We start from the raw sequence: 144,179 nt of genomic DNA, 5'->3' as shown, positions 1-144,179 counted from the left end.
CATGGGCATACCTTGGCAAATAATAGTCTAAAGCACTCATATTTTCATTTTATATTGATCTACTTTTGCACACAACTTCACAAGACCTGGTGCTCAGATGTGTTTCTAAGGGATATCAAGAGACCTAGAGGGCTGAAATGTGGTCAGTTCAGAGATGCTTGTAATCCGGCAGAAAGAAAAAACTATATTCTAGCCTCTGTAACTCTTTGTGAGTACATCACACATTTATTGTGACTGTTTCCTACGAAAACTAGAGGTTCTCAGCTTTCTATAGAGGTCCAACATTTGATAGTAGGCCCCAGAAGAGGTGGGAACAATGCCCTTGTAAATAGGCACAGTGCAATTTCAGGCAAAAACTTGAAATTCTTTTTGAGAGTTAAGAAGTTGACGAACTTTTTCTGTTGTATAGGTTTTGTTAGGCAACATAAATTAACACATTTTGGTCTCTTTATTGTCTTAATTGTATATTGATTTACTAATTGCAGCACAAGTCAAATTTCATTCAACATGTGCGTGTAATTTTTTTTTATAATTAAGTGTTCCACGTGCGCTAAAAAGTGCTCCCCCCCCTGAGCACCTGCCCCTCAAAATGTCTGTGCACGCCACTGCATCCCTCTAAGCAGGCACTTTTTTCATGAATTATGAACTCAAAATACAATTTTATTTCTTTTATTTTACACATTTTAGGGAAAACCATGGCCAAAATATAATTTATTTGGCAATCATATCAATATTTTAGAGCTCCCCCACAATTTCACATACCATGTTTCCAGGGGAGCTCAGGTGGCCACTAGGGGAGCCATGGCTCCCCCTGCTCCCCCCTAACTCGCACCCTGGGTAACAGTGTCATTGCATTGACTATCAAAGGGGCGCTCACAGTTTGTCGTTGCATTTTATTCTTAACCAGTCGTTGTCTGCTTGCTTGGTTTGCTTGCCTTCTAGCGACTAGATTGAATTCACTTTTGATTTCCACAATATGATGACTTGTATAAACACAAACTGTTAAAAAGTTAGGAGAACCCCAGTCCACCACCCCCCCTCTCTTTTTGCCACAACCTTGAACAGAGGACACAGGGGCGTAGATTTGCGTGGGGACCGAAGGACGTGTCCACACCAATGTCAAATTACGACTGAAATGTCCCCACCAATATTCAGGTTGAAATGGGAGAAAAAGCGCTCACATGCGCTACACAAAGAGTTAAATCATTTCTCACTTCAGTGCTGCGGATCATCTTGTACAGATCTTGTAATGTGCAGTAGCCTATAACAGTAAATCGCGCTGATTTGAAGTTACCTAGGCCTATAACTACCAGTGAGCCGCAGTCTCCTGCGCAGCATGCAGCGCTTCAGCTTTACTTCACTAAGCATGAAGTAGGCCTACGTCCAAATTCCCCCATTCTTCTCTGTTGAACTCCTCGAGAAGTAGACTACTCATCACACATGTGTCACATGAAAGAGCCTTTTCTCAGCTTTTAAACGGTGCTAGCTAGCCACTGTTTGCTGTGATAAACAGTTTGTAGAAAAATAACTTCAAGAGATTTAATAATTTTTCTCTGCGCCCATCTCCACATCCATTCATCTCGGTGGAATATCGTAGGCCTACACACTCTTCACACAACACATGACAAACCATATATCAGAATAAACAGCAGACCTTACCGAACACAAAGGTGTAATGCATTCCCGTGTATAGTTAGCTGTTCCAGAGTAATCCGGTTTTGAAATAAATTATAGCAAAATTCAACATGGTCTTTCGGCTGCATTTCTTATGAGCTGTGCTTACATCGCCTAGATATCTGTAGGCCTAAATATTAGAATCAGAGAATATACAGGCAGCTCACGGTTACGAGTTTGTCAATGTAGCCTTAATGATTTCTTTTCACAAAATGCTAAGCATGTATGTATTTAAGTTTCTTAAAACTGAGCTGTGCTTAAATGGGCATGATTTCATAACAGACCAAATACAAAATAAATGTTAAATATAGCCTACATATCTGTAGCCTGCATATTAAAATCAGATTATGTAGGCTACACAGTGTAGTTAGATCAAAATGGACAGTAGCACATTTTAATCATGGATAGTAGTTGGACAGTAGCACATTTTAATCATTTCAGTTGCTGGTGAAAGAGTTGAGTGTTTTTTTTTGTTTTGGTTTTTATGGGGGGGGGGGGGGTTAGTGGGTAGTGTCCCCACCAAAGCTCAGACCAAACTTACGCCCTTGAGTGGCCAACACCATGCATTCAAAATAATATGCAGCATCATGATGAAAAGCAAGGTGTCCTAATAAAGTGGCCTTCCAATATGAATCTGGCTGGTGGGAGTCTGGCTGTTAGCACATGAGAAAGGGCAACATGTGCCCATGCATTCTGATCATCTTTAAACGCCGCCAGGTCATGGCCCCTTGTTTGCTTTGTTCGTGCAGCTCGGAGAGAAATTAAGAGGGTTAGAAGCTTTAGTGCCAACTTCTCAGACTGATGGATATCCAAAAATGATTCAGAATGGATCATCTTTTTTCTCATAGCTGGACACGAGTGCTGCATATGATATCTGATGACTGAAACTCTTAAAAGGGTACAATTATGTTATAATACAAATGTCTTTCTGCACATATGTCAGCAGATTACTACTGCAAGTCTTTAACCTTGACACAAAACCTTAAAGGTAATATACAGAGAATGCATCTTTGTGTGACCACTCAATTTCTTGACAATATATTTTCACTATCCTCATATGTCAAGGACTTCCATTTGAAGAGTTTGGTTGCAAAACGCTATGTTTTTCTAAATATTTTTTTTTACATTTTGTTTTCCAAGTTATTTCAATAGAATTGTAATTGGGCATTGTTATTTGATTTATCTTTACTCAATCAAAACAACACAACTGCAATTTTATTGATATGAACTGAAATTCACAATTACTTACTTATGACATTACTTATTAATGTTTTTAAAAATGGAGATATAGTGTTTTGGAATTAAACTCTTCATTTGATTCACAGGTACAGACAACAAAAGGTGAAGGTGGTTCAAATGGTGAATCTGTACAAGTACATTCTGAAAAGAGGGTGATGCCATGGTCATTTCCCCTCTTTTCATCCTTACAGTTCATAGAAATAATTTCCCCCCAATCCTACAATCAATCCTACTAATCCTAGGAGCAATCCTACTTTTCAGCCTCCTTAGTTCTGAGGAAACTTCAGATCCCTGTAGCCATAGATGCAAATCTTTAATTGAGTCAGTTTCTATATCAATATGTAATTGTTAAAAAAGGTTCCTTGATGCATTGTGGACTACAACAAGGTGACATTCAGCTGTTTCATTAAATGGTGTTTTCTTGCTTTGAGTATAGACAGCGCACAGCAAGTTGCAAGACGAAAGCACAAAATGGTCTGAGGACAGGAGCACAGCATGGAATTCATGGGTTGAGTGAATAAGAGCGAAGAAGACAAACAAATCTTCTCTGTCACTCTCTCTCTCGTTGTTTCATGTGCATTCTCTCCTACCAACACACCAGGTAGAAACAGGCATATTCAGTTATACGTCGCAGAATTGAAACAGGGCTTAAAGTCGGGCAGAGATGCAGATGGCACAGTGCTTGTCAGCAATGTCATTCCAAATGTATTCTGGCAAGCAGCAGGAATCCATTAGACTTCGCCTCGCTCAACTCCAAACGCATGCGCACCGCCTGTGAGGCAGGTGGACAGGTGGGCCTGTGCCATTCATCTTCACTGAGACAGGATAATTAACACTTACACCAAAGCCGATGGCTCAGCAATGGCCACAGTGGGTGGATGTTGTGTTAAGTGCTCCTGATCTCCAGTTTTCTTGATCACATCAGCTATTATTGCTCTCTGGCTCCCCATGTCTTTGGTAACATTCTCTCTCTCTCTCTCTCTCTCTCTCTCTCTCTGCATACATGATTCATAGACAGTAAACAATACAATAAAATATAATACAATACAATATAATACAATGCAATACAATACAATACAATACAATACAAGCATGCATATAGGTACATAAACATAATAATGTATCATGTAAAACATATACAGTACATAAGTACAAGTATACATGCACACATTTTGCCTTCCCTTTGATTTCATCTAGCTCTTGCCTGACAGGATTATCATGTCTGTGTAAATAGCATTGGATAAGCCTACTCTTGTGAGAGCCCAATTCATTTATATGGCCAAAGATGGCGCTTGCTCAGATCAAAAAGCCTCCTAACCCACCCCACTCCCAATCCATTCAGATGTCCTCAGCTTTCAAAAGGTCGGGAACACACACACACACACACACACACACACACACACACATGCTGCTGTCTATCTCTGTTTAAAAAAAAACATGATGATGTTTAATTTTTCATGATGTTGTTTAATTTTTACCAAAAAGGTGCATATGCTGTTCATCTTTCCCCTGCTCCTTATAACTGTGGCAAGATGAGATTGTGGAGAACACTACCACAGATGGTGAAATGTTTGAGGATTATGTTTAAGAAAATCCTTGAAATCCAAACAGAGATAAACTATTTGGCTAAAGAATTACATCTCAAGAAGCACGTTTACTTAGCAACAGAGTCCACACATTTTCAAGCTGGTGAGACGAATCCTACTCCTGGGACAATAACAAGAAGGAGATATGAGCGCACAGTCTAGAAAGCCCAGACCAAACAAATAGCATTGTGGATGTTTATTTTTAATCTATGAGGACAGATATCCATCACAATAACATCATTACATTTTGTTTACAGACCCATAACACAGATACAGTGTGTTATCGCTGGGTGTGTTGAGGGTTTATGAATCAATGGACTATATGCCACAGAAGGATCTTTAGCCAGCACATTTATTTCCGGTGAGCGTCAGTAACAGTTCTGTTATATTCTGCTTTATTCGTGTTCACTCTGACACTAAATATTTTGTTTATGCCCAACAGGGCAACTCTTTATTCAGCTTTGACACACACATAAATCCTTCAGCAGTTTAACATGCTCATTCACTAGGTGCAACATTCAATCAGGTCCATGTAAACAGGTACGCTGAAACGATGGCCGATACAACACAGGTGACTGTCCATCAGAAATGTTTGTGCTAGCTGAAAAGTGTTTCAAGAAGTATGTGGCTCAATTGTCTATCAGACTGAGGAAAGAGTGTTAAGGGCCCCTTATACTCCTACCCAAAGGGTCCTGCACTGTTTCAAGTAAAACCTAAATGAATGTAAGGTGCCTGTAAGGTGTTTACTGTAAGATGTCATCAGAATATTTATCTCTGTTACACACACGCACACACGCACACACAAAGCGCATGCAGTTAGCACACAGTGGCAGCACTACAAAATCTCTTCTGTCCCTGAGACATGAGTCACGTTGCTAAGAGACCAAAAGCCGAGCAGAAGGACAAAGGGCGTGAGAGAAAGAAAAAGTTTTGTGCGAGAGTTCGATGTTAGCGGATGGGGAGAAATGCAGGTAAGTGGGTGGATGGCGCAACGATGCAGGAGAGCGAGAGAAAGCCAGGCAGAACAAAGCAACGGCCGAGTATTCACTGCCAGAAAGAAAGGCCGATAGAATGAAGACCCGCTGTGAAGGGCAAGCTCACTCTTGCTGTTTTCACTCACTCTGTCAAACTCTGTTTCACACATAAGAAAGAAAGAAAGAAAGATAGATAGATAGATAGATACATGGATGGATGGATGGATGCATAGATAGATACAGTAGATAGATAGATACATGGATGGATGGATGCATAGATAGATAGATACAGTAGATAGATAGATAGATGGAAAATATAACAGTATTTCCTTACAGATTATCTCTAGATTGTCCAGACCCCTTTAGGTCCTCTCTTGTGCATTCTCCTCAAAATGTTACTCCACAAAAAAGTAGGTGTTTGGAGTGTTTTGAAAATGTATAAGAAAAACTATAATAAAAGACTGAAATATTCCATTTACATAAGTATTCAGACCCTTTTTTATGACTCTTATTGAGCTCTGGTGCATCCTACTTCTAGGTCCTTGAGATGCTTCTACAACTTGACTGGAGTCCACCTGTGCCTAAATTAATTCATTGGACATTATTAGGGCATTGGGCTCCACGACGTATGTAAATAGCGCCACCATCATGGTGGGGGCAACGACCACTGGAGGCCAATGGAGAAACGGGTGTCTCTGATGGGAAATAAGATAGGTGTCTCTGATTGGCGTTGAGTGTTGCCCATAGACAGTAATGCCACCTAATAGAACTCGACGGACAATGCAGTATCTAGCTTTCTAATATCTATGGTTGATGGTGTACATTATGTTAGAGTGAAAACCAAGCCACGAGGTGGAGAGAATTGTCCGTAGACCCGTGAGACAGGGTTGTGTGAAGACACAGATCATGGGAAAGGATACAAGAAAATTTCTGCAGCATTAAAAGTGCCCAAGAGCACGGTAACCTCAATTCTTGTCTCATTCTCAAATGGAAAAGTTTGAAACAACCAACAGTCTTCCTAGATCTGGCCATTCAGCCAAACTCAAGGACCATTGACAGAAGTAGGATGAAAACTTTCTGGTTACACTGTACTTATAATTAGGCATGGCCTTCTTTTCAGTATAGGTTCAAGTTTCAAGGTGTCTTCATTATCCCGAAGGGGCAATTTGTTATGCAGCCAGCAGAGAGAGCATATTCATAAACAGACATAAATTCAACATTAAGGCTCACCAAACAACCATTATAAATACAACATAAAAACATAAAATATAACATAAAAACATTAAAAACTTGGACACAAATCTACAGCCAGACAGAAGCAATGTAAACTCTGAGAACAAGGGGTGACTGGGATTATCCAGGATCGACCAGGCTTTTTTAAGGGCTCTGTTCTCATGCAGGGTATGTTAAGGTAGCCCCAGCAATCTTGCTACACTCTTTATACGATGGAGATGTTTTTTGTTCTTTAGAGTGTTACGACCCTGCCGGTCTCTGCCTACCTGCCTGTCTTTGTCTTTCTCTGGTTTGCAGGGCGGAGTCAAGACACAGGTGCTGCTGATCACTTGATTGGGGCAACTGCACTATAAAAGAGGCTACCTGTCTGAAGTTCAGGGTTCGAGGGAAGACAGGAATGGCGGCATCTGGAGGAAAGGAGCGTAGACGTTTGTCTGTTGATCGTGAGCTACAGGCGGTTGGCAACAACTGGACTGTGAATGGTCAGAGGTCAGGAAATGACGGATCAGGAAGTGAGGATGGGGAGATGGATGTTGGACGCGGGAGTTTGGATGAGTGAAAAGTAATCAATAGGAAACGGAAAACTAAAGATAGAGACGAATCAGATTATAGTGACATTGATAAAGAAATAAAAACGGTGAAAAGGAGTGAAGATGAGTTCAAGGTGTTTATCAAATTGTTACAAGAGGGGACTACTTTTAACGAGTGGAGTCCAATCCAACTAACCAAAAGTCTGCATAAAGACATTGGGGAGGTAAGGAGCGCTAAACAATTGAGGAATGGTTCTTTACTGGTTATATGTAAAAGTGATGAACAACAACAGAAAGCAATAAAGACAAATAAACTAAATGGACAGCGAGTGAAGTGTTCAATGGCATATGACAAAAACTTTGTTAGGGGTGTGATCTCTGGGATTCCTCTAAGTGAGTCAGTGGATTCAGTGAAAGAAGGAATACAAAATGTTAAAGTAAGGGAAGCAAAGCGACTTAAAACAAGAAGGAATGGAGTTATATGTGACAGTCTAGCAGTACTGTTAACTTTTGACGAAGCTAAACTCCCAGGAAAAGTCTTGATTGGTTACATGAGCTATGATGTCAAGGTTTACATTCCTCCACCACTGCGGTGTTTTAAATGTCAAAGATATGGGCATGTAGCGGCGATATGCAAGGGCAAACAAAGATGTAGCAAATGTAGTGGTGAACATGAATATGGAAAGTGTGAAGAAGGGGCAAAACTAAAATGTTGCAACTGTGGAGGAGAACATAGTGCAGCATATGGAGGTTGTGAGGCTAACAAAAGAATGCAGGAGGTACAGCGAATTAAAGTAATCCAAGGGGTTTCCTATGCAGAGGCAACTAAGAAAGTCCCAAGAGGTGTAGGTGTACCGGTAGAAACAATAAAGGATGGGACTAAAGATGTAAAGGAATGTGTAAAGTGTGATCAACTAAAAGAAGATACGTTGATTGTGAGTAAAGGTGATTTTGTGCTCTTCATGGCTGATTATATGGCATGGCATATAATTCTTAATGATGAAACACAACAATCACAGTCATGGAGTGGGCCTGCATAATGGTTTTAATTATACTTCAGTGGAATGCTAGGAGTTTAATTGCAAACGGCCAAGAATTCAAAAGCTATGTTGAAAATTTACAAGAGAAACCTAATATTATTTGTATACAAGAAACCTGGCTAGTGCCTAGGTTGGATTTTGTAATAAAGGGGTATGACTCTATAAGAAGGGATAGGGAAATAGGTAAAGGAGGAGGAGTTGTAATTTTTATACAAAGGGGACTTCAGTATAGAGAGGTAAAGAGGGGGAATGACTTGGAATACATTGCTACAGAAGTATGGACAAGTGAAGATAATGTGACAATTATAAACTTTTATAACCCATGTAGACAAGTGGAGATAAGGCAACTGGAGGATATTTGGAAGGATTTGTCAGGGAAAATGATCTGGTGTGGGGATTTTAATGCACATAGTACATTATGGGGAGAGAGGGATGATGGGAATGGAAATGTAGTCGAAGAATTTATGGAAGAGAAAGAGTTAGTATGTTTGAATGATGGATCTGGGACTAGAATAGATGTGGCAAGGGGTACAGAGTCAGCAATAGATCTAACTATTGTCACAAAAACCATTGCAGATAGATGTGACTGGGAGGTAGTGAGGGAAAGCACAGTAGGAAGTGATCATTATCCTATTAGAATTCAGATAGGAGTGGAATTAAGAATTGAACATGACATAAGAGAAGAGAGATGGATTTTAGGAAAAGCAGATTGGGGTAAGTATAGAGAAGTAAGTGATGAATTGTTACTATCTATTGATAAAAATCAGGATATTGAGGAATTGTGTAATGAAATTGGCAGTGGAATAATTGTTGCAGCAGGAGTATCAATCCCAAAAACTAAGCCTAAGACGTTAACTAAAATAGTGCCATGGTGGTCTACAGAATGTAAGGAAGCAATTAAAGGTAGAAATAGAGCGTTTAAAAAGTTAAAAAGAACACATAATTTTCAGAATTTAGTTCAATATAAAAGATCTCAGGCAATAGTTAGGAAAACAATAAGACAAGCTAAAAAAGATCATTGGAAAAAGTTCTGTGACTCTATTGGTCGAACTACTCCAGTGGAGAGAGTTTGGAATATGATTAAAAAAATGAAAGGGAATGGAAGGGAATATGGATACCCAGTGTTGGTTGAGGGGCAAAGAACGATCACCAATAATAAGGAAAAAGCAGAGGTTATGGCTAAAACATTAGCCAAGGTGCACAGCTCAGGGAATTTAAATCAAGAAGAAAAAAGAGGTAGAGAAGTTACAATTGAAAAATATCGCAATGTGTTTGACATTGAGGATAGCGAAGAAGGGGTATTGGATGTGTTATTTACGAAATCTGAACTCAATAAGGCATTAAGTAAATTAGGTAAGTCATCTCCAGGGATGGATAAAATCTGCTATTCCATGTTGGAGAACTTAAGTGATAAGGGGAAGGAAGTTTTGTTAAGTCTATATAATAAAGTATGGATAGATGGCTGTATTCCTAGAACATGGAAGGAGTATATAATTATTCCTATTAGGAAACCTGGGAAAGATCCTAAAATAGCAATTAACTATAGACCTATTGCATTAACATCCCAGATGGGAAAAACTATGGAAAGGATGATTAATGACAGGCTTACATATTGGGTTGAAACGAAAGGATTAATGAGTCATTATCAAAGTGGATTCAGGAAAGGTAGAGGCACCATGGATCCCATTGTATGCCTTGAAGATACAATAAGGAAGGCTCAAGTGAACAAAGAAAATGTAGTGGCAGTGTTTTTTGACATTGAGAAGGCATATGATATGTTGTGGAAAGAAGGTATACTGATAAAGGTTAAAATATTGGGAATAAAGGGACGGATGTTCCAATGGATTAAAGGGTTTTTGTCTAATAGAACAATTCAAATTAAAATAAATGGAGAATTAAGTGAGCAATACAGTGTGGAAAATGGTGTCCCACAAGGAAGTATTGTTAGTCCACTATTATTTTCAATAATGATTGATGGTATTTTTAAAGACATACAAAATTCAGTTGGGGTGGCATTGTTTGCAGATGATGGAGCAATGTGGAAAAAAGGAAGAAATATAGATTTTGTGGTGGGTAAGATGCAACAGGCAGTGAACAGAGTCCAAGAATGGGCCCTTCAATGGGGGTGTAGGATCTCAATAGATAAAACAAAGACTTTATTCTTCTCTAGGAAGAAAATAAATGTAGATGTTAAAATCAAATTATCTGGGGCAGATTTAGAAAGAGTGGAATTCTTCAAATATTTAGGAATGTGGTTTGACAAACGATTAACTTGGACAATGCATATAAAAAAAAATATTGAGAAATGCAAGAAAGTGTTGAATGTGATGAGGTGTCTGCGTGGAGTTGAATGGGGAGCAAGTAGACCTGCTTTAAAAGCCATTTATACAGGGCTGATGAGATCTGTATTTGACTATGGGTGTGTAGTGTATGGGTCTGCTGCTAAAACATCACTTAAGAAACTAGATGTAATTCAGAACCAAGGTTTGAAGCTATGCTGTGGGGCAATTAAGACCACGCCAGTGGCAGCAGTCCAGGTAGAGATGGGAGAGATGCCTCTCTATCTTAGAAGAGACCAGCTGTCTCTTGTGTATTGGACAAATCTAAGGGGTCATAGTGAAAAACACATGAGTCAATCAGTCTTATGGCAGTGTCAAGAGAGAGAGAGTTACCTTATTAAAAGTTTTGGTTGGACAATAAAACAAAAGGTAATAAATATGGGAATCAGTGCTCTTGAAATAAGCCCTACAGTGGCATATCCTGTTGTTCCTCCTTGGCTGATGTCAGAGGTTCCAGTAGACTTGGGCTTATTAGAGGAAAAGAAGGATGTTGAAGTGGATCATTACAGGGTCCAGAGTTACATTGCGAGCAAATATAAAGAAGCAGTCATTTTATATACTGATGCATCTAAGCAGACTGATAAGAAAATGGGAGTTGCTTATGTTATCCCTCAATTAAACATTGAATCTGGAAAGAGAGTCAATGATGATTTAGCTGTATACACAGCAGAAATTATAGGAATATGGATGGCCTTATTGTGGGTAGAGAGCAATAGACCTAAGCAAGCTGTGATTGCGTCAGACTCTAGCTCAGCTTTAATAAGCCTTAAATGATGTCACTCTGAGTCTAGACAGGACATAGTATATGAAGTAATGCAATTAGCCAACAATCTGCTTAAGTCTGGTATTAGTACTACATTTATATGGGTACCAGCTCATATAGGTGTAGGAGGTAATGAATTAGCAGATAAATGTGCAAAGAAAGCAGCAGGGAAGTCTGACATAGAGTTGAATATTAAATACAGCAAAGCTGAAGTCAAAAGTATAATCAAAGCTAAAATAAATGAAAAATGGCAATTTGTATGGGATAACGAACAGTCTGGAAGACACCTGCATAGTATTCAAGGAAAGGTGGGGAGGAGCAGGAATACATGCAGAAGCAAGCAAGAAGAAGATGTGGTGTCCAGAATGAGGCTAGGACATACAGGATTAAACAGAACATTAGTTACCATGAAAAAGCATGTTGATGGAATGTGTGAATATTGTAATAGTCAAGAGACCATAGAGCATGTAATTATGTTTTGTCCTGAGTACCATCAAGCCAGACAAAGATTTATCTCACAACTTGGTGAAATCCAGATGACATTAAATTTGAATGAAATACTGCAAAGAGAATCAGGTGAAATTTGTTTTACTTTTTTGTTTTCTTTTTTGAAGGTAACTGGGTTATTTAAAAGAATTTAGGAAAGTGTAGGATGACCATTTGATCCACACTCCAGTCCAGATGGTGGCGGTAATGCACCAAAAAGCTGGTTGCCAACCGCCATATAAAAAAGAAGAAGAAGAAGAAGAAGAAGAAGTGTGGAAGGAAGGACTTTTGATTAAGTTAAATCATATGGGAATCAAAGGGAGAGTATTCACATGGATTAAGGATTTTTTGTCTGAAAGAACAATAATGGTGAGAATAAATGGGGTGACAAGTGAGCAGTATCAGGTAGAAAATGGTATCCCGCAAGGGAGTATTATCAGTCCTTTGTTGTTTTCTATCATGATAAATGACATTTTTAAGGAAGTGGAGAATTTTGTAGATATAGCACTGTTTGCAGATGATGGGGCTTTATGGAAAAGAGGGAGGAATGTTGAATTTGTGGTGAATAAAATACAGCAAGCAGTTGATGTAGTAGGTAAATGGTCTATTAGGTGGGGTTTTAGAATCTCAATTGATAAGACCAAAATAATGGTTTTCTCTAGAAAGAAATTAGCTAAGGAAATAAAAGTGAAGTTTTCAAATAATGAGTTAGAAAGGGTTGATTCCTTTAAATACTTGGGCATATGGTTAGATCAAAGGTTAACATGGGCAGTGCATATTCAAAAAATAATTGATAAATGTAAGAAGGTATTAAATGTAATGAGATGTCTATGTGGAGTGGAGTGGGGAGCAAGTAGACCTGCTCTAAGAACAATTTATACAGGATTGATCAGGTCTGTATTTGACTATGGTTGCATAATATATGGCTCTGCAGCCAAAACATGGCTGAATAAGTTGGATGTGATCCAAAATCAGGCGTTAAGGTTATGCTGTGGTGCTGTCAAAACCACGCCAGTAACAGCTATCCAGGTGGAGATGGGAGAAATGCCTCTTCACCTTAGAAGAGATCAGTTGGCCCTTGTGTATTGGGCAAATTTGAGAGGTCATAATGAAGGTCATATGAGTCAGTCGGTATTGAAGCAATGCCAAGAGCGTGGAAACGCTCAAGTCAGAAGTTTTGGTTGGGTCATCCATGATAAAGTAAATGAAATGGGGTTTAATGAACTAAAAATAAGTCCCACTGTACCATTCCCAGATACTCCACCATGGGTTTATAGGGAGGTGTCCACTGATTTGGGATTATTAGAAGAAAAACAAAATAATGACATAGATAAATACAGGGTGCAGAGCTATTTAATGGAGAGGTATAGTGAGGATATGACTATATATACAGATGCATCTAAACTAACTGATAAAAGAATGGGTGTTGCTTATGTCATTCCAAAATTAAACATTAAAGTTGGAAAAAGAATCAGTGATGATTTAGCAGTTTACACAGCGGAATTGATAGCTGTGTGGCTAGCGTTGCTTTGGGTGGAGGTCAATAGGCCAATGAAGGCAGTAATTGCTTCAGATTCCAGCTCAGCTTTGATCAGCATTAAAACGTTTCAGTCAAAGTCAAGGCAGGACATTGTGTATGATATATTGCAAGTGGCAAATAAACTAATAAAATCAGGAACTACTATAACTCTGGTATGGGTATCAGCTCATATAGGAGTAATAGGAAATGAGTTAGCAGATAGAAGTGCTAAGCAAGCAGCTAGACATTATAATATAGATGTTGAAGTGAACTACAGCAAAGCAGAAATTAAAAGTATGGTCAAAAACATAGTTAAGGGTAAATGGCAAACATTATGGGACGGTGGGCAGACTGGAAGACAGTTCTATAATATTCAGAATAAAGTGGGAAAGAGCAGAAGTACAAACAGAAGCAAGGAGGAGGAGGATGTATTCTCTAGAATGAGGTATGGACACACACGCCTAAATAAAACTTTGTTAATAATGAAGAAGCATGCTGATGGCAACTGTGAATTCTGTGGTAGTCCAGAGACTATAGAGCATGTTATTTTACACTGTAATAATTATCAGGAAGAAAGACAAAGACTAGTCATACAATTACAAGGAGAACAACAGAGGCTAAACCTAGAAGAAATTCTGCAAAGAAACACAGGGGAAATGTGTGTAAGATATGTAATTGGCTTCCTGAGGAATACAGGACTAATTAAAAGAATTTAGTTTGATCTTTTGTTTTGTTTGGTTTGTTTTGTTTTGTTTGTTTTGTTTTGTTTTGTTTTGTTTTGTTTTGTTTTGTTTGTTTGTTTGTTTTTATTTGTTTGTATCCTATTAGGAAAGGTTAGACTCCAGTACCACACTCCAGTCCAGTTGGTGGCGGTAATGCACCATTAAAGTTAGTTGCCAACCGCCATAAAAACCGAAAGAAGAAGAAGAAGAAGAAGAAGAAGAAGTTCAGGGTTCCCTCTCTCCATTGCAGCATGCGGCGCCTTTGTCTTTTGTTTGGGCTTTGCACATTACTCTGATTTACACCATACCTTTGTTTTCTTACCATCTCATTAATACTGACTTCACACTTTGCATACATGATTACTTTAATAAATACATATTTTTTGTTAACTCTTTATCCACGTGGGGTCTCCCTATGTTAAAATCACCCAGAACGAGCCGGGTGGTTGTAACATATGGGGGCTCGTCCGGGATCACTTTGGGGCCTTTTTGTTGAGCGGAGTAGGTAAATGCGCTGGTTTTGGGTAAGTGAATGTATCACTTAAATTTGTGAATGGGTAGGCGGTCTAGAAGACGCGACCTGTTTGAATTGAGCATTTGCGCATTTGATTGGCTACTCCGATTGTGCTTGAGTGCACCCTAGGCCAGTAGGTAAAAAAAAAAAAAAAAAATGGGAGATTCGCGTGGATATCGTTGGGATGGTAAGAGTTTTGGATACTTTAGTTTTGTATAGTTCTGTTAAATATGTGGAGAGGGGGAAACCAGTTTGGTTTTGCCAAGCTGTTTGTAAGCAACTGAAAAAATAGGTAAGTGCTGTCTTGGCATTGTTTGCAGGAACATTGATTTCGTTTGTTTCGTTGGAGCAAAGTACTAACCCTGCGTTAGATTTCAGACCGTTCTGCGCTTTTTGTCTGGCTTTTGGGGACTGGCGTGCTTCGCCCTGGGCTGAGGACACAGCCGTGGTCTGTTGACTTGAGGGGCCTAAAGCCCGGATGGTCACTTCCATCGGTATGGTGAGTAAAAATCTTGGTTCTTGGGGTTAAGCGAGAAGACGTAGGTGAGTAGTATTCAGGGGAATTTACGAGTTAGATGTGGGGGAGCTCCTGGTGGCTCGTTTTTGTTTTGTTTCGCAAACAATGCCATCATGCACACAACAAATTCATTGTATGGTTGTTTAAGGTTATTGGTCAGTCACTTGATGCTTTCAGTTTGGGTTTGAGTTTAGGCTATTGGTAAATTGTTGGTCCGATTTGTTGGCTATACTGCGCTCAGTTTTGAATGTTTTGAAATGGATGCTGTTAATGTATTTTTGGCCTCTCCTACAGAGGATGGGTTGGAGAGATTAAATAAAGCGGAGCTGCAAAAGGTAGCTAAACAATTTGAGTTGGAACTGGAGGCTGGCATGGGAACTATGCTTTTTCCTCGTATGCGTATAGGTGATGGATACACTGGGGAACAGTATAAGGAGCTGGTGCTTTTGATGATGCCTTTTCTGTTGCAGGAAAGAGAAAGAGAGCTAGCACATCAAGCTAAACTGAAAGAAATTGATCTAGCACATGAAGCCAAAATTATAGAAATGGAACGGGCTTATGAAGAGAGAAAACGGGCTTATGAGCCTGAGCGGTTTTCGGTCAGGTCAGAAGGGACGCTCCCGTCTGGGCCTTCTGCAGGTTTTTGGCATGCTTCAATATCGTCCTCTGTGGCAAGACCTTTGCAGTTGGTCTGTGAACTGGATTTGGGTGTTAGGCATTTTTCAGGGATGGTGCCATTTTGTAAGATGGGCCAGTCTTTGGTTAAGGTAGATCACACTACCACTACAGCTAGCTGTAAGTCTCAGTGTTTACCAGATTTTCCTGCCTTGTTGTTTGACAATGAATTTGAAGATATGGGCCTAGTTGATTTATTTTCTTTGGATGAGTCTGCTGAGCAGATTAGTAGGCCTAGTGTGTCAGACCAGGGGGATCTAACTTCCTCTCGAGGTCAGAAACAGTCCACTCAGCTCTGCAATACTGATTTAACAGCTTGTGTCCATCAGTGTTCTGAGGAAGAGAGTACAGTAGAGGAGGAGGTAAAGTCTGGGGGACTGTCTTCAGCAGGTGAGATGGTTCACTTATTTACTCCTAGCATGGTGGCAGCATGCACTCAGGAGGAGGTGAATGAGTCTGACGACCATGTGTTCCAGCCTCAGCTTAGAAACTTTGAACATGTGGCAGATTTGGAGTCTTCCTGCCACCGCTCTGAGGAGAGTGGTGTGCAGGGGAGATGTTTGTTCTCTGGTCCTGTGCAGTTTTCAGATATTTCCACACCCACACAGTTAACTGACCATGAGGTTTTGGGTGAGGCGTCCCCAAAACTTCAGCGCTCACTTCCTATGTCTCTAGACAAGGAAAAGGCAAGGGGTGTGGACTTGTGGGTTGAGTGTCAGTTGGTTAACATTTTAGCGAGGCCCTATGTTTTCGCCTGCCCATCTTTAGAGCATACACACAGGGATGAAGAAGTTTTGGACTGTAGTCCATCTCATACCATCAAACAGAAAGAGGCTTTGCCTCTGATTTGTGCTTCTCCATTGGTTGACAGGGGTGGGGCTGTGTTTTTGGATATCTGTCTATCCATCACTGTTTGTTCTCTACAGGTTCTTCACCAGTGCTTAGTGCATTGGATGGTTGGGCAGCCTTGCAACCTGGATGTTCGACATAACTGGGGTGTAGGCACTGTGTTAGCTTGGTCCCAGGGGCAAAATGATCCAGGTTGATAAGTTGTAGCCTTGGCTGTGTCTTCTGTCTGTCTCTCTTGTCCTTAAAATGCTTTTCTTAGTGGCAAAGAATTGCTGGACGGTGAGATACAGACATGGGAGACTGTTATTCTGCAGCTGGGGCGTTCAGGCTCTTAGTTCTACCACACACATTTCTGGACCTAAGATAAGTGACTGATCTTTATTGTGATTTATCTGTGCATGATTAACATATTGTCTTAATTTCTTCATTGAATGTATTTTTGATTTGGGGTGTCTTCTGATTACAGAGATCCTCTTCGAGGGTCCTCTGTCTTTAAGGGGGGGGAGTGTTACGACCCTGCCGGTCTCTGCCTACCTGCCTGTCTTTGTCTTTCTCTGGTTTGCAGGGCGGAGTCAAGACACAGGTGCTGCTGATCACTTGATTGGGGCAACTGCACTATAAAAGAGGCTACCTGTCTGAAGTTCAGGGTTCCCTCTCTCCATTGCAGCATGCGGTGCCTTTGACTTTTGTTTGGGCTTTGCACATTACTCTGATTTACACCATACCTTTGTTTTCTTACCATCTCATTAATACTGACTTCACACTTTGCATACATGATTACTTTAATAAATACATATTTTTTGTTAACTCTTTATCCACGTGTGGTCTCCCTATGTTAAAATCACCCAGAACAAGCCGGGTGGTTGTAACAAGAGTTAAAGACCCTTACCAGCAAATAAAATATCAAAAGCAAAAAAAAAAAAAGTAAGAACAGATTTAATAAAACAAGGGTAAAACTCCTTTTATAAAAGTGCTGTCTACATTAAAATGTCTGAGTGTATGGTAAAAGAATGTGTTGGTGAACTTTCTTACACACATTGTCAACCTCATGCTCAAATGTTAGCTTGTTGTCAATCACAGTCCCTATCTGTATTTCTGAACCGTTTCCACAGCCTGACCATTAAAGACAACAGGGGAGATGGCATCCTGTTTTTTCCTAAAATCAATGATCATCTCCTTGGTCTTACTGTCATTGATATCTAAAAAGGATAAATTACACCAGCTGATAAAATCTGACACCACAGGGCCATGGTCTAGATCACCTGAATTTAATAGAGACACAATGACAGAGTCGTCCTCAAACTTTACAACATGTCATCCTGGACGTTGGACATGGCACATATTAGTATATAAAACAAATAAAAGAGGTGAGAGGACGCAGCCCTATGGTGAACCAGTGGAAGAGATAAGAGCATCAGATAAAACATCATTGACCCTTAACACGTTGAGATCTGCATAAAAGTGGCATAAAATTCCCGGATCAATGTTGTGTACGCTTTTTAACCTCTCTGCTAAAATGTGTGGCTGAATGCATTAAAAAGCAGAAGAAAAGTCAATTAAAATGTACAAAAGTTAAAAGTCGTACAAAAGTTTTAGCCCCCTCTAAATGGTCAAGTACCATGTTCAGTAAAGTGCATATTGCATCATCAATCCCCCTACATGACCTGTATGTCAACGAACAGGAAACTGGTTTGCCGACATCAAGTAAGCCAGTGCACAGAGCCCATAAGAGCTGGAGCATCTTTGGCTACAGTGGGCTAAAATCCATTTCCAATTCTGGGGCTTGGTAGATGGCTAGAGAGAGTCTTTTACTGGGAGATGAAGGGAGTTTACTTAGCTTGACAAGGCTGAGCAACCCTGTCCCTGTGCATCCAGTGACGCTGCAGTGCACCCACACGGTCTACGGGTCAGTCATCTCTGCAAACGATTGACTAAAACGATGGAGCACATAGTGACAGCCATCTTGGTTCTTCATTAATAATGCTCCATCCTGTCATAACAGTCCCTCAGTTTCAGTTCCCTTCCCCACTTCTCTCCCCTTTCTCTGGGTGACCCTGTGACATTTATACCCATTCCCTGATTTACCAAGGTCAATACACTTTCCCCTTATTTTAATTGTGTACTCTCTTGTCTTTTCCATGTTGAAGAGTGACTAGGGCCTTTGACCACTGTCACTTTATTTTTATACCTTAATGAAACAGAAAATCATAGATCACCGCTTAAGTTCATCAGCACTCTGATTACCTTAAAGAAGTTGAATATAAATGAAAATAAAAAGTTTCAGTTACATTTTATTTTTAAGATTTTTCAGGGGTGCAAATAATGTGTTTTTGTTAAAAATATCAATTTCTTTATGAGGATTTTTTTCTTCTCAGAATAGTTTAGCTTCCCTTCAAGGTTGGATTTTTCCTCATTATTTTCATTGTGAAGATAAAAAGATCAAACGGCAAAAAGAGGATTTTTTTATTCCATCCTCTTATATCTTTCATCTTTGCCATGTGGAGGACGCTGTAGATAGATAAGTGTAGATGGACATACAAAGAGCTCTGCTGGAAATTGCTTCTGGACTCAGGTATCGACTCAAGTATCATTTACTTTTTTGCATACTAAAAATACTTTTTTTTTTTTTTTTTAAAGAGCAGAATTCATACAGCTCACTGTCTGTGACACCACATGGCAGAACTCCCACACTGCACTGCTGGTAGGCTGCCAAAGAAATATTGTTGCCACTCCTGTGTTGAAAATGTGTCAGCTCATCAAGGCCGTAGTCATGATGTCAACATTGGGGGGGACCAAATCTGTAATGGGGTCTGAGGAGGGACCCCCAAACAGAAGCCCCCCCCCCCAAATATACTTTAAAAGAAATTACAAACTAGAGTATTGATAACCTCTATATTACACATAATGTGGTTCTTTGACTTATTACTTACACCTGAAGAGTTTTTTAAACTAAGGCTTAGACTGATAGGTTTGGAGCCTAATAAGATTTTGTCTTTTAATTCAGATTGTATTATGCTGGCGGCTAATCACACAATTTTAACGTAGTTTGAAAGGGACAGGATTCAGGAATAGGCTACTAAGACAGGCCCCTCTTCTGTCTGACTCACCTCATATTACCCTGACAGAAATGACGTTTTGTGCCAACATGTAGAAACACTAGGCCTACTACAGCCTTTAATTGGTGAATGGAGGTGCAAATTCCTTTCTTTGGTTATTGTCCGCGATTCACATTAACTAGGCTATCACGTATTGTAAATGTATCCACATTTGATCACGTTTTGCCTGCATGGATGCGCGATTGAGTGCGCATATAAATAATATGCAAGATGCAACAATCATTTCTAAGAGGCCTATACACGGTAATTTCTGGCATTACTACTAGCATATGAATGCATTAAAGACGTGAAAGAAATGACACAGGCTTGCACAAATTCATCATTTAAAATGAAACTTTTCACTTTCGCTATCATTGCGAGAATAGGCTACAATATGGAAAATGTTCCCTTTCAGTCTAATTGGCTCCAAACATGTATGGGATTTCCTTAGCCTGTGCTACACCTTTCCAAGAAGTTTTGTGAAAATAGTTTTGGTAGCTTTTGCGATATTGTTGACAGCCCTACCTCACCGCAGTAGGGTGCAGTAAATGGAAGCTTTTGATAGCGCACGCCACTAACGAAAAACGGAAAATCACCAGGACAAACCACTCAGGGGTGTAGGCTACTCTGGAACCATAGGTCACTAATTTGTGCGTTATTTATGTTTGATTACATTTCAGATACGTGTTGGTTTCCTGTAGGCCTAGTATAGCGCTTTATTCTTTCTTTATTTTTCTATGTCCGAATATTGGGGGGGACATTTTGGTCATATTTGAATATTGGGGGGGACACGTCCCCCTCAATGTCTATGGTGACTACTGCAGCTCATTAACTCATCAGCTCATCACTATCTATAGGCTCAGAAGGACGTCACTGCAGAGGAACCAGTCTAATGGGCTTAAACATGTCATTGAATAGGACATTATCTGCACTATCACAATGTAACCCTATCAAAGCCCCAGGGTGTAAAGAAAATACAGGAAAGGATGGAGCTAAATGACAAAAGGAGAGTGGAATGAGTAGGTTAAACAGCAAGTGGTGCAGGTCAGACATCTTCTAGGTACTGGATATTTGGAGTTTTCAGTTAACCTTTCACCTTAATGTTGTGCTCAGTGTGTTGAGACTCTTTAAACATGTACAATTTATATATAAATAAATTAGATTTATTTAAGAGAACCTCTGCTTGATGTTTGTGAATTATTCTCACTCTACACACACACACACACACAAACAAAAAATCACTGATGCCTTCATCAATCACAGCCATGGTTCCTCACATGTACACACTTTTTGCAGTGCCAATGTAATCAGGCCAAATCGTTCAGTATTACTTTGAGAGGGCACAGGCAGCTTTTTTTTTGCCTATATAACCAACCGATGACTAATTGTATACTAATATTTTAGATTTAAAAAAAGAATGCTAACCTCAAGCACTCATTTGTTACTTACCATAAGTAGTTTAATTATTTCTAAATCCATTGAAAGAAATTGTTTGTCTTGTGTTTGTGCCCAGTGTGACAAAATGTGTTCGCCCTCAGCGTTTGTCCTTGGCGCGGGCAGCCTAATTGCTTGGGAACCATTTAGTGATCCCTTGAGACCAAATGCAACATGTTGTCTTAAGCACAGATAATGAGTTTTGGTGTTCAATGGACATTTCTAAACAGGGAGACACTGACTTGATAAAGTACAGTACCGTACAGTATGACATGGTACAGACATAAGGAAGTATTCAAACACACTCACACAAATCAGAGATCTTATGTACAAATATCTGGTAATTGACAAAAAAACATTCAATAGCTTTGAAGGAACATATAGGCCTACACACCCACCCACACACACATATATTAATTATTTCTGAATTCCCCTGCCTTACTGTCGACTACTAATTATTCCTTGATCTTAAGAATCCATTTTGTCCTGTTTGATCTAGGTAATGATGTCTTTCTGATGAGGCTCCTGCAGGGTCAACATTTAGATCTGAAAGGGAAAGTGGAATCACTAGAGGACCCCTGACTGCAACAGCACACCACTTCACAAAAATAAGAACCAAGCACCTCTCTTCCATGTCCTATGAAATGCCCACACACAAACACACACACGACACGCGCACACAAACACACACACACACACACACACATACACACACATTCATAAACATGCACTTTGCTAAGGCCTGAGAACACTTTGAATAGACCAGAAATAGAAATAGAAAAGGTATGTGTGTATGCATGTGTGTGTGTGAGAGAGAGAGAGATCATCATGTAAAGGGCATCAGGGGAAGCCAATGCTCTGACTCTATGGTCAGGAAGTTGTTTCCCTGGTGCCGGCTACACTTGACTGCTTTCCTACTGAGCCACCTCACTCAGCTGAGGCGAGCACTTGACACAGTCCAGCTCACTCTTGACAAGCAGCCAACAGCCAGGCCAGCGGTGTTCCTCAGGCAAGAACCCCAGCGTTCTACACATGGATAGGTGCTTTATAAGTTGAGGGAGAATAGGTCAGATATTTCCGTATTACATCACGTGTGGGCACATGAAGTTCTATGTATAATGGGATGGGTTGACGCGCTGTGGGATGAACACGCTGAAAAGATTCGATGAGCAGGCCATCCGAGTCAGGACCAGTGCATGACTTGAACTGAACAGAAGTGTGAGACAGAATCAGTTTTCCTACCCTCCTGAAGGCAAGTCGGCCATAGTGTTATGAGGCCACAGCTGCAATAGCCCTCTGAGGCTGTTCCCTGGGTTTTAATATCCTTCTCACACATACAGCAAGTGAAAGAGGCACATTTAAAAAAAAAAAATGCCTGGAGATGAGATTCGTCTCATTATTTCTAGACTCTCATCACAGAAGCTGATTAAATGTTTTTTCTTTTTTTAAGGAGCTTCTGCTTTTTATTCCGTATATCCACCTGAAAATACTCACCTGAGACTCTAGTCATTAAGTTGAGCTTAATGTTTTATGTTTTTCTATCGAGAAGCAATTTAATGAAGGCAGCATTCATTTCCTTGTGCTTTTTAGTTCACATGTATATTTCTGGAAAACAAGGGGACACACACACTATGCTCTTTACTGTCATGCTCAGTAAATCTTGGAATATCAGTTCTACCAGAAAGACTCAGTAGACAGATTAGAATCAATTAACAATTTAATCCGAGAAGGAATAGCTTGGATACAAGCATAATAAAGTGTTCTGAATAGGTAACAGTCTTTGGCGTCTCTGATCCTTAGCGATGAGCGGATCTCAATTCCTGCCGATGGTAGAAGGCAGGGAGGGATGAGGAGCCTACCCCCCGTACATGACCAACTGGTGGCACTGGCTGAAGGGGAGATGATGCAGTTGGCGTACTACGGCTGACAGGAGATGGTGGCTGGTAGGGGTGGTGGAGGAAACGTAGTCGCCGTACTGAGTAGCAGAGAGAAGTGTTACCGTGCGTTCATGGGCATCGGAAAAACCTTTTTCCCAGTGAAAACATCATCATTCCGCATCATTCATGTGGGAGTCAGGGGTTGGAAACTGGGACTAGATTTTGCTAACAGAGTTTTTTTAGTTAGGGGCTCATCATCACTTTTGTCGTCACATTGTAGTTTGTTTGTAGTCCATGTGGCCTTTCATGTCCAACAGTTTTTATGTGAACTTGGGAATTTGGCATTTCTGTCACTTGTAAGCTGCATATCTTTCTTTCACAAGCATCTTACTTACACTATATATTTAAGCAAATACATTTGTTTATTTAAGATTAGTGAGCGTATGTTTTAACATTTGTTGTTGCATCAATGGTTTTCACACATTCCGACGGCAAAGTAAATTGTATATATACTCTTTTGATCCCGTGAGGGAAATTTAGTCTCTGCATTTATCTCAATCCGTGAATTAGTGAAACACACTCAGCACACAGTGAACACACAGTGAGGTGAAGCACACACTAATTCCGACGCAGTGAGCTGCCTGCTACAGCGGCGCTCGAGCAGCAGTGAGGGGTTAGGTGCCTTGCTCAAGGGCACTTCAGCCGTTCCTACTGGTCGGGGACCGAACCAGCAACCCTCCGGTTACAAGCCCGAAGCCCTAACCAGTATAGGCCACGACTGCCCCTGCATGAACATGCAGGGGGGCAGGGGCAGGAAAGCATGAACACTCGCGGTGGGAAAAACAACGTAATCGCGGGGGTGGTCCTTGTCATTTCCAGGTGGCATGAATTCACAGTCTGATGGAACAGTTTTAAAACACCCGCTGAATTCCTATTGGCTAGCACTGATTGAATGAATAAATGAATGTCGTAGATCACTGGGTTTTCCTGAAAATGCAAGCAAAGGCTATGATGAATGATCTCACTTACATTTTTCAGCAAAACTCTAAACACATTCTGCACTCTAATGTACATGTCATCCATACTGGTAAACAAACACAAGTAGCAACAATTAAATACAAATAGAGCAGACATGTCATTGATTAAACACAACCACTCAAAATTGATTTCACTTCACAATATAAGCCAGTTCAGAGAGCAAACAGGTCGTTGAAGTGGGAATGAGAAAGTCTGAGAATGGATAAAAGAAACTATGTGAGAGGACGAGGATGAGTGCGTATGTGAGGAGGGGTACAAGGAGGAGGATGAACAAAAACATTGCAAAGAGCAAAGCAAAGTAGTAATTATGACCGTCGCGCAGCGAAGCGGCGGTCATATAGGTTTAGTCAGATTTTCTTTTTTTTTTTTTTTTTTTTTCTTTTTTCGCATGCCCAAATTTCTGTCAATGATTCCCGGGACACTGAAAGACCGGGGTACACGAAACTTGGTGGGCATGTAACCCCACATGGATAGCATGGAACCATCGTTTTTCGTTTTGATCTGTAGTCCCCCCGCTGGACTGGACAGGAGGGTAGGGCAGACACAGTTTTCTGTGAATATCTCGATAACCGTAGGGCCTAGGAGGTCCACCTTTTTTTATGTATGTTGGTCTTAAGAGGGCATGTCAACCCACCCCATTACCACTTATTTCATGTATAGCGCCACCTAGTTAAAAATGAAAAAGCAAAAAATTAGGTGTTTTCATCACAAAATCTCTGGCTGACAAGGTCAAAACTGCACGAAATTAAAAGTGTAGGATCATTATGACACCCTCCGAATGCATGCCAAGTTGTGTACTTTCGTTCATGGGGGGCCTTACAATAAAATAATTTATGTGTACATTTAGTAACGTACACCAACAAGGATTCCCGGGACACTGAAAGACCGGGGTACACAAAACTTGGTGGGCATGTACCCCCACATGGATAGCATGGAACCGTAATTTTTCGTTTTGGACTGGATCCCCCGAAAGAAGGGTAGGGCAGACACAGTTCTCTGTGAATATCTTGAGAACTGTAGGGCCTAGGATGACCATTTTTTTCCGTATGTTTGCCTCCAGGGGTCATGTTAACCTATTTCATGTGCACACATGTGCACAAACAGATACACACACACACACACATACATTCACAGTAATCATACGTATGACACATACTCACACAGTAGACATATGTACGCTTGCATGCACAGGCACATACGCAGGCACACACACAAGCACGCACACACACACACACACACACACACACACACGCATAACATAAACATGTACATGCACACATGCACACAATTCAAGAATTTCTCAGAATTATGAACAGGCAAGATGGAGGTGGGGTTGTATAAAATTAATTTTACATGTGAAATCTATGAACTAATCATGTTTTGGTACTTGTTGTCTAGCAGATATCAGTGAGAATTGAGTGTGGATAATGCAATTTAGTGAGACAGTTAGAATCATATAGGCCTTTCAGCGTGATTTATTTTTGTGGAAAAAATGTGCTGGACTGGGCGGCGGTCATATTTTGTACCGCTCTGCGGTACATCTAGTTTCTGATCAATTTTGAGCTATTTTTTCCTTCATCAAAAGACAATGACGGAAAAATATGCAATTTGTTTTGACATTAAAAATGTACTTCTCTCAAAACATATACGATAGTATATGTTTTGAACAATGTGTTTTATATTTTTTGGTGTATTGTTTACTGACTGCTTGATAGTGTATATCATTTTACAAAAGTTTGATTTTGAGCACAGGTTTTGAGGCGAAAGTTTGATTTTGCAAGAGGAGTCAGAGGTTTTGTAAATAGTGCTTGAAGATGAGGTTTTGTGTTTAATGTTTTAAAAAAAATGGAGCAAGGTTTCAGACATTGTGTTTTAGCGATTGAGAAAAACTGTAAACTATCATGGAACACAATATGGACTGATATAGCCATGCAATTTCTAATGAATGTGTGAAACAGGCCTTCAGTTTCCCCTGTGTTTCACTCTCTGATGTAGCGTCGCAAATAAATGAAACAGCATCAGAGAATGATGCAGCTACAATGTTAGGAAGCATGTTTTAGAGGTGTCTTTTTCTTATACACAACCAAACAACAACCAATAAGGGACCTCCACTACATATAATGACCAATCAGCAACAGGTACCAATTCAAATGATCAAGTTTTCTTGTGTGTCAAGAACAACCACATGTTCTATTATTTTAAATTAGAATTTTATACAACCCTCGAGGTCTGGTTACCATGCTGGTGGTAACCCCATATTCTTGTGGGGTTTGTCTTCCAAGCCACTGGCACCGATACCCCTGAAATGACAGGGCAGAAGCTTATCTCCTTACATGTGCACCGCATTTGGCATAAAAGCCAGAGGGGGGGCTTAGAAACAAAGACAGGCAGCTATGAAAAGCAGTCTAGACATTCGTGTAGTAATTCTGCTCAAATCCCTGAGACGGTTGTGCGCTTTCAAGAAAGACAAGGGATGGACTGGAATGAATACTCCCATGGAGGTTCTCGAGATCCAAGTAAATCCATTCATGTTCATTAGGGGGCATATTTTAAGCCAAAAATTCTGGTATGTGACTGGCTTCAGAGGGCATAGGCAGGACAGAGTTGGTGTTTTAAAATACACTAAGAAATGCAAATCGAAATTCATTTTTAAAACTGTATTATCGCTGTAATGGTCAAAATTTGATATGCATGAAATTGGCATATGTAGCCCACTCAACAGTGTCATGGACAGTTTGGAAGGATTATTTGCAGAAAATTGCAGCAGTGATTCATATCTCAGTCATCTGCCCTTACCTCACTCAGTAAATGAGGCAGTTTCCAAAACCAAAATGGGGATAAAAATAAAGTTATTACTCTGCATTTCACTTCGAAGTGAAATGTAGGCCTATGACTGACATTTTTTAATGATATGCTATTTTTATAATTTCTTATATGGAAATTTAATGATAGCATTGCTTCTTATACCGCTCCTGCACTCTTATTGTCTGTATTTGTGTATCTATATAGTTTTTTTCATGAGTGTAAGACTAGAAATAGGCTAAGAAACACTAGACTGGAAAGAAGCCTCAGTATAATGAGGTGGTGGAAATGCAGACAGTTTCCTGATGTCTGCCACTCCTGAACTCCTACAATCACCAGTGAGTGCAGTGTTATTGTCACTAGGCACTGTAAATCTACTTTCCACTCTGTGGATGTAGAGTATGGCAGCTTTTAGCACTTCTCTTACTGTCCACATATATATATATATTTTTAAAAAAAAGCTTCAATTCAAAAAGACAAGCACAAAACACAAAATTCTCACTTTCAACACTTTAGCGCTTGAAATTCACACACACAGCAAGTGACAGGAATGGGTGCCACTATTTCTTCACAGCCGAGTAGTGCCCCCTATTGGACATAAGAAGAGATACATCTGCCTGCCATGAAGCCACTCTACTCCAATGAATGTCAACTGATCTCAACACTGCTTCACCTCAAATAACTTTCTCCATGGAAATTATTTAAAGGAACATGCCAACTTTTTGAGAAATTAACTTATTTGCCGTTTACCCCAGAGTTAGATGAGAGGATAGTTGTCATCAATCTCAACCAATCATCAATCAAAAATGAAAATTAGCATATTATCCTAATTCTGTCTAAGAATAATAACGGTTCTCAGGTAAACCGTAATGTATGGCTCAAATACAGCCTCTGTGACTAGAGGCACAGAGGTAAATGTGGCAAAACCAATCTTCAATTAATCTTCAAACCAATCTTACAATCTTCAATCATGCAGATATTATTGTTACTTATAAAGTGTGGTAAGACAATTACAAAGTGCTTTCAGTGTCATCTTATACATCCAACAGTGGTTATGATGGGCTGATGAAATTAACACATGACGGTTTCTAGAATCTTTATTTTACTGTATTTGATTGTATTACTCAGGGGACGACTATAAACTGAGATATGTCATGAGATTACAAAGCAAAGAAGCAACGCATAGACGGTCATTGTGTATTTCATACATTTCTGTTTTAACTGAGTAACTGATTGCATAATAACTAAAAAAAGTATAATTTTGCAAATTACTGATTTGATCAAAATAAATGGTTCAACCAGTATTAAGATGATGCATAATATTTCTTCTATTCCTGCTCCTTCAGCAAGTGAATGATGAATATTTTATGAAAATGTCTGTGTGTGTGTGTGTGTGTGAGTGAGAGAGAGAGAGATAGCAGTTTGAAAGAGAGGGGACAGTTGTAGTCTTTTGTAGGGATGTTTTATTCTTTCTTAATGACTTTCATGTGCAACTTTATAATACAATGTCATCGTGGCTGTCCATTCATTTCCCAGATGAACTTCAAAGGTAGGTCTCCCATTCTCTCCTGGTAAACACGGTCAAACATTTCACTCTGGGCCACTGTGAAGGTGTTCTTCCAGTCACCAATGGTTCCTGCAAAAAAGAAGTGTTTTTTTTTATAATGTCTAAACTATTTTTTGCAGGTGTTTGTCTTAAAAAGACCTCTGGAGTCATCAAGGATGATGCAGTCTGACCTTTACGGAGAAAGCGACTTTTTTCTCTGTTGAGGAGTTCCTCGGGCAAAAACTCATAGTTGGCTTTCGGGTCTGTTTTCATGTTCTTGAAGGTGGCTTTTTCCACTACTCTGTTGATAGCTGCCTCATCAAGATCTCGTTCCAGGAAATGGCAAATCTTCCGCACAGCTGTGTGGAGGTCCTGCCAGAGCAACGTTAGTGAAAGAGCTCAATGCTAATATCATAAGTACCATCCATAATTACACATTATCTACAGGTCATGTGTTTAGGGTAAATTAACTACATTATCTATATTTACATTTAAATTATTTTTAACATTTATAGGCTGAAATCAATGCTGAGATTTAAATCTTCAAATTCTAAGAAAAGTCTAAATTCATTTTATGGTACAGTCATATAGAAGACAGGTGAACACATCTGTTGCTACCACTACCACTATGCAATACATACAGTAGTTCTGCTAGAACATGCCACAAATAAATAAAAAAAATACTTCACACCATGACATCAACTACTGTATATTTTCAAAAGTCACCAGTTAATGCACTGGCAAGCCTTTATCTAAAGTGATAACTGGGCTGTTTGCAAGGTTCTTGCATGATTTCAGGAAGCCAACTGAATAGTTTTAGACCAAACCTCCATAATGTTGCTTATTCACTATTTCAGCTCATCTGTGTCTGATAATGCCACATTGTTTATATTTGTTTTGTTTGTTTTACAGTTGTTTTATCATGTTTTCTCATTTTTGACAAAAGTATAGCTTCTAAATCTACAAAATTACAATTACAAAACAGTAACAGTAGTATAGTATTGTTATTACAGGAGCAGGTGGCTGGCTTAGGTGAACCCAGACGAACCTGTAAGCACATCTGAATTTGCTCTGCAGCTCCGTCTGGATATTACAGAGAGATTTCTCCCGATGGGGCTGTTGATAAGAGTATGATCTAACTTGGCCTGACTCATTTTTTGGAGGGATAGCTGCAGTCGCTCATCTAAAATCTTCAGTAGTCTGTACCTCATCTCATAACCTGCATCTCAGGTCATCGTAGCGGTTACCACGTTATTACCAGGGCTGTGGGGAGGGGCCGTGGGGAGTGAAAGTGTACAGGGCTGTGATTGCACAGTTGCTGGAGGTACAGAAAAGAACTTATACAAACAGCGATATCATGTCCTTTTTAAGATCGTAATAGCCTAATCAGCCTGGCCTCAAAACACCAACCGGGAATTCTACCGATCACCACTACTGATATGATTACAGAAAGTACTGTTAGCAGGGCTTCTCAACAGAACCAATTGTATAAGTTTAAGTATATATACTCTTTTGATCACTGCATCCTTATTTACTACTGTATTGCCTTTAGGAGGAGTAGTAGAAGTATATATACTCTTTTGATCCTGTGAGGGAAATTTGGTCTCTACATCCCTATCCGTGAATTAGTGAAACACACACAGCACACAGTGAACACAGTGCGGTAAAGCACACACTAATCCCGACGCAGTGAGCTGCCTGCTACAGCGGCGTTCGGGGAGCAGTGAGGGGTTAGGTGCCTTGCTCAAGGGCACTTCAGCCTTTCCTACTGGTCGGGGTTCGAACCAAACCCTCCGGTTACAAGTCCGAAGCGCTAACCAGTAGGCCACAGCTGCCCCAATGGCTGCATTGATGGCATCAGTGTTAACTGACATGAACGAATATTGTCTTTGAAATTGAGTAAACAACGGCATTAAAAACCTTTGTTGACAAGAAAGATGTGTTTGCTGTACGTCTGAAACATTTGGTTTTGGAGTTGGATGTACCAGTTTCATTTCACAAGATTTTACCTATGGTTCTGCCGTGAAGGTCTTGTGTGACAACTCCTGTCTGCTTTGCTTGTGTCTCTTTTTCACTGAGCAGTACAGTTGTGTACTTGGCTGATGTAATATGCTTACCATGATCATGTCTTCATACGTCAGAAACAAAATATTGTACTGCTCTCTCTGAGAGTTCCAGACACGCACATGGTCGAACCAGGACGCAGCACCAACTAGACAAGTGAGATGAGAAAAAGGGATTGTAACATTACTGTAATAGAAAAATAGTCTGCAAAATGTTGGTGAAATATGTTGGTCACTACTGTATAAAGCCTAAATTATAGTTATCATGAAAACCCTGGTTAATTAGTCTGATGTCTCTACATTGGTGAGGTCTACACTGAGTGCCTGATCGTGTTTTTTTCTACCTTGGCCTAAAAGATACTGCTGAAGAAATTCATCAAAGCTCTTTGGGGTTTCCAAAGCGGCCCATGCACGGCAGAAATGGTAATATGACACCACATTGTCCTTCGGGTTTCTCATTACATAAATAACCTGGAATAAACAGACAAGCAGACACACAGCTATCCATTGATCTACACACACGCACACAAGCAGAGAGCAAGCGTGAGAGAGTGTGAGAAAAAGAAAGAGAGAGATGGCTAGAGAAAGTAACAACCACCTTTTATATGCACACAACTGATGGATCTGAACTAAAAACCCAGTGTATGACTGATTACATGGTTTCTTTTGGCACACCTTTGCCCTTCTGTCCTTCAGGCCAGGGGGCATCAGGACTGGGGTGAGGTGAGAGGCGAAGAGCCGTGGGGAGGGACGCAGTGAGTAGTCTGGGCAGCCTTCACGGTACTCCAACCAAGGCATTTTCTCCAAGTTGTTGGAGTAAAGGTCAGAGTCCTTGAAGTCAGACTCGCAGATCAGTGTCACAATTTGTTGTGTCCATACCGTGCCTGTGTGTGTGTGTGTGTGTGAGAGAGAGAGACACAGAGAGAGAGTCCACTTTCACCATATGGGTGTGGGTAAATACATCTAAAAAAATCAATCAAATCTCCTTGGGTTTGTGCCAAACTTTCTCACCTGACTTGGGGTAGGTAACAACGAACACATCACTGTCCCGTATCTCAAAGTTTTGTAGTGAGTCTATGTACTCTGCTGTTGTGACTCCAATGGCAAACACATAGTCTTTGTATTTACAAAGGTAGTCTGTGATATTCTCCATGGTTGAAATCCGGCAGACTGTGTGCTGTAGCAAACAGTGTTGGAATAACCTGCTGCCTGGATCAAGTTCAGACTTTGGACTGGGGTGGTTCTTAATCTTGCCAAGTCATGCTGTTGCCATCTAGTGGATGAGGGGTAGGCCTGGGTGATAAAACACTTTAGCAATAAGGATGTTGTTTAATATAATTTCAGATTGTGTGTGTGCATAACAAACTTCTGATGCATGAATAAACTTCCAACATCCTCCATCCATGGCTCATAAAATGCCCATCATGACCACATTCCTGGGAAAAAACACATTGCTGAATTAATACCATGCTACATGCAAGCATGGGTGGGCCAGCACACAGACGAGGAAGTTTGATATGAATTTGATACTCATTAATTTACACATTTATAAGTGACACTGTTTCTGAAACTTTAAAAAAATTCTAAATGGCAAACTCTCATTTCAGAGTCAACTTCCGTCACGTTGCTGTTATGGTAACATATTACTCAATTGATTTCTTCTACATTGTGCCGTGTCAATAAATGATCAAATATTGTATCACTGCCTATACTGCAGCACAGTAGGTGTACATAGTGCAGCTTGTAGATTTAAACTAGCACCCATATTGTGCAAAGCAAGAAACATTTGGCAAGAAATTGCTGCTTGATGTTGAAATGATAGAATCTTTTATACCGATCATTTCAGCAGATGACTCAAACAGATAACAAATCCATTTTTATAGGCCTACATTATGTTCATATTAGATTCTGTTTCCATGGTATCTAACTCCAGGATTATCTTATGAACTTTGGATTTATGGGAGTGCACAAGCTCATAAAAATCATTTGCTCTGGACAACAGGCGATAACAGTGAGCTAACACTGTACAGAAAGGAAGACAAACGGATAGAGGATGTACGCTTCCATAGGAAAGAGTTGAAGTAAACAAGAATGTAATATAAGCAGTCTTGATATTTTGGATGTGACAGTTGTGTGTTGTGCTACATTTGACCATAGCCTACTACAAAACTGTGGATTCATTACATTTTTGTAAAGAGGAGCAAGCAAGCATAATCAAATTTTTCCAAAGGTAAGTGTGGCTCTGTGCCAATGTTGCTTTGTTACACTGTTGCATAATAGTGTGACCATCATATGGATATTGTTTTTGTTGAGTGTGGCTCATCCAAATGGGTAGATGGGACATTGCCCCATCAAAAGATCTATCTACTTCAGTGGTTCTCAAAGTGTGGGCCGGACCCCACTAGTGGGGAATAGAGACATGACAGGTGGGAACTTGTTTTTTTGTGCCTATCTTTAATAATAACATAGGAGTCATAGACAGACCGACATATGAATTATAACAACAAATTAGATTCAGCAGATTGGAAATGGAACCTAAAATAATATTTTAACATTACCATTTTGCCAGGGTGATGGGGTCAGGTGGGGCTAGAAAATTCCCCACCTCCAAAGTGGGGAATGATGGAAAAAGTTTGAGAACCACTGATCTATGTGTAATATTTTGTTTAATATTTGTTTAATATATTGTTTATTTCTTGTTTAATCAGCTTTTGTAGACCTATTCTGAAAGATCTTTAAACTCAACTAAAATTAGTAGGCCCATTTCTTGGGTGGAGAGCCGAGCCACTGTCAGCTGTTCATTAGGGGCTGAGCCCCCTAAAGGTCTGATCCTAGAATTATCCCCCTTTAGGACTATAAAGCATTGAAATTGTCTTGAAGAGATATTTCAGTTGTCTGTTGTACATCAAAATAGGAAGTTTAAATTTACCATGCAGGGAAACTGGATCCACACTGCGTCAGGAAGTAGTACATTTTAAATCCCATACATACATTTCATATCTCATACATTTCAAATCTCAGTATATACAGTATGTTTAGTAAAGGAAACATCCCTCCCGACCCTTTAAGAGATGTACTAGTATGAGATGCTGGCAGCAATGGGTTTTGACTTCCTTGCTAGCACACTCGCTTCCCAATCCGTCGTGCTGCAAGTTGGGGGTTTGAGCAGGGCTGAGCAATGAGGTTGGTCAAAACACACTGCAGTTACACATTCACTTCCTCTGACTGTGTCCTCAGGATCCGTCATGTCTTTGTCGGACAACCCCGAGCTGAGGCTCATCCTGATCGGGGAGAAAGAGGCTGGCAAGAGTGCAGCAGGGAACGCCATCCTGGGGCGGCAGGGCTTCGACGCAGTTGGGGTGAGGACACGGGCAAGCCTGCGAAAGCATGCGCAGGTGCGGGGCCAGCGTCTGACCCTGGTGGACACCCCCGGCTGGGAATGGTTCTCCTCGCGCGGGGTTCCAGCCTCCAGCATCGCAGCCCGGAAAGAGATGGTGGGCGGCAGTGCCGGTTTGTGCCAACCAGGCGCCCACGTCCTCCTGCTAGTGATTCCACTGGCATACTCGTTTGGCGGACGCGAGCGGCGGGTGGCCGAGGAACACGTGGAGATGTTCGGCCAGCGGGCCTGGGGCCACACGCTGGTGGTGTTCACCATCTTCGATCGTCGGCGGCTCCGCGACTCCAGCCTGGAGGAAGAGGTGGAGGAGAACGAGGACCTCCAGGCACTGGTGGACAAGTGCGGCGGCCGCTACCACGCCCTGTACGGTAGGCCCCTGAGAGGGAACGACCAGGTGGCCGAGCTGCTGCAGAAGGTCCAGGCCATGGTGAAGGGGAATGGAGGAGCGCTGCTCTCCAGTGAGGAGATTCTGCTGGAGGCCAGCAAGAGGGAAGAGGAGGATGAGCAGAGGGAAGAGGAGGACATGAGGGAGAGAGAGAAGGAGCTGAGTAAAATGAGGGAGGCACTGAAGCTACTGGAAGAAGAGGAAGATGCAGATGATGAAGATGATGGAATGGAAGAGGTGCAAATGGAAGATGATGAGGAATTTACAATGCAAAGAAATTGCAGAGCACCAGAGAGACAGATGTCAGAGGGTGAGTATGTGAGCATGCGATGGTAAATAATATACCGCAACTGCACAACTGGGATGTAATGGGGTGGACAAACAACATAGATAACTATTGAGCTGGTAGGATAGTTAATGCAAACCTGTTCCCAAAAAAGCTGGGATGCTGTGTAAAATGTAAATAAAAACATAATACTATGATTAGCATATCATGTAAACCCTATATTTATTTGAGAATTGTCCAAAGATAAATTATTATTAAAACAGAGAAATATTTTTTTAATATGTTAGTTTTGAATTACAAGGGCACATGTTTACCACTGTGTTGCTTCAACTCTTCTTTTAAAAACAGTCTTTACTGAAAATGTCTGGGAACTGGGGACTCCAGTTGCTGAGCATACAGTATTCTTGCCCGATATAAGATTTCAGCTGTTCAACAGTCTGGCGTATTTGTGATTGTGTTTTCCGTTCCATTATGCACCCAATGGGACAGGTCTGGGCTGAAGGCAGGCCATTTTAGCATCTGGACTTGTAAAATTTGCAGAATGCAGTTTGGCTCTTTCCCCCGATTTACTCATGGTCATTGTGCCTTTTCAGATATGCAGGCTGCCCATACCTTATAAATGCTGCACTGCAAAACATCTCAATCTTGAATTCAGAATATTAATCTTGTTATATCAATTTCAGGATTTATTTACGTATTGAGACTGAACTGAATGAGCTTATTTCAAGATATTCCACTTTGTGTAATCTTACTTAGATAATACATAAGGGATAATGTATAGAACATCGGTCGAAAATAAGTCCCAACAGGGCGGACAGGACTCCGATGTACCAGCGGACAAAATAAGAAATCTATGGAAATCTAATGATTAACTTTCTTATTTTTGAAAAGAAATTTTTTGCTGTGTGTGCACTACAAGTTAGATGGTTCCTCTCCTCTTAGGCCCAGATGATAGACTCCATGATTTCCAAAAAGAATTGCAAAATTTGATTGGTTTAACCACAGGACAGTTTTCACCTTTGGCCACAGTCCATCTTAAAGGAACACGCCACCCAATGTCAGTAGTAATATATGTTCTTACCTTAACTTTCACGAGTTGAGTCATACCTCTCCCGTGTCGGTACGTGCACTCAAACGCTCTGGTGCGCGGCTGGACTGTGTTAGCATGTTGCTATGCTAGCGGGCTTTGACGGTAACTAAGCGTAGAAGTAGTAATCCACGTTTTCCCGACTTAAATACAGTTGCACGAGTAGTTGATAGAAATGCTACGGCCACGCAACATGAAACGTGGCGATTTTCCAAGCGAATAAACCAGAGAACTACAATGTGTGGCGCAATAGCACTTGGGAGTACTTCGACCTATAGCGTAGTAGTATTGTTAACACCTAATTGTAGATCCTATCCACCACAGAGTTTAGAATCCATGCTGGATCGACCCTCAGCCTCTCCCTCCCCTCTGAGCGAGAGAGAGGCACACACACTAGAGATGCGCTGATGGGCTATTATTTCAACCATAACTGCATAGCAAAACTTATCATCCATCAGCCATCCATCAGCACCAGAGCGTTTGAGTGCACGTACCGACACGGGAGAGGTATGACTCAACTCGTGAAAGTTAAGGTAAGAACATATATTACTAATGCCGTTTGTAACAAACGGAAGTTCGGGAGGAGCATGACGGAATTTGCCACGCCTCCTTCAATCAGACAGGTTACTTATTCGCAGTCTGCCTCTATCTGCCGAAGTTGCAGCATCGACGTCACTCCGCTTGCAACCCACCACCTCCCCTTACGCCTCCCGTCTTCCATAGTTCAAGAATAAGGGGGTGTATTGCAGAATCCTGCACGATTCCTGCCTGCGCAGTTGACTCCTGCACGATCCCGCAAGTCACTTCAGGACCCTGGCCAGAGACTTCGCCAAACATGCTTTTCTATTATGCTATTATCTGTTTGCAAATTACGGAATGTGAACTAGTGAACTGACATTGGGTGGCGTGTTCCTTTAAATGAGCTCGGGCATAGATACTGTAAGACAATGGCATTTCTGGATCATGTCTACATATTGTTTCTTCTTTGCAAGTTAGAGGTTAAACCAGCATTTGTGGATGGAGCATCAAACTGTGTTTAGACATATGGTTACTGATTTTTGTCCAAGCCAATACAATGATTTTCTTTACAGCAACAGAACAGTTTTTAATGCAGAGCAATGCGAGGCCCTAAAAATCAGAGCCATCCCAAATTGTTTTTCAGCCCTGTCCCTTATTTACAAAGATGTATCTGGATTCTTTTGTTCTTTTTGTTCTCAAAATGAGTGTATATTTTACATGAAATGTCAACATTTGCTATCTTGTCTGTGTCCTTTTTGCTACCAAATATGGGTTTAAGAGATTTGCAGATTATCACCATCCATTTTTATTTACATATTACAGTGTCCCAACTTTTGGCAATCATTTTCAATAACAAATCAACTTACTTATATTTAGTCACTGGTTGTTGAGTCCTGTTTTCAAAATCAGTTATCAATTATGCCCCAATTGTGTCTTACAGAGGGAGGTGACAACAGACCTAAGAACTCAGCAATAAACTTTAACCTCAACATGTCTGGACTCCGATCTAGTATACGACAAAGCTGCAAAACACAATGACATAGACACTGACAGAGACAGATGACGATGAGGAGAGAACAAAAGCATGCCCTGTCAAAGGATGAAGAACAAGCAAACATACCCTGCTTTTCCAATGCCAGCTGTAACTGATTTTAAAATCTTGATATCCATATCCAAATAACAGTGTAATGGTTGAAATGAACAGTGCGGTGCTTTGTTGCTACAATCTTTCACTTACAGCATGAGACTTGTTTTTGATGTTGAACAGAGCAATGGGTGGGGAAAAAGGGTTTGCAGTGCACACATGTGGCAGAGCGGCATGCGTGCCTCCTGCAACAGCTCATGGACTGGGAGTTTACCCATCACTTTTCCTTTCTGTAATAGCTATTGATTTATTTTCATCTGGTCATACAATCGATACTTTAACAATGCAATACACAATGATTATACACACTGCTTGGAATGCTCAGACATAATAATAGCATTAAGAAGAAGAAAAACACATGGAGACCAGAGGTGTACCAAAATATACTTTGGGTTTGTAATATTCATTAATTTGACAAACAACAGTAAAACCTATTGTTCATAACATATGCTGTCCATGGCAACATCATATTGTTAGTTGCAGGGTGCGATTTGTGTAAAAACCAGAGGGGGGGATGATTTTGAATAAGTTTGTAAACCCCACCCCCCACACACCCCCCAAAAAAAAAAAAAAAAAAAAAAACGATTCATAGCCTAGTAATGTCATGGCTAATAATACCCTATATTATTTTTACCACCTTTGTAACATTTTAGTTTACCATGGTGTATGACTTTAAACAGCGAGTGTGCTTGGTATGATGATCAGCTCCTCTAATGCAGGGTAGGACTACGTTTTGACAAGCATACAAATTCACCTTGTTCTTGCCCCATCTGAAATGACTCCTCTACTGCCTCCATCCTTTCTGTATTTGTTGTGTAAAAAAATGTTGTATATGATGGCACTGAGTTAGTGAATTTGCTAACAGTGTTAGTTGGTAACCAAATAGCGTACACATGCGTAGGCTACGTGCATTCTCTCTCCTGCTGATTTGCATTCAGTAGCCAAGTGCGTAATATTGCAAAACTTGAAAAAAGAAATGTGTTTATTGTAGCCTACAGAAAATAAATAGCCTATCATACTGTCAGTTAATTGCCTACAGTGCAGTGAAGAGTTTGGAGAGTAAAGTTATAGGGCAACTTGAAGTTTTATGAAAATAATTTATGAACCAGAACATAAAGACCATGACGCTTCTATTTCTTGCAGCTGTTAAAACACCCGCTAGATTTTATATAGTTTAAATACCCACCAACATTCGTTTTTGCAGTACAGATTATTTCTAAAAGTTATTTGTCTACTAGGCCTAGCCTACTGGCTGATTTATCAAACGAGTGCTTTCTCGTTCGTCCTCCGCAAACTACAGGTGTTTCGGTAGAGAGCCATTGAATAAGCGATGCCAAGCAATTTCTGTAGGCCTAACACTTTTTGTGACATTCAGCAAATAGCCTATCTCCTCATTTAATGTAAGTTCCTTCGGACAATAGGCCTACATTCTACGTGCAGTTGTCCTCCATCTCAGTTGCATCAGTTTTGTAATTTTGAAGGTTCTAAAACATTATGCTTCACTGAATCCTTCTCGTTTTCTTTCATTTGTCCAGCTAACATTTCCATTGAAACTAGCTATTTATGATGGATTACACACTCGACATTCTGAAATGTCCTGCACGATCAAGGCCAAATTAAGTTATTACGCAGCCACTGTGTCAGCAGCATGAGTGCTGACGGTGACGGTGCATTTCTGATGTCAGATTATTATGTAGGCTAGCCTACTAGACTGTTCTCACGTTGCAGCGCTTTACTTATATGAAGTAGCATTAATCAATATGAGGGGAAGAGGGGGATAAATGTTGTCCCCACCGGGGATAAAAATAATTTAGCAGAGGTAGGGATAGGAAAACCAGAGGGGGGGAAATCCTCACCATCCCCCCCTACAAATCGCACCCTGGTTAGTTGTGATGCTATATCTTTTTTTCATTATAATGTGAAGGTCTGTCAAGCGATTAAAAAAAATCTAATTAATTACATACTCTGTGATTAATTATTCTAAATAAATCACATCCATTTTTGCTATGAACATATTTTTCCAAATATTTCAATTCAAATTTTGGCAGATTAGTGAATCAATGACAAGCCAAACCAACATTATAGAGCCCTATCTCGGCGAACTGAAACGCATGGTCACTAGCGAATAGCTTGGAATTTGTCCAGTCCACATTGGGGGAAGGGGGGGTAGTTTTGTTATCAACGTCAGGCGCCTGGCACAACAAGGCGGTTTCTATGTTGGTTAATCAGTCATGGGTGTGTTTTGGGCATAACATCATTTAAACCAATGAAAATGACACCTGTCATTCCCTTTAACAGCAAGCAGCGCAACTTCAAACAGCACATCAGTATATTGGTATATTGATAGTCAGTGGCGCATTTGAGGGGAATCTGCTTGTACGCGAGACCATATGGAACAGGTATTCCACTAAACCATGCTTTACTAAAACCTAGCAGAGTAATAGCCTATGGGTTACCATAGAAAAAAATAGCCTGAAAAAACACTTACTCCAATAATGGGGTTCGAATGACTGAATAAAAAACATTTATCCTGCAGAGGAGTCTTGTGTTTTCATATCATGCGCCTTTCGCTCCAGGTTTTTCTTGGTCAGTGGCGTAATGATTTTTAGAGAGTGTATGATAGCAATTTTAGATAGACCACACCTTCGTTAAATTCCACACCCCTCGAGGCATTGTTCAATAAAAGAGACGCACATGGCGAAAAATTTGAGTGCAAGATACGCTTTGTGTCGTCGTGATAACAATTGGCTATGCTTTGCGCTGAGTTTTAGATAGCCATATAGATTTTAATAATAACGCAATCAGTGTCAGGTATTTTTGTGCTTTGCATTGAGGTGATACTTCGAACTCCTATGGTACGAAATTCCTTAGCTTAGGCTACTGCCGAAATGACAGAGAACATGCTCTTGTCAACAGTTTCATCTGCGTTTTTCTAAACGTAAACCAAATATTCCATTAACTGGACCAGAGAATAATCTAAACTTCCGGTTTCTGAACTGGTTGCAGTTCCTGTTCTGATTCCACGTGAGGGCGCTCGCGAGTAAGTGCAGAATGAATGGAGGTCTATGGAGCTGTACCCCTTCAAAATCCACTTTTCTCGGGATAGAATTTTTTGTCTAGAAATTTGAATGTTGCATTCGATAAGGGGGGGGGGGGGGGGGGGGGCGGTATTATATATTTTTTAAACGTGTCAATGACGCCATTCATTAGTAGAATGCTAGCCTGTTATGGGCAACAACGACCAAGGATGTAGTGGTAAAATAAGATGTGGATAAATTATGAATTGTGTAATCTCGGTGAGGTGGACTGCGCCATGTGGGTAGGCCTGTCAGATTTTTTTTTTAAAAGGCCATTCGGAACATGTTTGATGAGGCTATTGTCCAAATAACAATACAAGTGGTATTAAATGGTTCCTAGAGTGTAATTTTTGAATGTTAAAAATGGCAAATGGTGAATAATGAGAGGAATAATTGAGAGATGGATAACCTCTAATAAGAGGTGGATAAACTCTATTTCTGAAGTTTCAGATTTTAAACAACCCAAACTGTAAGGAATCGAAAGGACATAAGTACTCGTTCATTCAACTTACGAGCTATAATCCATATTGAGCTTGCAGAAACTACAATCAAATCTTCGATCTTTCAATGACAATCAGGTGAAAGAGAAATTTAGCCATCTAGCTCAATAGACCCCCATTGATAATACAGTATGATGCAAATGAGAAATCTCTACATAGATAGATAGATAGATACTTTATTGATTCCCAAGGGTAAATTCAAGAGAATGATAATGATAGGCCTACAATTACTGGTATTAAATATGATGTTATCATACAATTCTAAAAAACAACATTTTAAATGGATTATACTATTATGGCTCATTTTACTGTGTGGATTTCTCAAGAGTATTTAGCCCGCTAAGATCAGACTAATTCAGTTTGGGCTGAGTTCTTCCATTCACGCATAAGTAGTTTTAATAACAATAATAATAATAATAATAATAATAATAATAATGTATATATGTATAATGTATAAAATGTATAATAAGTAAGGGATAATGGACGACACACCGTTCGACTAGACAAAGTTAATACACGTCCTAGATGGTAAAACGGCCTGACACAATGCGTTACATCTAAAAAAGTGTATTAGGCTAACTTTGTCTAGTCGAATGGCGTGAAGTCCATTATCCCGCTTATTCCACTGTTGCCACTTGCGTTGTGTTTATTTCATGTTATAATGGAAACATTTTAATCTCTAAAACTGTATTGTTTGTAGTCTTTCTGCCACATATCAACAAATTTCTCAACTTGCAGCACAAACTGCTGTTACTAGTTCTAAATGGATGGTTGCTATGGCCAAAGGCCAGTCGTTAGTTCCATCTCTCCCGTTGTCAAGCAGGCATATCTCAGGATTTTGATGAACCTTGTTTGAAACATCGCTATTTTACTTAGCCTACATGTCATCCAACTAGCTAAAATCCACGTCAGTCATATGCTACAATGTTACTATGTTCTGAACATCTGTATTTTACAGCTTGGATGCAATGTGACAGTTCATTTAAATTTAACGAGTTCGGCAAATTAGTAGGCTATACAAGTGTGATACGGCCAACAAATTGGATCTATAACCCCAAAACAGAAAAAGTTGGGACATTGTGTAAAATGCAAATAAAAACAGAATGTGATAATATACAAGTCTCGTAAACCAATATTTATCAGCAAAAAGGACATAGACCGGAGGGGTATTTCACAAAGGCAGAATTAAGACATCCAAGATAAGTGATAAAGCGAGGTTTGACATAGCGCTGTCTGGTCATCCTAGCTCAACTCGTTTCACTAATGCCAGTCCAGGATGAGTAGGAGCGACTATGTCAAGCCAGGTGTAAGTAAATCAGGATGTGTGCGCGTTCTCGTTTCTGCTCCAAAGTGCCCACGGTTGGAATAAAAAAGACGCGGAAAATAGCGTCATCCACACAAAGTGAACAACCGCTTTTGATATAGACTAACAATGAAGTAAAGTTGTCCTTTTTGGAATGGGGAATCATGGCTATTTCTGTAAAACAGCAGGATTAGGCGTGGTAGACCAACTGAATGCAAATTTATGTATGCACCCACGTGTGAGTGCTTCCTTGTCTCGGCACGCAACGTCATTAAGAAAGCGCTTGCCACTGCAAAGATCCACATAGTATGATATACCTTAATATTATAGTTGAAAATACCTTCGAAAACTTGCCCCTCCTTTTCCCATCAACTACAGTAGGCTATTCATCAAACGTCTATCAATAAAATAAGCAAACAATGAGTACTAGGCCTAGGTTAATAATTATAAGGTTATCACAATTAAAACAATAACCATATGGTAGTAGGCAGACAATCTGTTTTGTTTTGCGAGCAAATACATTTAGCAAATAGTTTATAAATGGAATAAAGCTCCTTAAAAAATAGCACAGAGGTCTAATGTGAATGACAGCTAAGCAACCAATAAGACGACATAATTACCATTAGAATTAACTTAGCTTGGCCGTTAGCCTGGTCGGGACCAGGGGGATATTCCATCAACCTCGCTAATGAAGGCGGCGCTTAACAGAAATAGCCTGGCTTGAACTAGCGTAGACTTCCACTTGGGGCTGAAGCCGTTCCATTAACTCAAGTTAGCGGCATCTTGGTCTCGTTTATTCAAGCGAGGTTAAAGTCAGCTTCATCTCTGCTTGTGCACGCGCCATCTACAGGATTTTCATCGAAAGTCATCAAATTTAATATCGAGAGAATAAAATAGATTGCCTACAGAAATGGAAGAATAATGAAAGCATACATTTAAAACAACAATGCTAATGGTTTTGAAATCAATTGCAAGTTTGATTGGCTTCACTCTTGAACACATAGCCTAGGTCTACAGTCTATGCTTGAATGCATGAATAAATAGTATAAACTCAAAAACAACTTATGGATATGCATATAGATATTCAAAACTATCTATAGCCTAGCTTACGTTCTTAGATTAAAAGAGTTCATTCACTCGAAATTATTGTCTAGGTGTAGGTGGTCATAAAATAAATTAGTATCAACATAATAGGCTATTGTCTCCCATAAGTCCCAAAGTGTTTTGAAATAAATAGTGCTGCCGCGATTAGTCGACTTAGTCGACCTAATCGACCATGAAAATTAGTCGACGGCAATTTTTTTAGTCGAAGAGTCGTTTTACTATTGACCGCCTGTTTATTTTTGGTCTCACACGGCTGTAATGTTATATTAACTCTATGTTATTAACTCTTGAAAAGTACAATGACTGTCTTTGGATGTTAAACAGGCTACTAAGACTTTGGCATGTTTTAAACCCCACTATGCACGCAAGTGTTAAGCCAGCAGCAAAGCTGCGTGCCTGCCTGCTTTCAGCGCAATTAATTATTAGGCAGAGCAAAGTGGGGGGAGCTAAGCTAGGTTACGCTAGTCCAGACTCTGACTAATATAGTAGCCTATTGTGGAAATTGAAATAAATGAAGTGAAGTGTCTCACGTTGACAACGCAACGGCGTGTCATTACTGTAATTCATTCATACAAAAAACTTTAAACCGCCGCCGCCCGTGATATCAACAATCAAGGTGCGCGTCATTTCCCATGGTCAATAAGTCACGACGCATATTTTTTTAGCGTTCAAGCCAACTGATAAAGTGAAGTAACCTATGTGGTAAGACGCACAAAGTGCCTGTAGCCTACTTGTTTTGAACATGCTGATGTTAAGCTCATTTGCAAAGTCCTCAACTCCTGTCGCCTTTCAAAGTCCAGCGTTTCTCAAACTATGGGCCGCGCGGACCAGCACCGGCCGTAACGTGGACATTGCTGGTCTGGAGCCGCGGAGTGAAATTATTCCCGGGGCTTCGTCTGATAATTTGCTGCGCAATTGATCAAGGAACCGCGGACCGACAGAAAAAGAAAACAAACTTTTCTGCAATCAGTATGAAATACTTGCTAATTTGGAGTCATCAAACATAGAGGCATACAATTAAATGGTGGTATGAGCGTTCATTCAATGCGCGAGAGAAACTGAAACCACTTGATAACGTTGGTAGCAAATCTCCAATTCAACCTATTGGAAAGCTATTTAATTATGAAACTACATTTAATAGAACAATGTGGATTTATGCAACTTCCATAAAAACAGAGCACAGACTATAATACACTATCTAGAGTATTGTATAGTCAAATTTGAATAACGTGGCCAAAAGCTTGTGGCATAATTAAATATGTAAATATTCTTTCCATTTGCCTACCAGTATATGATGCTTGCATGAGGGAAACATCCCAAAACGATGACACCCATATAATTGCTGTTGTTTTGAGAAGTATTTATCATGCAACCATGCAAAAGCAATGGAACTACTATTCTAATTATATTTTACATTAGTAAAGTAGTCCTCTGATGTGCATGTTTTCAAACTTTTTGTGAACAATGTTAGCACTTTAAACACTGGCTGCTTTGAAGTGCATGTATAACATTATAGCATAACAATAATAATTGTGATGTGATATAATGATAATTTGATGGGGGGTGGGTTCATGTAGGTGGGCCCTATGACCCCAAAGTAGGCTATGCCATGACCGGGCCTCAGGTCAAAGAAGTTGTCTATGTCGATGGCAACACTGGAATACAAATAAAGTCTATCAAAGGTCTGACATTACTGTAGATCTGAAGGTAACATTTTAAATGGGTGTTTTTTTTTTTTTTTTAATACATAATGTTTTTGAACAGTTTACTTACAGTAATACAGCTTCTAACAAAAGAAGGGTGATATATATTTTACGTTTTCCCTTTAGTTGAGTTCAAAATAAAACGTACACAACAAAATAACAAACACTTGATTTAAAAAAAAAAATAGTCGTTTAGATTAGTCGACTAATCAAAAAATTAGTCGAAAGATTAGTCGTTAGAAAATTAGTCGTTAGTGGCAGCACTAGAAATAAAATAATCTGAAATGCAATGGCTTTCAATTCAATTTATGCCTAATATTTAATCTGTGTAGCACACAGTTGATTTGACATTCATGAACAATCGTCGACACATGAAGTTTTAATTATTAGCTGCCTAGGCTACTGAATAATTATCCTTTGGCTTGCATCAGATATAATAGGCTATAGCCCACTGGCAAAGCTGTCACTGAACAACCTACCAAATGTGCATGACCCTTTATCAGCAGTAGACATATGTCTTTCATCAAAGATTATAACTAAAAATGCCATTATCAAGGTGATAAACAATGTAGCCTTAATACTTCGTATGGGAAGCGAACCTGCGAACACGCAAGAATGTAAATCCTATCCTATGCCGTCTCGCTGCACGTTAGGGGAGACCGGGGCTGGTTGGAACACTTTTCACTCTCGGTTATATTTCTCCGTCTTACAATGCGTTGAAATGGTCAAATTGTGATTAACTGAAAGCTTGGGATCTCAGCTACAAAATGTATACATTCAATGTCAACAAATGATCCCTTGTTTTGAGTTATATATGATTAAAGTGGTGTTGTGCACGTGTTCCAACCTGCCCCATGCACGGGGTTGGTTGGCACATGTAGTCGGGGTTGGTTGGAACACCTATGTTATAGTCCTTTGCAGTACTCCTTTTGCTTTTCACTACCTGTAGGGCTACCTGTAGGGCTTTGCTGATTTCTTTTCTGTGTGTTTTTCTTCAGTAGGGCCCACCGTCAAGACCAATTTGGTCCCTACCGATTTTTTTTTACTTCAAATGTTTAAAAATGTCTGAAATGCTTCCAAATGTAAAACTAATGTTCAGTAATTACAATAACAATGTTAAAATAAAGATTGATGATGTTTTTATGTGTAAAATACAAAGTTTATAGATTTGTCACAAAATAGCCATAGAGAATGTATGTGCCAACCAACCCCAAAATCAGTGTGCCAACCTGCCCCGCCCACATTAGGTCAAACTTTTTTGCACCAATGCTGTTAGCCTGCTAATATCGGTCACCTCAGGTTTTTAAACTTCATTTTAAATTATAGATGAGTCCCCTAGCAATCAATTATAATGAATATTTTTTATATATCCCTAACTATTACCCTTCTAGGATGTATTTAGTGGGAGGTGCATATTCTAAGTTTTGACACTACAAAATCAAAAAGTTGTTCTCACCTAAAGGGTTAATGACCTGGAGACCAGTTACATACGTGAGTTTACTCTACTCAATAAGGCCTTCAGTTTAGTGTTGGAATTTTGTTGCAGCTCCCTCTAGTAGCCTGGATATTAACAGTGTCTCAACCTGCCCTTGTTCCAACCAGCCCCGGTCTCCCCTACACCACCACCGAAAGTAGATGACGCAGCTGTAGCACGATTCCTAGAACCACACGCATGTGAAGTTAAAACATTTTTAATCGGATAATCTTCATACATTCTTTGGAGCTAGTGAATGTGTAAATCCATGCTTGGTGCACTGTCGGAAAAAACATTTCTATAGGCTTCTATTTTTGAAGTAGTATGCTACAGGTGATGAGAGCACAGGTTGACGGAACCATCTTTTTGGACTCGTTTTCCGACTGATTGTTTTTTTTTTGCAACACAGCTTAATTTAGCTTGAAAGTTAACCTGCTACGGAGCAGGTTAGTTCTGTGGCATAAATTCCCATGGTTACCAAGCTGGGATTCACATTAACCTCATTAATGGAACGGAATTCTCACTAAAATTAGCGAGACTTATCGAAATAAGCCAGGTTTGGCCTTTAGCGAGGTTGATGGAATACCCCCCAGGCTAGGTGCAGAGAATAAATCCCCATGGTAACTTATGTGCTATCTCTTTTGTGAAACCAAGTCAAGGCTAAATTCATCCAGGATAACCTACAAATCCCAGCTTAATCCCTTATCTAGGTTTTGTGAAATACCCCTCAGGGCTTAATTTGAGCCGGAACACGCCGGAACATGTTCCGGCACCTCCGACGTTGGATTCGGAACCTTTTTTATTGGATCCGTCAATTAAGTCAATATAAAAAATAAATCGCCTAAACGAAAAATAAATAAATTACTGTTTGTGTAGTGTTCAATGTTGATATCTTTCTTATTAGTCTTTAGAAATAGGGGAAAGACCAAACAGGATACAACAAGCTAATCGAGGATTTGAAAGTGCTATATCCACAATATTAGTCACAGGGTGACGCGCTGTTCGGGGAGAGAGAAGTTGAGACGCTCTGCCAGCAGTTTTGCATCAGATATGTCATCAGGGCTTACCATCTCCTCCCCATTTGCCTTGTCGGCCCGTCGCTTGCCCGGTTCAACCCCTTTCCTTACGCGAGGTCATGGATTTCTAAAGGACATAGGTGTAGAAAAAGAAGCAGGGTAATGGAGGCCGGGGGTCTGGATGTTGTATGGGGCATTTTGGACAAGTAGGTCTAGGCTACGGTAGGAAGAAATCGCGCTTTCACGCTGTATCTAGTTGATCATTGATTATGGGTGGTCATCATTGCAATATATAGCATAGCGCCGAGGTTATTAGCCCCTTGTTGGACTGTTTTGTTGGTTCCCCTGTATCTCCTATTTTCCCGGTCTGTGTACGCGCTTGTGTGTGTGTGCGCGCGTGAGTGTTTGTGTCTCCCTCTATGCTCCCTCTCTGTGTCATATTATGTGTCAGTTCCGATGTGTTTTGATCGGGGGGAGGTGTCCGCGGGGGGGGGGGGGGGGGGGTTGGGTCAGATAGGTATTCAGATGTGTCAATCAGAAAATCATTCCACGCGGTATCTAGTTGATTATTGATTACTGGGTGGTCATCATTGCAATAGCATACTATAGCCTATATGTTTTTATTTCGGCCTATGCGTAGAGTGTGTCTAGTTTTTTTCGATAATTTGATAATGGATAATTTATGGAGTGGGATAGCTGTCAAAATATTCGTGTCCATAGATTTGATACACGCGTATTTGTCTGTAGTTGTGCATAAAATAATTATTTGTGAATTCTCGAATGAGTCCAGTCGTGCATAAAATATATTGTGTGTATTTTATCCATCAGAATACGGATGGGGAAAAAATATGAATTCAAAATTACAAGTACGAAATCAAACTTTACAGTTAGGCTTTCTTTGGTACGAGTACGACTTCGCACAAGTGACTCAACTGTCAAAATACGTCATCGCCGCATTCACAGGCATTACTTGTTGAGAAAAGAAACATAGATCGAGGTCAAGACTGCGCATGCGCTGAGACGAATCCGGCGGGGGCAGTGCCATTACTGCGGGTTAGGCACGTCGGCGCTAACGTTTGTGATAGCTGATAGCTCAGGGTTTCTGCAGGGTTTAGTCAGTCAAATTTAAGACTTTTTAAGACCTTTTTATGACCATTATGATATAAATTTATGACCTACACGAATTCTGAAAAATAACTTCAGTCGTTAATTCCTTTCAAAAATCTTCTTTTTTTATTGACTTTCATTGACAGCAACAAATTGTATTCTTTAAAGGTTCCATTTTCTGAAGAGTAACAAACTGAAGGCTCCCTTTTCAACATCACAGGAACACTTAACAACTGTAAATTGTATTGTAAATAAACAATTCTATGGCATTCTATGGCATAACAAGTCAGTCTGTCTGTCGGTCAGTCAGTCAGTCAGTCAGTCTACATGTATCTTAGTTCGTCCCCCTTAACGGTGATCTCCTCTTCAACCTTTTTCAGCTCAGCCAAGGCTTGTATGCCTAAAGTGGAGAGCGCAATGGTCTTCTTGCACAGGGTGCAATATGCTTGATATTTGTTGTTGGCGACGGGCTTAAGCCAGCTCTTAAACGCGCCATCATCTAGCCATAGCATGTTAAACGTACACTTTCCCATTGTGGAAAAGTTCACTAATCAATTAATCAGACCCAAATATATCAGCTACAGCAGTGGTTCTCAAACTTTTTCTTTCATTCCCCACTTTGATCAAGGAGGTATTTTCGAGCCCCACCTGTTCCTCATCGCTCTAAGAAAGTGGTAGGTCAAGCTTAAAATTGTCAAATTTACTGGAAGTTCTAAATATATCCTCTTCAGCAGAGTTAAAATGAGCTGGTGCTGCAGATATAATAATAAATAAATAAATACATAATGTGACATTGTAAATTAAACACACATATTTGTGTTTTCCAGCAACATATTAGGAAGCATAGGCCAATATTTTACAGCATTGTACAATTCAATGAAATACCTGCATTAAATGGATCCATAATCCAGTCATACTGAGCAGTGCTGGTTGGGAAATATTTTTGAAATAAACTTTGCAGGGATGTGATGTAGGCCTACTGTTTAATACAGTACCATGGGATCCCAAGAGTGGCTCCCGAATCAGATGTTTCAGCGATTTCACTCAGATTCTCAGGCATAATACTGTCGCGATCGAGGCGCCTGTCCCATACAAGTTTTTTGGTAAATGCAGTCTAATCTTATCTGCTAGGTGAGGTGGGTGCTTGTCTTTGCCTTGTAACTGAAGATTTAACTCATTGAGCTTTCCAGATATATAGCTAAGATTGGCCAGCTTCGTCAAGAAATGTTCATTAGTGAACGTGCTTGCAGATTCAAACATGCGCTCTTCTTCCAAGAAGAGGCGACTCGGAGCTCAAACACGCGTGACAACACTTTACCTCGGGAAAGCTACCTTGCCTCGCAGTGAAACAATACAGCCCGTTGGTCAGCTCCCATCTCCTCGCAAAGTGCGGAGAATAGACGCGCTTTTCTTGTCTTCTCCGGGTCTTGATGAAATTCACCACTCTCACAACCTCAACCTCGTTCAAAATCTCATTCAGGTCGGGACTAACTAATCTGCCTTGACACGAGCGCTTCCCTGTGAATAACACAGTGCGTCCATTGCGCATTGGGTGCTACCTGGGCCTAGGCTACAGATAGAAAATAAATAAAAAAAACCTCCTGTTTTTCACGTCAGTTCGCGCCCCACCTGGCATGCCTCCGTGACCCAGTAGTGGGTCGGCACCCACAGTTTGAGAAACGCTGACTACAGAAATGAGATGCGGTAAAGAGACAATACCTGGCTACATCAGAACACCGGCAGTGAAGCTTTGAAGTTCGCGCAGGTTTCTGTGAAAGTCCTTCCCGACAAGTCTGTTTCCTGCACTGCCGCATGGACTTTGTAGTTCTAGAACGCGATGTTACCACCCAGATTCCTCAGACAGAACTACAATAGACGCAACGAATGAATCCCGCCACCAGTGTATTTTCTCGGGGGAAAACGCGACGGTAGAACAATGAATGAAGGAACATATCAATTTAAGACGTGGCTAAATGTAATTTATGACCTTGTATGGGAAATCCGAATGTTTTTATGACTTTTTATGGCCTAAAATTCTCATTATTAAATTTAAGACGTTTTATGACTTTTTATGACTCCGCGGAAACCCTGTAGCTACCTGTGGAGTTGAACAAATCGTCTTTTCCCCCCTTTGTTTATTGTCTTACGATGTCGGGAAGAACCTGTTGTGTGTTCGGCTGTTACAACAGCAGTGGGAAAATACAGATATGGAACAAAAATATATAAGTTCCCCCGCCGTTATTACACAGCCTGCCCCTGTGTAACACCATACATAAGCACTACACAGATTCCCAGGGCGAGCCGAAGACCAAGCTGTTTGTCAGAAGTGGATTGTGAACATCAACCGAAAGGATTTTGTTCCGAACAAACATATCGCGGTAAGTTTTGTTTAACAGTATTAATCTTAAATCTTGCCAGTTGCCACAATGACTAGCATGCTGTTGTCTAGTCTTGCATGGCGATACTTTAACGCTATCTATTGGTGTGTTGGCACCAAATATTTGACGTATAGAAGCAACTGTAAAGTAAGTGTATGCTAGGAACTTCGGTAGTCGCCAGAATAATTATCTCCATCAACTAAATGGCACTATTGAAAAATTATTCGCTTTAACTACTAACGTTAGGGCAGCCATGGTGGCCATCAAATCAACATGATTTGGCATTACAAACAGAAAACGTATGGAGTTCGGGGGCAGGCGACACTATGCTAGTTGCAAGATTGCTTTCCTTCTTTGGTAACGTTAGGCTAACCATGAAAACATCAGTCATTTGGAAAGATCTTAGTGCGTTTTCCTCCGATTCAGTATTGTACTAAACCGTTTTTGGGTAGCACTCACATTTAAAACTCACTTGGATATTTAATGTAGATGTTTGTTTTTGGGTTAAATTTGTTGTTGTGCTTAGTTATAGTCTACATGTAAGTCAATGTCCTTTTCTCTATATTTGTATTTTATCAGGGGTCAATGTCATCTGGAAGAGCACCTCCCAAAAGATGTCTTCAGCCCTCACAAGAGGACACATGTGCTTGGAACTTGTGCACAATGGAATAAAGAACAGTTGTTGATGTATTAATTACAGTTTATTTGAACTTGACACTTCATTTAATTTATACAATACATGTATCACACATACCAATTGTTGTTATATTATTATTACTACAATTACATTACATTTGGCTGACGCTTTTTAGCCAAAGCGACTTGCAACATTTAAAGCTTTTAAGAGCAATTCTAACAATAAAAAAAAAACCACAATAAGTGCATTAATGAGTGCAATTGTCTGTAGTAGTGCTATGAGAGGAGATGATCTCTGAAGACCTGGGTTTTCAGACATTTTTGAAGATGTCGAGGGATGTCCCTGCTCTAGTAGGAACAGGTAGTGCGTTCCACCAACGAGGGACGACAGATAAGAAAAGTTTGTATCGGCCATATGTACAAAAAGGTTCAAATATGCTACTAGGCCGAGGTCAAATAGACTGGACCAGGTAAGTCTCTGTGGAAAATATTTAGACAGGATATCAACAGTAATGGCTCAAATTTAAACTAATGATTCAAATATAAATATAATTATCTGTGTGGATATAAGGGCCAAAAAGGTACACTAAAAAGTAGTGGTTCAAAAGGTAGGCATAGATCAGCGGTTCCCAAACTTTTTTCCCCGCGGACCACCTTCTACATCTTGACTCGGCTCGCGTACCCCCACCATCCAACACATAAAAAAGTAACTCATTCTATTGACGCATTCCAGGCATCGTTGTTTAATTAGCCGCCCTACATGATAACATAATCAAAATGTGCAACTGGTCTATGAGCTCTCACGCTAAAAAAAAAAAGTGTGGGGAGAACCACATTAGAATGGTTAGATAGCATCTCACTGCAGACCACGCACTGTGGCTTTGGGCAGTCTGTCTCCCAATCCACATGAAGCCGAGGGCTATATGCCTCATCATACTTTCGTTTTCTTCGCAGTCTTTTCTGTCTCGTTCTTTCTTTTACCCCCCTGCGCTCCATCTCCACCTTCATTAGTCTGCCCCCCATCCCACTCCATCGTTACGTGTGTCCTGCTCTGTTTCTCTCGCTTCTCCTCTTCGATCGCTTTAATTAGGCCTTTTGGACAGTGTCCCTGTTTTTAGCCAGTTTTCCATGTTTACACAGCCTTCTACCTAGCCTATACTTCAGCGAAACTAACGCGCCAGATATTCTGGCTGCCCGCAGGAAATCACGTGTAGCCTATTGTGTGTAGCTTATTTTGTAAGTTTACAAATGATTTCCTTTAATTTCACGTTTCCATATCATTATAACCTGATTCGAAATTATGTATTATAATTAGAGTATTAATTAATTAATCATTTTTAACTCCTTTCCACCATTGCCCTTTTCATCTCGCGTACCCCCTAGTGGCAGCTCGCGTACCACCGGGGGTACGCGTACCACAGTTTGGGAATCCCTGGCATAGATTAATCAATAAATCCCTGTGTGGAAGTATGTGCAAAAAAGACACTAAACAGTAGTTATTCAAAAGGTAAGAATAGATTAATGAATAAATCCCTGTGTGGAAATATGGGTAAAGAGACACACTAAACAGTAGTAATTCAAAAGGTAAGTATAGATTTATCAACAAATCCCTGTGTGGAAGTATGGACGGAGCCTCATTAGAACAAGCAACAGTTGTTCAGGGACAGCTAACTTGATGGTCCTTAGTTGTGAGTGAAAAGCCATAATGGCGTACAAAAATTGCCAAAAACTGTCCATGCCCAAGCCTGTGTAAATTTTGAGTCTTTGTCATCCAAATCAGGCCTACACTGATCAGTTTGTGTCACAGTCTTTTGTTGACTTAAAACTGTAGTTGTGGTCTGCAATATCTGGACACTGGATGCCATCTTCTTTTGGGAGGTGCCATTGAGGTTTGGGAGATGACATTGACCCCTGATAAAATACAAATAGAAAAGGACATTGACTTACATGTAGACAATAACTCAGCACAGCAACAAATTTAACCCAAAAACAATCATGAACATTTTGCACAACATCTACATCAAATATCCAAGTGAGTTTTAAATGTGAGTGCTACCCAAAAACTGTTTATTACAATACTGAATCGGAGGAAAACGCAATAAGATCTTTCCAAATGACTGATGTTTTCATGGTTAACATTAACGCCATTAATTAATTGTAATGCCATCATGTTGATTTGATGGCCACCATGGCTGCCCTAACGTTAGTATTTAAAGCGAATAATTTTTTAATAGTGCCATTTAGTTGATGGAGATAATTATTCTGGCGACTATACCGAAGTTCCTAGCACACACTTACTTTACAGTTTTGCTTCTACGTCAAATATTTGGTGCCATGTCTTAACACACCAATAGATAGCGTTAAAGTATCGCCATGCAAGACTAGACAACAGCATGCTAGTCATGGTGGCAACTGGCAAGATTTAAGATTGATACTGTTAAACAAAACTTACCGCGATATGTTTGTTCGGAACAAAATCCTTTCGGTTGATGTTCACAATCCACTTCTGACAAACAGCTTGGTCTTCGGCTCGCCCTGGGAATCTGTGTAGTGCTTATGTATGGTGTTACACAGGGGCAGGCTGTGTAATAACGGCGGGGGAACTTATATATTTTTGTTCCATATCTGTATTTTCCCACTGCTGTTGTAACAGCCGAACACACAACAGGTTCTTCCCGACATCGTAAGACAATAAACAAAGGGGGGAAAAGACGATTTGTTCAACTCCACAGGTAGCTATCAGCTATCACAAACGTTAGCGCCGACGTGCCTAACCCGCAGTAATGGCACTGCCCCCGCCAGATTCGTCTCAGCGCATGCGCAGTCTTGATCTCGATCTATGTTTCTTTTCTCAACAAGTAATGCCTGTGAATGCGGCGATGACGTTTTTTGACAGTTGAGTCACTTGTGCGAAGTCGTACTCGTACCAAAGAAAGCCTAACTGTAAAGTTTGATTTCGTACTTGTAATTTTGAATTCATATTTTTTCCCCATCCGTATTCTGATGGATAAAATACACACAATATATTTTATGCACGACTGGACTCATTCGAGAATTCACAAATAATTATTTTATGCACAACTACAGACAAATACGTACGTGTATCAAATCTATGGACACGAATATTTTGACAGCTATCCCACTCCATAATAATTGCTTTTTTTTTTTTTTTTTACATTTTACACCCATGCAGCAAGTTCTGAAGTTAATAAACATTGCCCTGGTGTACACACCGCGTTGTTTATTTTTTTTGTTGGTCCGTAACCTCAAACTCCCGTTTTGAGTCGCCGGATCCACCCCCCCTTTGCGCTCCGGCACCTCCCACTTTACAAATTAAGCACTGCACATGACCATCTGTGAGCTTCTGAAATTTTCAATTCAGATGAAATAACTTTTGCGGAATTATTTATAATAATAATCCTCCTTTTCAGAGTCGGGTTGGTGGTCACCCTATTTCAATGTATTTCTACACGGAACAACCGTCAAGCAATCTTGATCATTGTTGATGATTTTTGTAGAGCCACAGCGTATTCTATGTTATAGTTATGGACACATACTATGGCTTGTTTGAAAGGTGAGACTTTAAACTCTCAGTGGGTACAAACCGTTTATTTCTACATGCCTCTGTTCCCAAGCTAAACTGTGGCTAGTTTTCATCAAAATCCCTGTTTTATTTCTAGAAATGGAGATGTAGCATCTTTGATGAAATGTTGCCTGTAAAGTTTCCGGGACGTGACCTAGCGAGACCTGGCGAGACTACCACCTAGTGATAAACCCACAAAAATGGCCTGGTTTTGACCTGACGTGCATGTGTCACTGATTCAACCCAAAGCGGCAACCATCAAAAGCAGAGTTTTAAGATTAAATGTCCAGATAAAATGTCCAGATTGTGCGTTTTCATGAGTTTTCGATCGTCATATATTTCATTTCCATTCATCACAGAGTTCCCAAAATCATATATAAGGTGTGTTAAGAGTGTTTCGTAATTAAAAAAAAAAGAGCTAAAAATGTAATATTACGTTTTTGGCACTCAACTCATGGAAAGAAAAAACGTAATATTAAGTTTTTGGCACTCAATGAGTTAACATGGGTCCTGAATGAGAAAGTCAACCCCTAACAATAGGCCTATCAGCAGAAATTGGGGGTTGTCCTCATTTTGGCCAATTTGTCCTCATTTTTAGAGATAACTTGACCTATTTTTCAGAGTCTGTTTGGTGTTTCCACACAGAACTGCTTGCGTCAAGCGGAAAAAATAGGCGTCCCTTCTATTCTCTTGCTGGGTCATGGTTGCAGCATGATTCAAGCCTGAGAGACCTGGAAGACCTGACTATGTATTTCATTAGATACAAGTAACCAGATAGGCCTGTTTAAACACAATAGCCCACCTTGATCAGAACTAGGGTTGCCACATTTGATTTGTGAAAATCCGGGACATTGCCTACAAGCATGCCTTTTATGTCTGTGTACGTAGACTACACAGGATTTGATGTCTGATAAACACAACCAAGAAGAAAACAGAATAGCCGTTTCATTTGGAAGTTAGTAGAAATATATTTTTCATTTGAAATTTAGTAGAAAATATTATTAATTCTAGAAATTCAGTACATGTGGCAACCTTAATCAGAACTTTTCAATATGCTAAATATCAGAGCATGTTTTTTAAATTGTGTTTATTGGTTTGGGCTTGTTACTTTTGGTTTGACCTGATGCGCCAAGTTCCCCAGATTACTAAGAACAATGTCTCGCTTTAGTTTTGGTCCAACTAAAAGTACCTCTGTTTTGTCATCATTTAGTTTCAATTTTTTTTTGCTCATCCACTGATTAATAGAGGTTAGGCATGCAGTGAGGGAGCAAAGGCCATCTGGGTTAGTTGGCTCCACAGAAATATACAATTGGGTATCATATGCGTAGCTATGGAAGTTTACATTATGCTGACTTATGATGTTTCCCAACGGAAGCATATATAGGGAAAATAGCAGGGGACCAAGGCAGCTCCCCTGGGCCACACCAAAAGGCAAGTCATGTTTTTCAGACACATGATCTCCTACAGTGGGGATCGCTTTCAAATGGCCACTTCAGTCGCGCATTACAAGGCGTGAAGCTGCGTGAAGCTTTAGTACCACTTTCAGCCACTGTGCGTCGCTCTGCCACTGTACATCGCTCTGCCTGCCGCCCCTTCTGAAAAAGCTCGATTTACCTCAAAATTAGGCTACTTGGGTATGGCTTAAGGCTTGACTACACGGTGGTAACGAAAATCGAAATTTGCTGTCTACATTATTGTCAGTGTTGGGTTAACGCAACTACGCAAATCAAAACAGTGGTGTGATAATTGAGCCAGTAGAGAAATAACTGTTCAGAATTAATCTGTAGCCTTGGGTAGGCATCTGCGACATTTTTAACAGGCTACGCTATACATGGATTTCTATGGAACGTCACGAAAACATGCGTGCGCAACCAAGAGGCAGAAAGCACCGTAGAACAGCATAGAGCAATGCAAAAGAGCAAAAGAATAAAATGAGTTTTTGTGCTGAAAACTGCACCAATTCAAAATCACGATGGTTAGAGAATGTGTTCAATATTGTTAGGTTTTCAGTTCTTAAGGACCCAATCGCAGACAGCTCAGATCAGTGATAACGTTTTCTTTTAATTAGAAAGACACAGGCATCAATTCCCCATGGAACACAAATTGCAGCCTTCAAACTCAAGAAGCAGGCAATAGGCAAACGCAAAATCCAGGGCAAAAATAATCCAAGGCAGAGTTCACAAAATAGGTCCAAAACAGGTAGGCTTCAAAATACGAGGTCAAAAAACGTACAGTGACATTGACTCAGCTCAGGAAGCAAGCTGGCACGATCTAGCACAGACTGAGAAGACCTCAGGGTTTAAATACCCACAAACTAATCAGGCAAACAAAGAACAGGTGAGTCTACAAAATGGCGGGAATTCAAACAAAGAGAGGGGCGGAGTCAGAAGCACATGGCAAACTCAAACAAAACCACATGGGTACATCACATGACAGTTCAAGGTAAACAAAGGCACATGCTGTCAGGAAAAACAAAAACAAGAACTTAGGCCAGAGCAGCATCACTAACAAATATCCCTAACGGAATGCATGTCTTCGCCAAAAATGACAAAATACGATGTTATATTAATAATCCAAATGAACGTCAAACTTTGAAATATAGTCTGAAATGAGATGTTATTATCATTGAGACAACAGGGGTATGCAAAAAAATCCGATTGTAGCTTACAGCAGCCGACTATTTAGGTTAAGTATATAACGTTGTGGACGGCCACCAAGCGTCTTCTGCCTCAAGGCTGCGCGCGCATCTAGTTTTGTTGGCTTAGACAACTATGACCCACATTTTGGTTTCGTACATTAATTTGCCCTACTTCTTGACTGCAATGTAGTCAATTGACTGCTTGACATGTCCTTTTTATTTTTCTGTACAATAAACAAATAGGTACATCTGGGTCATTCCACGTCAATTCAACCAGGGCCCACGCACTTAGGTCTCAAAAAATTACTTTCCAAGATACAGCCAGTTTTACAGGGGGAGGGGGGTGTCGATTTTGTTCGGGCTCTTTTTTTTGTCAAAGTTCACAAGCCCACAGCGCAAGAACTAAACCATGTAGGAGGCTCAAATTTTGCATGCTGGTACATAAATAGGAATAGTATGTAGCAAAATTGTCACGTTGGGTCTGGATAATCCTGCATGGTCATAGCTGTCCCTCAAAGTTGATACACATTTTATTGGAGTTTTTGGCTGGGCTCTGTTTAAGCCTTCAGAAGACATATTTGTACTCAACATAGGCTCTTGATTTATTTTCCTTACTGAGATAAGTAGAAACACTCTCACAAAAAACAATGAACAGAAAATAAATTCCTTCAGGGTCTGAACAGCAGACCTTAGAAGTCTAAAAAATCATTTTGGTTCTCATTTTCAGAGCACCTAAACACCTTGTGGGAATATACAAAGATTTTTTAAATATTTTTTTCTTATGCAAATCTTTCTTTTTCACTTTCCACCCTGAACATGGGCAAAATGCACCATTGACATCAATATGTTTTGTATAGAGCTACCACAGGTTACTCTATACAACCACAGGTGGCAGTGTGGTGGAAAATAAAAAAGAAAGATTTGCATAAGACAAGTCAAATTGGTGTTTTCAAAAAGAAGGGATCATGGAGAATAAGGAAAAACATATTTAAAAAATCTTTGTATATTCCCACAAGGTGTTTGGGTGCTCTGAAAATGATAACCAAAATTATTTTTCAGACTTGTGAGGTCAGCTGTTCAGACCCTGAAGGGATTTATTTTCTGTTCATTGCTTTTTGTGAGAGTGTTTCTACTTATCTCAGTAAGGAAAATAATTCAAGAGCCTATGTTGAGTACAAATATGTTTTCTGAAGGCTTAAACAGAGCCCAGCCAAAAACTCCAATAAAATTTGTATCAACTTTGAGGGACAGCTATGACCATGCAGGATTATCCAGACCAAACGTGACGATTTTGCTACATACTATTCCTATTTATGTACCACCATGCAATTTGAGCCTCCTACATGGTTTAGTTCTTGCGCTGTGGGCTTGTGAACTTTGACAAAAAAAAGAGGCTGGACAAAATCGACACCCCCCTCCCCCTGTAAAACTGGCTGTATCTTGGAAAGTATTGATCTTACATAAGAGTAATTTTACAGTGTGTCTCCTGGGTAACATAGGTACACCTGGTAATTTTTTCAGAATTTTTTGAGACCTAAGTGCGTGGGCCCTGGTTGAACTGACGTGGAATGACCCATCTGCTTTATGCCGCAGAATTACATTCATATTTGGAACTTACATAGTCCAATGCATCGTTACACTACGTTAGTGTTTCCCAAAACCATAGTAGCAACGAACGTTCGCAACCACTATCGTAAAGTTGTGTAGTTACAACTACACCTCTCGACCTGTGGTAGAATGCTAGTAGAAGCATAGTTCCAGGGATCTTCATGTCAAAGACGTCACTGACGCCAGTTATTTGTTTGCAAATTAATAATTATAAATATATGTAGGTTTCTAATTGATATTTACACTTCTAACCACCATACATCCATATTTTAAAATGCCCAAGGCAGAAAATACATAAATTAAAAGTCAATTTGCAGCCATGTGTCACACACCTGCAGATAATAATAAGGTGGTGCGCACTTTTTGACGAGTCAGCTGAGAATATGTAGCCTTTGATTTTCATGGAGGGGGGGTCCTTGTTAGTTTACGCAAACCAAGCCAAGAAGGCTGATTCTGATTTTGATAATATGATCTGCACAAAAGATAAACTTAGGTAAACAACAATGTCAATATTGTTGTCAATAGGGCTGGGACAACGCGTCGACGTAATCGATGACGTCGACGCAAAAAATACGTCGACGCAAAATATGAGCGTCGATTCGTCAAGCATAACGCGTGCCGCTAAATATTTTTACTTTTACACCTTCAGTGTTTTCCATACATTGACTAATCTGTGGCTGGGCACCACGAAATCAAAACCGGCCACCACACATTGATGTTCTATGTTGTAGGCCTGCTATTTAAATTAAAGATAAGATAAAATAATTTCATTGAGCTGCACTTTTTACTCACACAGCCTTTCCTCGCCCCGCCCGCTCTCTCTCGTAACGAGCCCGCTGCTCCTCCTCTGCATGTGCATTTAACAAAATATTCACGATTGTTGCCACATAGAAGCACTGCATAGAACACAGTGGGCTACATTGCTATTAAATCCGCTTAGCATCGTGACCATGCTGCGCAAATTTGTTCAAAACCGCTGCATTAAAGTTAAAGTAAACTCTGCTAAAGTCTTATCACAACATAGTACATTGAGGAGACTAAACGAAGTTAAGTTACAGTATGCAATCAAGCAGTAGTCCTATCTCAAAGCTAACGTTAGAATACTGTTTGGATGTCAAGTTTAGCATGCTTACTTGCAGCTGCTTGTATTACTCATGCAGGGCTCATTTTATTGACTCTGTTTGCAAAATCCCGATGGAAATGGAAAAGTGTTTTCCAAGACTCAAAAGTGCTTGTCCAAAGGAGAAGTACGAACTGTTACTACTGTGAACTACGTTATGAATTGCATCCACACATGATTCCCACACGAACGTCTTAAAATAACAGGCACTCAATTAGACATACACTAGCCTACTGAACTTTATTGAATGCTAGAGCTCTGACTAAGAATACATTACTTTGCACTTGTAGTTACTTGCACTTCAGTCTTTTATTTTGGAATCTTAAGAGCAATAAACATATATTGCAATGTTAAAGAATTCATGTTTTTTCATTCAGATATGTAAATAAACATGTATAAGTTGCTATTAGTGAATTAATGGGGAGATAATCGATAATCGAATCGAACTGAAAAAATTAATCGTTAGATTAATCGATGCATCGAAAAAATAATCCCTAGATTAATCGTTTAAAAAATAATAGTTTATCCCAGCCCTAGTTGTCAAAATCTTAACCCAGATTCGAACTCTTGGACAGGGGACTGGTAACTGCTGTGCAACGGCGGCTGTCATCTGCCGGCCTTAACGCAATGCGCCACAGAAGTATGTGCAGGTGCCCGTTCACGTGCTACTAAACGTCATTAACCACCTTAGTCCAGACTACTGAAGTTTGGAAACAATCATGGTCCAAACTTACAGTACTATTTAAGTACGACAGTTTTGGGAAACAGTCGTAACTTACATGTTGGTTAGTTGAACAATGCATCCTGTTAGTAAAAAGCTAACCTCCGTAGTTGTACGGGAAACGCACCCCAGATCAGCTTGTAGGCCATTAGCAATCTGTTTATTTTATTTTATGAAGCCTACACAGTAGATCACATGCCACATTCTCACTTTCAATAGACAGATGCAATAGCCATTGGTCAAGTATTGAGTATAAAGCAATTAAGATAGTACCCTATACAAAGAGTACTTCATACTATCATAAAAATTCGTTAAAACGAATAGCATTTTGCAACTTGACAAAACACTGGATTAAATATCGTAAGCACAGGGGAAAATTTGTACATCCATTGGCCCGTGGGGAGATCACATGCCAGTTCCCTCTCCCTTCAGTGCTATGACTCGTTCGGCTGTGAGCTTATTTCGCCAAAAAAAACTCTATTGCAGATATCAATGCGTCTTTGTTCATGGGTTTGGCCTCACAGCAGAGGCTTAGACAACTATGACCCATGTTTTGGTTTCGTAATTTCCCCTACTTATTGACTGCAATGTAGACAATTGACTGCTTGACAGGTTATTTTTATTTTTCTGTACAATAAACAAATACATCTGCTTTATGCCGCAGAATTATGCACTTGGCCAGCCTATAGAACGGGCACATTTTGGAGAGAATAGAGAATGTACGCACGCAAGAATCTGTAGGCTATTTGTGGCTGGTTACCAGCAAACAATGTTTAATGCATTAACTCAAGACGTCAAACATTTTCTAAACAATACAAACAGAAAGGATGCAGCAGGCACCAAATGTAGAAGAGTCATTTCCAGTGGAAGAACAAAATGCTGAATGAAGCCCAAAGATATGAAGGCATATCTGGCAAGTTGTTATTTTTTGAAGACGTAAATGGTTGGGCTATAGGCCTAGTTTGCAAGAAGGAGACATAAAGACATATAAGTGTACTAAGTTTGGTTATGACAGATGAAAGGGTTGCTGAGATATGAGCTCACTTCCTGTTTGGCGGCTTCGCCGCATATTTCGATTGGCTGTTACGGGAAAACGGTTTTAGTTCCGAAGATGGAAATCGATAACTTTTGTGAGGCTTGGTCTGAAGATCATGTGTGTCAAGTTTGGTGACGATCGGACAAAATTTGTGACCTGTGAAGATTTAGTTTCACTTTCACTAAAATCCAATATGGCGGAAAATCCATCATGGCGGAAAATGATGTCATAGGGTGCGTTGAACTCGGCTTGGTCCAAGGATTCCAACGATACCTTTTGACAATCGGGTCAACAGGTCAGAAGTTACATGCGTGAACGCAAGTCCAACTTTGGCCTGTTGGTGGCGCTAGAGTGCTTGAGGTGCCATCATGAAACTTGGTGACATTAATCATGGGACTATTTTTATTATAGCGCCACCTATGGGTCTAAGGTCACCAATTTGTTTGAGCCTCTTTCTAATTGGGTCCTGTACCTATGTACAAAGGTTGGTGTTGATATGTGAAAGACTTGCCGAGATATGAGTTCACTTCCTGTTTGGCGGCTCCGCCGCCAAATTTGATTGGTCGTGACGGGCAAGGACTTTTGAATATCAATACGAAACGAGTAACTTTTGTGAGGCATGGTCTAAAGATCTGCGCCAAGTTTCGTGAAAATCGGATGAACTTTGTGACTGCTGAAACTTTTCGTAGAGTTTGGACTGAATCCAATATGGCGGAGGTCCAATAGGGCGGAAAGTGATGTAATAGGGGTCAGTGAACTCAGGTCGGTCCAGGGATTCCAATGTTGTCTGATTTGTGAAAATCTGACACACCGTTCAATGGTCACATGCGTGAATGCGAGTCCAGTTTCGACCCATTGGTGGCGCTAGAGTGTTGGGCATATGGGTCTGGAAAATGGTGATAGTGATCATGGGACAGTCCTGAGTCAGTGTGCCAAATTTCATAACTTTAGACGAAGCGGTTTCAAATTTTGACCCGTTGGTGGCGCTAGACTGCCTGTGGTTCAGACTTGAAATTTGGTGAAATGGAATATGGGAATGTATGGAATCAATGTGCCAAATTTCACAACTTTTTAGTGTATGGTTCTATGGGCTGCCATAGACATCCAGAGGAGAGGAATTATAATAATAACTAGAAAAGCATTTCCTGAAGGAAATACAGTGCATGAAAATGCAAAAATATGATGCGTTCATATGGTTAAATTATTTGCTTGGTAGATAAGGTTTAATATAGTTGGAATGACTGAACAGTTAAATAGGTTGATAATTGAAATGGTTAAATTATTTAGGCAGATAGTTGACGATAACTAACAGTTGGAATGGCTCCAATGTTTGCTAGTAGTTATGCTAACTATGTTAACAAAGTTAATAATGTTAACCAAGTTACTATGCTAAGTAGCATGCTAACAATGTTAAAATGTTAACTATGCTAACCATATGACTTAGCTAACCTAGCTAATAATTTGATTAGTTATGTTAACTATGCTAACTAGCATGCTAACATGCTAATTTTGTTAACCATGTGACTTAGCTAACTTCACAAATCATTTTTAGCAATTATGCTAACTATGTTAATTAACATGCTAGCATGCTAACTATGCTAACCATGTGACTTAGCTAACTTAGCTAATCATTTTTAGCAGTTTTGCTAAAAATGCTAACTAGCATGTTAGCATGCTAACCATGTGACTTAGCTAACTTAGCTAATCATTTTTAGCAGTTTTACTAAAAATGCTAACTAGCATGCTAACATGTTAGCATGCTAACATGCTAGTATGGTAAACTATGCTAACCATGCTAACTAGCTACAGTGGGTAGGAGTCCTAGTTGATGACAAGTAACAGTTACAATGGCTGAACAGTTAAAAAGTTCAGTCGTTTAAAGGGTTAAATTGTTTAACAGTGAAATATTGTAGTGAGGACTTTTATTTTGAAACAGTTTTTGGCAGAGGAAGCAGTTGGACAGGATGTGTAGTCTTAATAGGGCCAGTTTGTATGCTTAAAGCCTGAGACTGGCAGTTGATGCAGCTGGCCCGAACACCTGCCATAGGATTCTAATTGCTTAACGGCAGTCTTAATAGAGCCATATTGTATGCTTAAAGCCTGAGACAGAGTATATAGTTTAAAAGTTAAATGTAGATAGTGTAATGGATGTTGATAGACAGAAAGTTGAATGGATGTTGATAGGCAGATTGTTTAATGGATGTTGATGGATAGTTTAATGGGTGGATGAGTGAATGGTTTGAAGAGGATGAATGGATAGAAAGTTGGAGGAAATGTGTCTTATATCCTTGTAGAATGGAGAGACAGAGAGAGTTGGTCTAGTTCAGTAGAAAGCAGTTGATACAGGTGCAATCAGTTGAACTGATTCTTTGATGGGGCCTAGATGAGCAGCTGGAAGATGATACCAGGTGCAAATCAAGTTAATTAGTCCATTGTGATGTCATCAGCCCATGTTAAGTCTATGGGGAAATTTTGAGTAGTTTTTAATTAATAGTTTAAAAAGTATAAAAGTTACAAAGATGAAAAATACAAAGCCCACATGTCATAAGTAAGACCTACGCAACGCAGTTTGAATGAAGTTTCTACGTTAAACGGTTGAAGCTGCATTAACTGCGTTAGAAGAAGAAGAATAAGAAGAAGAAGAAGAAGAAGCCTAGGAAGAACAGTAGAGTGCATTTTCATGCACTCTAATAATAAGAAGAAGAAGCCTAGGAAGAACAGTAGAGTGCATTTTCATGCACTCTAATAAGAATAAGAAGAAGAAGAAGAAGAAGAAGCCTAGGAAGAACAGTACAGTGCATTTTCATGCACTGTAATAAGAAGAAGAAGCCTAGGAAGAACAGTAGAGTGCATTTTCATGCACTCTAATAAGAAGACTTGGAAGAACAGTATAGTGCATTTTCATGCACTATAATAATAATAAGAAGAAGAAGAAGCCTAGGAAGAACACTAGAGTGCATTTTCATGCACTCTAATAAGAAGAAGAAGAAGCCTAGGAAGAACAGTAGAGTGCATTTTCATGCACTCTAATAAGAAGAAGAAGAAGCCTAGGAAGAACAGTACAGTGCATTTTCATGCACTGTAATAAGAATCAGAAGCCTAGGAAGAACAGTACAGTGCATTTTCATGCACTGTAATAAAATGCCTTGGAATAACAGTACAGTGCATTTTCATGCACTGTAATAATAATAATAAAATGCCTTGGAATAACAGTACAGTGCATTTTCATGCACTGTAATAAGAAATTTTGGAAGAACAGTATAGTGCATTTTCATGCACTATAATAAAATGCCTTGGAATAACAGTACAGTGCATTTTCATGCACTATAATAATAACTAGAAAAGCATTTCCTGAAGGAAATACAGTGCATGAAAATGCAAAAATATGATGCGTTCATATGGTTAAATTATTTGCTTGGTAGATAAGGTTTAATATAGTTGGAATGACTGAACAGTTAAATAGGTTGATAATTGAAATGGTTAAATTATTTAGGCAGATAGTTGACGGTTGGAATGTCTCTAATGTTTGCTAATAGTTATGCTAACTATGTTAACAAAGATAATAATGTTAACCAAGTTACAATACTAACTAGCATGCTAACATGCTAGCATGCTAACTATGTTAACCATGTTACTTAGCTAACTTAGCTAAAAATGTATAGCAGTTATGCTAACTATGCTAACTAGCATGTTAGCATGCTAACTATGCTAACCATGTGACTTAGCTAAGTTAGCTAATCATTTTTAGCAGTTTTGCTAAAAATGCTAACTAGCATGCTAACATGTTAGCATGCTAACTATGCTAACCATGTGACTTAGCTAAGTTAGCTAATCATTTTTAGCAGTTTTACAAAAAATGCTAACTAGCATGTTAACATGCTAACTATGTTAACCATGCTAACTAGCTACAGTGGGTAGAAGTCATAGTTGATGACAAGTAACAGTTACAATGGCTAAACAGTTAAAAAGTTCAGTCGTTTAAAGGGTTAAATTGTTTAACAGTGAAATATTGTAGTGAGGACTTTTATTTTGAAACAGTTTTTGGCAGAGGAAGCAGTTGGACAGGATGTGTAGTCTTAATAGGGCCAGTTTGTATGCTTAAAGCCTGAGACTGGCAGTTGATGCAGCTGGCCCGAACACCTGCCATAGGATTCTAATTGCTTAACGGCAGTCTTAATAAGTTTTAATTGTATGGGAGTCTCGTGTTGTTAAGGGATTTGTTTATGTAGTTGTCATAGTTACAAGTTGGTAAACTAGTTATTAGCCGTAGTGGGTAGTGGTAGTTGATATTGTTTTCATTACGGCTGTCTGTTTAATTGCGCTTAGACTGGCCTTGGTGTCGTGAGTTTTTAGAGGGGGTGGTTTTCCGCGTGATCAATTAGGACTAGCATTTAAAGTGGTTATTGTGCTGGAGCGTCAGCGGAGGCGTCAGCGCTCGTGTGCAGCCATCCTCGTGTGAAGACTTACTCGTGTCAAGACGAATCGAGTCTACCTGCGACGAGTCCACCGAGCAAGGACACAAGCAAGGCACCTCTCAGATAAGTTTCACTCTTGTCTCACCTTGTCTTGTTAGCTGACAATCCTTCTAATAATGTGCCTTCAACATATCCCTGTATCCGGTCAGGTTAATAAGCGTACTGGTGTTGAAAGGCAACAATCAGTTCAGCAGGCTTGTCCTACTTTTTCTGTAGGGTTGTGGAATTGCCAATCTGCAGTGAATAAAGCGGACTTCATTCCTGCTCTGGCCTCACAGTTATCGCTTCAATTGCTTGCGCTTACAGAGACGTGGATTAGGCCGGAGAATACTGCCACGCCTGCAGCGTTGTCGACCAGTTATGCTTTTTCGCATACCAGTCGTTTGTCTGGTAGAGGAGGCGGGACAGGCTTTCTCGTCTCTGATGATTGGAGGTTTACACAGTTGCTGCCTGCTCAGGTCCACAACTCGTTTGAATATCATGCCATCATGATAACTGAACCATACAAATTATACTTGGTGGTTATTTATCGCCCTCCAGGACAACTTGGGAACTTTGTGAACGAGTTGGACATTCTACTGTCTGCTATTCCAATGGATGCATGCCCATTATTAATCCTTGGCGATTTTAATATTCATTTGGATAACTCGTCTGCAATTGACTTCCTGTCCTTACTCTCCTCATTTAATATCACACGTGTCCACAGTCCTCCTACTCACAAGGCTGGTAAAGATCTTGATTTAATTCTGGTACGTAACTGTAATACAGACAAGGTTTTGGTTAATCCATTACATGTATCGGATCATCACTTTATCAGATTCTCTGTGTGTCTCCTGGATAACCCAGCAGCTCCTCCTCCGATAATTTCGTTCCGGCGTAATCTCAGAAGCCTCTCAAGTGACCATTTTGCAACATTAGTAACATCTGCTTTACCTACTCCTAGCTCATTCTTGACACTTGAGGTTAATGACGCTACAGAGACTCTCTGCTCTACACTGGCATCTTGTCTGAATGCAGCATGTCCTCTTTCCTCAAGACCTACTCGTTCTAAACCTCGCCATCCATGGCTGACGAACAGTATAGTCTCAGTACGAAAGGAACTTAGAGCTGCTGAGAGGAAATGGCGTAAATCCAGAGATGGAAATGATCTTAGTAACTACCAGTCTTTGCTGTCATCCTTTTCATCCACTGTTACACTTGCAAAAAAGGCATTCTATCAAAGCAAGATTGAGAGCGCCACTGACAGTAGACAACTTTTTTCTACTTTCAAATCTCTCCTCAATCCTCCACCACCACCATCAACTACTTCACTGTCAGCAAATGACTTTGCAACATTTTTCACTGAAAAAGTTGCTAAAATAAGTGCTCAGTTTGATGCTCCTATAAAGAGGGCTTTGCCTTGTGTTAGTATGACCCCATCATTTGACTCTTTCTCTCCTCTTGATGAGGAAGCAGTCTCTCAATTGCTTCAGCGATGTCGTCCAACAACATGCCCATTAGATCCTGTCCCGTCCACTCTTCTACAGTCTATCTCACCCGCTGTTCTACCAGCAGTCACACATGTATTTAATGCTTCACTCAGTTCTGGAATAGTTCCTTATTCTTTTAAACAGGCTAGGGTTACACCTCTGCTAAAGAAAAGTACACTTAATCCAACTGAGGTGAAGAACTACAGACCTGTCTCCCTTCTTCCTTTCTTGTCAAAGGTTTTGGAGAAAGTGGTCTTCAAGCAAGTTTGTGACTTTCTTCATCAGAATAATCTACTAGACCCTATGCAGTCTGGTTTCAAGAGTGGTCATTCTACTGAAACTGCTCTTCTGTCTGTGACTGAAGCATTGAGAGTAGCTAAGTCCTCTGCTCAGTCATCAGTATTAATTCTACTAGATTTATCTGCAGCCTTTGATACTGTTAACCATGACATTCTCCTATCTATACTATCTGAACTGGGAATTTCTGGAAAAGCTCTTGACTGGTTTGAATCTTACCTTAAAGGGCGTTCTTTCAACGTGTCTTGGCAGGGACAAGTATCTAAGTCTCATGCCCTCACCACAGGTGTGCCTCAGGGATCAGTATTAGGACCCTTGCTTTTCTCTATTTACACCACTTCCTTAGGTGATACCATTCGCTCCCATGGATTTGACTATCACTGTTATGCAGACGACACTCAACTCTACCTGTCTTTCCCACCTGATGACTCTAGTGTTTCCCACCGGATTTCTGCATGCCTTAAGGATATTTCAGCCTGGATGAAAGATCGGCACCTTCAGCTTAATCTCTCAAAAACAGAGTTTTTGGTGTTTCCAGCTAAAACAGCTATTCCCCAACAGATTAACATCCAGCTTGACTCAACTTCACTGACCCCAACTAGATCGGCACGAAACTTGGGCGTTGTAATTGATGACCGACTTAACTTCTCTGAGCATATAGCTTCTATTGCAAAATCATGCCGGTTTATGCTTTACAACATTAGGAAGATCAGACCTTATCTGACACAAGATTCCACACAACTTCTTGTTCAGACCATGGTCATCTCTAAGCTGGACTATTGTAATTCACTGTTAGCTGGCTTACCCGCTTGTGTAACAAGATCATTACAGCTGATTCAAAATGCTGGAGCACGCCTGGTCTTCAATCAGCCAAAGAGGACACATGTAACTCCTCTCCTAGTTACTCTCCATTGGCTCCCTATAGTAGCCAGAATTAAATTTAAATCTCTCACTTTGGCCTATAGGACACTAACTAGATCTGCTCCTAGTTATTTTAATTCAATAATCAAGCCTTACATCCCCAACCGCCCACTGCGGTCTTCTGGTGAGCGTATGTTGTGTCGACCAGTCATAAAAACTGGGTCTAATTCCAGACTCTTTTCTTCAGTGGTTCCATGTTGGTGGAATGAACTGCCCAGTGGTCTCCGTTCCTGTGGTAGTTTTGGGTCGTTTAAGAGGGGTCTAAAGACATTCCTATTCAACATATACTTAGTTGTTTAAGCGCTTATGTGTTATGGTTTATATAATGTTGTTTTATTTTAATTGGGCTGTTAATTAATTTGACATTATTGTTTATTATTGATATTCTCCTTAATGTAGTCTTAGCATGTTATTGTTTTTATATTATTGATTGAATTGACATTATTGTTTTATTATTGCCTTTCCCCTTTCTTACATTGCTTTTTTATTAGGCTATTGATTGAATTGATATTATTGTGTACTACAACTATTCTCCTTACTATATTTGACCTAGATTTTAATCTGTTCCCTGTTCATTTTTAAATATTATTATGTTGTTTTGTATTTATATGTCGCTTTGGACAAAGGCGTCTGCTAAATCCATAACCATAACCATAACCATAACCATTAATAGAGCCATATTGTATGCTTAAAGCCTGAGACCGAGTATATAGTTTAAAAGTTAAATGTAGATAGTGTAATGTATGTTGATAGACAGAAAGTTGAATGGATGTTGATAGGCAGATTGTTTAATGGATGTTGATGGATAGTTTAATGGGTGGAAGAGTGAATGGTTTGAAGAGGATGAATGGATAGAAAGTTGGAGGAAATGTGTCTTATATCCTTGTAGAATGGAGAGACAGAGAGAGTTGGTCTAGTTCAGTAGAAAGCAGTTGATACAGGTGCAATCAGTTGAACTGATTCTTTGATGGGGCCTAGATGAGCAGCTGGAAGATGATACCAGGTGCAAATCAAGTTAATTAGTCCATTGTGATGTCATCAGCCCATGTTAAGTCTATGGGGAAATTTTGAGCAGTTTTTAATTAATAGTTTAAAAAGTATAAAAGTTACAAAGATGAAAAATACAAAGCCCACATGTCATAAGTAAGACCTACGCAACGCAGTTTGAATTAAGTTTCTACGTTAAACGGTTGAAGCTGCATTAACTGCGTTAGAAGAAGAAGAATAAGAAGAAGAAGAAGAAGAAGAAGCCTAGGAAGAACAGTAGAGTGCATTTTCATGCACTCTAATAATAACTAGAAAAGCATTTCCTGAAGGAAATACAGTGCATGAAAATGCAAAAAATATGATGTAAAATATCATACAGAGTAAAAACAAACTATATTGGTTGCTAGGTAGATGAGGTTTAATATAGTTGGAGTGACTGAACAGTTAAATAGGTGGATAGTTTATATGGTTAAATGATTTGCTTGGAAGATAAGGTTTAATAAAGTTGGAATGATTGAACGGTTAAATAGGTGGACAATACTTAACTTAGTTAACTTAGCTAATGCATTTTTAGTAGTTAGCAATGCTAACATGCTAACTATGTTAACCATGTGACTTAGCTAATCTAGCTAATCATTTTTAGCAGTTTTGCTAACTATGCTAACTAGCATGCTAACATGTTAGCATGCTAACTATGCTAGCATGCTAACTATGCTAACCATGTGACTTAGCTAACTTAGCTAATCATTTTTAGCAGTTTTGTAAAAAATGCTAACTAGCATGCTAACATGCTAGCATGCTAACTATGCTAACCATATGACTTAGCTAACTTAGCTAATCATTTTTAGCAGTTTTGTAAAAAATGCTAACTAGCATGCTAACATGTTAGCATGCTAACTATGCTAACCATGTGACTTAGCTAACTTAGCTAATCATTTTTAGCAGTTTTGTAAAAAATGCTAACTATGCTAACCATGTGACTTAGCTAACTTAGCTAATCATTTTTAGCAGTTTTGTAAAAAATGCTAACTAGCATGCTAACATGTTAGCATGCTAACATGCTAGCATGCTAACTATGCTAACCATGCTAACTAGCTACAGTGGGTAGGAGTCATAGTTGATGACAAGTAACAGTTACAATGGCTGAACAGTTAAAAAGTTCAGTAGTTTAAAGGGTTAAATTGTTTAACAGTGAAATATTGTAGTGAGGACTTTTATTTTGAAACAGTTTTTGGCAGAGGAAGCAGTTGGACAGTTTTTGGCAGAGGAAGCAGTTGGACAGGATGTGTAGTCTTAATAGGGCCAGTTTGTATGCTTAAAGCCTGAGACTGGCAGTTGAAACAGGTGGCCCGAACACCTGCCATAGGATTCTAATTGCTTAACGGCCGTATTGTGATGTCATAATCATAATGTTAAGTCAATGGGGAAATTTTGATTAGTTTTTCATTAATAGTTTAAAAAGTATAAAAGTTACAAAGTTGAAAAATACAAAGCTCACATGTCCTAATTAAGACCTACGTAACATAGTTTGAATGAAGTTTCTACGTTAAACGGTTGAAGCTGCATTAAGTGCGTTAGAAGAAGAATAATAATAATAATAACTAGAAAAGCATTTCCTGAAGGAAATACAGTGCATGAAAATGCAAAAAATATGATGTAAAATATCATACAGAGTAAAAACAAACTATATTGGTTGCTAGGTAGATGAGGTTTAATATAGTTGGAGTGACTGAACAGTTAAATAGGTGGATAGTTTATATGGTTAAATGATTTGCTTGGTAGATAAGGTTTAATATAGTTGGAATGATTGAACGGTTAAATAGGTGGATAATACTTAACTTAGTTAACTTAGCTAATGTTTTCATTTTTAGTAGTTATGCTAACTAGCATGTTAGCAATGCTAACATGCTAACTATGTTAACCATGTGACTTAGCTAACCTAGCTAATCATGTTTAGCAGTTTTGCTAACTAGCATACTAACATGCTAGCATGCTAACCATTTTACTTAGCTAACTTAGCTAATCATTTTTAATAGTTTTGCTAAAAATGCTAACTAGCATGCTAACATGTTAGCATGCTAACTATGCTAACCATGTGACTTAGCTAACTTAGCTAATCATTTTTAGCAGTTTTGCTTAAAATGCTAATTAGCATGCTAACATGCTAGCATGCTAACTATGCTAACCATGTGACTTAGCTAACTTAGCTAACTAGCTACAGTGGGTAGGAGTCATAGTTGATGACAAGTAACAGTTACAATGGCTGAACAGTTAAAAAGTTCAGTAGTTTAAAGGGTTAAATTGTTTAACAGTGAAATATTGTAGTGAGGACTTTTATTTTGAAACAGTTTTTGGCAGAGGAAGCAGTTGAACAGGATGTGTAGTCTTAATAAGGCCAGTTTGTATGCTTAAAGCCTGAGACTGGCAGTTGAAACAGGTGGCCCGAACACCTGCCATAGGATTCTAATTGCTTAACGGCCGTATTGTGATGTCATAATCATAATGTTAAGTCAATGGGGAAATTTTGATTAGTTTTTAATTAATAGTTTAAAAAGTATAAAAGTTACAAAGTTGAAAAATACAAAGCTCACATGTCCTAATTCAGACCTACGTAACATAGTTTGAATGAAGTTTCTACGTTAAACGGTTGAAGCTGCATTAAGTGCGTTAGAAGAAGAATAATAATAATAACTAGAAAAGCATTTCCTGAAGGAAATACAGTGCATGAAAATGCAAAAATATGATGAGTTCATATGGTTAAATTATTTGCTTGGTAGATAAGGTTTAATATAGTTGGAATGACTGAACAGTTAAATAGGTTGATAATTGAAATGGTTAAATTATTTAGGCAGATAGTTGACGAAAACTAACAGTTGGAATGGCTCCAATTTTTGCTAGCAGTTATGCTAACTATGTTAACAAAGATAATAATGTTAACCAAGTTACTATGCTAACTAGCATGTTAACAATGTTCAAATGTTAACTATGCTAACCATATGACTTAGCTAACTTCACTAATCATTTTTAGCAGTTATGCTAACATGCTAGCATGCTAACTATGCTAACCATGTGACTTAGCTAACTCAGCTAATCATTTTTAGCAGTTTTGCAAAAATGCTAACTAGCATGCTAACATGCTAGCATGCTAACTATGCTAACCATGTGACTTAGCTAACTTAGCTAATAATTTTTTGCAGTTTTACTAAAAATGCTAACTAGCATGCTAACATGCTAGCATGCTAACTATGCTAACCATGTGACTTAGCTAACTTAGCTAATCATTTTTAGCAGTTTTGCAAAAAATGCTAACTAGCATGCTAACATGCTAGCATGCTAACTATGCTAACCATGTGACTTAGCTAACTTAGCTAATCATTTTTTGCAGTTTTACTAAAAATGCTAACTAGCATGCTAACATGCTAGCATGCTAACTATGCTAACCATTTGACTTAGCTAACTTAGCTAATCATTTTTAGCAGTTTTGCAAAAAATGCTAACTAGCATGCTAACATGTTAGCATGCTAACATGCTAACTATGCTAACCATGCTAACTAGCTACAGTGGGTAGGAGTCATAGTTGATGACAAGTAACAGTTACAATGGCTGAACAGTTAAAAAGTTCAGTAGTTTAAAGGGTTAAATTGTTTAACAGTGAAATATTGTAGTGAGGACTTTTATTTTGAAACAGTTTTTGGCAGAGGAAGCAGTTGAACAGGATGTGTAGTCTTAATAGGGCCAGTTTGTATGCTTAAAGCCTGAGACTGGCAGTTGAAACAGGTGGCCCGAACACCTGCCATAGGATTCTAATTGCTTAACGGCCGTATTGTGATGTCATAATCATAATGTTAAGTCAATGGGGAAATTTTGATTAGTTTTTAATTAATAGTTTAAAAAGTATAAAAGTTACAAAGTTGAAAAATACAAAGCTCACATGTCCTAAGTAAGACCTACGTAACATAGTTTGAATGAAGTTTCTACGTTAAACGGTTGAAGCTGCATTAAGTGCGTTAGAAGAAGAATAATAATAACTAGAAAAGCATTTCCTGAAGGAAATACAGTGCATGAAAATGCAAAAAATATGATGTAAAATATCATACAGAGTAAAAACAAACTATATTGGTTGCTAGGTAGATGAGGTTTAATATAGTTGGAGTGACTGAACAGTTAAATAGGTGGATAGTTTATATGGTTAAATGATTTGCTTGGTACATAAGGTTTAATATAGTTGGAATGAGAGAACGGTTAAATAGGTGGATAATACTTAACTTAGTTAACTTAGCTAATGTTTTCATTTTTAGTAGTTATGCTAACTAGCATGTTAGCAATGCTAACATGCTAACTATGTTAACCATGTTACTTAGCTAACTTAGCTAATAATTTTTAGTAGTTTTGCTAAAAATGCTAACTAGCATGCTAACATGTTAGCATGCTAACTATGCTAACCATGTGACTTAGCTAACTTAGCTAATCATTTTTAACAGTTTTGCTAAAAATGCTAACTAGCATGCTAACTAGCATGCTAACATGCTAGCATGCTAACTATGCTAACCATGTGACTTAGCTAACTTAGCTAATCATTTTTAGTAGTTTTGCAAAAAATGCTAACTAGCATGTTAACATGCTAGCATGCTAACTATGCTAACCATGTGACTTAGCTAACTTAGCTAATCATTTTTAGCAGTTTTATAAAAAATGCTAACTAGCATGCTAACATGTTAGCATGCTAACTATGCTAACCATGTGACTTAGCTAACCTAGCTAATCATTTTTAGCAATTTTGTAAAAAATGCTAACTAGCATGCTAACATGCTAGCATGCTAACTATGCTAACCATGTGACTTAGCTAACTTAGCTAATTATTTTTAGCAGTTTTGCAAAAAATGCTAACTAGCATGCTAACATGCTAGCATGCTAACATGCTAACTATGCTAACCATGCTAACTAGCTACAGTGGGTAGGAGTCATAGTTGATGACAAGTAACAGTTACAATGGCTGAACAGTTAAAAAGTTCAGTAGTTTAAAGGGTTAAATTGTTTAACAGTGAAATATTGTAGTGAGGACTTTTATTTTGAAACAGTTTTTGGCAGAGGAAGCAGTTGAACAGGATGTGTAGTCTTAATAGGGCCAGTTTGTATGCTTAAAGCCTGAGACTGGCAGTTGAAACAGGTGGCCCGAACACCTGCCATAGGATTCTAATTGCTTAACGGCCGTATTGTGATGTCATAATCATAATGTTAAGTCAATGGGGAAATTTTGATTAGTTTTTAATTAATAGTTTAAAAAGTATAAAAGTTACAAAGTTGAAAAATACAAAGCTCACATGTCGTAAGTAAGACCTACGTAACATAGTTTGAATGAAGTTTCTACGTTAAACGGTTGAAGCTGCATTAAGTGCGTTAGAAGAAGAATAATAATAACTAGAAAAGCATTTCCTGAAGGAAATACAGTGCATGAAAATGCAAAAAATATGATGTAAAATATCATACAGAGTAAAAACAAACTATATTGGTTGCTAGGTAGATGAGGTTTAATATAGTTGGAGTGACTGAACAGTTAAATAGGTGGATAGTTTATATGGTTAAATGATTTGCTTGGTAGATAAGGTTTAATATAGTTGGAATGATTGAACGGTTAAATAGGTGGATAATACTTAACTTAGTTAACTTAGCTAATGTTTTCATTTTTAGTAGTTATGCTAACTAGCATGTTAGCAATGCTAACCATGTGACTTAGATAACCTAGCTAATCATTTTTAGCAGTTATGCTAACTAGCATGCTAACACGTTAGCATGCTAACTATGCTAACCATTTTACTTAGCTAACTTAGCTAATCATTTTTAGCAGTTTTGAAAAAAAATGCTAACTAGCATGCTAACATGCTAGCATGCTAACTATGCTAACCATGTGATTTAGCTAACTTAGCTAATCATTTTTAGCAGTTTTATAAAAAATGCTAACTAGCATGCTAACATATTAGCATGCTAACTATGCTAACTATGTGACTTAGCTAACTTAGTTAATCATTTTTAGCAGTTTTGAAAAAAATGCTAACTAGCATGCTAACATGTTAGCATGCTAACTATGCTAACCATGTGACTTAGTTAACTTAGCTAATCATTTTTAGCAGTTTTGCTAAAAATGCTAACTAGCATGCTAACTAGCATGCTAACATGCTAGCATGCTAACTATGCTAACCATGTTACTTAGCTAACTTAGCTAACTAGCTACAGTGGGTAGGAGTCATAGTTGATGACAAGTAACAGTTACAATGGCTGAACAGTTAAAAAGTTCAGTAGTTTAAAGGGTTAAATTGTTTAACAGTGAAATATTGTAGTGAGGACTTTTATTTTGAAACAGTTTTTGGCAGAGGAAGCAGTTGAACAGGATGTGTAGTCTTAATAGGGCCAGTTTGTATGCTTTAAAGCCTGAGACTGGCAGTTGATGCAGGTGGCCCGAACACCTGCCATAGGATTCTAATTGCTTAACGGCTCTATTGTGATGTCATCAGCCCATGTTAAGTCTATGGGGAAATTTTGATTAGTTTTTAATTAATAGTTTAAAAAGTATAAAAGTTACAAAGATGAAAAATACATAGCACCCATGTCCTAAGTAAGACCTACGTAACATAGTTTGAATGAAGTTTCTACGTTAAACGGTTGAAGCTGCATTAAGTGCGTTAGAAGAAGAATTATAACTAGAAAAGCATTTCCCGAAGGAAATACAGTGCATGAAAATGCAAAAATATGATGAGTTCATATGGTTAAATTATTTGCCTTGTAGATAAGGTTTACTATAGTTGGAATGACTGAACAGTTAAATAGGTTGATAATTGAAATGGTTAAATTATTTAGGCAGATAGTTGACGATAACTAACAGTTGGAATGGCTCCAATGTTTGCTAGTAGTTATGCTAACTATATTAAAGATAATAATGTTAACCAAGTAACTATGCTAACTAGTATGCTAACAATGTCAAAATGTTAACTATGCTAACCATATGACTTAGCTAACCTAGCTAATCATTTTTATTAGTTATGATAACTATGCTAATTAGCATGCTAACATGTTAATTATGTTAACCATGTGACTTAGCTAACTTTGCTAATCATTTTTAACAGTTATGCTAACTATGCTAACTAACATGCTAGCATGTTAACTATGCTAACCATGTGACTTAGCTAACTTAGCTAATCATTTTTAGCAGTTTTGCAAAAAATGCTAACTAGCATGCTAACATGTTAGCATGCTAACTATGCTAACCATGTGACTTAGCTAACTTAGCTAATCATTTTTAGCAGTTTTGATAAAAATGCTAACTAGCATGCTAACATGCTAGCATGCTAACTATGCTAACCATGTGACTTAGCTAACTTAGCTAATCATTTTTAGCAGTTTTGCAAAAAATGCTAACTAGCATGCTAACATGCTAGCATGCTAACTATGCTAACCATGTGACTTAGCTAACTTAGCTAATCATTTTTAGCAGTTTTGCTAAAAATGCTAACTAGCATGCTAACATGTTAGTATGCTAACATGCTAGCATGCTAACTATGCTAACCATGCTAACTAACTACAGTGGGTAGGAGTCATAGTTGATGACAAGTAACAGTTACAATGGCTGAACAGTTAAAAAGTTCAGTAGTTTAAAGGGTTAAATTGTTTAACAGTGAAATATTGTAGTGAGGACTTTTATTTTGAAACAGTTTTTGGCAGAGGAAGCAGTTGAACAGGATGTGTAGTCTTAATAGGGCCAGTTTGTATGCTTAAAGCCTGAGACTGGCAGTTGAAACAGGTGGCCCGAACACCTGCCATAGGATTCTAATTGCTTAACGGCCGTATTGTGATGTCATAATCATAATGTTAAGTCAATGGGGAAATTTTGATTCGTTTTTAATTAATAGTTTAAAAAGTATAAAAGTTACAAAGTTGAAAAATACAAAGCTCACATGTCCTAATTAAGACCTACGTAACATAGTTTGAATGAAGTTTCTACGTTAAACGGTTGAAGCTGCATTAAGTGCGTTAGAAGAAGAATAATAATAATAATAATAACTAGAAAAGCATTTCCTGAAGGAAATACAGTGCATGAAAATGCAAAAATATGATGCGTTCATATGGTTAAATTATTTGCTTGGTAGATAAGGTTTAATATAGTTAGAATGACTGAACAGTTAAATAGGTTGATAATTGAAATGGTTAAATTATTTAGGCAGATAGTTGACGATAACTAACAGTTGGAATGGCTCCAATGTTTGCTAGTAGTTATGCTAACTATGTTAATAAAGATAATAATATTAACCAAGTTACTATGCTAACTAGCATGCTAACAATGTTAAAATGTTAACTATGCTAACCATATGACTTAGCTAACCTAGCTAATCATTTTTATTAGTAATGATAACTATGCTAATTAACATGCTAACATGCTAACTATGCTAACCATGTGACTTAGCTAACTTAGTTAATCATTTTTTGCAGTTTGAATCAAAATGCTAACTAGCATGCTAACATGCTAGCACGCTAACTATGCTAACCATGTGACTTAGCTAACTTAGCTAATCATTTTTAGCAGTTTTGCAAAAAATGCTAACTAGCATGCTAACATGCTAGCATGCTAACTATGCTAACCATGAGACTTAGCTAACTTAGCTAATCATTTTTAGTAGTTTTGCTAAAAATGCTAACTAGCATGCTAACATGCTAGCATGCTAACTATGCTAACCATGTGACTTAGCTAACTTAGCTAATCATTTTTAGCAGTTTTACAAAAAATGCTAACTAGCATGCTAACATGTTAGCATGCTAACTATGCTAACCATGTGACTTAGCTAACTTAGCTAATCATTTTTAGCAGTTTTGTAAAAAATGCTAACTAGCATGCTAACATGCTAGCATGCTAACTATGCTAACCATGCTAACTAGCTACAGTGGGTAGGAGTCATAGTTGATGACAAGTAACAGTTACAATGGCTGAACAGTTAAAAAGTTCAGTAGTTTAAAGGCTTAAATTGTTTAACAGTGAAATATTGTAGTGAGGACTTTTATTTTGAAACAGTTTTTGGCAGAGGAAGCAGTTGAACAGGATGTGTAGTCTTAATAGGGCCAGTTTGTATGCTTAAAGCCTGAAAGTGGCAGTTGATCCAGGTGGCCCGAACACCTGCCACAGGATTCTAATTGCTGTGATGTCATAAAGGGCAATGTTAAGTCAATGGGGAAATTTTGATAGTTTTTAATTAATAGTTTAAAAAGTATAAAAGTTACAAAGATGAAAAATACATAGCACTCTTATCCCAAGTAAGACCTACGTAACAAAGTTTGAATGAAGTTTCTACGTTAAATGGTTGAAGCTGCATTAAATGCGTTAGAAGAAGAAGAAGAATAAGAAGAAGCCTAGGAAGAACAGTACAGTGCATTTTCATGCACTGTAATAACTAGAAAAGCATTTCCTGAAGGAAATACAGTGCATGAAAATGCAAAAAATATGATGTAAAATATCATACAGAGTAAAAACAAACTATATTGGTTGCTAGGTAGATGAGGTTTAATATAGTTGGAGTGACTGAACAGTTAAATAGGTGGATAGTTTATATGGTTAAATGATTTGCTTGGAAGATAAGGTTTAATATAGTTGGAATGATTGAACGGTTAAATAGGTGGACAATACTTAACTTAGTTAACTTAGCTAATGTATTTTTAGTAGTTAGCAATGCTAACATGCTAACTATGTTAACCATGTGACTTAGCTAATCTAGCTAATCATTTTTAGCAGTTTTGCTAACTATGCTAACTAGCATGCTAACATGTTAACATGCTAACTATACTAACCATGTGATTTAGCTAACTTAGCTAATCATTTTTAGTAGTTTTGAAAAAAATGCTAACTAGCATGCTAACATGCTAGCATGCTAACTATGCTAACCATGTGACTTAGCTAACTTAGCTAATCATTTTTAGCAGTTTTGTAAAAAATGCTAACTAGCATGCTAACATGTTAGCATGCTAACTATGCTAACCATGTGACTTAGCTAACTTAGCTAATCATTTTTAGCAGTTTTGTAAAAAATGCTAACTAGCATGCTAACATGCTAGCATGCTAACTATGCTAACCATATGACTTAGCTAACTTAGCTAATCATTTTTAGTAGTTTTGTAAAAAATGCTAACTAGCATGCTAACATGTTAGCATGCTAACTATGCTAACCATATGACTTAGCTAACTTAGCTAATCATTTTTAGCAGTTTTGTAAAAAATGCTAACTAGCATGCTAACATGTTAGCATGCTAACTATGCTAACCATGTGACTTAGCTAACTTAGCTAATCATTTTTAGCAGTTTTGTAAAAAATGCTAACTAGCATGCTAACATGTTAGCATGCTAACTATGCTAACCATGTGACTTAGCTAACTTAGCTAATCATTTTTAGCAGTTTTGTAAAAAATGCTAACTAGCATGCTAACATGCTAGCATGCTAACTATGCTAACCATGCTAACTAGCTACAGTGGGTAGGAGTCATAGTTGATGACAAGTAACAGTTACAATGGCTGAACAGTTAAAAAGTTCAGTAGTTTAAAGGGTTAAATTGTTTAACAGTGAAATATTGTAGTGAGGACTTTTATTTTGAAACAGTTTTTGGCAGAGGAAGCAGTTGGACAGGATGTGTAGTCTTAATAGGGCCAGTTTGTATGCTTAAAGCCTGAGACTGGCAGTTGAAACAGGTGGCCCGAACACCTGCCGTAGGATTCTAATTGCTTAACGGCCGTATTGTGATGTCATAATCATAATGTTAAGTCAATGGGGAAATTTTGATTCGTTTTTAATTAATAGTTTAAAAAGTATAAAAGTTACAAAGTTGAAAAATACAAAGCTCACATGTCCTAAGTAAGACCTACGTAACATAGTTTGAATGAAGTTTCTACGTTAAACGGTTGAAGCTGCATTAAGTGCGTTAGAAGAATAATAATAATAATAATAACTAGAAAAGCATTTCCTGAAGGAAATACAGTGCATGAAAATGCAAAAATATGATGAGTTCATATGGTTAAATTATTTGCTTGGTAGATAAGGTTTACTATAGTTGGAATGACTGAACAGTTAAATAGGTTGATAATTGAAATGGTTAAATTATTTAGGCAGATAGTTGACGATAACTAACAGTTGGAATGGCTCCAATGTTTGCTAGAGGTTATGCTAACTATGTTAAAGATAATAATGGTAACCAAGTAACTATGCTAACTAGCATGCTAACAATATTAAAATGTTAACTATGCTAACCATATGACTTAGCTAACCTAGCTAATAATTTTTATTAGTTATGATAACTATGCTAATTAGCATGCTAACATGCTAATTATGTTAACCATGTGACTTAGCTAACTTCGCTAATCATTTTTAACAGTAATGCTAACTAGCATGTTAACGTGCTAGCCTGTTAACTATGCTAACCATGTGACTTAGCTAACTTAGCTAATCATTTTTAGCAGTTTTTAAAAAAATGCTAACTAGCATGCTAACATATTAGCATGCTAACTATGCTAACCATGTGACTTAGCTAACTTAGCTAATCATTTTTAGCAGTTTTATAAAAAATGCTAACTAGCATGCTAACATGTTAGCATGCTAACTATGCTAACCATGTGACTTAGCTAACTTAGCTAATCATTTTTAGCAGTTTTGCAAAAAATGTGAACTAGCATGCTAACATGTTAGCATGCTAACTATGCTAACCATGTGACTTAGCTAACTTAGCTAATCATTTTTAGCAGTTTTTAAAAAAATGCTAACTAGCATGCTAACATATTAGCATGCTAACTATGCTAACCATGTGACTTAGCTAACTTAGCTAATCATTTTTAGCAGTTTTGCAAAAAATGCTAACTAGCATGCTAACATGTTAGCATGCTAACTATGCTAACCATGTGACTTAGCTAACTTAGCTAATCATTTTTAGCAGTTTTGTAAAAAATGCTAACTAGCATGCTAACATGCTAGCATGCTAACTATGCTAACCATGTGACTTAGCTAACTTAGCTAATCATTTTTAGCAGTTTTGCAAAAAATGCTAACTAGCATGCTAACATGTTAGCATGCTAACTATGCTAACCATGTGACTTAGCTAACTTAGCTAATCATTTTTAGCAGTTTTGCAAAAAATGCTAACTAGCATGTTAACATGTTAGCATGCTAACTATGCTAACCATGTGACTTAGCTAACTTAGCTAATCATTTTTAGCAGTTTTGTAAAAAATGCTAACTAGCATGCTAACATGCTAGCATGCTAACTATGCTAACCATGTGACTTAGCTAACTTAGCTAATCATTTTTAGCAGTTTTGCTAAAAATGCTAACTAGCATGCTAACATGCTAGCATGCTAACATGCTAACTATGCTAACCATGCTAACTAGCTACAGTGGGTAAGAGTCATAGTTGATGACAAGTAACAGTTACAATGGCTGAACAGTTAAAAAGTTCAGTAGTTTAAAGGGTTAAATTGTTTAACAGTGAAATATTGTAGTGAGGACTTTTATTTTGAAACAGTTTTTGGCAGAGGAAGCAGTTGAACAGGATGTGTAGTCTTAATAGGGCCAGTTTGTATGCTTAAAGCCTGAAAGTGGCAGTTGATCCAGGTGGCCCGAACACCTGCCACAGGATTCTAATTGCTGTGATGTCATAAAGGGCAATGTTAAGTCAATGGGGAAATTTTGATAGTTTTTAATTAATAGTTTAAAAAGTATAAAAGTTACAAAGATGAAAAATACATAGCACTCTTATCCCAAGTAAGACCTACGTAACAAAGTTTGAATGAAGTTTCTACGTTAAATGGTTGAAGCTGCATTAAATGCGTTAGAAGAAGAAGAAGAATAAGAAGAAGCCTAGGAAGAACAGTACAGTGCATTTTCATGCACTGTAATAACTAGAAAAGCATTTCCTGAAGGAAATACAGTGCATGAAAATGCAAAAAATATGATGTAAAATATCATACAGAGTAAAAACAAACTATATTGGTTGCTAGGTAAATGAGGTTTAATATAGTTGGAGTGACTGAACAGTTAAATAGGTGGATAGTTTATATGGTTAAATGATTTGCTTGGTAGATAAGGTTTAATATAGTTGGAATGATTGAACGGTTAAATAGGTGGATAATACTTAACTTAGTTAACTTAGCTAATGTTTTCATTTTTAGTAGTTATGCTAACTAGCATGTTAGCAATGCTAACTATGTTAACCATGTGACTTAGCTAACCTAGCTAATCATTTTTAGCAGTTTTGTAAAAAATGCTAACTAGCATGCTAACATGCTAGCATATTAACTATGCTAACCATTTTACTTAGCTAACTTAGCTAATCATTTCCTGCAGTTTTACTAAAAATGCTAACTAGCATGTTAACATGCTAGCATGCTAACTATGCTAACCATGTGACTTAGCTAACTTAGCTAATCATTTTTAGCAGTTTTGCTTAAATGCTAACTAGCATGCTAACATGCTAGCATGCTAATTATGCTAACCATGTGACTTAGCTAACTTAGGTAATCGTTTTTAGTAGTTTTGAAAAAAATGCTAACTAGCATGCTAACATGTTAGCATGCTAACTATGCTAACCATGTGACTTAGCTAACTTAGCTAATCATTTTTAGCAGTTTTGCAAAAAATGCTAACTAGCATGCTAACATGCTAGCATGCTAACTATGTGAACCATGTGACTTAGCTAACTTAGCTAATCATTTTTAGCAGTTTTGCTAAAAATGCTAACTAGCATGCTAACATGCTAGTATGCTAACATACTAGCATGCTAACTATGCTAACCATGCTAACTAGCTACAGTGGGTAGGAGTCATAGTTGATGACAAGTAACAGTTACAATGGCTGAACAGTTAAAAAGTTCAGTAGTTTAAAGGCTTAAATTGTTTAACAGTAAAATATTGTAGTGAGGACTTTTATTTTGAAACAATTTTTGGCAGAGGAAGCAGTTGAACAGGATGTGTAGTCTTAATAGGGCCAGTTTGTATGCTTAAAGCCTGAAAGTGGCAGTTGATCCAGGTGGCCCGAACACCTGCCACAGGATTCTAATTGCTGTGATGTCATAAAGGGCAATGTTAAGTCAATGGGGAAATTTTGATAGTTTTTAATTAATAGTTTAAAAAGTATAAAAGTTACAAAGATGAAAAATACATAGCACTCTTATCCCAAGTAAGACCTACGTAACAAAGTTTGAATGAAGTTTCTACGTTAAACGGTTGAAGCTGCATTAAATGCGTTAGAAGAAGAAGAAGAACTAGAAAAGCATTTCCTGAAGGAAATACAGTGCATGAAAATGCAAAAAATATGATGTAAAATATCATACAGAGTAAAAACAAACTATATTGGTTGCTAGGTAGATGAGGTTTAATATAGTTGGAGTGACTGAACAGTTAAATAGGTGGATAGTTTATATGGTTAAATGATTTGCTTGGTAGATAAGGTTTAATATAGTTGGAATGATAGCATGTTAACATGCTAGCATGCTAACTATGCTAACCATGTGACTTAGCTAACTTAGCTAATCATTTTTAGCAGTTTTGTTAAAAATGCTAACTAGCATGCTAACATGCTAGCATGCTAACTATGCTAACATGTGACTTAGCTAACTTAGCTAATCATTTTTAGCCGTTTTGCTAAAAATGCTAACTAGTATGCTAACATGCTAGCATGCTAACTATGTGACTTAGCTAACTTAGCTAATCATTTTTAGCAGTTTTGCTAAAAATGCTAACTAGCATGCTAGCATGCTAACTATGCTAACCATGTGACTTAGCTAACTTAGCTAATCATTTTTAGCAGTTTTGCTAAAAATGTTAACTAGCATGCTAACATGTTAGCATGCTAACTATGCTAACCATGTTACTTAGCTAACTTAGCTAATCATTTTAAGCAGTTTTGCTAAAAATGCTAACTAACATGCTAACGTGTTAGCATGCTAACTATGCTAACCACGTGACTTAGCTAACTTAGCTAATCATTTTTAGCAGTTTTGCTTAAAATGTTAACTAGCATGTTAACATGCTAGCATGCTAACTATGCTAACCATGTGACTTAGATAACTTAGCTAATCATTTTTAGCAGTTTTGCTAAAAATGCTAACTAGCATGCTAACATGCTAACTATGCTAACCATGTGACTTAGCTAACTTAGCTAATAATTTTCAGCAGTTTTGCTAAAAATGCTAACTAGCATGCTAACATGCTAGCATGCTAACTATGTTAACCATGTGACTTAGCTAACTTAGCTAATTATTTTTAGCAGTTTTGCTAAAAATGCTAACTAACATGCTAACATGCTAGCATGCTAACTTGCTAGCATGTTAACTATGTTAACCATGCTAACTAGCTACAGTGGGTAGGAGTCATAGTTGATGACAAGTAACAGTTACAATGGCTAAACAGTTAAAAAGTTCAGTAGTTTAAAGGGTTAAATTGTTTAACAGTGAAATATTGTAGTGAGGACTTTTATTTTGAAACAGTTTTTGGCAGAGGAAGCAGTTGAACAGGATGTGTAGTCTTAATAGGGCCAGTTTGTATGCTTAAAGCCTGAAAGTGGCAGTTGATCCAGGTGGCCCGAACACCTGCCACAGGATTCTAATTGCTGTGATGTCATAAAGGGCAATGTTAAGTCAATGGGGAAATTTTGATAGTTTTTAATTAATAGTTTAAAAAGTATAAAAGTTACAAAGATGAAAAATACATAGCACTCTTATCCCAAGTAAGACCTACGTAACAAAGTTTGAATGAAGTTTCCACGTTAAACGGTTGAAGCTGCATTAAATGCGTTAGAAGAAGAAGAAGAATAAGAAGAAGCCTAGGAAGAACAGTACAGTGCATTTTCATGCACTGTAATAAGAAGAAGCCTAGGAAGAACAGTACAGTGCATTTTCATGCACTGTAATAATAACTAGAAAAGCATTTCCTGAAGGAAATACAGTGCATGAAAATGCAAAAATATGATGAGTTCATATGGTTAAATTATTTGCTTGGTAGATAAGGTTTAATATAGTTGGAATGACTGAACAGTTAAATAGGTTGATAATTGAAATGGTTAAATTATTTAGGCAGATAGTTGACGATAACTAACAGTTGGAATGGCTCCAATTTTTGCTAGCAGTTATGCTATCTATGTTAACAAAGATAATAATGTTAACCAAGTTATTATGCTAACTAACATGCTAACAATGTTAAAATGTTAACTATGCTAACCATATGACTTAGCTAACTTCGCTAATCATTTTTAGTAGTTATGCTAACATGTTAGCATGCTAACTATGCTAACCATGTGACTTAGCTAACTTAGCTGATCATTTTTAGCAGTTTTGTAAAAAATGCTAACTAGCATGCTAACATGTTAGCATGCTAACTATGCTAACCACATGACTTAGCTAACTTAGCTAATCATTTTTAGCAGTTTTACTAAAAATGCTAACTAGCATGCTAACATGCTAGCATGCTAACTATGCTAACCATATGACTTAGCTAACTTAGCTAATCATTTTTTGCAGTTTTACTAAAAATGCTAACTAGCATGCTAACATGCTAGCATGCTAACTATGCTAACCATGTGACTTAGTTAACTTAGCTAATCATTTTTAGCAGTTTTGTAAAAAATGCTAACTAGCATGCTAACATGCTAGCATGCTAACTATGCTAACCATGTGACTTAGCTAACTTAGCTAATCATTTTTAGCAGTTTTGCTAAAAATGCTAACTAGCATGCTAACATGTTAGCATGCTAACTATGCTAACCAAGTTACTTAGCTAACTAGCTACAGTGGGTAGGAGTCATAGTTGATGGCAAGTAACAGTTACAATGGCTGAACAGTTAAAAAGTTCAGTAGTTTAAAGGGTTAAATTGTTTAACAGTGAAATATTGTAGTGAGGTCTTTTATTTTGAAACAGTTTTTGGCAGAGGAAGCAGTTGAACAGGATGTGTAGTCTTAATAGGGCCAGTTTGTATGCTTAAAGCCTGAGACTGGCAGTTGAAACAGGTGGCCCGAACACCTGCCGTAGGATTCTAATTGCTTAACGGCCGTATTGTGATGTCATAATCATAATGTTAAGTCAATGGGGAAATTTTGATTCGTTTTTAATTAATAGTTTAAAAAGTATAAAAGTTACAAAGTTGAAAAATACAAAGCTCACATGTCCTAAGTAAGACCTACGTAACATAGTTTGAATGAAGTTTCTACGTTAAACGGTTGAAGCTGCATTAAGTGCGTTAGAAGAAGAATAATAATAACTAGAAAAGCATTTCCTGAAGGAAATACAGTGCATGAAAATGCAAAAAATATGATGTAAAATATCATACAGAGTAAAAACAAACTATATTGGTTGCTAGGTAGATAAGGTTTAATATAGTTAGAGTGACTGAACAGTTAAATAGGTGGATAGTTTATATGGTTAAATGATTTGCTTGGTAGATAAGGTTTAATATAGTTGGAATGATTGAACGGTTAAATAGGTGGATAATACTTAACTTTAGTAGTTATGCCAATTAGCATGTTAGCAATGCTAACATGTTAACTATGCTAACCATGTGACTTAGCTAACTTAGCTAATCATTTTTAGCAGTTTTGCAAAAAATGGTAACTAGCATGCTAACATGTTAGCATGCTAACATGTTAGCATGCTAACTATGCTAACCATGTGACTTAGCTAACTTAGCTAATCATTTTTAGCAGTTTTATAAAAAAGGCTAACTAGCATGCTAACATGTTAGCATGCTAACTATGCTAACCATATGACTTAGCTAACTTAGCTAATTATTTTTAGCAGTTTTACAAAAAATGCTAACTAGCATGCTAACATGTTAGCATGCTAACTATGCTAACCATGTGACTTAGCTAACTTAGCTAATCATTTTTAGCAGTTTTGCAAAAAATGCTAACTAGCATGCTAACATGTTAGCATGCTAACTATGCTAACCATGTGACTTAGCTAACTTAGCTAATCATTTTTAGCAGTTTTGCAAAAAATGCTAACTAGCATGCTAACATGTTAGCATGCTAACTATGCTAACCATGTGACTTAGCTAACTTAGCTAATCATTTTTAGCAGTTTTGTAAAAAATGCTAACTAGCATGCTAACATGCTAGCATGCTAACTATGCTAACCATGTGACTTAGCTAACTTAGCTAATCATTTTTAGCAGTTTTGCAAAAAATGCTAACTAGCATGCTAACATGTTAGCATGCTAACTATGCTAACCATGTGACTTAGCTAACTTAGCTAATCATTTTTAGCAGTTTTGCTAAAAATGCTAACTAGCATGCTAACATGCTAGCATGCTAACATGCTAACTATGCTAACCATGCTAACTAGCTACAGTGGGTAAGAGTCATAGTTGATGACAAGTAACAGTTACAATGGCTGAACAGTTAAAAAGTTCAGTAGTTTAAAGGGTTAAATTGTTTAACAGTGAAATATTGTAGTGAGGACTTTTATTTTGAAACAGTTTTTGGCAGAGGAAGCAGTTGAACAGGATGTGTAGTCTTAATAGGGCCAGTTTGTATGCTTAAAGCCTGAAAGTGGCAGTTGATCCAGGTGGCCCGAACACCTGCCACAGGATTCTAATTGCTGTGATGTCATAAAGGGCAATGTTAAGTCAATGGGGAAATTTTGATAGTTTTTAATTAATAGTTTAAAAAGTATAAAAGTTACAAAGATGAAAAATACATAGCACTCTTATCCCAAGTAAGACCTACGTAACAAAGTTTGAATGAAGTTTCTACGTTAAATGGTTGAAGCTGCATTAAATGCGTTAGAAGAAGAAGAAGAATAAGAAGAAGCCTAGGAAGAACAGTACAGTGCATTTTCATGCACTGTAATAACTAGAAAAGCATTTCCTGAAGGAAATACAGTGCATGAAAATGCAAAAAATATGATGTAAAATATCATACAGAGTAAAAACAAACTATATTGGTTGCTAGGTAAATGAGGTTTAATATAGTTGGAGTGACTGAACAGTTAAATAGGTGGATAGTTTATATGGTTAAATGATTTGCTTGGTAGATAAGGTTTAATATAGTTGGAATGATTGAACGGTTAAATAGGTGGATAATACTTAACTTAGTTAACTTAGCTAATGTTTTCATTTTTAGTAGTTATGCTAACTAGCATGTTAGCAATGCTAACTATGTTAACCATGTGACTTAGCTAACCTAGCTAATCATTTTTAGCAGTTTTGCAAAAAATGCTAACTAGCATGCTAACATGCTAGCATATTAACTATGCTAACCATTTTACTTAGCTAACTTAGCTAATCATTTCCTGCAGTTTTACTAAAAATGCTAACTAGCATGTTAACATGCTAGCATGCTAACTATGCTAACCATGTGACTTAGCTAACTTAGCTAATCATTTTTAGCAGTTTTGCTTAAATGCTAACTAGCATGCTAACATGCTAGCATGCTAATTATGCTAACCATGTGACTTAGCTAACTTAGGTAATCGTTTTTAGTAGTTTTGAAAAAAATGCTAACTAGCATGCTAACATGTTAGCATGCTAACTATGCTAACCATGTGACTTAGCTAACTTAGCTAATCATTTTTAGCAGTTTTGCAAAAAATGCTAACTAGCATGCTAACATGCTAGCATGCTAACTATGTGAACCATGTGACTTAGCTAACTTAGCTAATCATTTTTAGCAGTTTTGCTAAAAATGCTAACTAGCATGCTAACATGCTAGTATGCTAACATACTAGCATGCTAACTATGCTAACCATGCTAACTAGCTACAGTGGGTAGGAGTCATAGTTGATGACAAGTAACAGTTACAATGGCTGAACAGTTAAAAAGTTCAGTAGTTTAAAGGCTTAAATTGTTTAACAGTAAAATATTGTAGTGAGGACTTTTATTTTGAAACAATTTTTGGCAGAGGAAGCAGTTGAACAGGATGTGTAGTCTTAATAGGGCCAGTTTGTATGCTTAAAGCCTGAAAGTGGCAGTTGATCCAGGTGGCCCGAACACCTGCCACAGGATTCTAATTGCTGTGATGTCATAAAGGGCAATGTTAAGTCAATGGGGAAATTTTGATAGTTTTTAATTAATAGTTTAAAAAGTATAAAAGTTACAAAGATGAAAAATACATAGCACTCTTATCCCAAGTAAGACCTACGTAACAAAGTTTGAATGAAGTTTCTACGTTAAACGGTTGAAGCTGCATTAAATGCGTTAGAAGAAGAAGAAGAACTAGAAAAGCATTTCCTGAAGGAAATACAGTGCATGAAAATGCAAAAAATATGATGTAAAATATCATACAGAGTAAAAACAAACTATATTGGTTGCTAGGTAGATGAGGTTTAATATAGTTGGAGTGACTGAACAGTTAAATAGGTGGATAGTTTATATGGTTAAATGATTTGCTTGGTAGATAAGGTTTAATATAGTTGGAATGATAGCATGTTAACATGCTAGCATGCTAACTATGCTAACCATGTGACTTAGCTAACTTAGCTAATCATTTTTAGCAGTTTTGTTAAAAATGCTAACTAGCATGCTAACATGCTAGCATGCTAACTATGCTAACATGTGACTTAGCTAACTTAGCTAATCATTTTTAGCCGTTTTGCTAAAAATGCTAACTAGTATGCTAACATGCTAGCATGCTAACTATGTGACTTAGCTAACTTAGCTAATCATTTTTAGCAGTTTTGCTAAAAATGCTAACTAGCATGCTAGCATGCTAACTATGCTAACCATGTGACTTAGCTAACTTAGCTAATCATTTTTAGCAGTTTTGCTAAAAATGTTAACTAGCATGCTAACATGTTAGCATGCTAACTATGCTAACCATGTTACTTAGCTAACTTAGCTAATCATTTTAAGCAGTTTTGCTAAAAATGCTAACTAACATGCTAACGTGTTAGCATGCTAACTATGCTAACCACGTGACTTAGCTAACTTAGCTAATCATTTTTAGCAGTTTTGCTTAAAATGTTAACTAGCATGTTAACATGCTAGCATGCTAACTATGCTAACCATGTGACTTAGATAACTTAGCTAATCATTTTTAGCAGTTTTGCTAAAAATGCTAACTAGCATGCTAACATGCTAACTATGCTAACCATGTGACTTAGCTAACTTAGCTAATCATTTTTAGCAGTTTTGCAAAAAATGCTAACTAGCATGCTAACATGCTAGCATGCTAACTATGTGAACCATGTGACTTAGCTAACTTAGCTAATCATTTTTAGCAGTTTTGCTAAAAATGCTAACTAGCATGCTAACATGCTAGTATGCTAACATACTAGCATGCTAACTATGCTAACCATGCTAACTAGCTACAGTGGGTAGGAGTCATAGTTGATGACAAGTAACAGTTACAATGGCTGAACAGTTAAAAAGTTCAGTAGTTTAAAGGCTTAAATTGTTTAACAGTAAAATATTGTAGTGAGGACTTTTATTTTGAAACAATTTTTGGCAGAGGAAGCAGTTGAACAGGATGTGTAGTCTTAATAGGGCCAGTTTGTATGCTTAAAGCCTGAAAGTGGCAGTTGATCCAGGTGGCCCGAACACCTGCCACAGGATTCTAATTGCTGTGATGTCATAAAGGGCAATGTTAAGTCAATGGGGAAATTTTGATAGTTTTTAATTAATAGTTTAAAAAGTATAAAAGTTACAAAGATGAAAAATACATAGCACTCTTATCCCAAGTAAGACCTACGTAACAAAGTTTGAATGAAGTTTCTACGTTAAACGGTTGAAGCTGCATTAAATGCGTTAGAAGAAGAAGAAGAACTAGAAAAGCATTTCCTGAAGGAAATACAGTGCATGAAAATGCAAAAAATATGATGTAAAATATCATACAGAGTAAAAACAAACTATATTGGTTGCTAGGTAGATGAGGTTTAATATAGTTGGAGTGACTGAACAGTTAAATAGGTGGATAGTTTATATGGTTAAATGATTTGCTTGGTAGATAAGGTTTAATATAGTTGGAATGATAGCATGTTAACATGCTAGCATGCTAACTATGCTAACCATGTGACTTAGCTAACTTAGCTAATCATTTTTAGCAGTTTTGTTAAAAATGCTAACTAGCATGCTAACATGCTAGCATGCTAACTATGCTAACATGTGACTTAGCTAACTTAGCTAATCATTTTTAGCCGTTTTGCTAAAAATGCTAACTAGTATGCTAACATGCTAGCATGCTAACTATGTGACTTAGCTAACTTAGCTAATCATTTTTAGCAGTTTTGCTAAAAATGCTAACTAGCATGCTAGCATGCTAACTATGCTAACCATGTGACTTAGCTAACTTAGCTAATCATTTTTAGCAGTTTTGCTAAAAATGTTAACTAGCATGCTAACATGTTAGCATGCTAACTATGCTAACCATGTTACTTAGCTAACTTAGCTAATCATTTTAAGCAGTTTTGCTAAAAATGCTAACTAACATGCTAACGTGTTAGCATGCTAACTATGCTAACCACGTGACTTAGCTAACTTAGCTAATCATTTTTAGCAGTTTTGCTTAAAATGTTAACTAGCATGTTAACATGCTAGCATGCTAACTATGCTAACCATGTGACTTAGATAACTTAGCTAATCATTTTTAGCAGTTTTGCTAAAAATGCTAACTAGCATGCTAACATGCTAACTATGCTAACCATGTGACTTAGCTAACTTAGCTAATCATTTTTAGCAGTTTTGCAAAAAATGCTAACTAGCATGCTAACATGCTAGCATGCTAACTATGTGAACCATGTGACTTAGCTAACTTAGCTAATCATTTTTAGCAGTTTTGCTAAAAATGCTAACTAGCATGCTAACATGCTAGTATGCTAACATACTAGCATGCTAACTATGCTAACCATGCTAACTAGCTACAGTGGGTAGGAGTCATAGTTGATGACAAGTAACAGTTACAATGGCTGAACAGTTAAAAAGTTCAGTAGTTTAAAGGCTTAAATTGTTTAACAGTAAAATATTGTAGTGAGGACTTTTATTTTGAAACAATTTTTGGCAGAGGAAGCAGTTGAACAGGATGTGTAGTCTTAATAGGGCCAGTTTGTATGCTTAAAGCCTGAAAGTGGCAGTTGATCCAGGTGGCCCGAACACCTGCCACAGGATTCTAATTGCTGTGATGTCATAAAGGGCAATGTTAAGTCAATGGGGAAATTTTGATAGTTTTTAATTAATAGTTTAAAAAGTATAAAAGTTACAAAGATGAAAAATACATAGCACTCTTATCCCAAGTAAGACCTACGTAACAAAGTTTGAATGAAGTTTCTACGTTAAACGGTTGAAGCTGCATTAAATGCGTTAGAAGAAGAAGAAGAACTAGAAAAGCATTTCCTGAAGGAAATACAGTGCATGAAAATGCAAAAAATATGATGTAAAATATCATACAGAGTAAAAACAAACTATATTGGTTGCTAGGTAGATGAGGTTTAATATAGTTGGAGTGACTGAACAGTTAAATAGGTGGATAGTTTATATGGTTAAATGATTTGCTTGGTAGATAAGGTTTAATATAGTTGGAATGATAGCATGTTAACATGCTAGCATGCTAACTATGCTAACCATGTGACTTAGCTAACTTAGCTAATCATTTTTAGCAGTTTTGTTAAAAATGCTAACTAGCATGCTAACATGCTAGCATGCTAACTATGCTAACATGTGACTTAGCTAACTTAGCTAATCATTTTTAGCCGTTTTGCTAAAAATGCTAACTAGTATGCTAACATGCTAGCATGCTAACTATGTGACTTAGCTAACTTAGCTAATCATTTTTAGCAGTTTTGCTAAAAATGCTAACTAGCATGCTAGCATGCTAACTATGCTAACCATGTGACTTAGCTAACTTAGCTAATCATTTTTAGCAGTTTTGCTAAAAATGTTAACTAGCATGCTAACATGTTAGCATGCTAACTATGCTAACCATGTTACTTAGCTAACTTAGCTAATCATTTTAAGCAGTTTTGCTAAAAATGCTAACTAACATGCTAACGTGTTAGCATGCTAACTATGCTAACCACGTGACTTAGCTAACTTAGCTAATCATTTTTAGCAGTTTTGCTTAAAATGTTAACTAGCATGTTAACATGCTAGCATGCTAACTATGCTAACCATGTGACTTAGATAACTTAGCTAATAATTTTTAGCAGTTTTGCTAAAAATGCTAACTAGCATGCTAACATGCTAGCATGCTAACTATGTTAACCATGTGACTTAGCTAACTTAGCTAATTATTTTTAGCAGTTTTGCTAAAAATGCTAACTAACATGCTAACATGCTAGCATGCTAACTTGCTAGCATGTTAACTATGTTAACCATGCTAACTAGCTACAGTGGGTAGGAGTCATAGTTGATGACAAGTAACAGTTACAATGGCTAAACAGTTAAAAAGTTCAGTAGTTTAAAGGGTTAAATTGTTTAACAGTGAAATATTGTAGTGAGGACTTTTATTTTGAAACAGTTTTTGGCAGAGGAAGCAGTTGAACAGGATGTGTAGTCTTAATAGGGCCAGTTTGTATGCTTAAAGCCTGAAAGTGGCAGTTGATCCAGGTGGCCCGAACACCTGCCACAGGATTCTAATTGCTGTGATGTCATAAAGGGCAATGTTAAGTCAATGGGGAAATTTTGATAGTTTTTAATTAATAGTTTAAAAAGTATAAAAGTTACAAAGATGAAAAATACATAGCACTCTTATCCCAAGTAAGACCTACGTAACAAAGTTTGAATGAAGTTTCCACGTTAAACGGTTGAAGCTGCATTAAATGCGTTAGAAGAAGAAGAAGAATAAGAAGAAGCCTAGGAAGAACAGTACAGTGCATTTTCATGCACTGTAATAAGAAGAAGCCTAGGAAGAACAGTACAGTGCATTTTCATGCACTGTAATAATAACTAGAAAAGCATTTCCTGAAGGAAATACAGTGCATGAAAATGCAAAAATATGATGAGTTCATATGGTTAAATTATTTGCTTGGTAGATAAGGTTTAATATAGTTGGAATGACTGAACAGTTAAATAGGTTGATAATTGAAATGGTTAAATTATTTAGGCAGATAGTTGACGATAACTAACAGTTGGAATGGCTCCAATTTTTGCTAGCAGTTATGCTATCTATGTTAACAAAGATAATAATGTTAACCAAGTTATTATGCTAACTAACATGCTAACAATGTTAAAATGTTAACTATGCTAACCATATGACTTAGCTAACTTCGCTAATCATTTTTAGTAGTTATGCTAACATGTTAGCATGCTAACTATGCTAACCATGTGACTTAGCTAACTTAGCTGATCATTTTTAGCAGTTTTGTAAAAAATGCTAACTAGCATGCTAACATGTTAGCATGCTAACTATGCTAACCACATGACTTAGCTAACTTAGCTAATCATTTTTAGCAGTTTTACTAAAAATGCTAACTAGCATGCTAACATGCTAGCATGCTAACTATGCTAACCATGTGACTTAGCTAACTTAGCTAATCATTTTTAGCAGTTTTGCTAAAAATGCTAACTAGCATGCTAACATGTTAGCATGCTAACTATGCTAACCAAGTTACTTAGCTAACTAGCTACAGTGGGTAGGAGTCATAGTTGATGGCAAGTAACAGTTACAATGGCTGAACAGTTAAAAAGTTCAGTAGTTTAAAGGGTTAAATTGTTTAACAGTGAAATATTGTAGTGAGGTCTTTTATTTTGAAACAGTTTTTGGCAGAGGAAGCAGTTGAACAGGATGTGTAGTCTTAATAGGGCCAGTTTGTATGCTTAAAGCCTGAGACTGGCAGTTGAAACAGGTGGCCCGAACACCTGCCGTAGGATTCTAATTGCTTAACGGCCGTATTGTGATGTCATAATCATAATGTTAAGTCAATGGGGAAATTTTGATTCGTTTTTAATTAATAGTTTAAAAAGTATAAAAGTTACAAAGTTGAAAAATACAAAGCTCACATGTCCTAAGTAAGACCTACGTAACATAGTTTGAATGAAGTTTCTACGTTAAACGGTTGAAGCTGCATTAAGTGCGTTAGAAGAAGAATAATAATAACTAGAAAAGCATTTCCTGAAGGAAATACAGTGCATGAAAATGCAAAAAATATGATGTAAAATATCATACAGAGTAAAAACAAACTATATTGGTTGCTAGGTAGATAAGGTTTAATATAGTTAGAGTGACTGAACAGTTAAATAGGTGGATAGTTTATATGGTTAAATGATTTGCTTGGTAGATAAGGTTTAATATAGTTGGAATGATTGAACGGTTAAATAGGTGGATAATACTTAACTTTAGTAGTTATGCCAATTAGCATGTTAGCGATGCTAACATGTTAACTATGTTAGCCATGTGACTTAGCTAACTTAGCTAATCATTTTTAGCAGTTTTGCAAAAAATGGTAACTAGCATGCTAACATGTTAGCATGCTAACATGTTAGCATGCTAACTATGCTAACCATGTGACTTAGCTAACTTAGCTAATCATTTTTAGCAGTTTTATAAAAAAGGCTAACTAGCATGCTAACATGTTAGCATGCTAACTATGCTAACCATATGACTTAGCTAACTTAGCTAATTATTTTTAGCAGTTTTACAAAAAATGCTAACTAGCATGCTAACATGCTAGCATGCTAACTATGCTAACCATGTGACTTAGCTAACTTAGCTAATCATTTTTAGCAGTTTTATAAAAAATGCTAACTAGCATGCTAACATGCTAGCATGCTAACTATGCTAACCATGTGACTTAGCTAACTTAGCTAATCGTTTTTAGCAGTTTTGCTAAAAATGCTAACTAGCATGCTAGCATGCTAACTATGCTAACCATGTGACTTAGCTAACTTAGCTAATCATTTTTAGCAGTTTTGCTAAAAATGCTAACTAGCATGCTAACATGCTAGCATGCTAACTATGCTAACCAAGTTACTTAGCTAACTTAGCTAACTAACTACAGTGGGTAGGAGTCATAGTTGATGACAAGTAACAGTTACAATGGCTGAACAGTTAAAAAGTTCAGTAGTTTAAAGGGTTAAATTGTTTAACAGTGAAATATTGTAGTGAGGACTTTTATTTTGAAACAGTTTTTGGCAGAGGAAGCAGTTGGACAGGATGTGTAGTCTTAATAGGGCCAGTTTGTATGCTTAAAGCCTGAGACTGGCAGTTGATGCAGCTGGCCCGAACACCTGCCATAGGATTCTAATTGCTTAACGGCTCTATTGTGATGTCATCAGCCCATGTTAAGTCTATGGGGAAATTTTGAACAGTTTTTAATTAATAGTTTAAAAAGTATAAAAGTTACAAAGCTGAAAAATACAAAGCACCCATGTCCTAAGTAAGACCTACGTAACATAGTTTGAATGAAGTTTCTACGTTAAGCGGTTGAAGCTGCATTAATTGCGTTAGAAGAAGAAGAATAAGAAGCCTAGGAAGAACAGTACAGTGCATTTTCATGCACTGTAATAATAACTAGAAAAGCATTTCCTGAAGGAAATACAGTGCATGAAAACGCAAAAATATGATGAGTTCATATGGTTAAATTATTTGCTTGGTAGATAAGGTTTACTATAGTTGGAATGACTGAACAGTTAAATAGGTTGATAATTGAAATGGTTAAATTATTTAGGCAGATAGTTGACGATAACTAACAGTTGGAATGGCTCCAATGTTTGCTAGTAGTTATGCTAACTATGTTAACAAAGATAATAATGTTAACCAAGTAACCATGCTAACTAGCATGCTAACAATGTTAAAATGTTAACTATGCTAACCATATGACTTAGCTAACCTAGCTAATCATTGTTATTAGTTATGATAACTATGTTAATTAGCATGTTAACATGCTAATTATATTAACCATGTGACTTAGCTAACTTCACTAAACATTTTTAACAGTTATGCTAACTAGCATGCTAACATGCTAACTATGCTAACCATGTGACTTAGCTAACTTAGCTAATTATTTTTAGCAGTTTTGCAAAAAATGCTAACTAGCATGCTAAAATGTTAGCATGCTAACTATGCTAACCATGTGACTTAGCTAACTTAGCTAATCATTTCTAGCAGTTTTGCAAAACATGCTAACTAGCATGCTAACATGTTAGCATGCTAACTATGCTAACCATGTGACTTAGCTAACTTAGCTAATCATTTTTAGCAGTTTTGTAAAAAATGCTAACTAGCATGCTAACATGTTAGCATGCTAACCAAGTTACTTAGCTAACTTAGCTAATCATTTTTAGCAGTTTTGAAAAAAATGCTAACTAGCATGCTAACATGCTAGCATGCTAACTATGCTAACCAAGTTACTTAGCTAACTTAGCTAACTAGCTACAGTGGGTAGGAGTCATAGTTGATGACAAGTAACAGTTACAATGGCTGAACAGTTAAAAAGTTCAGTAGTTTAAAGGCTTAAATTGTTTAACAGTGAAATATTGTAGTGAGGACTTTTATTTTGAAACAGTTTTTGGCAGAGGAAGCAGTTGGACAGGATGTGTAGTCTTAATAGGGCCAGTTTGTATGCTTAAAGCCTGAAAGTGGCAGTTGATCCAGGTGGCCCGAACACCTGCCACAGGATTCTAATTGCTGTGATGTCATAAAGGGCAATGTTAAGTCAATGGGGAAATTTTGATAGTTTTTAATTAATAGTTTAAAAAGTATAAAAGTTACAAAGATGAAAAATACATAGCACTCTTATCCCAAGTAAGACCTACGTAACAAAGTTTGAATGAAGTTTCTACGTTAAACGGTTGAAGCTGCATTAAATGCGTTAGAAGAAGAAGAAGAATAAGAAGAAGCCTAGGAAGAACAGTACAGTGCATTTTCATGCACTGTAATAACTAGAAAACGCAATTCCAGGGAATTACCAGTGCATGAAAATGCAAAACATATTGTGTGAAATATATTGTTAAAACAGATGATGTGCTAATTGGCAACCAACATGATGAGGTTTAATATAGTTCAAATGACTGAACTAGGTAGATGAGGTTTAATATAGTTGGAATGACTGAACTAGGTAGATGAGGTTTAATATAGTTGGAATGACTGAACAGTTAAATAGGTGGATAGTTTAAATGGTTAAATTATTTGCTTGGTAGATAAGGTTTACTATAGTTGGAATGACTGAACAGTTAAATAGGTTGATAATTGAAATGGTTAAATTTTTAGGCAGATAGTTGACAATAACTAACAGTTGGAATGGCTCCAATGTTTGCTAGCAGTTATGCTAACTATGTTAACAAAGATAATAATGTTAACCAAGTAACTATGCTAACTAGCATGCTAACAATGTTAAAATGTTAACTATGCTAACCATATGACTTAGCTAACCTAGCTAATCATTGATATTAGTTATGATAACTATGCTAATTAGCATGCTAACATGCTAATTATGTTAACCATGTGACTTAGCTAACTTCGCTAATTATTTTTAACAGTTAAGCTAACTATGCTAACCAGCATGCTAACATGCTAACATGTTAACTATGCTAACCATATGACTTAGCTAACTTAGCTAATCATTTTTAGCAGTTTTACAAAAAATGCTAACTAGCATGCTAACATGTTAGCATGCTAACTATGCTAACCATGAGACTTAGCTAACTTAGCTAATCATTTTTAGTAGTTTTGTTAAAAATGCTAACTAGCATGCTAACATGCTAGCATGCTAACTATGCTAACAATATGACTTAGCTAACTTAGCTAATCATTTTTAGCAGTTTTGCAAAAAATGCTAACTAGCATGCTAACATGCTAGCATGCTAACTATGCTAACCATGTGACTTAGCTAACTTAGCTAATCATTTTTAGCAGTTTTGTTAAAAATGCTAACTAGCATGCTAACATGCTAGCATGCTAACTATGCTAACCATGTGACTTAGCTAACTTAGCTAACTAGCTACAGTGGGTAGGAGTCATAGTTGATGACAAGTAACAGTTACAATGGCTGAACAGTTAAAAAGTTCAGTAGTTTAAAGGGTTAAATTATTTAACAGTGAAATATTGTAGTGATGACTTTTATTTTGAAACAGTTTTTGGCAGAGGAAGCAGTTGAACAGGATGTGTAGTCTTAATAGGGCCAGTTTGTATGCTTAAAGCCTGAGACTGGCAGTTGAAACAGGTGGCCGAAACACCTGCCACAGGATTCTAATTGCTGTGATGTCATAAAGGGCAATGTTAAGTCAATGGGGAAATTTTGATAGTTTTTAATTAATAGTTTAAAAAGTATAAAAGTTACAAAGATAAAAAATACAAAGCACTCTTGTCCTAAGTAAGACCTACGTAACAAAGTTTGAATGAAGTTTCTACGTTAAACGGTTGAAGCTGCATTAAACGCGTTAGAAGAAGAAGAATAAGAAGAACTAGAAAAGCATTTCCTGAAGGAAATACAGTGCATGAAAACGCAAAAATATGATGAGTTCATATGGTTAAATTATTTGCTTGGTAGATAAGGTTTACTATAGTTGGAATGACTGAACAGTTAAATAGGTTGATAATTGAAATGGTTAAATTATTTAGGCAGATAGTTGACGATAACTAACAGTTGGAATGGCTCCAATGTTTGCTAGTAGTTATGCTAACTATGTTAACAAAGATAATAATGTTAACCAAGTAACCATGCTAACTAGCATGCTAACAATGTTAAAATGTTAACTATGCTAACCATATGACTTAGCTAACCTAGCTAATCATTGTTATTAGTTATGATAACTATGTTAATTAGCATGCTAACATGCTAATTATATTAACCATGTGACTTAGCTAACTTCACTAAACATTTTTAACAGTTATGCTAACTAGCATGATAACATGCTAACATGCTAACTATGCTAACCATGTGACTTAGCTAACTTAGCTAATCATTTTTAACAGTTTTGTAAAAAATGCTAACTAACATGTTAACTATGCTAACCATGTGACTTAGCTAACTTAGCTAATCATTTTTAGCAGTTTTGTAAAAAATGCTAACTAGCATGCTAACATGCTAGCATGCTAACTATGCTAACCATGTGACTTAGCTAACTTAGCTAATCATTTTTAGCAGTTTTGCAAAAAATGCTAACTAGCATGCTAACATGCTAGCATGCTAACTATGCTAACCATGTGACTTAGCTAACTTAGCTAATCATTTTTAGCAGTTTTATAAAAAATGCTAACTAGCATGCTAATATGTTAGCATGCTAACTATGCTAACCATGTGACTTAGCTAACTTAGCTAACTAGCTACAGTGGGTAGGAGTCATAGTTGATGACAAGTAACAGTTACAATGGCTGAACAGTTAAAAAGTTCAGTAGTTTAAAGGGTTAAATTGTTTAACAGTGAAATATTGTAGTGAGGACTTTTATTTTTAAACAGTTTTTGGCAGAGGAAGCAGTTGAACAGGATGTGTAGTCTTAATAGGGCCAGTTTGTATGCTTAAAGCCTGAGACTGGCAGTTGATGCAGCTGGCCCGAACACCTGCCATAGGATTCAAATGGTTAAATTATTTGCTAGGTAGATAAGGTTTAATATAGTTGGAATGACTGAACTAGGTAGATGAGGTTTAATATAGGAATGACTGAACTAGGTAGATGAGGTTTAATATAGTTGGACTGACTGAACAGTCAAATAGGTGGATAGTGTAAAAGGTTAGCCTGAGAAACTGATAGGGTGCAGGTGGCCTGGCCACCTGGCCTAGGATTCTAATTGCTTAACGGCAGTCTTAATAGAGCCATATTGTATGCTTAAAGCCTGAGACAGAGTATATCGTTTAAAAGTTAAATGTAGATAGTGTAATGGATGTTGATAGACTGGATGTTGATAGGCAGATTGTTTAATGGATGTTGATGGATAGTTTAATGGGTGAATGGTTTGAAGAGGATGAATGGATAGAAAGTTGGAGGAAATGTGTCTTATATCCTTGTAGAATGGAGAGACAGAGAGAGTTGGTCTAGTTCAGTAGAAAGCAGTTGATACAGGTGCAATCAGTTGAACTGATTCTTTGATGGGGCCTAGATGAACAGCTGGAAGATGATACCAGGTGCAAATCAAGTTAATTAGTCCATTGTGATGTCATCAGCCCATGTTAAGTCTATGGGGAAATTTTGAGTAGTTTTTAATTAATAGTTTAAAAAGTATAAAAGTTACAAAGATGAAAAATACATAGCCCACATGTCCTAAGTAAGACCTACGCAACGCAGTTTGAATGAAGTTTCTACGTTAAACGGTTGAAGCTGCATTAACTGCGTTAGAAGAAGAAAAATAATAAGAACTAGAAAAGCATTTCCTGAAGGAAATACAGTGCATGAAAATGCAAAAAATATGATGTAAAATATCATACAGAGTAAAAACAAACTATACTGGTTGCTAAGAAGATGAGGTTTAATATAGTTGGAATGACTGAACAGTTAAATAGGTGGATAGTTTAAATGGTTAAATTATTTAGGTAGATAGTTGACGATAACTGACAGTTGGAATGGCTCTAATGTTTGCTAGCAGTTATGCTAACTATGTTATCAAAGATAATAATGTTAACCAAGTTACTATGCTAACTAGCATGCTAACAATATTAAAATGCTAATTATGTTAACCATGTGACTTAGTTAACCTAGCTAATAATATTTAGTAGTTATGCTAACTATGCTAACTAGCATGTTAGCATGCTAACTATGCTAACCATGTTACTTAGCTAACTTAGCTAATCATTTTTAACAGTTTTGCTTAAAATGCTAACTAGCATGCTAACATGCTAGCATGCTAACTATGCTAATCATGTTACTTAGCTAACTTAGCTAATCATTTTTAACAGTTTTGCTAAAAATGCTAACTAGCATGTTAACATGCTAGCATGCTAACTATGCTAACCATGTTACTTAGCTAACTTAGCTAATCAATTTTAGCAGTTTTGCTAAAAATGCTAACTAGCATGCTAACAAGCTAGCATGCTAACATGCTAACTATGTTAACCATGCTAACTAGCTACAGTGGGTAAGAGTCATAGTTGATGACAAGTAACAGTTACAATGGCTGAACAGTTAAAAAGTTCAGTAGTTTAAAGGCTTAAATTGTTTAACAGTGAAATATTGTAGTGAGGACTTTTATTTTGAAACAGTTTTTGGCAGAGGAAGCAGTTGAACAGGATGTGTAGTCTTAATAGGGCCAGTTTGTATGCTTAAAGCCTGAAAGTGGCAGTTGATCCAGGTGGCCCGAACACCTGCCACAGGATTCTAATTGCTGTGATGTCATAAAGGGCAATGTTAAGTCAATGGGGAAATTTTGATAGTTTTTAATTAATAGTTTAAAAAGTATAAAAGTTACAAAGATGAAAAATACATAGCACTCTTATCCCAAGTAAGACCTACGTAACAAAGTTTGAATGAAGTTTCTACGTTAAACGGTTGAAGCTGCATTAAATGCGTTAGAAGAAGAAGAAGAATAAGAAGAAGCCTAGGAAGAACAGTACAGTGCATTTTCATGCACTGTAATAAGAAGCCTAGGAAGAACAGTATAGTGCATTTTCATGCACTATAATAATACTAGAAAAAAGCATTTCCTGAAGGAAATACAGTGCATGAAAATGCAAAAAATATGATGTAAAATATCATACAGAGTAAAAACAAACTATATTGGTTGCTAAGTAGATGAGGTTTAATATAGTTGGAATGACTGAACAGTTCAATAGGTGGATAGTTTAAATGGTTAAATTATTTAGGTAGATAGTTGACGATAACTGACAGTTGGAATGGCTCTAATGTTTGCTAGTAGTTATGCTAACTATGTTAACAAAGATAATAATGTTAACCAAGTTACTATGCTAACTAGCATGCTAATATGCTAGCATGCTAACTATGTTAATCATGTTACTTAGCTAACTTAGCTAATCATTTTTAACAGTTTTGCTAAAAATGCTAACTAGCATGCTAACATGCTAGTATGCTAACTATGCTAACCATGTGACTTAGCTAACTTAGCTAATCATTTTTAGCAGTTTTGCAAAAAATGCTAACTAGCATGCTAACATGCTAGTATGCTAACTATGCTAACCATGTGACTTAGCTAACTTAGCTAATCATTTTTAGCAGTTTTGCAAAAAATGCTAACTAGCATGCTAACATGCTAGCATGCTAACTATGCTAACCATGTGACTTAGCTAACTTAGCTAATCATTTTTAGCAGTTTTGCAAAAAATGCTAACTAGCATGCTAACATGCTAGCATGCTAACTATGCTAACCATGTGACTTAGCTAACTTAGCTAATCATTTTTAGCAGTTTTACAAAAAATGCTAACTAGCATGCTAGCATGCTAGCATGCTAACTATGCTAACAATATGACTTAGCTAACTTAGCTAATCATTTTTAGCAGTTTTGCAAAAAATGCTAACTAGCATGCTAACATGCTAGCATGCTAACTATGCTAACCATGTGACTTAGCTAACTTAGCTAATCATTTTTAGCAGTTTTGTTAAAAATGCTAACTAGCATGCTAACATGCTAGCATGCTAACTATGCTAACCATGTGACTTAGCTAACTTAGCTAACTAGCTACAGTGGGTAGGAGTCATAGTTGATGACAAGTAACAGTTACAATGGCTGAACAGTTAAAAAGTTCAGTAGTTTAAAGGGTTAAATTATTTAACAGTGAAATATTGTAGTGATGACTTTTATTTTGAAACAGTTTTTGGCAGAGGAAGCAGTTGAACAGGATGTGTAGTCTTAATAGGGCCAGTTTGTATGCTTAAAGCCTGAGACTGGCAGTTGAAACAGGTGGCCGAAACACCTGCCACAGGATTCTAATTGCTGTGATGTCATAAAGGGCAATGTTAAGTCAATGGGGAAATTTTGATAGTTTTTAATTAATAGTTTAAAAAGTATAAAAGTTACAAAGATAAAAAATACAAAGCACTCTTGTCCTAAGTAAGACCTACGTAACAAAGTTTGAATGAAGTTTCTACGTTAAACGGTTGAAGCTGCATTAAACGCGTTAGAAGAAGAAGAATAAGAAGAATAAGAAGCCTAGGAAGAACAGTATAGTGCATTTTCATGCACTATAATAATACTAGAAAAAAGCATTTCCTGAAGGAAATACAGTGCATGAAAATGCAAAAAATATGATGTAAAATATCATACAGAGTAAAAACAAACTATATTGGTTGCTAAGTAGATGAGGTTTAATATAGTTGGAATGACTGAACAGTTCAATAGGTGGATAGTTTAAATGGTTAAATTATTTAGGTAGATAGTTGACGATAACTGACAGTTGGAATGGCTCTAATGTTTGCTAGTAGTTATGCTAACTATGTTAACAAAGATAATAATGTTAACCAAGTTACTATGCTAACTAGCATGCTAATATGCTAGCATGCTAACTATGTTAATCATGTTACTTAGCTAACTTAGCTAATCATTTTTAACAGTTTTGCTAAAAATGCTAACTAGCATGCTAACATGCTAGTATGCTAACTATGCTAACCATGTGACTTAGCTAACTTAGCTAATCATTTTTAGCAGTTTTGCAAAAAATGCTAACTAGCATGCTAACATGCTAGTATGCTAACTATGCTAACCATGTGACTTAGCTAACTTAGCTAATCATTTTTAGCAGTTTTGCAAAAAATGCTAACTAGCATGCTAACATGCTAGCATGCTAACTATGCTAACCATGTGACTTAGCTAACTTAGCTAATCATTTTTAGCAGTTTTGCAAAAAATGCTAACTAGCATGCTAACATGCTAGCATGCTAACTATGCTAACCATGTGACTTAGCTAACTTAGCTAATCATTTTTAGCAGTTTTGCAAAAAATGCTAACTAGCATGCTAGCATGCTAACATGCTAACTATGCTAACCATGTGACTTAGCTAACTTAGCTAACTTAGCTAATCATTTTTAGCAGTTTTGCAAAAAATGCTAACTAGCATGCTAACATGCTAGCATGCTAACTATGCTAACCATGTGACTTAGCTAACTTAGCTAATCATTTTTAGCAGTTTTGCAAAAAATGCTAACTAGCATGCTAACATGCTAGCATGCTAACTATGCTAACCATGTGACTTAGCTAACTTAGCTAATCATTTTTAGCAGTTTTGTAAAAAATGTTAACTAGCATGTTAACATGCTAGCATGCTAACTATGCTAACCATGTGACTTAGCTAACTTAGCTAATCATTTTTAGCAGTTTTGCAAAAAATGCTAACTAGCATGCTAACATGCTAGCATGCTAACTATGCTAACCATGTGACTTAGCTAACTTAGCTAATCATTTTTAGCAGTTTTGCAAAAAATGCTAACTAGCATGCTAACATGCTAGCATGCTAACTATGCTAACCATGTGACTTAGCTAACTTAGCTAATCATTTTTAGCAGTTTTGCAAAAAATGCTAACTAGCATGCTAGCATGCTAACTATGCTAACCATGTGACTTAGCTAACTTAGCTAATCATTTTTAGCAGTTTTGTAAAAAATGCTAACTAGCATGCTAACATGCTAGCATGCTAACTATGTTAACCATGCTAACTAGCTACAGTGGGTAGGAGTCATAGTTGATGACAAGTAACAGTTACAATGGCTGAACAGTTAAAAAGTTCAGTAGTTTAAAGGGTTAAATTGTTTAACAGTGAAATATTGTAGTGAGGACTTTTATTTTGAAACAGTTTTTGGCAGAGGAAGCAGTTGAACAGGATGTGTAGTCTTAATAGGGCCAGTTTGTATGCTTAAAGCCTGAAAGTGGCAGTTGATCCAGGTGGCCCGAACACCTGCCACAGGATTCTAATTGCTGTGATGTCATAAAGGGCAATGTTAAGTCAATGGGGAAATTTTGATAGTTTTTAATTAATAGTTTAAAAAGTATAAAAGTTACAAAGATGAAAAATACATAGCACTCTTATCCCAAGTAAGACCTACGTAACAAAGTTTGAATGAAGTTTCTACGTTAAACGGTTGAAGCTGCATTAAATGCGTTAGAAGAAGAAGAAGAATAAGAAGAAGCCTAGGAAGAACAGTACAGTGCATTTTCATGCACTGTAATAAAATGCCTTGGAATAACAGTACAGTGCATTTTCATGCACTGTAATAAAATGCCTTGGAATAACAGTACAGTGCATTTTCATGCACTGTAATAATAATAATAATAAAATGCCTTGGAATAACAGTACAGTGCATTTTCATGCACTGTAATAAAATGCCTTGGAATAACAGTACAGTGCATTTTCATGCACTGTAATAAGAAGAAGAAGCCTAGGAAGAACAGTAGAGTGCATTTTCATGCACTCTAATAAAAAGCCTAGGAAGAACAGTACAGTGCATTTTCATGCACTGTAAATATAACCGCAAGCGGTGATTTACGGGGTCCGAGCAAAACGAACATGATAATATAGCTTTTTAGTTTTACATATGCTTTGATTGTTTGGGCACAATTGTTCAAAAGAAACGTGATCGGATTTCGGTTATCGGATTTCAGCTATCGGATTGGATCAAATCTTGAAAATGGGTTGTTCAAAGGGAAACAAGGATCCTGAAATTGGATTAGAACACATAATCTATTCTTGGTTTTGATCTGGATAAAACCTTCACTTTGTGTCGTTCAAAACTTTTGAGTTGGATTGGAATAAATTTGATGCATAAAATTAGGATTACCCTGTGCTGTAACATTATAGTGTGCTAACCTCCACAACCCAACAGTATTCTAACAATACTTGATTCTACAGGACTATTTATTTGTTGTGGATAAGATGAAGGGTTTGATAATGGAAGGCAGTGTTTCCCACAGAATTGAATTGTATTTGTGGTGGTGGGTTCTGTGTCGGAGTCAATAAGATAAACAGCGTATAATTATACAGTTATACTTGCCTTGCACTACAAGTCCATATTGACAAGTAGCTGTAATGCTGTAATGTTATAGTGTGCTAACCTCCACAACCCAACAGCATTCTATTCTAGTATGCTAACCTCCACAACCCAACAGTATTTGAACACTAATGCTTTAGGTGGGATTTGAACTCCCAACATAAGGATGACCAGTACCAGGCATTATCCCACTAAGCCACTGTCAATCCTACATCTTTGCCAGTCACATTCACATGGTGAAAATGTGTATTGGTAAACACACAACTCCAAGTATACATTTGACAATAAATGAAGGGCTTTCCTGAAAGAGAACACCTGAAAACGTTTGGAAATTCTGGGGCAATTAGACATTTGTAGAGAAGAAAATGTAATCAGTGAAATGGGGTAAATCAGTACAAATCAGTACATTTGAACAATAAACTGAAATCATATGGCTATATAAGGTACAACTAAACAATACTTGACATCCCAAGTCAACCAACATCACCTAATCATCTCTCACATGGGACTCCAACACACCAAACCAACAAACAAAGACCTTAACTTTACACATGATGGCAGAGCTACTCTACAAACTGATAAACATCACAAAAGTCATAGTGAGGGTCATTAAAGTGATGATTAAAGTGATGACTTACGTTAACTCAAAGACGCACACAGAGCAGGACACACTGGAGTGCTGGGTTGAGATGAACAAAAGAGTGAACTGAGGGCGAGCAAACAATTTATCCTGGTCTGAGCCCCTGCTCCGGAGCTACAGGGTTTCCCAGCAGGTAAACTTTGGAAAGATTTGCAAAGATTTGGAAAAGATTTTTGAAAGACTACAGTCTCAGACCCTCTCACATCTAAAGACAAGTAGTAGAGTTTTAAGTCACAGACTATGATTTTGCAATGACTAGGGATCTTGCAGGGTCACTATTTACAAGACTGCAACACGATTCCTTTAAATTATTACCCATTGTGCAATAGATAAACAGGAACTGAAAATTATAGCCTACTAAACTCAAAGTCGTATTTTCGTGTTTCTGCAGCATTGTTTCATGCGAGACATCCTTAGCCGATATAGAGTTGTTCTGTCAAGTGGAAGAGCCAACTAAATATGTATAAGAAATGACAAATATTATAAGAATAACAAATAATTATAGGCTACAGCTTATAATTATACAGTAATACTTGCCCTACAAGTCCATATTGACAAGTAGCTGTAATGTTATAGTGTGTTAACCTCCACAACACAACAGCATTCTATTGTAGTATGCTAACATCCACAACCCACTAATGCTTCATATGGGATTTGAACTCTCAACCTAAGGAACACCAGTACAAGGCATTATCCCACTGAGCCACTGTCAATCCTACATGTTGGCCAGTCACATTCACATGGTGAAAATGTGTATTGGTAAACGCACAACAAGAAAAACTCCAAGCATGGAGGGGCAATTAGACATTTGTAGAGATGAACACTAATAGATGAAATATAAATATGATAGACTTAATGATGAAGGAAAAATAGTAAACAAAGAAGTTCCCCTGAATGTCATAGAGTGTCTCAGCATTCTGATTCTTGGCAACTGATGAGTGTGAATGTTGATTGGCTGATGTCATTCAGGTGCTGTTCAATGGTGTGAATCTTAAATGACCAATAGCATGTGCAGCTTGATCCTAAAGTTCTAACGGGGATTCGAACACTCAACCTAAGCACCAGTACAAGGCATTATCCCACTGAGCCACTAACAAGCATATACATTGAACAGTCACATTCACATGGTGAAAATGTGTGTTGGTAAACACACAAGAAAAACTCCAAGCATACATTTGACAATAAAACGAAGGGCTTTCCTGAAAGAGTACACCTGAAATCTTTTTGAAATTCTGGGGCAATTAGACATTTGTAGAGAAGAACACTAATGGATGAAATATAAATATGATAGACTTAATGATGAAGGAAAAATAGTAAACAAAGAAGTTCCCCTAAATGTCAGAGTGTCTCGGCATTCTGATTCTTGGCAACTGATGAGTGTGAATGTTGATTGGCTGATGTCATTCAGGTGCTGTTCAATGGTGTGAATCTTAAATGACCAATAGCATGTGCAGCTTGATCCTAAAGTTCTAACGGGGATTCGAACTCTCAACCTAACAAACACCAGCACTAGGCATTATCCCACTGAGCCACTGACAATCCTACATATTGGGTAGTCACATTCACATGATGAAAATGTGTGTTGGCAAACGCACAACATCAAGAAAATTCCTAGCATACATTTGACAATAGAATTAAGGGCTTTATAAAAAAGAGTACAGATCTGAAAATGTGCACTGTTAATGGTAACCACCCAATGATGATTGTATGCTTGTTATCCCAAGGAAAAAAAAATACTCATATAGGAATATAGGTGATATAGGATAAATGGGCTGAGTGGTCGAACTTTATTGGCCTATATCTCTGAAATGGAACAACATATCCAAATTATTTTGATAACTTTTGTGAGGCTTGGTCTAAACATTGTCTGTGAGAATTTTGGTGAAGATTCAATTATTTTTGAAGAGTGTGAAACTTTTTATAATGTTTGGCTTTTCCATGGAATTGTGGCAAAAGTAAACATTTGTAGACCATAAGACCAGGGCCAAAAAGATGCATCTGAGTTTAGAGATTAATATTCTGAAAGAATTTTGAGTCTAGGTGAATCTGGTAAGGAGAAATAAGCATAATTAACTTTTTTTTCCAATAGCGCCACCTTTGGGTGCAGTACCCCAAATTTTGGGTTATGGGTAGAGGGGGGTACTGGTAACCATACCTGAAAATTTCAAGAGTTTTGGAGTTACGGTTTAGGCTGCAGTATGACTTTTACAGAATTTTGGCAAAAAAATGAACGGTACAGAAACAATAGGGGTCCTGCAGCTACGCTGCTCGGACCCCTAATAATAAGAAAAGGTACAAACACTATGGGTTGCCGCGCAGCTTCGCTGCTTGGCCCCCAATAATAGGGAAGAAAACGTACAAACACAATGGGTGCCTTCGCAGCTTCGCTGCTTGGCCCCCAATTAAACTGCTTATAGGCTATGCTGAAATAGTTTCAACATTTTGAATATCAGTGTCGGGTGAATTAGGAAATGCCATGGCTGAAAGCTGCTTGGGATCCCCCCTGTCAAGCAATAACCATACAAAAAGTTAAAAACAGATGACATGATGCGCGTCACTGACATAATGCGCAAATAATATAGCCTAGATATTCCAATATATTCGAATACATGTGTTTATTTTAGAGGGGATATTCGAACGTCATTTTTGAGCAATTTTGACAGCCCTAGTCCACTCTAGGCTACGCCAATCGTCTATTAACACCTTCCACCTAACCCCGGTGAGTGGGGGTCGCTATAATGCGTGTGAAATAGCACCATTGAGTAGCCTATGCGAAATAGCCTTAAAATCGTTCCTGTGTTGTGTGTCTTCTGGTTTCTCCACCTACTGGTTTCCCTGCGCGTGCATGCGCTGCAGCAGTTGTCAGACATTCACAAACAAGTTGTTTTAGGCGGTTTGAAGTCGCTTTTCATACGCCATGAGCGCTCGGCTACATTACAGCCACTCGGACAAAAGACATGTAAAAAAATATATGTTTTGAAAACTAGCATTAAACTGGATTCGATCACGCAAAAGCAACACACGCGTGACTCTCTCCATCCTGATTCCCTACTCTTTGAATCAACTAATATGTTACGTGAATCAATTAACTATTGTAGGCTACCATTAATTAATAACATAAGCAACACCCCATGTTGTCCAGGCTATCTGAAACAAGGGGTTGCCTCTCATCTACAACAACTGGTTACCTTGGGCTGCTACAGTCGTCAGTGCACTGTGCACAGTAGGCCTATGCTACTCTTTGTGGTTGATCAACTAAAAATAAAAGATGTATTTGGTGATGACGTTATTGTAGGCCTAGTAGACCTACATTCTGAGAAATTAAATGGTATGAGAAACGATCTACATAGCGCACCAGACCGCGATGTCTTTAAGGGTTGAATGAAGGGAGTTTGCAAAAATTAGTGTATTTTTCAAGTCAATAAACATTCTTGATTTTCGAATGTCTTTGTCAGGGAACATCTGACTTTTAAAAACCATAGGCCTGGTAGTCGCTCAGACAAGGAGTTATAAGAAAAAGGCAATACCATTTGTGTCACCTAATGCAGTTCAGTGAATTAGCAAGATACCATCAGAAGCCAACAATCATAAAGCACAGTTTCGTGAGGCATTCATAGTTAACTATAACTTAGCTAGCCTATAATGTTCGATCAACTACTGAAGGGAGCACACCTATTGTACCCACGTTGTACCCACGTTGTACCCACGTTGTATTTAAAAAAAAAAAAAAAAAACCATAGCCTAACCCTAACCCCAAGTGGGGAACATAGGACCCGGGGAACATAGGAATGACCAACTCCAAAACATATAGAATCAGACCAATCGGGTGCAATCTCCATGAGGAATCTGGTCAGCAACTACTGTATGTTTAGGTTGGTGTTTCTCCTCTTAAATATCTTGGCTAAAATAGAAATGTTCTTCAGAACAATTACGAGTGGATAGCCTATTTATGATGACTTATTGAAGAGGCCAAAAAAAAAAACTGGACTCATTTTGTCATGGCACGCCCCATATGTCTTATGTCAGCCTATATATCTGTGTCTCATGCCTTTTCCCCTTCACTTTTTTTGCATTAATGTCAATAGGAAGCATGTCAGAAGAATTATATATTAATATCTGTGCAGGTGGGATTGTCTGGAATCTGGCAATAACAACCATGATGGTGGGATACCATACCTCCACGGCTAAGCAAATTACAAAACTGCAATTGCAGTTTCAAAACTGGTATGGTCTGTTGTTTATTGTGATATACAGTCTGTCATGTGTTGAGAGAAGAGTTTGTGAGATATTTCACTGCGAGTAATGGGTGTGCAGAGCTGTGTGCAGAATTTAATTCCATGCAAATTCAATGTTAATTGTCTCGCGAACCATTTATCAGAGTAACTTTACACTAATATCATTGGAAAGCTTAGATTCCACTCGTTCATGTGATAGGCTGTGAGAAATATCTGTGTGACAAGTATTCCGCAAGCAATTTAGCCAGTTAATAATTTACCTAGACTTGAGATTTTACTGGGGTACAACAGTGCACCACTGGGGCACGTGCTGTGACCTACTGTGACCTGATTTCCTTTGTGGACAGACTGTGTGACATTAAAGGGAACATATTATGCAAAACTCACTTTTTCTGTGCTTTTGTAATTCCATTTGGGTCTCTGATGCTTCTACAAACACTCCAGGTGCGAAACAAAACTATGTGTTTTGTGGGTTAGTTGAGAGAGGTTGATGTCAGAAACTATGCAAAGCTAGACAGGGAAATGTGAATATTACTAGCCCCAGAGTACTCTACTCTGCTGGACTTATATACCCAAATAAAGTTTTACCCATTATCATTTAACATTGTTAGGGCACGTTACATCATACATGCAGGTGTCTGAATTGATTGTGCTATGGTGGTTGATGTATTTAGCAGACGTTTCGGCTAAACTCCAATAACTTGACTATTAAAGAAGCCCTATGCAACAATTTTAGCAAAAATGACCTTAATTATGCAGGTTGAGAGTCGTTCTGATGGTTCTACTTAACACTTTTTGGGTTGTTTGGTGGGTGCTTCGTCTCCCCCTAGTGCTTCTCCACGGAAAAAATGAATATGCAACTTTCTGCTCGCGGTCCGAACACATCCGCATGTGACTCAGCGGAGGTATCCAATCGCGCCTCAAAAATGTAGTCAGATTGTAATTTCTAAGAAGACTGCAAAACGGACTCCGACTTGGCTTTGTTGCTGTTGAAATTGTAAGTAGCCTACCCTTGGGTGAACTTCGTTTTTGAACGTTTTAGTCTCTTCAACAATGTGTTTGCTCGACCGTTTTATTGTGAGCCCTGTATGTGTTTAGCTTGGTTTCTTGATGGCTAGCTCGCTAGCTAGTGGGGGTTTAGCGTAGCAGTCATTTGCTACCTAAGCTGCAGGGGGAGCTATGTCGTGAAAAATGTGAGCCCAAACCAGGCGAAAACCCAGAAACAGCGAAGGAATAACCAGACCTGCACAGGGCTTCTTTAAGACCCATTCACAGCAAGAACGATAACGATAACTATAAATAAATATTGTTCTTCTTAATATGAATGACGACGTTCACACATAAACTATAACGATAACGACACGAAGAATGATATTGTAGGGGATCACTTTCAAAGAGATTTTCAGAATGATAAAAAGCTAATAACCAATCAGAACCCATCAAATTTTAACTGTCACATTCATTAACACAAGGAGAGACTTTGTTTATTGTTGTTCAGTGTGAATGCTTTTTTAGTTATGGTTATAGTTATTGTTATCGTTCTAGGTGTGAATGGGCCTTTAGGCTACTTGACTATGGAAATTCAAACAGAACCACCAATGACATTTGTGACACATTCTTTATTATTCCTGAATAACAAATTGCATTGCACCCTTATTTGACTTGTTTATTTACAAAAGCATATGTATTTTAATGTATTAGATTATGTATTTATCATCTTATAGATGATGGGTTAAGTTAGTAAATAAAAATGCATAATGCACATTTTTAAAAGCCTATAATAGGATAATATAGGCTTATAAATTAATATATAACAGCAATATTCTAGTCGAAAATAGTGGTTTCAACCAAATAGACGTCAATATATATATATAATAGATTTCAGATGTGCAATAACTATAAAAGGCGTCTTCATAAGTTAGGGTGGACTCTGTGATTGCTATTGAAATGTAAAACCGAATTGTCCACTGAAATCAGAACTTAAACAGCCTCTGAACTCTTAATGATGGGTATAGGCTAATGCTAAAAATTGTAACCTAAGTTATTAATTGCATAAAAAGATTGTTTTTATTTGTTAAAAAAAACAAATAGATTAAATTCCCCATGCAAACTTTGAAATGAACAAACTGAACAAAAATGTTGGTAAGTGGTGCAACTGTATTGAAGTAGGCTATTGAAGAATCAGATGAAAATACATTTGCATGTATTAGCCTACATACTAAGCCTACATAGGCCTATTGATAATTTAAATGTAGAAAAAGGCCTATTATTTAGGAGGATTACCCTCGCAATGGGGTGAGGGCCTGTTTGTTTAAAATGAGTAGCCCATATGATTTCGGGTCATTCAGGTAGCCCTCATTCCCAAAAAGGTTGGAGACCCCTCGGCTAGTATATTTTGGCCATGTTGTTTACTCTGTCTCTGTGCTTATCTGATTTGCATTCCGACATTTTGATGTGTAGGTAGGCTATGGTGAATGACGTACGGGCCTATTTTGAGACCTCATGAATTTCCTGGTTAGGCTACGTCAGTTTAGATAGATTCTTTCACCTACCTAAATGGCACACCACATTGCTGAGGTGCTCTTCACAGTACTGGAGGTCTTGATCGCTGTGGCATGTTGTCTTGGTAACCTGCCGGTGATCTGGGCAGTATGGAAATGTGGGGCCATGCGGCGTCAGGCCACCTTCTGCTTCATCATCTCTCTGGCCATAGCCGACGTCTTGGTGGGGGCCGTGGCGGTGCCACTGCGGGTTGTAGCAGATAGCCGTGTCCAGATGAGTTTCTACAGCTGCCTCACATTGACCTGTATGATACTGATTGTGACTCGGGTGTCTGTGTTCTTCCAGCTGGCACTGACTGTTGATCGTTTCCTGCGTGTCATCATCCCCCTCAGGTAGGCTAACACTGGCAAGGCAAGGCACATCAAGTTAATTTATGTAGGCTACTGTTAGGCTATCACTAGGCTTCTGTTATCACTAGGTTTCTTATACTTTTTCTAACCTAATTTGTGTGTCTAATTCTGCTATTTTCGTCACCGATAGTCGACACTTTTAAATCGAGTAGGCTATTCACCAAGAAATTAGAAGTGACTTACTTTTTCAAGTGCAATTTACAACTTATTTAAATAATGAGGAAGAAGTCGCCAGACTCTTTGTATGCGCAATGACAGGTTCAAACGAAACTAATTATGTAGCGCAAATGCGCTGAAATGGCAGGTCCGGCACCCTACAGTGTATAGGCTATTTTGTGTTAGATGGAACATATTTTTAAACTCAGGCCTACACAATTATAGAGTGTGTTTTTTGTTTGTTTAAGAAGCACTAACACTTTCTAATATACAGTATTATGCACACTAGATTGCTGGAACGAAAATCAGTTCTGATAGCAACCGGCGCATAAATTATTTGACTTCCATTGCCAGCTGCTGCTTCTGTTTTGCATTGCTTTATAACTTTACCATACATATAATTTAGCGTAAAAACAATTGCTTTATTTAAATGTCCACTCGGCTCAGCCGACAACCTAAATGAATGCTATAGGTTTTTCCAACTATGCTTGATTTGGAACTATTTGCTTTGCTTGTGAATGAAATTGTAGCCCACTTTACTTTGATAAATGTGCTTGTTGAACGATGCTGGCATGCGTGTCTTGTCTTGTTGACTGGTTGTAATCTCACCAGAAGTTACTGCAGCTGGCTGCCTTCTAATGATGTTGTCGGAGCTGGTAAATCTATAAAACATTTACTTCTGTGCAATAACATGGGCTGATACTACATAGGCCAGTTGTTGTACTTCTGTAATCATGGGGCAACGCTTTGGGCGAACACAATTGAAGTTCTCGAAACTGTGTGTTCAAACTCCATATCATCTTATCACGTGTGCCCATCATTAAAGCAGTTTCTCTCCATCTTGAACAAATAGCAATGCTTTAGAAGGCTACATCCATGCAACTGATTTTGTACAAATGTCTGCTGATTTTTTTTTTCAATTACTATATTGGTCAAAATGCACTACTGCCCTGCTGGAAAAGACAGCTAAAAACCAGCGGTAGCTGGTTTTAGCTGACCTTTGCTGGTTTTCTTACAGCTCTTGCTGGTGTAGCTGGTTGGGCCACCAGGTGGACATTCTGGCATGACCTTCTGAGAAAGCTGGTCATGCTGGTGTGACCAGCCTGTCATGTGGGATACAGCTGGTGTAAGATGGTCATGCTGGTGACCAGCCTGCCAAGCTTGACATTGTTGGTGTAAGACGGACATGCTGGTTTGCTAGAATGACCAACATAAGCTGGAATGTCCAGTTAAACTAGAAATGTAAGACCAGCAACACACTAAGAAACATCCTGTAAAAATGACAGTAAAGTACAGGCAGCACAGTTGCCAGAACTTTACTGTATTGTTATGTACAACACAGTACTGTAATACAACATATCACAGTTTACTGTAATCACAGGTTACTGTAGGAACACTGTACTGTAACTTACTGTGTTTCTGAAATGTAAGGATGGATCACTGAAGCTTACTGTATACAGTGTATGTTACTGTAATTATGGGTTACAGTAGTTCACTTTAACTTTGTATTACTGTATCTCATTAAGGCAGTAATGTACCGTAAGTTGATGAATAAGCTTTTTTTTTTTTTTTAATATTCATGCAATGATTATTGTTACTAAAATCTCTGTACATATTCAGTAACAATTTATATTTGTGAATTCAAAAATAAACCCTAAAGATAACAATATTGGTAAACAAGCTTAACAGTTAAGTGGAAAATTAAAATGAACAGATCTGAAAAGTTTTCATAAAAATACATTTATTGAAAATATTTGGTATCCATAAAACATAACTTAATTTTTATTCAATTTATTCAAGAGTTACAATCTAAATGTAACAGGTAGTATAAAACTTACTCTCTCTCTCTCACACACACACACACGAATGATAAAAGGTAGGGAAACTATGAATGTGGTCATAACACAAAGGTGGCAAAAGAAAGGCACAAGTGTTTGAAGAATCAAAGGCAATGCCAACAATGAGTGGAACAGGAGAAAAATAAGGCATATGCCTTTACCTGAAAATAAAACGTATGCCTTTAACAAGAGAGATGCATCCAGCAATTCAACAAGGTCTGTTTACCATACTTTAGTTGGAGGTCTGCCACTCGAAGTCTAAAAGGGACCGGATAAAGTTGTTTACATGGGGGCTGATAGGGACAGCTTTCTTCTGAACTAGTTTCCTGAACTAGTCTTCTTACCCACACCCTGTCTGGCCGAGCACTTCTTTCCTTCCTCTGGATTAATTCTCACCATGAATCTGTAATTGAAGATAAACTTTTAATTTCCAGTTGGAAACGCTGTTCTCATAGTGTTGTTTGCACCATTGGTGCATGACTTAATCTGGGTGGTCCTGAGGCAGTTCCCAAAATGTGCAATGAATGGGCCTACTATGCAATAATCAGTTAGTAAAGACAATGAAAATGTTCAATATGTATCTGATATAAAATGTGCTTGTGTCACTTATTCTACTCATAGTTGATATTAGAATACTGAAAATAGAGAAAATAACCAACCTTTGTACAAGCTCTAAGATGCATGCTGCATCCTCTTGGTACTGCATGTTCAGCACGTAGTAAGTTGTGAAGTGTTGAAAATGCTGCAGCAAACAACATCCATTTTCTAGATGTCACCAGTGATTGGCCTGAAAAAGAAACACTATGTCCAAATCTACAGTACTTTAATTCAAAGTTAAAACTCAAACTACTCTATACAAGCAATTCCAATTAATTTTTTGTGCCTTCCCACTGACACTAGTAAAATGACGCTAGGCGTTGTGGACTTCAGCAGCCAATGAGAATTTGGAATGCCTCTGATAGTCTGCTGAGAAGGTCGATCCCTGTTAGGGTCTCAAAATGAGCGCAGAGCCATCGCGTTTCAAACAGTAAGGGCCACTCCACTGATCATGGGCACTTCTGGAGGCGGGCTAGAATTGATGAAGTCACACTGCTTCCAATATGTGAGGGCCATGAGCTCATCCACACATCCTGTATCAACTCTTCTTGGCCCTTCAGTGGTGAAAAGATGAATTAACATTTGCCTCTTAACTTCTAGGGAATCTGGGGTTTCACCCTCTGGAAGGTATTTAGGCTGCCAATTTACGCAACCATAACTATCCTGCTGGTTGAAGCTGTTTCTTGGAAAGGTGCTTTCAGCATCTTTTCTTTTTGGTTGTCGAACTTTCGAGAGGGTGTTGTTCTGGTTTAGGTGTTCAACACGTGTTTTTATTTGATTGAGTAGGGAGGTGTAGCCACAACCTAACACATCTCCATCATCTGTAACATCCCCAAATGTTTTGGGGTACTGAGCGACAACATCCCTGGCTATCTCAGCACACTGTGACCTACTTGGGTTTATGCAGTGACATCTAATTGCATCAACAGTTATTCTTATCATCTTGAGTCTGTCAGACTGGGCTGCCCGTAGTCCTCTGTCCATGGACTGCCTGAGTCCAAAAGGCATTTTTTCCCAAGGGATTTAGAAATCCTTGAGCCACTGAGATGACGGGAGAGTGTAGGGAGAAGACATGGTAGTGTCACCAGAGAGAGATGATGTTGCCGTCAGTGTTGCAGGGGGTGTAGTGTACAGTAGCTGTACTACTAGACTGGGAAGTGGCTATGTGGTACAATCTGTGGAGAGAAAAACAAGTTTAAGAATTGGAAGTAATGTTAGAGGATGTTGCATACATGTGTATCTGAAGTGTGTGTTTCTGGTGTGAATGTACGTTTGCGTTTGTAAATGTTTGGTGTCTTTTTCTCGGACAGTGTGTGTAGTGTTGTTAAATTAATGAAGTATCTACGTTGGGATAGTGTTTGTGGCTGTGGGGTTGTGAGCGTGGCTTTATGTGCGTATGGAAAAATATTTTTTAGAAGAATTTCTAGATATTACATGGGTGTAAAACTACAACAAAGGAAATATACCTGAATTAATAAATTAAGTTGTACTAACCTCTCCTTTGGAAAGTGTCAATGACCTTTCGACACTGACAGGGCATTAGGAAATCACTGATGTCGTCCTCCTTCACATACCGAAGATCTCCTATTTCCTCAATTCCAACAACTACGACCAAACGTAGTGGACAACTAGCTTTTGTAGCCGCTCCTCATCTAGTCTTGGAAGGACAGCATTGACTGCATCATAGATAGAGTCTGCCCTATTGAAATCTGGAAAAACACACACACACAAATCAGAAAATGTAGGAATGTTAGTCAGGCTGGAAATGGGCTGGAAACAGAAACTTTTGTGTAAGGTGGTAAAAAATGTTTTTTACTCATTTGCTCTCCTCTTATGAGACTTAAGCCATCCCTTATCTGTGTGATGGTTTCCAGGACCTATGCCTTATCAAATATCAGTGCTCGGTGCTTGGCCTCACAATGGAGTGATGGAGCGCAACCACTGAAACATCGCCAACGTGATAGATACAGTAGATAAGGGGTAATGATCAAATGGTCAATGTCCACACACATGTACGCCCCCTGCTCATTCAGCCAGTGAAGTCCAACATCAACGAGAAAGACAGATTCACACTTCTCCACCATCAGATAAACTCTGTTCTGATTAAGCAAAATTAGCAGAATTTTGCCAAACAGGATGCCATCATCATCATGTAAAAACTGCCACAACTAGGCCCTTACTGTATTTGATGCTTTTGTAGACAACAGAAGATATCTCTGTTGTCTCTTTTTTGAGGATTGATACCCCTTCAAATGCTTCCTGAATCAAAGGACAGTAAAGTTTATCCTCAAACCTGGTCGCTGGACCAACCACCTGAACATCCGGAGAAAACAGCTGCCCTGTGCCAAGATACGACTGCAATAACTGATGCCTTTCAGCCAAAGAGCTGCACAAGTCTTTAAAATTGTGCAGCATCCTTGCACATCTTTTAAAATAGCAGTGTTTAATCTCGAATCGAAGCGTCTACAAGCGGATGAGAGGACCAAAATGGAGAGTGAGGTCTGAGTAGTGCAACAAATAGTGATGCTTAGCTTTTAGCGGGCAGTCAGGAAACAAATTGTGTCTAATGTGAATGTATTCTTCAGTTAATACCTTTAGGTGTGCAATTTGGTCATGGCTAATTTTTGCTGCACAAATCAGCTCAACAATTTCTCTTAACTTTAAGCACAATTGCCACACTTACCTGTCTATTGGATTCTTAATTCGATCTCCAACGTAAAGAGGCAAGCAAGCGTACAAGGCACCAGTTTTGGGCTGCATGCCCCCCCAGCTTCTATTTTTCCTCTTTCACCACACATGGCCTGTTGCTTGCATCATTCCCAGCATGATAAAAATTGTAAAATGGACCCCTTCAACTGGCGATATGTAAAGTGTTTCTCTACTTTTACTAGATGTTTAATGTAAAGTGCAGAGCCGGACAGTAACGGAGTACATTTACTTGAGTACAGTACTTGAGTACAATTTTGAGGGATCTGTACTTTACTCGAGTATAATTTTTGGGGAGTACTCATGACTTTACTTCAGTACATTTGAGAGGCAAATATTGTACTCCTTACTCCACTACATTTCTATCCATAACCGTGAGTACCCGTTACTTCTAAAAAAAAAGGAAAAAAGAAAATTTGTTGTTTCCCTCTCAAACGTGATTGGATTGTGCAGGCGCCACTGATTGGGACAGCCTATCAGCAATTACCTTCAGCTTTCCGCCAAAGTCAACTCCATGGTCAGATTTAGATAAGAGACGAAACCATGGACGAAATAATGGATGAAGACGCAGCAGGTCCATCCCGGGAATGTGCCAACCTGTGGCCCCACCTCGCCAGACTATTTCAATTTAATGATAGTTTTTGCTTCAAGTGTTTCAATTACAAAATAGTATTTTGTATTTGAAATACGTATTTTAAATACATATATTAGAAATACTGCCCATCCCTGGCAACATGGTAAAAAGATGAAAATGACTTGATTTTACTTTCAATTCCTTTTACATTCTCCAAGGTATTAACATTTTTCATAACTCCATGTTGGACGTTTCTGTGCATAAATGTAAGCACTGTGGCAGTAGTAATGCAATATTTAGAAAATGTAGGCTACTCTTGTACTCTTGATACTCAAGTACTTTTAAAAACAAGTACTTTAGTACTTTTACTTAAGTAGACAATGTCATTGTCTTTTTACTTGTACTTGAGTAAAATTTAGCAAAGGGTATCTGTACTTTCACTCAAGTAATGAAGCTGTGTACTCTGTCCGCCTCTGGTAAAGTGCCAAATTATAAGAGACCACTCCCTCAAATAAATTGTGCCCCAAACAAGGAGGCAGACCTGGATTAGACACATGGAAGTGTTTGAGGCTGTTGAAGATAGAATCAAATTTTATTCCATTGACAATAGGCTGGCCATCAGCTGCAAAACACTTTCCTTGTAATTTTCAACTGTCCTTTTGGGGGCTACCTTTACAGGATTCCCCTGAAATGCCTCCCTGTTAATTGAGCGGTAACGGCAAAAGTTCTTACTTTTACTGAAATTTTCAGTAAATCCTCCAATACAATGGGAACCAAGATTGTCCCCTGATATTGCTATCAATCCTGCTTTCAGATTGCCACTAACTTCTGTTTCAAAGCCAAATTCTTTTTTTTTTCAAATGTCTTTTAAGGCGAGACACAGCAGGTGAAAACATTGTTTTTTCATGCACTGGTCAATTTCTAGATTTTGAGCTAATTTGTTACTTTAGCATGTATTCTATCACACTACTACAACAAAAAAGTCCGATTTACACATTTAGGTGTTTATTTCATTATATTGTGTCTACTCGCGCCTGTATATTTCTCCTAAATTCAGCAAAAGTTAGCATTCTAACCTTTCATGCACTCCCTTGACCATGATCCAAAACATATCATGTGTAGTACTGTTGGAAAGCTCTGTTTTTCCTGTATCACGCTATGCAATCCATATATGGACCCTTCCTATGTATCAGCAACCAATCGCGAAAGTTCAAAGGCGAGTCTAGGCTGAGAACAGAATCTTATTGGCTGTCTTTCCTCTCCCACTCTGAGCACGAAATCTCCACTTCAGAAGCACTTACATACACCAAACTTTCTAGACTTATGCCTAACTATATTTAGAAGACTTTTACAGAGGGGTTTGTTGATATATTATTCCTAGCCTGACTTACATGACATTTTATGCCTAAAAATATGGCAAAAATCAATTTATTAAGGCTATTGAGCATGTTCTGATTTACAGGATAACAAAAGTAGATATCAATAAATCCCTCTGTAATGTTCCCCCCACCTAATTTCTTAACTCAATGAAAACATAATTTTGAACCTGGCTGTATCCAATGGTCAGATTTCGTGTTTTAAAATGTATGCAAATTACATTTGAATATGCAAACATTAAATTACAGAAAACTTGTAATACATTTTCTTCTCATATTAATGTATGTAATCAACTGGGGAAGTTTCATAGTGATATCTGCTTGTTAAAAATGTGACCCTATTCACCTGTAGTGTCTCGCCTTCAGAAACAAGAAACAAGAGGAGAGAAAATCTTGGCTTGTCCAAAGAAGCGAAAGTCTTCCTCCCTGCATTGGATCAACACATGATCGATTGTGGGGTAATATGTCACAAAGTGTCATATAGACAGCCAGGATTTTATGCTTTCCACAAGCAGGTCCAAGAGGGTTTTTTACTATAGACAGGGATGAGGGGTCTTTTTTCAGCAAAACATTCTCTGTAATGACTTTTCCATCTATCACATCCGCCAAAACATCACTCTTACAATCAGACATCAGGCCTTCTTTAATCTTGGTTTGTCTATTCTGCTCTTTGACGATTTCCTGGGTGAGGAGAGCCTTTAGGGTCTCCTTGATTGGAACATACTGAAAATACCGTTCAATGCCAACTGTGTCAAAACCCAAATACATCTGCATGGGTTCAACATAATTGAATGCTTTCTTGAAAAAAGTTTTTCGAGTCTGGTCTGATCTAAGAGGTCCTTCATGGCACTGTTTAAAAATATCCACTTTGAACACATCATTGAGAACCTGATTGATTTCAGTGTTAGACAGGTTCAACGTGGTCATTTTTTCTTTAAGTTTTGGCATTAGATATGTCATGCCAGCATTGTGAACCTCTTGATATTCTTCTAGGATAGTTTGAATGGTAGTAGCTGGGATCAACAATTTGGCTTGCATTTTCAGGTAAAAAAGAGCCAAGTTTTTCAAGAACTGCGCTTCATCAGGCATCACATCCTCCTCAACTGAAACCTCACTGACTATTTCATTAGACATGCAGGGCTCCTCTGGTTGGCTAGCAGGTGTACTGTGACAGGATGTTTCGTAGTCAATTAATTTGTGGCACCTACTAAGATGAGAGATGAAACTTGACTTAACCCTAAAGTATTTCTTACAACCTGTGTATGGGCAGTTTACCTTCCTACCATCCACAATATGACACTTAAATTCCAATTTTTTTTTAAAAAAGTGTCAAAAAGCCACCCCGGTTGACAGTAATAACATAATGTAATCAGAACATATTAAGCAAATTTACTGTTACGTTTTAATACCCCGGAAAAATACATAAAAGCCCCCACATGTTTCGATCTAGTGATTTTCACCTCTTGAAATTGATTCATTCTAGTTTTAAAAGAAGAACACAGCGAAGCAATAAAAAAAGGCCATCTCTGGTTTGGTTGTTTAGAACAGAAAATCTGGTTGCCAGTACAACGTGACGTTTTCACTTTAGTACTCGATTCCTATGACTTTTTGCGTGTGTAATGAATGTGTGTACAAGTTGAATAACTGCATGACTTGCAGTTAAAGGTAGCCATACCTTTGTGCCTTGCAGAGAGCCTGTGCCTCTGCCTTGATTGTCCAACTTCAACTTCACTCTGTAGGCAAAGACGAAGGAAGTGAACACATTAGGGCAATAACTTCACTGTCACAACACAAGCTCACTAACAATATAAAACAAATCCACAGAAAGAAAAAATCAGTGTGTGATTAAATTCAAGTTTTAATGTCACAGCAAAAATCACTGAGTGGTGGTGGTGGATAAACTTGAATTACGTCTAGTGAGAATAGCCTAATCAGATACACTATACTAGCCTAATCAGATACATTATATTCTTTGAAATATTGAATATTGTCTTATAAAATCGAAGTATAAAGCGTAGGTTATCATTTTTTTCACAAGATTTCGGATAGGTCTGCGACCATGCCTAACGAATTAGCCTAATCTAGCCTGTTCTCTCCTCTCACTGGCTAAAAAACCATATGCACGATAATTTTTCGACCTAATGTCGAATGACAAAAGAATAGCAATGTAAAAGAAAGCATTTGCAAGCGGCAATGATGAACATTGGTTAAATGCGTCAAAGCATTTTAATGTTCACGTATCAATGCTAGCTACCTGCTGCTGACTTGACCTAGCGTTCTTTAGGCTGGTGCTAAGTAAGTGATAATGTTAAAGATACTGAACTTAGTTTAGCTGTGGACGATTTACGTGCTTGCTTTAAGTGAACAGTATCTGTGGCGTGAAACTTCAACAGTGGCTTACCTTATGTAACGTGTTTGTTGGTCCTGAACCTGAGTGAGAGCAGAGTTACAGCAAATAGAATCTGGTTGTACAGTAAACATGAAATGTACCGTAAACTACTGTACAATAATCCCGCCTTGCAAATATTACCCAAGATGCAATATTAGCTCCAGTACTGTGCAGTAATATTGTATAATTCTGTAGGACTTTTGATGTTCTGTACTGTAAAAGCTACAGCCATTTCTCCAGCTAAAATGACCAGCTTGAGGTGGTACGACAAGCAAAACCAGCTAAATTACCATCATAATTGAAAGGTGGTCAAACAAGCTGGTCAACCAGCAAAACAGCTTAGAAAAACACAAGAGAAAACCACCAGCAAACCGACATAGTTGTTATAGTCTGTCTATAGGCCTATGTAAATATATGTGACCTGACAGACAGGAAAGTCAGGATGAGAAAGATGTACGGTGCACAGCTCTGACCCACAGACCTTGACAGTCCCGCCCACAGCCGATTCCGGAAGTAAGAATCCAATACAATTTCTCCATTGACAATTGGGGTTTCTTCCCCCAAGCCGTCCGGTACCTAAATGGCACTGTTTAAGCACTTTTTATTGAGTATACCGCACTTTCCCTGTAGAGAATACCACTTCTTCCCTATCTGCAATAACCCCCTGACATCTTGAATGTATTGTTTCTTGTCTGTTACTGTTTTTGAAAGGTTGTTCTGTGTCAGTTTGTGTGTTTTCGCTTGAATCTGAATCTGGGGTATAAGCCATAAAAACGTAACCGTACATTGTAGACTTAAAACCAACTACGGCTGAAGTAAGCGATTGTATACGCTCATATAGACGCCAGAAGTTCATAGGGCACCAACCTTGTTTTGAGATAAATGTCTTTTATTCGCAATGTCTTGGATAAGAACTTCATTACCCACAATCCTGAACGATCCACAATCTCACAGTGATGCCTCTGATTGGTGGAAAGTCTGTTACGGTAAGGTGCTGTGATGTTGCAGGATACTCCCAATGGTACAGCAGTGGAAGTTGGTCAGTATTCCACCGTCCATACCAAACTTCCGCACCCGCCGAAGAAAGAAGAGCCACTGTCTTGCTGACCATACCTATATGGTGTGACCAGCTCAGATTCTCGTTGATGTTCCAAGGAATCTGAAGCAGCTGACTCTCTCCACTGCTGTGCCCCCAATGTATATGGAGGTGTGCTCCTCTTCCTGCAGTCACCTGTAGTCCACTATCAGCTCCTTGGTTTTGCTGACATTGAGCAGCAGGTTGTTGTCCTGGCACCAAGATGTCAGGGTTGCCACCTCTGCTCTTGCAGACTCATCATCACTTGTGATACAGCCGATTATGGTGGTGTCATCAGCAAACTTAATGATGGTGTTTGAGGTGTGAGTTGCCATACAGTCATGAGTGTACAATGAGTATAGCAGGGGGCTTAATACACATTCCAGCAGGGCACCAGTGCTGAGCGTTAGAGTGGAGATAATGTTACCCAGCCGCACCGCCTGTGTTCTGGCAGTCAGGAAGTAAAGGATACTACTGCACAGGGAGTAACTGATGTTCAGGTCTCTCAGTTTCATGATAAGCCTGGATGGATCTATGGTGTTACAAGCGGAGCTTTAGTCGATGAAGAGCATCCGTACAGGTGTTTTTCTTATCCAGGTGAGAGACAGTGTTCAAAGCAAATGCTATTGAATCATCTGTGGACCTGTTTGTCCTATAGGAGTGGGTGTAGAAGGATGTAGGATGTAGAAGGCAGGGAGGATGTAATATGATTTTTAACTAACCGCTCATAACAAGCACTTCATAACAACAGAGGTGAGAGCAACAGGGCGGTAATCGTTAAGGCAGCTCACTGTTACTGTAATAAACTGTGTTAAATGGTGTGTTTAGCAGCCAGGATTTCTTAAAAATTCCAGGTGGAGAAACTTCCCTCATCCCAGAACTTTTAAAAAGCTTGAGACACCCCTATGTGTAGCCCATGTTAAACTTTTAGCCTACAGCCAGTGTTGTGTTGTACCCATAGGCAGCCATTCATGATGCGCCATCTGCCAACAAATACTGACAAATGATTTGATCATTCCTCTTCACCACCTTCTTACCATCCTAGATCTGTTGTGAATGTATGGGGACATAGACACATGAAGGAACATGCAGATATGATCAGATATGGCCGAATCCTTAACGTTTAGAGAGACTTGTGTGATGACAAGGTCGATGGTACTGTATGGCCAAGGAATTGTGTTGGCCATACTATTGGCTGTGTTAGAATGAACGTATCAAGTAGTGCAATTAGCTCCTTGGCATAACTCTTTTCTGGATTATCCACATGCAATTTTAGATATAATAAAACAGTCAAGCTCTAAATAAATGACTGACAGCAGTTCACCTAGGGGCCAGAATATAGTCCTGCATCTGTGACAACTTTACACATCTACTCTTGTGTCTGTCCCTGACAGGTACAAAACCACAGTGACCATTCAGCGCTCCTGGTGGGTGGTGGCTGCATGCTGGCTCACAGCTGCAACAGTTGGCTTCACTCCCTTAATGGGCTGGAACAACCACAACGGCACATCTCAGAACATGACCCACTGCCAGTTCCTGAATGTCATGTCCATGTCCTACTTGGTTACTTACTTTTATATCTGCTTCCTCATCCCCATGTTGGTTATGACTACACTCTATGGTTGTATTTTCACCATCATCCACCGCCAGCTGAGAAAAACCAGCACTGGAGTGTCCAGCTCCTACTACTACAAGGAGCGTAACCTGACCAGGTCCCTTGTTCTGGTCCTCGTGTTGTTTGCCGTCTGTTGGCTCCCAATCCATTTAATGGACATGGCTGATTTCCATGGGTTGGCAGTTCCCATTGAGGCAGTCTATGTGGGAATCCTACTCTCTCAGGCAAGCTCAGCCATTAACCCAATCATATACGCCTTCAAGATCCAGCATATACGGGCTCCCTTGAAGACAATATGGAGGAAGGTCTTTCTGTGCAAAGAGGAAGTGGAGGCACCAAGGAGCAGCCAGACACCAGGATTTGATAAAAGCAGCAACCCCAAGGATACTACCTGTGACAAGGAGGGGGAAACTGTTGAATCAACAGAGCAAGGGTAATCATCAATTGAGACACAGTGACACAGTCATGTGTCACAGCCAATGCACTTTTCTCTCTATCAATTCATCTGAAACAGACAAAAAGGGTCATGCTTCTACCTGTGAAAACAACATTATATAATGCAATAGAAGTCATTCCGTGTGTACATTGGCAATGTCAGACATGCTATTCTCAGTGCATAAATCAGTGTAGCATCAAAATTATGTTGATGCCATTATTTTTTACATTGTGTTGCTTTAAAGTGAAAAAGAAAAGGAATATTGGTAGTGTCTTTTTTATTTAGAGTGTTTAAATAAAAGTATTTTTGAAGTAATCTAAAAGTATTCAGATTGCGGTACATTATCTTTGTAATCCAATGGATTACGTTACCGATTACAAAAATCGGTGTGTAGTCTGTACTCAGTAATGGATTACATTTCAAAGTAATCTGACCCAACACTGGTAAGTTTTCGGAGTGTCTATTTACACCCCTGGTACGAATAGCCTTGGCCACACAGCTGAGCTATTCACACCCTGTGACATAACAACAAAAATACGTTGCTCACAGGCACAAAAAACATGGCGGACATTTGTTTTTTCGTCAGCAGACAATTAAGAATTCTGAAAGGTTTTGGCACTAATATCTGTTGAAATTAAGTTTTAGTACCAACGTCTCTGGAGAGAAGGTGCACAATTTGAACAAGAAAACGGTTCTCAAACGGAAGTTTTGATTGCAACAATTAGTGAGTTCACGCACCAGGGTGTAAATAGCATTACATTACTATATACACCAGGGTACGAATAGCATCCCACTTCTAACTATACATTGATGCAAACAGCATACCTTATTCAGAGTGTCTATTACACAGCTGAGCTATTCACACCCTCTCACGTAACAAAATCATGTTGCTCTTTTTTTTTATTACATTGTGTGATCAATATGCCAGAGTAAATGCACAGGGGTGCAAATAGCATACACTGATATTTGTACCAGACGGGGTATTAGAACACATTGCTGTGTGCACCAGGGTACGAATAGCATACATTGATATTTGTACAAGACGGAGTATTAATAGAACACATTGCTGTGTGCACCGGGGTACGAATAGAATTAACTTTTACAGTAATTGCACCAGGGTACGAATAGCATACACAGCCAATTGTACCAGGGCTGCAAATAGCCTTACCCATACGTTTTTAGTCTTGGAAATGCACAATGTATGATGTGACCTTTGCCATGTTGATCGGTGTGTTTAGAAATTGACCATTATAATGTTACCTTATTTTTTATAATTTATTTGTTAGCCAGTAATGCCAACTTGGCCCAGTGAAACTGTGGACATTGCTGTTTTCCTGCCTTGCATTAGTACAATGTTGAATAAATTGTATTTACTGTTTGGTCTCCTGTTTTGGCTTTTTTAGCAGGTAGATGTAAGCATGAAGTAGGATTATTAGGCTGTGTTTACACTGGCAGTCCTTGATGCAAAGTTTGGATTTTCTGCCTTGTAAGGGACCAAGGCAGTGAGGCAAGAGGACACAGGAGTTTGGTTGTTCAAAAAAGGAGTTTTTATTACTTAAAACTATTGAAAAATTAAATACAGACCAAAATGAGTAACTAGGCCTAACAAATAAATACATAGACATGTAACGAAATGTTAAAGCAACACCAAAGAGTAATGTGTTTCTTTTTAATAAACTGCCTGTACACTTACAAAGTTCTCAATGCTTCGGTTTACATGTAGAGACCCTCATTATGCTACTGTGTAAGTGTGGTGCTATTTTGAGCCTTGTTAGTGGTATAGAAATAGCGATTTCTTTCTACTGTACGTGTGCCCTGAAGGCTAGCGTTAAACGCTAATAAGCGGTTTGCAATAAAACTGGTCACATTCGACCAGCATGAAAACAAATCCCATCGAACTCGGTACACATGTGTACCCCTAGGTTCATTTTGCGCCGGAATTGTCCTTTAGTGACGAATGACCGTTGCAGGAAGTGAGTCATAACAAAACACACCAGACCCTCTTGTAACATGTTAATGGTCCTTTCCATTAGAATTATAATTCATCGTACACCCACCGTACAACATGTACGAATGAGTTGCTAAAGGAACGCGTTTCTCTCGAGCCATGAGGGGCATTAGCAGGAGGCTAGTCATTGTTATTGTCTTGTGCTACATGTAGCCTCTAGCTAAACGCTGGAAAACAAATTGTTACATTGTATTGCACGCACAGCAAGACTGTGCAATGCATGAATTGGTGACCGGATTGGAGCAGCAATGTAATCTAGTGTGTGTAAGAGCAATGTCTCAACATTAAAGTCAGGCTCAGTCCCTGCCCTATCATTGCAAGAGCCTCATATGCTTGATCATCCTTAAGCACACTGTGGATATTTGATTTAGGTTTTTTTTGTATATTTAGTATTTAGTATTTTTTATCTTCTACTGTCTATTGTGCAGTGGAGTTTTTTATATGCTACTGAGACCTTGAATTTCCCGTTGGGGATCAATAAAGTATCTATCTATCTATCTATTTATCATATGGGTATTTGACATAACTTGGATCCTGCAACTGTACGATACATATTGATGGGGTAGCTCTTTAAGACACCCAATGATGACATCACCTAAGCCCATCACCATGTGTAATCAACAAACTATGCACAATATACTATACATGCTATACAAGATAGGCCCCGCAAGTGGCTAGGGCATGGGTTCCCAAACTCCATCAATGTGGGCCTCCCCTCTGAAAACAGTGACACCTCTGCGCCCCCCCCCCCCCCCCCCCCCCCCCAACAATCATTTTCAAATAATGATATTCACTTCAGTTAAGCCACTTAAATCGGTGCTATACTATGCTATGCAATGCAATGAGTTTTTATCATATTTTCGACGTTTGGCTTTGTTGCCCATATCAGGCTCGGGCTGTGCAGCGATTGTGACAAATCTGTCCATTTTAAGTTAGCTATCGGAACGTCACATATTACCGTCACGTATGTTCAACCTCTTACGTTCAACTAGCCTAGAAATCTAGACGCGCCCCTAGCGGCAGCAAATTAAATTTGCTGCCAGGGCTAGTCTAGCAACTCTCCGTTGGCTTGTGAGCTCCAGAAATCGAAACTTAATCAGGCCATTGAAATCATGTATAGAGTCGTTTGGTGGGCTTAACACAATGATTGATGGCAGAGTTGCAACGGTTTGGCTTGAATTCCCTGCTACTTGAAAACAAATATCCTATTGCGTCCTATTGCATGCAGAGGGAATTTGAAAGACAACTGATTATCCCGCCCCTCGGACTGAGCACTGCGAACGGTGAGTGCCCAGACCCTACATTTTAATGTGGGTCTGGCTCGCCAGGCTAACGTTCAACCTCTTGCGGCGGATTCCTAAAGAAACGCAAGCACCCACACCATAAGTTTATCTAAATTAGCTATGTACCAAAAAATACATTTTACCGTGACTCGAAGAGCTGTAAACAGTGCTGTAAGGCGGCGTGTACAAATCCGCTTGGAACTCAAGCTCCAAGCTGCAAGTTACCGTTCACTGGTAACTTGCAGCTAGCTCGGCTGGCGGCACTGTTGCTAAAAATTACGTTATGAAGTTTGGCACAATACATTCTCACTCAGGATAGGGATCAATAATACTTTCCACTATCCCAAAGATTTAGTATACATCTCTTCTATGATTTATTTCGATTTTATAATGTTGACAATTACACAATCATTGAAAAAAAAAACATAGATAGTTCTAACATGAAATAAACGTTTTTCCTTCTTTTTTGAATCAACCTTCCCCAAACAAACCCCAAATCAAAACACATCGGAACTGACACATAATATGACACAGAGAGGGAGCGGGAGACACAAACACTCACGCGCGCACACACACAAGCGCGCACACAGACCGGGAAAATTGGAGATACAGGGGAACCAACAAAACAGTCCAACAAGGGGCTAATAACCTCGGCGCTATGCTATATATTGCAATGATGACCACCCACACCCAGTAATCAATGATCAACTAGATACAGCGAGGAAGCGCGATTTCTTCCTACCGTAGCCTAGGCCTACTTGTCCAAAATGGCCCATACAGCATCCAGACCCCCGGCCTCCATTACCCTGCTTCTTTTTCTACACCTATGTCCTTTAGAAATCCATGACCTCACGTAAGGAAAGGGGTTGAACCGGGCAAGCGGCGGGCCGACAAGGCAAATGGGGAGGAGATGGTAAGCCCTGATGACATTCCGCAGGCTATCGATGCAAAACTGCTGGCAGAGCGTCTCAACTATTTGTTTTGAACTATTTCTAAAGACTAATAAGAAAGATATCAACATTGAACACTACACAAACAGTAATTTATTTATTTTTCGTTTAGGCGATTTATTTTTTATATTGACTTAATTGAAGGATCCAATAACAAAGGTTCCGGATCCAATAAAAAAGGTTCCGGATCCAACGTCGGAGGTGCCGGAACATGTTCCGGCGTGTTCCGGCTCAAATTAAGCCCTGGCCACGGCCAAATGGCAGAATCTTTTCCTGATCCTATCCTTATCAAACCACAATCTTTCTTCTCAAAATACATTTGCATCCCTTCAAGGTTGGATTTTTCCTATTGTTTTCATTGTGAGATTACAATAAATCACCAACAGATTATTTTTATACCGGTTTTTAGTCATCTTTAGCAGAGGTGCCAATAATTCTGGAGGGTACTGTACTTATTGACCAGAGTCGTAGTCTTAGGTAATGATGTTGCCAATAAATTAGTTATCGTCGGATAGGATTAGTTATCGTCGCCGTTGAAGCTAATCAACTGAAGTGGTAAGCTACAGCAGAACTGACTATTGTAGGCTATTAGGTGATATAGCAATGGGCAGTTAGTCAGCGATGGTCTGGACAAGACGGTCAAACCTTAGCTCAGCCTGAACCCTCTGTAGCTCAGGGTGTGATAGACTGTTTAGCACGCTGATGAGTATAGCAGTCTGAGTCAGCACTGTAGCCTCTGACCATCTTTCAGAACTAGTACTACTATTTGTGTTTTTAGGAACTGCCGAAATTAACCGGCCGTGAAAGAGACCTGCATAACATTATTCCTAGAACTAAACAAGTGTAATAAGAAAATGAGTTAGGCATTCTCAGTAACAGTCTATATTGTGGGTATATCAAACTACTATGGATATTGATATTACATTGAACTGAAACTTTTCCATATTAAGCGGAGTCAGATACATTAGCCCTCTATGGGACTGTCATTTTTTTAAATGGCACTAAAGAAAACTGCTTTAAAAAAACAACACAAACCCTTAACCAAGGATATTATCTTATTACCGTGGCCTACCGTGGCAGCCTTGGCCTACTGGTTAGCGCTTCGGACTTGTAACCGGAGGGTTGCCGGTTCAGTAGGAATGGCTGAAGTGCCCTTGAGCAAGGCACCTAACCCCTCACTGCTCCCCGAGCGCCGCTGTTGTAGCAGGCAGTGTAGTGTGTGCTTCACCTCACTGTATGTTCACTGTGTGCTGAGTGTGTTTCACTAATTCAGGGATTGGGATAAAAGCAGTGACCACATTTCCCTCACGGGATCAAAAGAGTATACTATACTATACTGCTATTATCCCAAAAAAATATCACGTCATCCCCTCTAACCAATAAAATCAAAGGTTAATCAATATGTTTATAACATTTGTTGCTATGAGGAAGTAAAGAAGACTGAGGACAGTGAGATACTGTAAGCAGTGATGAGGACGAGGTAGTTGTAAGAGTGGAACACAGTGTCAGGAATGAACAACAGGAAGACAGCAAGAGTGAGACTGATGGTAGTGAGGTTGGGCAGGACGAGCCAGGCAGAGAGGAGAATATTCAACCAGAGACAGGCCATAGGTTGTTGTGGAAATCAGGGATCCGTGCCCATTACCCAGTACCTGTCTGGAAGATGTGTATGGACACTGCAGAAAGGGTGCATTCCCCAACCTATTACTTTAGGCAGGTGTTCTCTACTGAGTGTCTCAAACACATTGTACAGCAGACCAACCTTTACTCGTGCAGAATGATGTACATGTACCCCTGAACTGTACAGAGAAGGATATGGAGCAGTTTATTGGCTCAGATATCCATTTATGGTGTACCTGCAACACACATGTGCTAGCAGGCACACTCTCGCATAGATAAAATTGCTGATGTGATGCCAATGAGAAGATGGGAACAAATCAAAGCAAACTTGCATTTAAATGACACCACCAAGACCTGCTGCGCTGATAATCCAGGCCGTGACCCACTCTTTAAACTAAGAGCTTTGTATACAGTTGCGAAAATGAGAAGCATTCCAATGAATGAGCATCTAAGCATTGTTGAGCAAAGAATCCCATATAATCCCATATCCCATATATAGTTATTTGAAACAGTACAACCCAAGCAAGCCCCATAAATGGGGATACAAAGTGTATTCAGCCAGTCAGTGGGATGCCTGACCTGGGTGCAAGCAGCAATATAGTCCTGCGTGTAGCATCTGATGGATTCACTAATCACACTCTATTGTACAAAGATCAGGTCACGCAAGTGGTACATTCAAATCTTTTTCCATGTTATGGATATGACCTGTGTCAATGCCTGGTTACTGTACCGTAGAGATCGTGAGACAAGTGGTCAATCACAAAAAGTTTTCAGACCCTTTCAAGTTTTCCACATTTTGTTGTTTCAGACTCATCTTAACATGGATTCAATTCATTTTTTTCTCCTCAAACTACAGTACACAATACTCCAACACTACAAAAAAACAGGTGTTTGGAGTGTTTTGTAAATTTATAAAGAATATAAAGACTGAAATAGTCAAGTATTCAGTATTCAGACCCTTTGTTATGACTCTTGTAATGAGCTCTGGTGCATCCTACTTCTATCAATGGTCCTTGGGGTGATTCTACAACTTGATTGAGCCTAAATTAATTCACTGGACATTATCAGGACAGGCACACATCTCTTTATATAAGGTCTCACAGTTGATGGTGTAAGAGTGAAAACCAAGCCACAAGGTCAAGAGAATTGTCCGTAGACCTGCGAGACAGGGTTGTGTGAAGACACAGATCTAGGGAAGGATACAAGAAAATTTCTGCAGCATTGAAAGTGGCCAAGAGCACAGTAGCCTGAGAAGTATGAGAGAGAAGTATAAAGAAAGACAAACATCAGTGCAGCTCAGTGTCTGGTTTCTTCCACACACACAGTTGGGAATTGTGGCCAAATAGTTTAGAAAATAAATTAATTGATTCCATTTTGAGATGAGTCTGAAATATAACAAAATGTGGAAAAAGTGAAGCGCTGTGAATACTGTGAATACCGTGTGCACTGTATATTTCCAACAGCGTGCAGAAAGCTTCACGATTTCCTTCAACCACTTTCAGTTCCCTCTTTGATTCTGAAAAGTGAAGTCCTATAGCATGGCCTTCAAGATCAGTTATTTATTAGAGTGTAAAAATGACACAAAATCAAGGGTGAAAAAATGTATGAAAACATTGGAATTTAACAAAAATATTTTACAGGTCTTAGTTTTGGGACTTAAATATTAGGTATGACAAACTCTGAGCAAAATCTGAGACGGTGCAGCAACCATTTTCCTGGATTTTGTCATGGTGATAGTGCAACAGTGCAAGAATAAGTATATATATCTATATATCTATATATATAACTATTTTAAGAAAAGGTACAAGTGTGGCCACAGTTCGGCTGTGGCATGGAGGGAGGGAGGGGTTATGCATATGTGCTAATGTGCTAATATAGCACGCAAACAGTGAGGCAGAAAGACATTGGTAAAAAGTGGCTAGTGGACAGACAGTATCCAAACATGGAGGGGGTGAAGAGGCAGACAGACTATGCAGAGAAGTCTATCTGTCCTCTTCCCTTAAGTGAAGCATTGAACAGTTCAGTGGCCCTGGGGACAAATAACTTCCTCAGTCTGTCTGTTGTGCAAGGCAGTGAGCGAAGTCTCCAGCTGATCAGGCTCTTCTGCTTAACAATAGTGCTGTGGAGTGGGTGACACTCATTGTCCAAGATGTTGATCAGTTTGTTCAGGGTCCTTTTGTCAGATATTGAAGTGATGCACTCCAGTTCAGCTCCCACTACAGAGCCAGCTTTCCTTACCAGCCTGTCAATTCGCCCCGCATCCTTCTTCTTTGTGCTTCCTCCCCAGCATACCATTGCATAGAAGAGGACGCTGGCAACAACAGACTGGTAGAACATTCTGAGGAGCTTGCTGCACACATTGAAGGACCGCAGCCTCCTCAGGAAGTACAGCCTGCTCTGCCCTTTCTTGTAGAGTGCATCAATGTTGGCTGACCAGTCCAGTTTATTGTCCAGGTGGAGACCCAGATACTTGTAGGTGCTTACCACATCCACATTGACCCCATCAATGTGGACTGGTAGCCAGGGTTCCCACACCTTGGTGAACATCAAATTCAAGGACCTTTCAAGGACTTTCCAGGACCAATTTCATCAAATTCAAGGACCACACGTGGCGGCATTTACCTACTGTGACCGCTGAATAGGTTATCATATTTTAATACAATGCAAATTCAATAAAAGACTAAACGGCATAGAAGTTGATGGGTCAGAAGCAATGCAAGAAAGTGGACTGAATTTATAGCATACATTGATATTGATCATATTCATAGCCTACATTCATATCCACAGTACATGGCTATGCCATACTACATTACATATAAGATGTACATTAGCCTACCGTTTCATGGAATTTTATGGAAAAAAGTGCAGCATTGAGATGTTCAGAATTATATTAATTTGTTTCACTTACCTTCATCTTTGATTATGCTAGTTTTTGACTTCTGTTTAAAGTGCCACGGTTGCCAGAAAGCTGCTCAGAGATATATTTAAACCATTCTCAGGCTTTTGTTACCTTTGTTAGACACAATTTCAGTGCATTTTTTTTACACCCAGTAACTATGCATGTGACAAACTTTCCTAGTATCCTTAACAAGTAAAACTGACAAAGAATTGGCATAAACTCTGTTGGTTTATTCAACAACCCAACCCATACTCTACCATATCTTGGTATTGCACATAACATTCTACTATATAAAACAGAAGCAACAAATACTAAACCATTTGGGTCCTTTGATAACCAATCTGCATAACATTCCTTGGCAAGCCAAACATCTTGGAATTTACATTTTCCGGGCATGACATTACGCGACGACTTGCAACTCTCCTCTGACTCAACGTGAATGTAGCCTATTGGATGCACGAAGGCCTAAACCGTAGCCTACCAACGAACGAAGAAGAGCGAACGTACTTTTGCAAATTAAAAGTCTGCGGAATCAACATAATTTTAAAAGATTGTGTGGTAGTAAAATAATGACACATGAGTCGTCATCCGTGTGAAATTTCAACCCCACAAAAAAATTCAAGGACTTTCAAGGACAAGGTGTTTTTTTGGCTGTTTTCAAGAACTTTCAAGGGCCTTGAATTTATTTTTTCAGATACACAAACTTGGGTAGCAGAGTGGGCTTAGACCTGCGGAAATCCACCACCATCTCCTTGGTCTTTGAAGTGTTGAGTTGAAGATGATTGAGTTTGCACCATTGCACAAAGTCCTCCACCAGGCTCCTGTACTCCTCCTCCTGCCCGTTCCTGATACACCCCACAATTGCAGTATCGTCAGAAAACTTCTGCATGTGGCATGACTCTGTGTTGTAGCAGAAGTCAGATGTTTACAGGGTGAACAGGACTGGAGAGAGCACAGTTTCCTGTGGTGCTCCGGTGCTGCTGATCAGAGAGACAGTTCTTCACTCTGACGAACTGTGGTCGCTCGGTCAGGTAATCTGTAATCCAGGTTACCAGGTGAGCGTCCACACCCATCTGCAAGAGCTTGTCTCCCAGTCTGAGGGGTTGGATGGTGTTAAAAGCACTTGAGAAATCAAAGAACATGATTCTCACAGCACTTTTACCCTTGTCTAGGTGAGAATGTGTCCTGTGTAGAAGATAAGTGATGGCATCGTCCACGCCACTTTCTCCTGGTAAGCAAACTGTAACGGGTCTAGTGCATGGAGTACCTGGTCTGAGCATACCTAAGACCAATCGCTCCATTGTTTTCATCACATGTGATGTAAGAGCGACAAGTCTGTAGTCATTAAGCTCACTAGGGTGTGGCTTCTTAGGGACAGGGGTGAGACATGATGTCTTCCACGGTGTTGGAACTTGTCCAAGGCGTAGGCTCAAATTGAAGATGTACTTCAGTGGCTCCCCCAGTTCAGCAGCACAGGCCTTGAGTAGCCTTGGACACAGTCTGTCAGGCCCCGCTGCTTTATTGATGCGCAGTGTCTTTAGTTGGGCTCTCACTTGATCTGTTGTGATGATGGGTGGTGTAAGGGGAGGGGAGGGGGAGGGGTGCATCTGGGATCTGTGTGTCTGATGGCTGTTGACTGAGGTCGTTGTCACCTCATTGTTCGTGATTGCCATGTGGGGGAGGGGTGCAATATCCAGTGATGGTGGGGGTACGATAGCCTGTGATGATGGAGGTGAGTGTTGCACTGGTATTGAGGGGGTGTGGGGGTTGGGGTTGGGGGATGACCACTTCCTTGATGTCCCTATCAAGGCTGCCAGAGTCGTGGACACCTCAACAGGCACAGGCAAGGAGGCGTCAGGCGGGGGCAGGGCGTGAGGTGATGGTGGCTTAGGTCGTTGGGTGTCACCGGGATGCAGAGCTGGAGAGACTGGGAGGTGGGGGTAGGGCAGGCACGCAAACAAGAGCAATGTCTGAGTCAGCTGGGGGTGGTGGACAGACCACCGCCATTGGAGCTGGAGCAGGGCAGTCAAACCTGTTGTAGAAGTGGTTCAACTGGTTCGCCCTGTCCAGATCCCCCTCCACAGAGCTGCTGCTATTCTTCAGGCCAGTGATAATCTTCATGCCGTCCCATGCCTCCTTAAAGTTGCCTTCCTTTTGTAGTCCTCCTTAGCCTCCTTCAGCTTGACTTTGAGTTCCCCTTGCACGCACCTCAACTCTGCCATGTCCCCCTCTCTGAACGCCATCTTTTTCCTGTTAAGAAGGGTCTTGACATTGCTGGTTATCCAAGGCTTGTTGTTGGGAAAGCAGCGTACAGTTCTGGTGGGAACAACAATGTCCATACAGAAGTTCAGGTAGTCAGTTGTGCACTGTGTGACCTCCTCTAAGTCCTCTCCATTCTGTAACACACTCCAGTCAGTGCACTCGAAGCAGTCTCTCAGAGCCTCATCCGCTTCAGGTCTCCACTTTCTGAAGGTGCGTGTGGCAACTGGTAGCCTCTGTACTTTGGGCTTGTACATTGGCTGGAGATGAATGAGGTTGTGGTCTGACTTTCCCAGTATTATGCCCTTCTCGACTCACGTTGCCCTTCCGAGGGGGAAAATAAATAAATCGTACAATGGATGCAGAATTTCACGTAGGCCTAGATTAAAAAAAATCGCAAAGCCTCATTCACTTCCATTCGCGCACTGAAAGTGAAAGTCAGTAGGGGAAGGGCAAATTCTGTTTACGTGGCTGCAGCGCTGCACACGACTGGCATCTGAGCTGAGCCTGCATGAGCGGCTCTAGAAGGAGATGGTCGCGGTTGTCGGGTGAGACTACTCAACGTTGTCAAAAATGTGGACCAGGAGGAGGCACAGAGGGCAGGTAGGCCTAAGTGATGTTCACCAAATATGAGATGAGAGGACCATGCTAGAAAGTACAGGGTTAAAGAGCTGCATGCTAAATAATTGTAATCTAAAAAAATATAGGCTATTTTAAAGGTCATTTCAAAGATTTTGCCTGAGCAGAACATAAATACCACTAGTGGGCATTAAAATAATAATGATAAGTTAAGGTGATTGAGTGCTGTATTTCAGTGTTTTACTTCTTTGTGTATACTGTATATATCTTAATAAAGACCCTGCTATTCTCAGTCCTTCATATAGCCTGTGGGCTTGTGGGGGTGCCCTTTTTTCAGGCCAGAGCAACTGCCCCTCAAAATTCCTGTGTGCGAGTGTGTTTGTGTGTGTGCGTGCACGTGTTTGAGTCTCCCCCTTACTCCTGTGTCATGGAATGTGTCCGGGAGAGAATAATGATGTTTTTTTTTTTTTTTTTAAAGAAAGGTCAAGGATTGATAAGGGGTGAAATTACAATAGGGGATTAATAAGGACTTTTTATACGTTTAGTAAGAGATGATAAATACATGTGAGTGAGATGTGTTGTAGTTTTGTGAAAGTGAATGCGTAGTAAGAGATTTATTATTAATAGTAGTGGGTTTGTTATTTGTATAGTGGACACCACCTGCTGCCCAGTTCCTAGTCCTGTAAAGAGTTCATGCTAAGCTTTCCATTTTACACAGGAATTCCCCTCTAACTAGCTGGCTGCAGCCTTATAAATTAAATAGACATAATTTGAATGAATATTATAGATGTTGCCTTTAAATATAGGCTAGGCTACATTTAATACAGCATAGGCTACACACAAACGTATAATGGAGTCATAGGCTACATGTTGTAGTCATCTGCACATTGCCCCTAGATTGGTTCATTTATTTGAGTGATGGTTATGGTTATGGTTATGGTTATGGATTTAGCAGACGCCTTTGTCCAAAGCGACATATAAATACAAAACAACATAATAATATTTAAAAATGAACAGGGAACAGATTAAAATCTAGGTCAAATATAGTAAGGAGAATAGTTGTAGTACACAATAATATCAATTCAATCAATAGCCTAATAAAAAAAGCAATGTAAAAAAGGGGAAAGGCAATAATAAAACAATAATGTCAATTCAATCAATAATATAAAAACAATAACATGCTAAGACTACATTAAGGAGAATATCAATAATAAACAATAATGTCAAATTAATTAACAGCCCAATTAAAATAAAACAACATTATATAAACCATAACACATAAGCGCTTAAACAACTAAGTATATGTTGAATAGGAATGTCTTTAGACCCCTCTTAAACGACCCAAAACTACCACAGGAACGGAGAGCACTGGGCAGTTCATTCCACCAACATGGAACCACTGAAGAAAAGAGTCTGGAATTAGACCCAGTTTTTATGACTGGTCGACACAACATACGCTCACCAGAAGACCGCAGTGGGCGGTTGGGGATGTAAGGCTTGATTATTGAATTAAAATAACTAGGAGCAGATCTAGTTAGTGTCCTATAGGCCAAAGTGAGAGATTTAAATTTAATTCTGGCTACTATAGGGAGCCAATGGAGAGTAACTAGGAGAGGAGTTACATGTGTCCTCTTTGGCTGATTGAAGACCAGGCGTGCTCCAGCATTTTGAATCAGCTGTAATGATCTTGTTACACAAGCGGGTAAGCCAGCTAATAGTGAATTACAATAGTCCAGCTTAGAGATGACCATGGTCTGAACAAGAAGTTGTGTGGAATCTTGTGTCAGATAAGGTCTGATCTGGTCTGAGTGATAGTATAAACCCCCTCACCCAACCTGATGTGACCCATCTTGGAAGTTATTAAAGTTATTTACTTCAGGGTTTCAACAAGTAAATGTATGTTTTTGAACTTCTCAAAGGATGAGGCAGAAGGAGAGGAGAAAAGGACTGAGGAAGAAAAAGGTCATCAGGCAAGCAGTTTCAGTCAGAGAGCAAGCAAATCCAGAGTCAGAGGAGGTGGAGCAAATAGATCTGGAGGGAGAGGAGAGCAAACAAGCAGAGAGCAGGAAAATGACCACGCAGCAGAAGCAACTCCTCTGTTTGTGCATGATTTAGGTCATAAAGATACAGGGCCCAAACAAGTAAAGCTGAAAAACTATGTCAAAGGGTGGTTTGTTTACATGATATTTTGTTGCGTGTTATTCACTTATTTTGATGGAACGTTTTGAAGTGCCTTGCTTGATTGTTTACATTGTACACTGTTGGTTACGAACACTGGGTAGATCCCTAGTAGGTTAGTTATTGATTGCTGTGCTTTACGTGTGTTGATCTGCATGTAAACATACACACCTGATGCCTTTCCCGACTAAAGACCCAATTAGCCAGCCATTGGCTAAAGTGTAACCTGTTAGCTCTCGAGACGACAACACTGGCTTGCTAAACAACCCGGAAGTCCCGGACTGGATCGGAAGCCTTGGAGGTGGACGGGATCGTGAACCTGATTGTAAACTGAGCGGCCCCCTAGTGGCACATGAGTGACATTTCCCCTATTTGAAATTGAATGCCTGGATTTTATTTCTAGCCGATTGAGAGGCTCTGTTGTTATTTATTTGCTCTCTTGTTGCTTCTCTCTCTTTTTATCAATAGTATCTAATATTTGTATATGGCTTTGTATTAATACATTATAAATACTTTTACCTAAAACTCACTCAGCTATTTTTGTGTTGTTGTGGCCCGGGGTCTGAACATATATTTATTGGCTGATCGGTGACTGACTGATTGGCGTAGTCGGGCAGGACCCTTTCCCACAATAGTACAAAAATGACTGATGAGAGTGCTAGCTCAGGCAGTACGAATGTATGGAATGTTTTTTGTGCCAAAATTAAATAAATAAATGAAATATGAAATAAATAATTAAAAGTTGAAATAAATAAATGAAATATGAAATAAATAAATAAAAGATTAAATAAATAGTTAAATAAATAAAAGATTAAATGTAAAAAACATATATACATTGACATTTACATTCCATATGCACGGTCTTGCAATGTGACATGAAATAAATAAATAGTTCTACGTCAGTCACCCATCAAGGCGGGACCTAGCCGCTGATTGGTTGCTGCCTGAAAAAAAAATCAAACTTTGTGAACATGACTGGCTGATCAGAATAAAGTCATTGATAGAAGCTAAAAGCTAGTGCTACTGCTAACAGCCATAACCTAGGCATTTTCATTCAGAAAGATTGTGTGTTCTATGTTGCTAACTCTTGGCTGTGAGTTATCAGGACGTAAAAGCATAGCATCTAGTGTTGTCAAAAATCCTTGTCAGCTGCTGAGTTATACCCTCATATTGAGAACTAAAAAGTCTCTGGAAAGTTGTGGACACTGCTTGGGCAATGTAGCAAGCTGGCACTGACACTCGCATAATAAGATTTCACGGCATGGGCATCTCAAGCTTTATTGTTTATGTATCATATAACAAATGAGGTGAATTCAGCTCAAGTGAAGTTAACTGGGACGTCTGGGCACCCTACTATAAATAGAAGCAATAGCAAAGTCGTTTGCTATAGATAGAAGTTCGCTTTCTGTAGATGTCGATAACTAGCTAACGCTTGTGCTAACTGTTAGCGCTAGCTCTAGATGTGCACATAGCATGTCTTATCAACCCTCAGACACAGCAAACAGAGCCATCAAATGACAGAACGCTTTCACACCTGATATCTTCCCAAAAGTATGAATTTAGAATGAAATCCTT

At 38.5% G+C, this 144,179-nt stretch overlaps 3 protein-coding genes across 3 annotated transcripts; 2 read left to right on the top strand and 1 right to left on the bottom strand.

The window, feature by feature from the left end:
• Positions 1 to 28,403: 28,403 nt before the first annotated feature.
• sult3st1 (sulfotransferase family 3, cytosolic sulfotransferase 1) lies at positions 28,404 to 115,754 on the bottom strand. Its single transcript, XM_076266934.1, has 7 exons — positions 115,707 to 115,754; positions 31,527 to 31,808; positions 31,191 to 31,399; positions 30,860 to 30,986; positions 30,570 to 30,664; positions 28,644 to 28,824; positions 28,404 to 28,542 (listed from the first exon to the last, which is right to left on the bottom strand). Exons 2-7 carry the CDS (start codon positions 31,666 to 31,668, stop codon positions 28,415 to 28,417), a joined length of 882 nt encoding a protein of 293 aa, XP_076123049.1. The 5' UTR covers positions 31,669 to 31,808; positions 115,707 to 115,754; the 3' UTR covers positions 28,404 to 28,414.
• Positions 33,761 to 34,633, top strand: LOC143102872 (GTPase IMAP family member 4). The gene has a single exon (XM_076266684.1). The coding sequence runs from the start codon at positions 33,761 to 33,763 to the stop codon at positions 34,631 to 34,633; it is 873 nt and encodes a 290-aa protein (XP_076122799.1).
• LOC143103132 (adenosine receptor A1-like) lies at positions 115,698 to 130,204 on the top strand. Its single transcript, XM_076266933.1, has 2 exons — positions 115,698 to 116,048; positions 128,172 to 130,204. Exons 1-2 carry the CDS (start codon positions 115,711 to 115,713, stop codon positions 128,827 to 128,829), a joined length of 996 nt encoding a protein of 331 aa, XP_076123048.1. The 5' UTR covers positions 115,698 to 115,710; the 3' UTR covers positions 128,830 to 130,204.
• Positions 130,205 to 144,179: the final 13,975 nt, after the last annotated feature.

This window comes from Alosa pseudoharengus, unplaced genomic scaffold (assembly GCF_046254945.1).
Source record: "Alosa pseudoharengus isolate Yale_2024_CS ecotype anadromous, Long Island Sound unplaced genomic scaffold, YU_APseudo_1.1 YU_APseudo_1.1_scf_4, whole genome shotgun sequence".
NCBI lineage: Eukaryota > Metazoa > Chordata > Actinopteri > Clupeiformes > Clupeidae > Alosa > Alosa pseudoharengus.
The sequence above is the reverse complement of the archived record's forward strand: the minus strand, read 5'-3'. Positions and strand labels throughout refer to the sequence as shown.

What these genes read in the sequence shown, in the direction of transcription:
- sult3st1 (XM_076266934.1), bottom strand. Translation starts at nt 31,668, where the DNA reads ATGGAGAATATCACAGACTACCTTTGTAAATACAAAGACTATGTGTTT. An exon ending in GCAGTATCTTTTAGGCCAAG is followed by an intron (nt 30,665 to 30,859) that starts GTAGAAAAAAAC and finishes TCACTTGTCTAG; the next exon opens with TTGGTGCTGCGTCCTGGTTC. An exon ending in AAGTCGCTTTCTCCGTAAAG is followed by an intron (nt 28,543 to 28,643) that starts GTCAGACTGCAT and finishes TCTTTTTTGCAG; the next exon opens with GAACCATTGGTGACTGGAAG.
- LOC143102872 (XM_076266684.1), top strand. Translation starts at nt 33,761, where the DNA reads ATGTCTTTGTCGGACAACCCCGAGCTGAGGCTCATCCTGATCGGGGAG.
- LOC143103132 (XM_076266933.1), top strand. Translation starts at nt 115,711, where the DNA reads ATGGCACACCACATTGCTGAGGTGCTCTTCACAGTACTGGAGGTCTTG. An exon ending in CGTGTCATCATCCCCCTCAG is followed by an intron (nt 116,049 to 128,171) that starts GTAGGCTAACAC and finishes TGTCCCTGACAG; the next exon opens with GTACAAAACCACAGTGACCA.